Here is a 122,785-nt window from a genome sequence, read left to right as displayed (position 1 = left end):
AAGCAGTGACGGTGAGGCAGGGGTTGGAACAGGACAATAGTCAATCATCAGGGTTCAGAGTCCCACGAGGGAGGAGGGGCAGGCAGGGAGAGGTGAGTCAGAGAGAGGAGAGAGGGAGACAGAGGCAGAGAGGGAGACAGAGAGATGCACGCAGGGCCAGAGGGAGGGAGGGAGGGAGGCAAAATCAAAGAGACAAAGAGATACAAGCATGCACACATGCACAGGCGCAGGGGATCAGCAGGTAGAAGCAGGAGACAGTCCCAGAGACAGCAGCTGATGGTGACAGCGAGACAGTTAACAGGTATTCCAAAAGAGAGGAGAGACAGAGACACAGGGAGCTAGAGAAATACAAAGAGAGAAAGCGACAGAAATCCGGGGAGAGAAATAGTGACGGTTTAAAGAAAAAGAAAAAAATGGAAAGAGACAAATACCTAGATGGAGGCTGAGTGAGGCAGACAGAGAGGAGAGTGGGCCCGGCAGGCGGCCTTGCGGGTGGGGGCCCAGGCCTGCAGCACAGGGTGTGGGTGAAGGAAGAGGCCGCAGCAGCCCCGGGCCAGGCTGCGGGGACAGATAAGCTCGCCTGCCAAAGGAAAGCAGGGGAAGGAAAGACGTTTACAAATCCCCCCGGGGGAGAAAGCCAGCGAGGCTGCCCCTGCCCTGGAGAACAATGGGTACTTGACTTCAGTGGGTCATTAATGAGACAATTAATGGAAAGAGTAACAGAGGCCTCCCCAGGGAGGACTTGGAGAGTGGATAAGTGGAATTATTGTGGGGCCAGAGCCGGTGGTTCTAAGGGAGGGCGGGGCTGTCCCTACTGTCCCAGAAGTCCAGCATGCCAACTGCAGATTCCTGGCCTGGGGCCTGAGACGTGGGGCCTCCCCCAGCCCCCCACCACCCTATATGCCCTGTGCTCCCCCACCCTGGACCCCTGCCAGCACTCAGATGGAGCCGCAGCCTCTCTCTCCCCGTGTTTTTGACGCTCTTGCTCTCTCTACCTCAAGTGTTACCCCTTGATTATCTGCATCCATGGAAACCCTACCCATTCCAGGGATAAATAAATGTGGTGCATCCATCCAGTACAGCGAGTCAGGGCCATGTATTTCCATAAGCATAGGGCCCCCTTGACATATAATAGGCAGTGGAGAAAGCACACAGAGTCATATGAACAGTGTGACACCATTCATGTAAATTAGAATGACTCAAACACAAAGCATTTCTTTTTAAAATTATGCTTGTCTTTATTTTGCATTATAAAATTGTATTTTTAAAGAGAGGGTTGTGAAGGGAGGCTTCCTAAATTCATAACAGTAGATTGCTACTTGGGGGGGAGTGGGTAGGGGGGTGGCTTAAAGGGTACCTCACGTCATCTTCCATGTGTAAATACAGCTGAAAACTCGACAGTATGGTAACTTGGGGTTGTAAAAATAGAAGTGGTTGTTACCTTTTCTGCTTTTTTTTTCTTTCTGTACTTTAAGTTTTTGTTTTTTTTTTTTAGACAGAGTCATCCTAGTTATCGTCCAGACCCAGCTCAGTGCTCTGGGAACCTACCCCCGAGTCAGATGTTGTCTCCCCGCCCCTCTCCCCATGCCAGCCTCTCAAGGCTCTCAGTGCTTCCCCTCTTGTGTTTCCCTTTGTGACTGTGTTTCCCATGGACAGTCATCCACATGGGGCTTCCACGAAACCCGGGGTATCTGTGAGTCTGAACCTCACCTTCCTTCACATCACTGAAGGAGGCAACCCACCAAGCTCTGTTCACGTCTCAGATCCAGCACATGATCAGTGTTGGGGGATGGGAGGTGGGTCCTGAAAGGCAAAGCGTGCTTCCAGAATGGGGGTCTAGGGAGGGGAGCAACTGCCATTCAGAAATATTCAGGGGACCTCCCTGGCGGTCCAGTGGTTAGGACTCTGTGCTTCCACTGCAGGGAGCACAGGTTCAATCCCTGGTTGGGGAACTAGGGTTCTACATACAGTGTGGGGTGGCTTATACATATATACATATATATATTCAGGAAAGAAGAGAGGTGAACTTGTCTACTGTGACCAGAAAATCACCCCACCATCATCAACCGGTTGTTAGTGGTGACACTGCTAACAAGCTAGAGTTACAACAGAGTCCCCACTCCCATGCCTCCGCTGAAGCAGAGAGGCATGTGGCTCCTTCTACCCAAACCTACTCACTAAACTTCCCCCCATTTCCAGCCAGTGAATCTCAAAATTGCTGGTACAGTGGAGCTGTTGGAGAGCTGGCAGGAAGGCCGCCAGCCCTGGCCCACCCATCCGGGCAGATGTGATTCCATCTGTCACAGCAGTGCCATTTACTGAGCGACTCCTCTCTGCCAAGCCATATTAGCTAATTTAACTCTCACAGTAGCCCCCGTTTTACAGGGGAGGCCTCCAGGTCACGGGATGGCTGTGCTGGGCTCCCAGTCTCAGGTCTGGGTGTCGGGGATGCAGAGGTTTCCTTCCTTCCAGGCAGCTCCCTCGTTGTACAAAAGGGGGAAGTGGAATACTGAGGCCGGGAGGGGGAAGAACTCATCCACTAACAGCATAACAAGTGAGTGCCAGAGCTGGGATTTGACCCCAGAGTTCCTGACCACTTACCCATCTCCCAGCCACAGATTGCCCATGGCAATCTACCATTTAGCAGGATTTTTCATCCGCTGGGGCTTGGCCATGTCATTATGTCTTCAGGGAACATAAAACTGTAGGGTCTGGGGAGCAGGGAGGGGCCTTGGAGACCATCTTGCTTGGTTCCCTCTTGGTAGTGACCAGGAATTTAAGGCCTAAATTAGGCAAGTGACTGATGACCTACAGAGTCCTGTGGGTTCTCAAAATCTATTGACCCCCAACTTTAGAGTCCATTTTAATAATAGTTAACTTGGTAGCCAAAGCTGGAGCAGACTGGAAACAATAAATTAGAATGTGGAGTTTGTTGTCCACACAGAGATATCTGTTAAATGTGGAACACATGAATGAATGGACTTCCCTTGTGGCACTAGTGGTAAAGAACCCACCTGTCAATGTAGGAGACATAAGGGGCGTGGGTTTGATCCCTGGGCCAGGAAGATCCCCTGGAGAAGTGCATGGCAACCCACTCCAGTGTTCTTGCCTGGAGAATCCCTTGGACAGAGGAGCCTGGCAGGCTACAGTCCATATGGTTGCAAAGAGTCAGATACGACTGACGTGACTTAGCATGCATGCACGTACATGAATGAATGAATGGATGGATGGATGAATGAATGGATGGATGGATGGATGGATGGATGGATGGATGGATGGATGGATGACCGCCAGGCTGATTTCTGCCTCCCACCAGGTTTCCCTTCCTGTGGAACTTTCCTGGTGGTCCAGTGGTTAAAAATCTGCCTTGCAATTCAGAGGATGCAGGTTCAATCCTTGAAGAGGAAACTAAGATCCCACAGGCTGAGGAGCAGCTAAGCCCATGCACCACAATGAAAGATCCCGCATGAAGCAATAGAGATTGTTTGTGCTGCAGCTGAGACCCAATGCCACCAAGTAAATAAATACTTTTTAAAAACCAGATTGATCATCCTAAACCAGCCTTTGCCGTTGTGGCTCAGTTCAAGAGCCCTCTGGCTCCCCATTGCCTGGATAACTGAATCACCTCCTTCGTTCTTTCATTATGGTGGAGGCTCCTCTGACCCGTTGTCCATATGGTGAACCCTTCAAAATGCAGATCATACTGCTCCCCTTCACAGCTCCCTATTGCCTCCAAGGAAAAGCCCCAGATTCTCACCCCCATATCTTAACTGCAAGGTTTAACTTGGACCATCTGTCTGTCTCACAGCAGGCTCTCCTTGGTTCTGGCTCCTGCCACCTCTGGTTGTGACTTCTGTTAGGTGCCTATATATGCCTGTCACATCAGAGACATGCCATTCCTCCTGCCTGGGAGCACTCCAGACCCTACCTTGCCTGGCTAACTCCTATACATCCTTTAGATCGCAACCTCATGTCACCGCTTCCAGGCAGCCTCCCCTGACCTCCCCAGATGGGCTTCATACCCTCCGCTGGCTGTTCTTCACAGCCAGCAGTCTGTCCCCAGGACTGTACCATCCCATTTGATTATACATAGCATCCTCAGTGCTTGTTTTCTGCCCAGACATGAGCTCCAAGTGGGCAGTCTTATTCACCAATACAGGCTTAGTGCCAGAACAAAGCCTGACACATGCTGTAAGTGCCAGTAATTGTAAGTGCCAAATACTCAGTAAGTATTTGCTGAATGATTGAATAAATAGATTTGACTCCTTTGAAATTGATTTATTCATGTGACAAATATTTGTTGAGCAGCTACTATGTGTCAGGCATGGTTGTCACCCACACCCTCACAGTGTTGAACAAACAACCACAAAGCACCTGCCCTCATGGAGCTTTCAGCCTACTTGAGAAAGGGAAAAGTTAGAGAGATAAAGAAGTAACAGAAGGCCAGGTAGAGCTAAGTGCTATGAAAGAAAACAAAGCAGGGAAAAGGGAAGAGCCGTGTGTGTTTAGGTTTGATGAGGGGGTTGCCAGTTTCCAAGGGGTAGTCAGGGAATGCTGCCTGGAGGAGGCGACATTTCAGTGCCAAACACAGAGCCTCTGCCTTCCTTGGGCTGACTGGGCCCTAGTGTGTCCAGGCATGACAGTCCCAGATTCCCAAACCCTCCCTGCCTCCCAGGGTGGGAGCAAAAGGAACCCAAAAGAGGCCTTTGGCCAAGGTCTTGAGGTGGATGCAGAAGCCTGGAGCTGCTCTTCACAACAGTGATGATTGGGCTCCTTCTGCAAGGCGAGAGGCGGCGATTGCTTTGTGCACCGAGGACTTGGCTGATTGTGGTCGGGCGATTGGCACCCACAGACCACGGCCACCAGGGTTTACCGCGCACCCCCAGCCCCGCGGCGGGCCGTGCGCAACGCGCCAGCCCAATCTCGCCTCCTATATTCAGAGTTGATTAGACGCTATTTCTGCCTGGATTTTCAGAAGGCTCAAGAGCTTTTTTAATCACTACAGTGGCTCATTACGGTTTTGCAGTGACACTCATGTCCTTCAGTTCTCTTCTCAGATTAGATTCTATAGTCAGATGAATATTGGATGATTTCATTACATACAAATGCAATCAACAGTTTTGCATAAATTTCTTCTCTTTTCTTGAGTTTCAATTGACCCCAGCACCCATGGTGGCAGGCACGATCCACATGCAAATGAGCTGGGTTTGCAGCCGCAGAGAGGGGCCCTGGAGGAGGCGGGCACTCGCACCAGTCCGGGAGGGAGCCAGGTTTGCGGGGGCGGCCCTCAGGTTCGGAGAGGGACCTGGGGGGAGGGGGCGTGCTGAGGTCTAGGAGGCACACCCCCTTCAGATGATGTTCTTGCAGGTAAGCTGAGGCACAGGGATGCTCAGAACCGGACAGAGAATGGAATGTGGAGTTTCAGGCCAGGCAGCGGGGTGGGGAGGGCTGCACTCAGGATGCCTGGTGGCTACTTGACAACTGGTATGGACCTGTTACAATATATTTTTTTTTTTTACAACTAGCAGGACCTTAACAGTGCATTCCTGGTAAATGTTAGCTCTGACCCAAGGAAGGATGCTGCTGTTATTGTTATTAATAGCGTTATTATCATAGTCATCATGTCATTTCTCCTGGAGGGCTCCAGCTATGGATGTGTAGATGAGCAACAAAAGTCTATAGCAGGCAGACAGGAAAGTTGGGAGCCCGGGGCAGTGGCCCATGCAGCACTTTCTTGATGTCTCTCCTTTTTTGGCTGGGGGGCAGGGTATTTTCAGAACTGGGCCTTGGAAAGCCCCCAGGCTCTCCTTTATCCTGCAACTGAATCCTTTCTACCACCCAACTGGGGACGCATTTCATAGCCTATGCTTGTTCTCTCCTTGGGCCAAAGAGCTCCCTACCTGCTGCCAGCCTGGTCAGGCTTACTCAGCTCCTCGCTGACGGATGGACCTCACCCCGTGCTCTGGGCCCACCTCTCCTTTGGCTCCCTCGGCCCCCTGACACCTGCGAGTCCGCAGTGGGGACTGTGCTCTGCTGCGGCCCCTTGTTTCGGGCTGGCTTCTCACTTCCTGCAGCGTCTCCTCCCAGCGGTCCTCCAGATGTTCCTAGTGGCTGTCATCGTCAATGTCCAGGCCTGGACTCAGTACCAGGCAGGAGGTTGGAGGGTAACGTAGGGACTAAGCTGTGTGTGGTTAGGGGACCCAAGGCTAACAGCTGTGGACCTCTCTTGGCGGGGAAGAACCAGGAAGGGAAGGGGAAGTTTGGGCCTGAGGGTCTGCCAGGACAGAGGTCTGTGTGTCTCAAACCTTACTTCCTCCAGGCAGGTTCTTTTTCAAAGCTCCTTTGTACACAGACATGGCACAGGGAATGTAGGATTCAGGGGCCTGGAGAGAGGCAGGTGGATTCACAAGTTTCTGTCCCATCAGGAATGTGACCCCAGCTTCAGTCTTCATCATGCACAGGAGCGAACCTTGAAATGGACAGAGTCAGAGCCACAGTGCTACAGCAGCCCCAGGCTCAGGCCCCTGCCGGTCACTGCCCTCAGCTTCCCAGATTGGGGTTAGAAAGATCCAGGAATCTGGATGGAAGTAGAGGAGCCCCATATGGCTCCCATGTGACTGCTGGGACCACTGTGGTCCAGAGAGGGGAAGGTAGGGCAGAAGGCCACACAGCGTGAAGCCAGAGCCTCCAGATGCAGTCCAAGGCTGCTTTCCTATCCGCTCTGGCTGCCCCTGCGGGCCATTCCTGGCCATCCCGTCCTTCTGTACACAGTGATGGAGGCGACTTCTCCAGCTGAATGGATCTGTCTCTCACTGCCTGTGTGTTTGTCTTTGCTGTTTTTCAGCCTCCCCGGGGCTCCTCTTTCTGTCTGCATCTCTGTGTGCATTCCCCCCACCCCACCCCCCACCCCGCCAGCTTTCTCTGTCTTCGGCCTTGAGTCTGTCCCTCTGTCTCTGGATCCCTTCCTCCCCTTTCTCTCTCTGCCCCAGCCCCGCTCCCCATCTCTCTGCCCCTGGCTGCTTGGTCCTTTTGCCAGGTTGCATCTGCTCCTTGCTCTCAGCTGCTGGGGTTGTTAGATCTGAGAGTCCCTGGGGCTGTCTCCCTTAGAGCTGTGGCTGCTGGCAGGAAGAGGTCTGGGGTGGGAGTTGGTTTCTGGACTTTTTGGAACCTTCTGCAGTGGCCAGCATTGGGCCATTCATCTTCTCTCCAAGGCAAGGATGCTAGGAAAGCAGTCATCTCTCTTGCATCACAGGGCTGTCTCCTGCTGCTTGGCGGTGGGGGGGTGGGGGGGGGCAGGGCTGGGAGGTGGGGGCAGCAGGGTTAAAGAAGGATCTCGCTGACTCCCCAAGCAGATGGGGGTCATTCTATCCAGACCCCCATCTCTCAGCTGCTGTCTGTGTCCGGCTCCCCTCCATGGCAACTCCACAACTGCTCATCTTGCCTCCAGGTCCTTCTGGTAGAATGAACCTGGTCCCCTCACCCCTGTGGAAATCTGGTCTGCACCCACCTCGCCACCTCCTCACCGTTTCCAATTCACCTGTCTCTCACCCAGGCACAGAGGCCTGCTTTCCTCTGATGGCCCTGATTTCTGACTCCATACCTCAGCATCCGCAGGACAGAGAGGAGAAGGCTGGGTTCCAGAGGCTGGCAGGTTGGCGCCAAATCCTAGCTCTGCCCCTTGCTAGCCGGGTTGTCTCAGGCAAGTGACTTAACTTCTCTGAGCCCCATTTTCTTCATCCATAAAATGCAGATAACACTCTTGCTCTTGAAAGCTGGCATGAGGATTGGTAACTTCTGTGAAAGTACCTGGTCCAGGGCTGGATACAGAGTAAATGCGTGGTAAAGCATTTGTTATGGATAAATTAATGCAGAAATAACAGATGAATTGTAAAATTGAAACCTGTGCAAGGGAGGCTGGGGGAAGGGTTGCCAGGTGTCAGGAAAGGGCGTGGAGGTGAGAGGTCCTGGAGAGGGACCGGGGAGCCGTGAACTCAGGACGGATGCAAAGTGCAAAATCCCAGAGAAGTCTCAGGTGGTGGTGGGGGCATGGTCAGAGGATAGGCACTTGCTGAGAGTCAGTGATAAACAGGCAGCCAAGTGTAGGTGTCGGGGCAGAGGGCTTCCCCGGTGGCTCAGTGGTAAAGAATCCGCCTGCCAGAGAGGGCTTCCTGGAGCAAGCTGGGCGTGGAGGCAGAGTCACAGCCCAGAAGTGAGGCTGAGGCAGCTGTGGGGGTGGGGGTGTCCCTGGGGTCACACCAGAGCACAGGAACTCTGTGCCTGACAGCCTGGGGCTCCTGACGAGGATCTACTTCTTACTGGGGCCCATATCCTCAGTCCCACCTGGCCCAGCTTGGGCCTCCTCTTGCCAGTCCCCAGAGCGTGGGAAGGGTGGGCTTCTGGCCACTCCAGACCTGAGCCCCATGTCCGACTCCCCTTTCTGATCCTTACTTTCTCCACCTGTGAAATGGGATGATAGTCTGTGGGCACTCGGCTGGGTGCCACTGAGGTCAGAACGAGTGCTGAACAATGTCAGCTCCTGACCAACACCCCAGGGCCCCTAACCCCTGGAGCAGGCCCAGACCCCCGATTTAGAACATCAAAAGCCAAAAGACAAGGTGTGTACTGAGTGGTCAGACTCTGTCCTGCTGGGTGCTCTTGAATACTTAACCTAGTTCTATAGTTTCCTCATCTGTAAAATAAAGATTATACTAGAAGACCAGAATCCCTTATCTAAGAACCTATCAAGTTGAATGCTGTCAGAACGTGTCTGATTCTAAAGTCTATTACGCAATACACCCTGTATATTGTACAACCTCCCCATGGGGCCTGGTGCATTTTTAAAAAAAATATTTTTACTTATTTATCTGGCTGTGCTGGGTCTTAGTTGCAGCATGCAGGATCTAGTTCCCTGACCAGGGATTGAACCCAGCCAGGCCTTCTGCATTGGGAACAGGGAGTCTTAGCCATTGGACCACCAGGGAAGTCCCTGGGGGCATTGCTCATAATCAAAGTCATTCACATTTTTTCCCCAACAAAGTGTATGAATATTCGTACCAGGTAGTGAAACGAAGACCAAAATAGTGTCTCCTTAGTTCAGGTCACCAAGTGTCTGTAAGACCTTTCGGTCACTGAAGCTTATAGAATTGTGGAGGCAGGATTGTGGGCCTGGAGTACGTACCCACACGGGGCTGACGTGTGGATAAGATGAGTTACTACACACAAGGTGTTCAGAGCCACACCCAGTGAGGGCTCACACGTGCTGTGCGGTAGCTCCGTCTTCTGCCCCAAACCCTCCTGTGGCTCGCACGTCCTCAGCGTAAAATGGAAGCAATTTTGAGGGAGGCCCTTTGTGATGGGAGGGCTTCCCTGATAGCTCAGTTGGTAAAGAATCCGCCTGCAATGCAGGAAGAAACACCGGTTGGATTCCTGGCTTAGGGAGATCCTCTGGAGAAGGGATAGGCTACCCACTCCAGTATTCTTGGACTTCCCTTGTGGATCAGCTGGTAAAGAATCCACCTGCAATACCTGCGAGACCTGGGTTCGATCCCTGGGTTGGAAAGATCCCCTGGAGAAGGGAAGGGCTACCCACTCCAGTATTCTGGCCTGGAGAATTCCATGGACTTTATAGTTCATGGGGTCACAAACAGTCGAACATGACTGAGCGACTTTCGCTTTGTGATGGGAACTCTAACTCCAGCCTCTGGGCTGACCCTGCACACCCTGAACTTTTAGCTTCATCAACTTTTTTCAGTTCCTCAGACACATCAGTTTCTCTCTCTCTTGCCGCAGGCTGTTGCACTTGCTGTGACTTCTGTTTGAAATGCCTCTGTGCCAGGCTCCCTCTCTTAACTGTTTCATTCTGTACATGTCACAGCCTCACCTAAGCAGAAATCATACGTTGGAAGAATCGCTGGTCTCCCTGTCTAGACTGAGATCTCTGGGAAGGCATGACCATGTGCACATTCTTCTCCGGTATCCACTTTGTGTGAATGAACGAACCTCCTCACCCACCAATGGTGTTGACACTAACACGGAAGCTGAAAATGTGTTTGTTGAATGAATAAATGAAACAGCTCTGGAGGGAGGATCCCACCCCTATATGCACCCCAGGAGAAGATTCTTGGAATGTTCTTACCTTCCTGTCTTCCTCCAAACTTCGCAAATGATTTTTTTTTTTTAAGGGACCCAGTCCATGCAGGGGGATCTCTCTGGGGCGGGGGGGGGAGCCTCCAGGATTGAAGGGTCGGGGGAGGTGGCAGTACATTACGCAGAAACCACTTGTCCAGGGGTCGGTAGAGGCCTCTGGAGCCAGGGGAGCGGGAGGCGGGGGGTGGGGGGGGACGGGGCCTCCAGCACTCTGGACAATTGCTATAAAATAAACTCCATAATCAGGTAAATGCGTTCGTGCCGGGGATGGTTCCCCTGCAGCTGCAGGCATCCCCCCCGGCCCCGGAGGGGACCTGTCTAATCTCAGGGTAATGAAAACATGGGTCCAATTACCGTGGAGGGCCGGGGCCTGAGCCGCGGCCGGAGTGGGGAGCTGGGCCCCCTGGCAGCGGAATTAGAACATTTAAGCTGTCAGGCCGAATCCGGGAAAGGCCTGATTACCTGGCCTGAGAAGGGGCCGCTTTGGTTTGGTGTCGACTATAATTTCCTGGCCGCCGGCCGTGAAGCCAGGGGCCACCTTTCCTCCTCTGCGATGGGGGTCCAAGCCCTGCATCCCTGACCTCCGCCCCTCCAGACCCACTTAGAGGGATGGGCCTTGGGCCTCCCAAGCTGCCCATGTGGGGCAGAAAGAGGAACAGGTACCTACCTGAGCGACACAAGCCGGGTGTGTATAACACCTGGACACAAGTTAAGGAGGGTGTGCGCACCGGCCATGTGTGAATGGCCTCATGTGTGAGGTGGATACGGAACATGTAGTATGGATGTCCTGAGTCCGAGTAAATGATGCATGTGCTAGGTGGACTATATGCAGCTACTGCAGCATAGAGGTGTGTGGGGGACTCGTACATGGGGCCATATGTACAGGATTACCCATGTGGGCCTGTGCGCGTGGCAGGGCTGTGGGTACACAGGTTACATGTGGTGTGTGTTCACAGTTGTAGGTTCTGGGCTATAAGTGCTGTGAAAACAGGAATCAAGTTCACCGTGCTGACTGCTGGCCCCTCGGCACTAACTGGGTGCCTGGCTAGGTGAATAGATGTTGATTATATATAACTGTTGAATGAATTTACGTCTGTGTGACAGATATACACTGGGAGCTGTGTGACATGTATTAAAAGTTGGAGCCGGACATCCCTGGTGATCCAGTGGTTAAGAATCTGCCTTCCAACGCAGGGGACACAGGTTCGATCCCTGGTGGGGGAACTAAGATCTCACAGGCCACAGGGCAACTAAACCCATGCGCCTCGACTCCTGAGCCTGCAGGCTGCAGTGAAGGCCCAGTGCAGACAAAATGGAAAAAGAAAGGAAGAAAGGAAAAAGACAAATCAATCTCTGAAAGTAAAAAAAAAAGTCGGAGCAGATGGAGACTGTGTGGTGTGTGTGCCTGCCATGTTACCTGTCCCCACTGTGTGATATGGGGGCAAGAATGATGCCTGAACTTGAACTGTGTGACCACACAGACCTGTGCTCCAAGCCTGCCTCCTCCACTTACAGATTATGTGCTCTCAAGCAACTCATTTAACCTCTCAGAGCCTGACTTTTCTCATCTGTAAAATGGATAATAATAAACACAGTGAACTTTCACTGAGCACTTACTATGTGCCCGGTACTGTAGTTTTCATGAATTATTAATATTATCTTATTGGACTTTTCACAATAACCCTAAAAGTAATTATAACTAATGTCCCTATTTTACAGATGAGAAAACGGAAGCTCTCAGAGGTTAAATGATGGTGAAGCCAGGATTCAAATTCAGGCAATCTGACTGCAGTGAGAACTTTTAACGACTGGGTTAGACAGATAATAACTACTTTGCATGGTTATCGTTAAGATAATCCAAGTAATTCCCTGGTGGCTCAGAAAGTAGAGTCTACCTGCAATGCAGGAGACCCAGGTGCGATCCCTGGGTCGGGAAGATCCCCTGGAGAAGGAAATGGCAACCCACTTCAGTATTCTTGCCCGGAAAATCCCATGGATGGAGGAGCCTGGCAGGGTACAGTCCATGGGGTTGCAAGGAGTTGGACATGACTGAGCAACTTCACTTCAATTCAAGTAAAGCACCTAGCATTCTATCTGGCACATAGTAAGTATTCTGTAAATATTATTGATACTATTTGCACATGATACATGTGTATGGGATGTATAAATATGTACAAGGCAATATGCAGAAGTATGGATACAGTATATTTGTGTGGGAGAGACTTGTGTAGGTGTGTTTGTGGGAGGAGTTAGTACAGGGGTCCATTTACTCCAAAGTTTACAATATACATACTGAGGTATATACATCTGTGATATATTTTACTTAATGAACACAAGAGATGTAAATAAAGTGTTGCTGTTCAGTCGCTCAGTCATGTCCAACTCTGTGACTGCAGGGACTGCAGCACGCCAGGCTTCCCTTCCTTCACCATCTCCCAGAGCTTGCTCAAACTCATCTCTGTTGAGTCAGTGATGCCATCCAATCATCTGACATCCTCTGTTGCACCCTTCTCTTCCTGCCCTCAATCTTTCCCAGCATCAGGGTCTTTTCCAGTGAGTTGGCTCTGATGTGTTATGATGCATTATATTGACAGGTGGCTTATGAAATTAGAAAAATCACATACTTAAGGGATGTGATATATATGAGCCTGTACTTGTACACCAGACCTTGTACTGGGGAGCTGAAGAATATATGTAAATACGGGAATGATGGATATCGGGGTTGAGGCATGGAGGCAAATGTGTGTGCAGAGAGGTGATACATATAGATACAAATATGGTGTAGAGGACACTCAAACTGTACAGATTCACGGCATCCTATGTGGTCTCATAGGTGCACATGTATGTAAAGTGTTGTGTACATATATTAAGTATTATGCATGGGGTGTATATAGGCTCATCGATGTAAACAGTGCATGCGTGTGGGTGATGCACAGGTGGGATATATTGCATATTCTTTCGAGCTGTATACGTCTGTTTATGACTCATGTTCAGTGTATCTATGCGCAAATGTCAGCTTCTCAGCTAAACATCTATTCTGTGCTTAGTCGCTTAGTCATGTCTGACTCTTTGCCACCCCATGGACTGTAGCCCGCCAGGCTTCCCTGTCCATGGGGTTCTCCAGGCCAGTATCCTAGAGTGGGTTGCCATGCCTTCTCCCAGGGGATTTTCCCAGCCACCAGCGAAGCCCAAGAATACTGGAGTGGGAAGGCTATACCCTCTCCAGGGGATCTTTTCAACCCAGGAATCAAACTGGGGTCTCCTGCATTGCAGGCGGATTCTTTACCAGCTGAGGTACCAGGAAGTCCAAACATCTATGTTTTTTTTTTTTTTGTTTAGTTGCTTGGTCATGTCTGACTCTTTTGCGACCCCATGGACTGTAGCCCTCCAGGCTCCTCTGTCTATAGGACTTTACAGGCAAGAATACAGGAGTGGGTTGCTATTTCCTACTCCAGAAACATCTATAACCACCCATTTAAAAGAGACCCAATTTCCCATGCCGGTCTTTATTTTCTCCAAAAAAAGTATCACTTAAAAAAAATTTATTTTTATCAGAGTATAGTTGCTTTACAATATTGTGTTAGTTTTCTGCTTATAGCAAAGTGAATGAGCTATAGGTATGTATACATCCACTCTTTTTTGGATTTCCTTCTCATTTAGGTCATCACAGAGCATTGACTAGAGTTCCCCGTGCTATTCAGTGGGTGCTCAGTGGTTATCTATTTTATACACTGTAGTGTCTGTACGTCACTTTTAAATGCACAATATATTAATAATTCAGTGATGTGTGATGCTCACTGCTTTCCCCCTGGCTGCACCGTTACCTGCAGGAGCCCGCGGCGTCTCTGGTTTTGCTCCCTGCTGAATCGCAGCGCCCAGCGCGGGCAGCTGGGTGCGGGACTGTGCGGGAGTCAGAGGGCCCCCGGGTGCCCCGCGCGCCCGGGCCTCTGAGCACGCGGGGACCCGACCCACCTGCGCCAGCCGCGTGCTCCGTGCGCCGGGAAGGGACGGACGCCCCCCGGCTGCCGCCTGCGCCCCCGCCCGCGGCCCCTCCCAAGGCCCCAGCCGTCTCCCGGGGCGCGACCCGCTGTACCGGCGCGGCCGGCGGGGCCCCGGCTCACTTCCCGGCGGCCGCGGGGCGGGGAGCGGGCGCGGGGCCGCGGCGGACCGGGCGGCAGGAAACGGCGCATTGTTCGCCGGCCGCGGCCCTGGGCAGGGAGTTCCCGGCCCCGCGCGGACATAAAAGGACAAAGCAGCGCCTGCCGAGCGGCCGGCCGGCCAGCGGCCCGGGCGGCCGGAGGAAGCGCGGCCCCGCGCTCCGCTGACCCCGGCATCCGCTCCAGGGGATGCGCCCCGCCCCTGCGGCCCGCCGTCCGCGGGTTCGAATCCCGGCTCGCCGCCTCCCGAGCTTGCGTTTCCTCGCGTGTAAAAGAAAATAAAGCCCCCGGAAGACCACCTCCGTAGCAACCCAGGCGCTCCCTGCGTCCCGCCCCTGCCTTCTGTCCCCTCCAGTCTGCTCGTCCCACCGAAAACCTAGCCCTGCGCCGCAGTCCCTCGGGAACCCAAGGGAGGCGGTGGAATCCCGGCTGCAGGGGGAATGTTTTATCTACTAAAGGTCACCCACCAGTGTAGCTTGAGCGACACCCCTTTGTGCAAAAGGCGCTGCCCACGACAAACGCCTCCAAAGACCCTCTTCAGGATGGAACTTGGTCTGCAGGCTCTGTTATGGGTGGGGAAACTGAGGCCTGGCGGGGTCGGGCGGAGACTAGCTCAAGATCATCACAGAAATAGTATCCAACCGCCTTTATGCAAGTAGAGGGTCCTTCTTCTGGCGCTTGGAAGGGTAGTCGTTTTTGTGGTTGTTGTCCATCTTAAAATCGATCAAACGAACAGGGTTACTGGTGTGGCTCTTTCCAAAGCGGCTGTCCACTTGTTTCTCATTTGATCCTCACATCCCCCCGGAGGTGGGCTGAAGTGAACTGCAGGGTGAAGAGGTGAAGAGTCTTGCACAAGCAGGCTGAAGGTGTCTTGCACAAGCAGTTTGAGGGAGGGGGAGAAGGGCTTGTCCCTGGTCTGTTTTGCCTGCTCAGTCCTGTAGGACTCTTTGCGACCCCATGGACAGTAGCCTGCCAGGGTCCTCTGTCCATGGGATTTCCCAGGCAAGAATACTGGAGTGGGTTGCCAGTCCCTTCTCCAGGGGATCTTCCCGACCTAGGGATCGATTCTGTGTCTCCTGCATTGCTGTCAGGTTCCTTACCACTGAGCCTTTAGGAGATATTAATCCCTGTGACTCTGCCACCATACTCTTGGGTGGGGCTGTATTTACAGGAGGGTTAAGATTTAATCAAGGCAGAAAAGACCCTGATGCTGGGCAAGATTGAAGGCAGAAGGAGAAGCGGGCAAGAGAGGATGAGATGGTTGGATGGCATCATCGATTCCGTGGACACAAATTTGAGCAAACTCCAGGAGATGGTGAAGGACAGGCAAGCCCAGCGTGCTGCAGTCCATGGGGGTCGCAAAGAACTGGACTTGAGTGAGTGACTGAACAACAACAATAACCCCACCCTATTCTAGCCTAGCCCAGCCCAGCCCACAGCGCTGAGGTTTGCCCTCCAGGCCAGGAAAAGGTGGAATCCTCACTGTTTCAAAAGGGGCCCAGAGAGGTTAAGTGACTTGCACCAGGTCACACAGCAAAATGCCTCGGATGCAGAGACCTTTCACCCAACAGCCAGAGGAGAACCCGGTCCCTGAGTGCTGGAATCTGGGGGACCTGTCATGGGGTGCCTTCACCCCCTGGGCCAGGAGATTCTGATTATGGAGGCGGCCCTCACTCCGCCCCCGCCCGCGCCCAGCCCGGGAACCCTACACCGGGGGTAATTGAGATCAGATGCGGCTGTGACCCATGGAATGCTCCCCAGGAACCTGGAAGCATTTATTGTCTGGAAGAGAATCCAGGGCCCACTGTAGGCTGCTCTCCCTCCCCACCCCCCTCGCTGCCTCCTCCCCAGGCGGCTGAAGGTGGATAGGAGCCCCGAGGAGCCCCTGGTGCTGCCTGGGGGTTAGTGCGGCCGGCCTTGATGAATACGACTGCTGAAAGCGCCTTCCTGGCTTCCTCCTTCCTGGGGATATGGTTACAGGGGGCCAGACTTCCTGCCCAGCCCGCCCCACTTCCAAGCGTGGATCTGCAGGCTCTCCAGGCCGGCGACTCTGCAACTCCACCCCCTCACCCCAAGCAGGCCCAGCTCATTCAGAGCTCAGCTCAAATGTCACCTCCTCAGGGAGGCCCTCCCTGACCACCCTATAAGAACTAGCTTGCTTACAGGCAGTCTGTGTCACTCTGTCGAATTTTCTTCCTATCATGTTATCTCTCTTGACCTGGTGGCTTTCTATGTTTTCTTATAATGATGTTTATTTCTTCTCCACTTCCCACCCCCTAATCCCAAATGTGAGCCCTGTTGAGGGAAGGGGCTTTGTCTTGTTCACTGTGGTGTTCTGGGGCCAGGAACTTGGCCTGGGGCATAGTAAGTGCTCAGTAAATAAAAGCAATGAATTGAACCTTCCCTTTGGCCTCTGAGCTTGGAACTCAACCTTGAATCTCCACTCTGAGCTTGTGTGTCTGGGTTTTAATCTCACTTTTCTGGTACAAAACTCCAGTTTCTAATGGTTTGTCAATTTCTTTGTCTTCTCAAAAAATCAGCTTTTAGTTGTACTAATCTTTACTATTGTTTCCTTCATTTCTTTTTCATATATTTCTGCTGTGATCTTTATGATTTCTTTCCTTCTACTAACTTTGGAGTTTTTCTGTCCTTTTTTCCAGTTGTTTTAGGTGTAAAGTTAGGTTGTCTATTTGATATTTTTCTTTCGTTTCTTGAGGTAGGATTGTATTGCTATAAACTTCCCTCTTAGAACTGCTTTTGCTGCATTTAATAGGTTTTGACTCATCATGATTTCATCGTCATTTGTTTCTAGGAATTTTTAAATTTCCCTTTTAATTTCTGCAGTAGCTTGTTAGTTAGAAATGTATTGTTTAATCTCCATGTGTTTGTATTTTTTACAGGTTTTTTTTTCTCCTGTAATTGATATCTTGTCTCATAGTGGTGTGGTCAGAAAAGATGCTTGATATGGATTTCAGTTTTCTTATTTACTGAAACTTGATTTGTGACCCAAGATGTGGTCCATCCTAGCAAAGCTCCACTTTCTGAAGTTTATGCTCCTGCCTGCACTGATTGTCTCAGCCTCTCAGCTGGGAGCTCCCAGCTGACCTCTGGCCTCACATCTCTGACCCCTCTTCTTTTCCCTCCTCTCTCCAGCCTCTGTTGTAAGACAATAGGTAAGTCTCTCGCCTTTTCCTGAGCCAGCAGAAGTCTTCAAACAACAGCTTTCATAGGAGCCCGGGATGTGAGACCTAACAGGGTGCAAGGCGGGAAGGGGGCCTGACCCCTGAGTGCCTGGCTTTCGCCATCTGCCCTTCTCTTGTCCCCAGCACAGCTCTGCAGTCCCCTGCATCTTTGAAGGGCTTCCCTGGTGGCTCAGATGGTAAAGAATCTGCCTGCCATGTGGGAGACCCGGGTTCAATCCCTGGGACGGGAAGATCCCCTGGAGAAGGGAATGGCAACCCGCTCCAGTGTTCTTGCCTGGAGAATCCCATGACAGAGGAGCCTGATGGGCTACAGTCCTTGGGGCCGCAAAGACTCGGACACGACTGAGAGGCTCTGACTCACTCACTCACACCTTTGAAGAACCCTAGAGTTTGAAACCCTGAGATGTGATGACTTCTCAGTCTCTTTTATCTTCATAATTCTGCAGTGCTGCTACTTAGATATATGTCTGGTCTTCAGCGTTCACTGAGTCATTCATTTATTCATTCATCAAACATTAATCGGCCACAGTTGTTTGCCAGGCTTTGCTCTCATCTCTGTCCTCCAGTGTCCTGTGTCCGTCTTCTGGTTCAACAAGCAGTCCAGGAGCACGTTTCACATGCCAGGGTCATGAATCTCAGAGGATTTGGGCAGAGTGGCTACTGGCCAATATGGTACCTTTGTGTGACTTTGGAAAAGGCACTCCCTTCTGGGAGGATGCGGCCTTGCTGGACTCCAGCTTGACAGCAGAAAGTAGCCTTGAGTGAAGAAAAAGGTGACTATCTCCTTGGCAGACCAAGCCCCCATTTGGGTACTGGCTGGCTGGATTTCAGACGCCTTGCACTGTGCTCAGACTGCGTGAGTGGCTCCGTGGATGTGTGACCTGTGCTTGTTTTAATGCTCTTCTGTCACTGTTGTGAAGTTTTAAACAATTTTTGAATGAGGGGTCCACTATTTCATTTTGCGCTGGCCCCTGCAAATTATGTAGTCCGTCCTGATCCTTCGTACAGTAGGATCCCACAGAGCAGGTGGGAGAGGGCAGAGTAGTGATGGAAGACGTCAGAGGGGAAGGGAGCAAAGGGCCTCGATCGCCAGGGTGAGGGGCCTCGGTGATCCTCTGTGTGATTTGGTAAGGGTCCCCAACCTCCACCCCAACTAGAGCAGATCAGTATAAATCTGTCGTCTGTACATGGGATGGGTAAAGAGCACTTAAGATTTTGTTTGTTTAAAAAAAAAATGATGTTGCCTCTGCAGATATATTTAAGAGCCTCATCTATTAGGTGTAGAAGGCCAGAGAGGAGGTTAGAAGTACCTCTGTCAGCTTCTGGCTCTCTTGAAGGGCTTGGACTCTATAGACGAGAAACCTGAGCCTCAGAGAGGAGCAGGTGTGGGTCGCAGGCAGTGTTAGGACCCAGGACTCCTGCCTCCTAGATCAGGGCTGTTTGACTCTGTACCTGCAGGAACTCAGGTTCATAGCCCGCTGGACAGGCCCGGGGCCCATTTCCCCAGGTCTCTCCAGTGAGTCATCATCCCCAGCATCCCCTCTTCCTCCGCTAGACAGGCTTCCTGGGAAAAGACGGCCTCTGCTGCCACCTGGTGGCAACTCTGAGGTAGGGGCGGGAGCCGCTTGGCTCTGGAGCGAGCAGCAGTCCTGGTCTAGACAAGGGACCCTGTGTCATGGGGCAGGGTCAGCCCTGTTCTGGAGCATTAACCTCTTCGGGACTCCAGGATCATTAATGCTGCAATTTTCATTGTCGTTTAGTCTCTAAGTCGTGTCCGATTCTTTGTGACTCCATGGACTGTAGTCCTCCAGGCTTTTCTGTCCGTGGGATTTCCCAGGCAAGAATACTGGAACAGTTTGCCATTTCCTTTTCCAGGGGATCTTCCCTATCCAGGGATCAAACTCCGATCTCCTGCATTGCAGGCAGATTCTTTACTGACTGAGCCACCAGAGCTTGGCTGTGTGTGTGTATTAGTCGCTCAGTCGTGTCTGACTCTTTCGACCACATGGATTGTAGCCTACTAGGCTCCTCTGTCCATGGGATTCTCCAGGCAAGAATACTAGAGTGGGTTTCCATTCCCCTCGCCAGGGGATCTTCCTGACCCAAGGATTGAACCCCGGTCTCCTGCACTGCAGGCAGATTCTTTACTGACTGAGTCCCCAGGGCTTGGCTGTCGGCTCTCAAATCTCACCTGCTTCTCATTCGCCAACTGTGCACCCTTGATCAGGTGACTTAGTTTCCCAGTCTGTAAAACAACCTCCCCACTGACAGGGCCTCTGTCAGAGGGCTACGGTGAGGAGTCAGTGGGTGAGGTTGCAGGAAGCTGGGGCCAACTACAAGGTCAGAGGGCACAGTCTGCACACGAGGCCGCCTCACTTCTGACACCAACAGCAAGTTCGGGAGGTGCCTTTAGGTCTGGTCATTGCCTATAAAGACTCACACAACTCACTGAAAGCTCTGATACTCACGGTTGTGGTTTCTTACAGGAAAAGGATACCGACAAAGATCAACCGAAGGTAGAGATAACAGGGCACCCACACGGGCCCCCCAGCCAGTAAGGACAGAGGCAGGACTCAAGCTTCTCGGTGGAACTGGCCCTTGTAGCCTCTTGAAACAAATGAACTCCCAGGGGAGGTGGTGGCAGCTGGTCCACCTGCAAGAGGCCCATCGGGCAGAGGAAGCAACTCATGCCACGAGATCGTGAGATGGCAGGGCCAACGGGGAGCTGGGGAAGCTGACTTCAGTGTCACACTGTCCCAGGACTGTCCAAGATGCAGACTGCCTGGTGGGTGGGAGGGCGTGAGGTCAGCTCGGCGAGCTCGCCCCTGGGGACCTGGCCTGCCCTGAGGCTCAGCAGGGCCTCAGAATCGCCCTCTGTTCCCCCACCCCCAGCTCTGTGGGGCCCAGGGTGGGGAGAGAGGTGCTGGGGAAAAGAGGAAGGAAGAGCCAGCCCAGGCAAAGGCAGAGGGAGGGAGGGGACCTGCCTTCCCCAGGCCTCTGGGAGGAAACTAGACAGGCCCTTCTGTGGCTTCTGGGGATCGGGGCTCTCCTGGGGTTACGACAGTTCAAGCCGGGGAGAACCCCCTGAACTGGGCCTCTTGTGCAGATGAGGCAGCTCGGAGCCCAACTGGAACTCCACTCCAACAGCTTGCTGGGGTCAGAGTGGGGGTCTGAGGGCAGGAGCCCCAGCTTCTGCTCCGTGTTTTCGGGGCCCCCTGCTTCCCCTCTAGGTCTCCGGATCTGTTCAGTGGAAAGGGCTGGGCCCTTTCTACAGAAAAGCAGGAAGCCGGGACTTATGCGAGGGGGTGGAGGGTACTAGAGATCAGGTCAGCGCCAGTCCTGGAGGCGTCTATGCCTGTCCTAGAATCTCACCCTGCCCCCATCCCAGCCCATCTGGCTTCTCTCTGCCCACCACACAGACCACAGTCCCCTCTTCTTGCTATTTTCAGACAGCCTAAAATTCCGAGGAAGGCGGGCTGGCGCCTGCCCAGAAACTCAGAGGTGCTGAGAGAGCATCTCAGAGCAGTTAGAGGTGCAGCCGGTCCCAGCCAAGGAGGAGAGAGCTGGGGCCTCCCTTCTGGGCTGGGGCAGGGCCCACTCGCTTGCCGGGCCTGGTCTGGTTCCTGCTCGAGCTTGGGTTGACCAGAAGGCTGGAGGGGCTGGGGGTGGGGGTGGGGGCAGGGAGAAATGCCCTCTTGGCACTGGGCCTACATGCTCACCCTTCCCCGGGACCAGGGTGGTTTGGGGGAGCTGTGCCTGGCCAAGGGCGCAGTGACTGGATTCTAGATTCGGTCTGGCTGAAACCCCTGGTCGACCCCTGGCGCTGACCCTCACAGGCTGAGGCTCTGTTGCTGGAGGCCAAAGCCCGGCTTCCTCCTCTCCCCTGGGTCCGTGACGCCTTCCGCATCGTTCTTTCAGAATTGTGTTTTCTTGCCGGGCTGGGTCCCGACCTCAAGAGGTGGGAAAGGTCAGGGTCAGCGGTAAGTGACCCTCACCAGAGGGGCACCCAGGTTGCCTCTTGTCTGCTTTCTTCCCCCACCCCACTTAGGGAATACACTTTCCTAAGTGTTAGACAAATAGACAGACAGGGAGGCACCGCTCTGAGATGCCCTGGGAAGGGACAAAATTCTCTCGGTCCTGGAGACAGCTTCCAGGGTGGAGGCAACCGTTCTCCCAGCCACCTCTCAGCCAGTCTGGCCTCCTGCCTTCTTCCTGTAGGTTCAGAGTCTGGGGTCTCCAGCCCAGGAGGGCCTCGTTCTCACTCTGTTACCTCTGAATGATCTTAGGCTCTGCCCCTGCAGCCTCCAGGGCTCAGTTTCCCCATCCATAAAATGGGAAGATGGGCCTAAAGCCCCTTCTAGGTTCTAGGGTGTAGAGTTGTGCTTTCCTTCCTTCTGAGGGAAGCAGATTCAGCGCATGTGCAGGTGGCCTCAGGCCTGACTCAGCAGCCGGAGGGGTTCCCAGGCAGCCCCGGGGAGAGGTTCCCAGGCAGCCCCGGGGAGAGGTTCCCGGGCAGCCCCTGGGAGGGGTTCCCAGGCAGCCCCGGGGTGACTGTAGGTTTCTCCATCAGAAAGAGGCAGAGGGGATGGAGGGAGAAGTTACCTCCCCAGCCAGAGCGTCTAACATGAAGCTGATTGTACCAGAAATAGAGACAGAGATGGGAGGAGGGTCAGCAAGAAGATTAACCACAGAGAGAGTAGAAGAGGAAGAGAGCGTCCAAGATAGAGATGACAGAGATAAGGACCAGGAGAGAGCAAGAGATACAGAGATGAGCGAGGACTGAGCGGTAAGGCAGGGACAGGAAGGCAGGGCCTTCCAGGAGCGGAAAGAGGGCCAGGTGGGCGCGCAGGGAAGCCAGTCACAGAGACTTCTGCGCCCTGGGGCTCTGCAAAAGCCAGATCCTTTTGCCCGCAAGGTGCTCATGTCTGGTGGTCCCTCAAATTTCCTCTGGGGCTGGGACCCTCCCGGCTGCCTGATCTAAATGTCCCCCAGACCCCACCTCCCTGGGGGTGGTGTGTGCAGAGATGAGAGGCCTCGTAGGCTGAGGTCTCGGAGGCTTCGTGGCCTTAGGCTTTTACAAAAGGGTAAGGGCAAGTGGTGGGGAGTCAGAGATGAATGAAGGTTGTTACCAGTGAGGGGATGTGGTTAGGGTTGGGAGGAAAGAAAGGAGGTGGGAAATCCAAAGGAAACGTTGCCCATCTTCTTTTTAGTTCAGGTATTAACTCGGTGTCTCGCTATTTGGGGAAGGATAGGGAATCTGGCAAAGGGGCAGGATTGGGAAGCAGGTATTTAGTGTTGGGCAGGAGGAAAAGCAAAAGGAGAACAGAGCTGGGTAGGGATGGGTTTAGTTGAGCTGAAATGTGTTGAGTTGGGTTGAGTGTATTGAGTTTGGTTTGGGTGGAATAGAATTGTGTTATGTCATGCTGGGGTGGGTTTGCTGAACAAAATTCAGTTTGCTTGGATTGAATGGAGCCCGATTTGACTGAGTGGCCGTGAGTTGAGCCGATGTTCCTTGAATGGAAATTAGTCGAATAAGCCAAGATGTGTTGCTTGGGGCTGAGTGGAGCGGAGTTTGGTTGCATTGGGCTGGGTTGGATTTGGGTGGCTTGGGTGGAAAGAAGTTGAGTTGGGTGGACAAGTTGAATTTAGGACAACTGAGGTGGGTTGAGCTGAAATAGGTTGGGTTGGTCTGGATAAGAAAGTTGAAAAGTCCAAGTGGACAGGAGTGAGGAGGAGTCTAGAGCCGGCATAATCTAAGTTATGCTGCCAGGGAAGGAAGGTGGAGTGAGATACCAGCAAGGACAGACCTGATGAGGGGAGGGGGCTGAGGCATGGGCCATCTCAGTGTTTCTCTGTCTTTCTACCGCTCTACACTCCCAGTGTTGTGGAGGCTCACTGCAGCTGTGACTTAAATCTTGGCCTGGGAAGAGGGGAATCTCATTGCCTGAATGTGTGTGCCCAAGTGTGTGTGTGTCCCCAGGAATACCACATCCTCTGTTTCCTACTCTTCTGAAGCTCACCCATTGTCTGAGAGCTCCCTAAAAGTGGAAGTCTCCAGCAGACCATCTGGAGACTGGCCAAGATGCCATCTCATGAGGGTTTGTGGGATGGATGCCGTGCAACTGAAAGGAATCACAGAGCAGGGAGTCTAGTCCTGTGTGCTGAGTGCCAGATGCCCTGGGAGACACCCAATTCTTGTCCTAAGGGCTTAGGTTTGGGGGCTCTGAGGTGTCCCCAAAATTACTGCTCCTCTCCTCAGAGAGTGGGGGCCTGTGGGCAGGCGGCTGGCCAGTCCTCACTCACCACTCAGCTCTTCCTTGTGGCCCTGTAGTCCTGGCCCCATGGCTGGGCCTCCTCAATCCCCAACCGCTTGGTAACTCACATACACATGCGCACATGCACGCACACACACACATATACACACACTCCACAGAGCAAGGGAAACCCCATGAGAGAGCCCTAGGTAGGATGGATGAGAAATTGGCTCTTTATAGGCAGGGAATCAGGACGGCCCCTACTGTCCAGGCCCTTGGGAGAGCCCTCATGCATCATTTGTGGCGTAGAAATGCCACGTATTTGCAGGGGATGGAAAAGTCAGAGAAGCTAGAGTTTGAAATTCTGGAGCTGTGATTGAACAACTGGGAGACCCGAGCCAAATCACCTCAACTCTTTTTTTTTTTTGTGGGCATGTAATTGTTCATAATACTTTTTTTTGTTTGTTTTTTGTTTTTGTTTTTTTCATTTATTTTGATTAGTTGGAGGATCACCTCAACTCTTGAGTGAGGTTTTTCATCTGTAAAATGTGTGTAAGGGAGATAATCAAATGAGATAACAAATGTGCAAATGTTTGCACATTGTATACTCCAGATTGTGTGTGTGCATACAAGCAATAGTCATTCATTCATTGCTACATTTACTGGGTTCATTTATTTAAGAAACACTGACTACAGAACTGGAATGTCAGGCAATGACCTAAGCATTTTATAAGAATTAAATCATTGAATCCTCATAACAACCCTATAAAGATGGTGCTGGTATTCCCCCCATCTTACACATGAGGAAACTGAGGCACAGAAGGATTAAGTAACTGGCTTAACACCATACGGCTAGGAAGTGGTAGAGCTGGGTTTCATACCAGAATATTTCATTCATTCATTCATCAGACGTTCACTAAGTACTTTCTCTATGTCCGGGCCTGAGGCGACAGAAAAGCCCCAGACTTGGTCAGTGTGGTGTTATGGTTCTCAGCCAGAGGCAGATGTAACCTCCTGGAGGGAGGGGGGAGGTTCGAAATGCATTGAGCAATTTTTGTTTTTTTGCCAATTTTTTGTTTTTTTTGCCATGACTGAGCTTACTATTAGCCAGCTAAACTTCCTACCCTGTGTGGGGGAAAAATCCTACCCAAAACGTCAATAGCGCCCCATTGAGAAACCACTCAAGAAAACAGTACTGGCTTTGGAGTCGTTCCTGACCTGGATTGAGTCCCAGCACTGAGATTCCAAGACTTTGTGACTTCAACCGAAGTTGCTTCATCTCTGTGAGCCTCAACTCTGGTAAACATGGTCTGCGAAGTGCCCAGATATATCTGGCATGCTCTGGTTGTTCAGCAAACACAAACATCCTTTCCTGCTCAGGAAGTACCGAGAAGCAGCTTTGGATTCCAGCATCCCATCCACACGCTCTTCCCGCCCGCTCTGGGCGGCTCCGTAGCCTGTCAGGCTCCGGACAGGCAGGGGACTTTTCATCCCCATCACCTTTCCTTCTTTTTTCCATCCAGGCTCATGGCCAAAGGCAAGAGAGCCTCTCTTCCTACCAGCTCTGAGGTTTCAGGTAAAAGCCACTTACTGCTCTGAGCCTGGGCTTCCTCGTTTGGCAGATGGGGATGTGGAATGCTGGTGGCTATCAGTTGCCTCTGCCTGTCCTGCCTCCCTTCCCTCGTCTTCTGTACCCAGTTTCCTTCTGGGGACTGTCCCTCTCTCCTTCTCAGTTCACAGGGGCACCTGCTCTAGGACTGGCTGGTAAGAATCAGGACATTCCATCCTCCTGCCCACTGTACTTGGTTCAGGGATGGGCATGTGAGCTAAGCTGGAGCAACCAGAAGTATCCAGGAAAGAGACATCCTCTTTTCATTTGGGATTGGGGCACTAGGACCGTGTAAGCCTGGAGCTGCCCCAGAATTTGGGGAGCATCTGCCTGAGAGTGAAGTCAACTAGAGGTGGGAAAAAATGATGAGAAAGAGAGAAAGAAAGAGAGAGAGATGGAGACAGGGATATACAGAGAGAGAGGAGAAACTTGACACCTGATGCAACCATACCCTTCCCCAGTTTTTCAGCTTGGGAACCAACACTTCTTCTTTTGCCAAAATCCGTTGGAGTTGAGTGTGGGTCACTTGTCATAGAAATAATCCTGATTTATTCAGGGGCTAAACCATCTATGTCAGAAGGTTTCTGTGTGGATCAAAACAGAAGATGCTATAACTGAAATTGTTTTTCTAAACTGCATGTGGCCGAATGACCGTAGGTTATTAACCGAGGTTCTAAGGCAGGAACACACATTCCACACCAGGGATAAAAGAGTCCTGAAGAGCTGTTTGGAAGTGTGAATTCTTGCTCCCTGCATTTTCAGCTTATTGGAGGCAGACCTTCAGAGGAAGAGGTGTCTTTGCATGGGGGCACTGCTTTCATAGATGACTTGTTCCCAGGTTGGTCATTTTACGCGAGGCCGGAGGACACAGAGGAAAGAGACCTGGCCTGTTTGGGCAAGCCCTTGTCTTGCTCTGAGCCTCCGAGTCTGACACTGAGCTGGGCTGGGTTGGACCTTCTCTCAGGCAGCTCCGGGATCTGACCGACTGTAGTTCTCAATTCTCTGACCCTCTCCTGAGACAAGCAAGGTCTTCTCACCTCTGGAGTCGGCAGCACACAGCCGTTCCTGGGCTCTCCGGAGAAGTCACACATCAGAAACCACAACCCACACTGGAAAGAGACTCCTCTGAGTCTGGCAGACACAGCGGGCCCAATCTCCATTTCCAACTCAGGGTCCCTTCCTGCCTAATCCCCCAAACCCAAGTTCCCCATCTCCTTTGTCAGTGAGGTGAGGCGGCACAGTTCTGGGGAAGGAGGTGCTGATGGAACTCAGCTGGAACTCAGCTAGAGGGCACAACACATTCTGAGAGTGATGGAACAGAAAGATGGACAGAGCCTGGCCTTTGATGGCATTCTCCAGCAGCCAAGGGGCCTGGGTGAGTTAACCTCTGCACTAGGAGATTCCAGAAAAATCCTCTTTTTTTTTTGTATTTGTGTGTTTAAACTTCCATGTTTGGGGCTCTGCTGTAGGTAGCCAAATGTACCCTAGGTGAGCATCTGCCTGCAACCATTCTTTCTTAAATTCTTTCTGGTGTCCAAAACAAGCTTTCTTCACATGCAGACTGATTGAATCAAATTAATTATTGTTAATTATTTCACACCAATACTAATAATGCTGAACCTCCAATACTTCGACCACCTGATGCAAAGAGCCGACTCATTGGAAAAGACCCTGATGCTGGGGAAGAGTGAGGGCAGGAGGAGAAGGGGACGACAGAGGATGAGATGGTTGGATGGCATCACCGACTCAGCGGACATGAGTTTGAGCAAACACTGGGAGATGGTGAAGGACAGGGAAGTCTGGCCTGCAGCAGTCCATGGGATCGCAAAGAGTCACACACGACTGAGCAACTGAACAGTAACAAATGATGACAACAATACTAATAATAATTCCTCCAGTAAGGATCACTTACCAAGGATCTCTCGAGTGCCAGGGATTGAGCTGAGTGGTCTTATCTTCACAGTGCTCCCAGGAAATAGGTTTTGTTACGGCCATTGTTTCCAGATGAGGGAAACGAGTCTCAGAAATGATACATGACTGGCTGCAATATTGAACATGGAAGCTGGATTCCATATCCAGTGCCACCTGACTCTGAGACCCCGTTTCCCTCCTTCAGCCCATCTAATTCAACAGGTTTAGTTATTTATTTTTAAAATATTTTTTTGAACCACTGTGGTTCAAATGTGGACCATTTTTAAAAAGTCTCTATTGAATTTGTTCCAATATGGCTTCTGCTTTATGTTTTGGCTTTTCGGTGGTGAAGTATGTGCAGTCCCAGCTCCCCAGCTGGGGTTTGAACCCACACCCCCTGCATTGGAAGGTGAAGTCTTAACCACTGGACCACCAGGGAAGGTTACTTAGTAAGTTGGGAAACTGGGGTCCAGGAGGGAGAAGAGCGGCTTGCCCGGGGACCGCACCTTCTGGGCCTCCATTCCAGGACTCTTTATATGATATCCTGCTGCTCAGCTGTGACTTGACGGCGAGGTCGCGGGCTGGGGCGGCGAGAGCTACTGAAGGTTCTGAGCAGTTAGGAGAGCGTTTCACTACCACAGTGGGATCATGGAAACTGCTGCTCCTTCTTCAGTTCTGATGGAGAAGGAGGGGGATGCAGAGACTGACACTTTGCAACCCAGCAACCTCGGGAGCATTTATTGTACCCTCACAAGACAACGGCTCTTTCCCAGCCCCTCCAGCTCTTCCACCACACGTGGTTGGGCCCCCAGATCCCAGGAGCTGATGTCTGATCCTCGAAGATTACTCATCAGATGGCGCCAGCTGCCTAGAAGTGAGGTCCGTAGGACGGGACTTTGCAGTGAAAACTCCCCAGACGAGTCTGAGGACTCTCCACTCACCAACCTCCTGCTTGTTTAGCTGCCTTCTTGGCTCTGCCTCTGCCTGGATGGGGATGTTTGTTTTAAAGATTCAGGACTTGGGATCCAAGAGAGCCAGGGATGGGGCACAGCAGAGAGTTACCCTGTCAGTCTGACAGCAAACAGACCAGGGAGGCTTCGATTCCAGCTCTGCCACCTACTAGTCCGTGGCCTTTAGTGGTCAGTTTTCCTATTTATGAACATGGGGACAAGTAGAGAATCGATCTTAGGGAGATGTTATCCTTATGAAGGAGACGTTACACCAAAACCTCTTAGCATGTCTGCCTCACCACACGATCGAGGGAAATCTTTGCATCTCGGTTTCCTCTTTTGCATTATGGGGATAATGCTATTTTCCTCTCGGAGCAGCTGTGAGAATTTGGATGAGAGGAATGTAAAAACATTTTGTGATTCTCAGTTCTTAGCTTTTCAGCTGGACTCTGCTGCTTAAATTGGACCGCCTAGCCTCCCCCTGACTCTGTGCCATCCAATTTCTGTCTCCTTTTAACTGACTCCAAACACTGGCTGGGATTGGGTCTTGAAACCTAACCAGCTTACTAGTTGTGCAACCTTGGGTAAGCCATGTCAGCTTTTTGGGCCTTGGTTTCTTTCCCTGTAAAAAGAAGGTCATCATTTTTTTGTAGGGCTGTTGGGAAAGTGACACATGATAGCACATGTGAAATATGTGGTACTCTGCCTGGCCTGAAGGAGAGACTTGAAATATTAACAATCATTATTATTACCACTGATGCCCAACCCCAGCCTGGCACTGAGCAGGTAAAGAGGAGGCAGAGAGTTTTGCCTGAAACCCTCCTGCTCAGGTAGGGAACGTTAGGAAGAGTAGGTAGTGAATTAACATTTGGTTCCTGGTGGAGGTTGGTCACGCCTATAATATTGCTCAGAATCACGCACATCATCGTGTTTTGTCTTCACAATAACTTCGTTGTTCAGTTACTGAATTGTGTCTGACTCTGTGACCTCATGGACTGCAGCACACCAGGCTTCCCTGTCCTTCACTATCTCCTACAGTTTACTCAAATTCATGTCCATTGAGTCAGTGATGCTATCTAACCATCTCATGCTCTGTCACCCTCTTCTCCTTTTCCTTCAATCTTTCCCAGCATCAGGGTCTTTTCCAATGAGTTGGCTCTTCACATCAGGTGGCCAAAGTATTGAAGCTTCAGCATCAGTCCTTCCAATGAATATTCAGGGTTGATTTTCTTTAGGATTGACTGGTTTGATCTCCTTGCAGTCCAAGGGACTCTCAAGAGTCTTCCAGCACCGCAATTCAAAAGCATTAATTCTTTGGTGGTCAGCCTTCTTTATGGTCCAACTCTCACATCCGTACATGACTACTGGAAAAAACATAGCTTTGACTATATTTGACTATTGTTGGCAAAGTGACATCTCTGCTTTTTTAATACACTGTCTAAAGTTTGTTTTTCCTTCCAAGGAGCAAGAGTCTTGTAAGGTATAATAACTCTTACAAGAATGGAATTGTGAACTCCGATTTACAGATGGGGAAACTGGGGCCCAGGAAGGGCAGTTCGCTGCCTCAGGTCACACTGAAAGCTTGTGAGGAATGGGGACAGGGATCTGAAGAGATGTTGGGTTGATTCCAGAGCTTTCCCGCCTGACTGAGAAGCTGCCTCCGGAGGTGGGGCTGGATGGAGCTGGGTCCCTGAGTGATTCAGGTAAGAGTCAGCTCTGGATTTCCAAATAGTGAGTGGGACCCATCTGGGGTGAGACCCCTCCAGAAGCTTTAAAATCCAGGTCCTTACTAGGGCTTCCAGTAGAGTCGCCAGGAAGAGTGTGTGATCGGGTTGGAGCCTGGCGTGGGGCTAGGCAGAGGGAAACCTCAGCCCATGTCCGAGGTGGGGAATAGGGAAGGAGGTCCTTGCCACCTTAACTGGGAGGGGCTCAGGGCCTGGGGTGGAGCTGGGCCTGTGCCCGCCATGGACTCAGTTGGGAACGTCAGAGAAACTGAGGCAGAGTACTGATACTTCCAGCCGTTGTCACAGCAGATGGATGGGGTGGCAGTCACCTTGATGAGGCTTGCCCTGCACCCTCACTCACTCACAGAAGGTCTATATTTTTTCACAGATTCAACCACTCAGACACTCATTCATGTCTTTATTCCATAAACCTGCATTGGTGGACGCCGTCTCTGTTCCAGATCTCGTGTTTAGCCCTGGGGATATGAGTGTGACCAAGATGCCCGCAGCCTAATAAGGGACAGAAAGGGACCACACGAGCCAGCGTGCTGCCTGCTCTGGCCAGAGGCTGCCCTGGAGAGTCCTCAGAGGACAGAAAGAGGGAGAGGTGTGTCAGAAGACGCTTCCCTGGGGACACAGAGCTGGTCTATCCCAGCGAATGGACGTTCACCATCGTGAGGGTTAAGGAAACCTAGATGTGGCGGTTACAGGCTTTGGAGTAAAAGAGCTGTGGCCTCTCCAGGGCTGGGGTGAGGACTGCCTGGGACACCGCCCCCCGCACCCCGTATCTAGCTGCCTGTAGGCTCTGCTGCAGACATGCATCAAACACAGCGAGTCCAGATTTGAATCTGAATGCCACCTACCAGAGCCGGCTCCCCAGCGCTGGTTCCCTCCTGGGTGTTATCACCAGCATCACGCCAGGAACCTCGGCATTCTCCTTCACATCTCTCCTTCCCTGAAGCTCCGGTGCTAATCAATCACTGTGCTCTTGCCGCCTTCTCTCCTGTCTCCCTCGCCCCCACAACCCCTTTTGGCGTGGTCCTGTCCCTGGGGGGCTGCCTGGGCACCCTATCTGCCATCCTACCTCTGATGTCGCTTTCACTGCATCCTTAGCAAGACCTCCAGTTCTGGTCACACAGCCTGGCCACAGTGAGGGCAGAATTCCTCCACGCCTCTTCTCAGAAACCATCTGATTTGCCCTTTACATTGTTCAGATGGGGAACCAGAGGCCCGGAGAGGTTCCGACACTTGTCTGAGGTCAAACCGGGGGAAGAGAACTTGGACTCGGATCTCTGACCTCTAGGTTCTTTCTCTCAGTGCCAGGGCCACACAAGTGCTGTTCCTCTGAGTTCCGGAGGGTGGCTTGGGAGTGAGGGGTCAACAGGAGGTACAGGCCAGGGAACTGGCTGTGCTCCGGGCCTGAAGGGAGGGAGGACCCGGGAGTGGAGATGGAGCTTCATCCAAGCTCTTCTTTCTTCATCACAGAAATCCCCCTTTTCTTTGGGCAACTGGACCCCCGAATCTCACCTTAATCCCATTCCTCTGGCAGATAGCCAGAGGAATGTCTCCTCGCTCCGTCCGGGTTAGTTATCAGGGGCTCTGGATCTGGGTGGGAGATCTGGATGCCCCAGCACCCCAGGTCCCCAGGCTTTCTACTGGCTCCACTCCCTCTGGCATCTGCCCTGGCTTGCTCTGTCTCTCCGGGGTAGCTGGCTTTTGTCCCAGTGGAGCCACGGAACAGCTTGGGTGGGGACATAGGAGGGGCTCCGCAGCAGGATTCACTTCTCCCATGCTTCTCTCTCTGCACCCAGGGAAGTCTGGGAGCCTGCATACAGACTTTTGAGCCCTCCCTCCTGGCCTTCCAGGCTCTGGGGCTCACAGGATGGCTGGGTGTGGTGGGAAAACTGAGGGAGAAAATCTGTGGATGTGGGGACCAGGAGATTCTGTGGGACCCAGGGCAACCCCCCTCTTCTAAGATCGGTTCCCCCAGCTACAAAAAAGAGGAGCTGGATGCTGGGACTCTGTAAAGTAGGGGGGTGTGAGACTGGTGGAGCGTCCACCCTGGCCACCTGGAGCCTGAGTCAGGAGATCTTTGAAAAGAATGCTTTCTGGTCACGGGTCACCTTCTCTGCGCTACGCACTGCATCAGGAAGTTTGTGTGCATGACCTCATGGAAACTTAAAACCATCCTCTGGGTTGAGTTTTATTGTAATAGCATCCTTGCCTTAGAGGTGAGAATACTGAGGACCAGAGAGGTTAAGTATCTGGTCCAAGGTGGCTCAGCTAGTAAGCTGTAGAGTCTCGATTCGAATTAGGTCTCCTGGACTTGGAACCTATGTTCTTCCTTCTGGCAGTAGAGGTTCAGGGAGAGGCAGGTGGCCTTGGAGGGCAGGGTTTCAGCCCTTGGGAGATGCCAGACTCCTTGTTGGATCTGAGGGTAGTGCATTTCTCCTCCAGGACATTATGTGAAGACCAGCCTGGATTGCTCTTTTTCCAGCCTTCTTCCACATGGGGTGAGGGTAGGGGAAGGGTATGTGGTTCTCAGCGGCAGATTCTAGTTTGAGATACCCCCAGCTCTGCCCTGAAGCCCTAGGTGGTCTCAGCCCTGCACCTCTGGTACTCCGCTTCCTATCTTACCAAATGGACACAATTCTGGGGCTACTGGGTTTTAAAAGCTCAAGTGTCTCAAAGATCGGGGTGAAAAATCCACCTTAGTGGCCTGGCCAGTCACAGAATAATTAATAAAATGTCTTGGCTGGAGGCAGAGCCGAGGAAGTAAGAGGGAGGCGGCCGAGGTGACAGCTGGCTGGAGAGGCGGAGCCAGGGAATGGGTGGGGAGGGGGCGGGCCCGAGGGGCCGGAGCTCCCGGGCAGAGTTAGAGACGCGCTCCAGGGGCCTGAGTCCGTCTCCAGCACGCAACCGCCACCCTGCACCATGAGCCGTAAGTCCGGCCCTGGTGCCCCCGTTTTCCCTCGTGGCCTCCCCGTGGGGCTTGAATGCCAGGCTCAGCCTTTCAACTCTCTCCCTTTGCAGGGCAGAGTATCTCGCTCCGATTCCCGCTGCTTCTCCTGCTACTGTCGCCCTCCCCCGTCTTGCCAGCGGACCCCGGGGCGCCCGCGCCAGGTAGGCGGCCTCTTTCCTGCCCCAGAAGAGCCCCGGTCCTGCGTCCCTGGCTCGGCACCCCACACCCCCCTCTCCCCTCCCGCACGCCCAGCTTCCCCTTTCGGCTCGCGGTGCCTGGGAGGGGGGAGGGGGCTGTCTCTCGGTGGGATGGGGGCTCTCTGCAGACCCCCGGGGGTGTGGCCTGGGCTAGATCCCCACGGGGTTCTTTTTGCCGGGAAAGGGCTGACTGGGATCTTGGGCGGCTTTGGGAAAAGGGACCGCGTCTCTCCAGGCCCCATCACCTGTTCTGGGACCCCAGCGGTCCCAGTCGACTCGGTCCCCAACAATCCTCTCTGTTTCCCCTGCGGGCCCCTTTCGGAGGAAGCCGCAGGGCTCAGGGGAAAGCAGCTGGCGCGTTCTCTTTCTCTAGCCTCTAACTTTCCAGGCCCTTCTCAGCCCTGGTGGAGACGATCTGCCCGGGTGAAGACCCCGGGTACACCCGCCATTCCGGGGAGAGTGGAGGGGGAAACACACTTACAGGGCTGAGTTGCTTCCTCTGGAGACTGAATCTTCACCTGGGAGGTCCCCACTGCCCAGATGAGTTAAGGGAGGCTCAGGTTGGGGCCATAGCGCCCTCAAGTTCACCCAGAACAGAGTGGACTCAGGGCTGGAATTTTCTAGGCGTTTTGCAGGGTCTTTCTGCAGAGTCCTCCCTGCCCTCCTCTCTTCCCCTGCCAATAGACCCCAGTTTCTTCACCCCAAAGATGACGGGGAAAGTTAGATCCTGGAAAATTCCCCTGCCTGGCACTATGCATGTACCAGGTTTCAGCTGGAGGAATGCAGCTCCTCCTTCCCATAGCCTCCCTCCCTACGCAGTTTCTGTGTGTGTATGTGTGTGCACGTGTGCACACGCGTGTGCATGCATGCACATGCAAGGTCTGGACAGAGCTTCACCAAACTATGTGAAACCTCCCCGGGGTCTCCATATCCCATCTGCAAAATAGGGGCAGGAGAGGATGGGGAGTGATCTGAGCCTTCTGTTGTGATGCTCAGAGGAGAAAGAATTCGGTGCTCAGAGGAGAGGGGAAGGACATCTCTGTGGACTGGGAATCAGACCAGGCTTCCTGGAGGAGGGGGTTTGAGTGCGTGGTATTTGGGGAAGCTGAGGAAAGGGTGCTCTAGGCAAGAGTTTGGGCAAGTGTAGAGGTCTAGTTTGTTGGAAGATGAGGAAGAAGACTCCTGTGGCCAGCACTTTACAGTTTACAAAACCTGGCTGTAGGCATCTCTGTTGTTGGTGTTCACAGCAGCCCTGCCAGGGAGACGCTAGTCCCATCCTACAGAAGGGAGCTCTGAGGCCCAGAGGGGCGAGCCATTTGAGTCTCTGCTGCCATCGGCCTGAGACCCCGGTAGCAGAGCCTGGACTGACCACGTCATCCCAGTGGCCCGTTGCGTTGGCCCCTGGACCAGCCCAGCACTTCCTCTGAGGCCCTGTTCAGCCCCATCCAGGCCCCCGGGGCCCCGAGGCCAACCCTCCCTGTCCTCCTGTGTCTATTCACCAGCTCTTAGTCCGCCATGGTGTACCCTTTTGCTTTTAGCCTTTTCTGTTTATCTTTGTTTTGTAAGTGTTTAAGCAGAATTGTGTTTTTCACGCCACAAACATTCCCAGGGGATTGCTTTATGCCAGTTCTTGGCTGGAGCCTGGAGGCTGAGCTGGGAGGAGCTCGCAGGCCGACGGAGGAGACAGACATGCCCACAGACTGCCATCCAAGGGGCCCAGGGCCATGACTGAGGGAAGCTCAGGGGTGTGCGGGGCTCGGGGGTGGGTAACAGTTATGTCTCAGGTGTGAGGACTTGCAGGAGGCTTCTTGGAGGTGGTGACATTTGACCTGGACCCTGGAGGACATGGTGAGTGAGAGGGAAAGCGGTGAGGTTTTACTCTCAGACTCTGGAAGGGCTCTTCCAGGCAGAAGCAAGGGTATGAGCAGAAGCCTAAAGGTCTGAGTGATGGGAATGGACAGGCATAGGAAGCCGTAGGACAGAGGCAGGTGTTGGCAGACATGGGCCTTTGGATGCAGAGTGAGGAGTGGGACTTGGGGCTCAGGATATCCCCCTGGGAGCAGGGAAGTGAGATGGGGTAGATGACTTGGAGATGAAACTGAAGGCTAGGAGACCATGAAGGAGGCTGCTGTAAGGCTCGAGGAAAGGATGGAGGACAGGTTGGGGGTGGGTTGAAGGTTTTGCTGCCTTCCCATCGCCAAGTCTCTGGGTGAACTGAGGTCTAAGGTGCCCGGACACTTAGGAGAGGCATCTGCCCTGAAAAGCCAAAGCCTGTGTCTAGTCCCCAGAGTGGCAGCAAAGGCTGATCCCCGAGGAGATGAGGGCTTACCTGGGGGTAGGTGGTGGGGAGGATGCTGCTTCTGCCTCTCTTGTGATGGGAGGTGGAGTCCGGCTTGGAGGACAGGACTGTGTCGGGGTATCCTCAATGCTCAGGTTCATCCCTTCCTGCTCTTGGACTTGGTTGAGTGCTCCCCCCTCGACTAGGGATGGGGCATGACCTAACCGGAGCTCCCTGCCAGGTGGAGGGGCCTGAGGCCAGCTAACCCTGGCACGTGGGGCAGGCTTCCTGTGGCCCGCCACCTCCTATCTGCAGCACCAGCTGGGGCTGTGGGTTGAGAGGGGGCTTCCTTTCCAGCTGGACTCTTCCGGCCGCCGGGGCCTGGTGCGGTGGTCCCTGGCTCCTGGCCGCTGCCGTCGCTGCGTGTAGGGGCTGGGGCCCATGTCTGGGCTGCTCGGGGCTCTTTTTTTTTCTTTGGCTGCCAATCCCCTGGAACTTCTCTAAATATTATTCTTAGGGAATTTCAGTCCAGCCTCTTTAATGGGTCCTCTTGCTGCCTGGTGCCTCCGTGTCCAGAGAACTTGGTGTTCCCTCACTCTGCCTAGAACCCTGACTCTGGGCTGAGGGACGCTTCCTTGCCGAATCCTCAGAAAGTTCTGGAGCCAGGCAGCCCCAGACTGTCCTCATCAGTGGGCATGTGCGCGCTTTGGGCTTGCTGATCAACCCCACCTCTGGGGTGGCTTGAAGACTCAGAGCAAGCTGCCGGGTTCTTTGCTGATGGAGGGGCGGGGATCATGTTGATGCAGGGAATCGAGACGTTTGGAGATAAGTTGGTTTTATCCAGAGTTGAGAAGAAGAGAGAAAGAGGGGGAGGTTTCCTTAGAGCCTGTCTGTCCCCTCTCCTTCCTGGAAAACACTGAAAAATGAGGCCCACAGGACACAGGTGTCTGCCCACAGACATGCTGTGAAGAGCAGGCACTTGCCCGTACATCTTCATCCAGCAACTGCTTGGTGCCTGGCCCTGTGCTGGGTGTGGGGACTCCAGACACTTTACAATCAGTGTCTGCATCTCCCCAGGTCTCTCTCTTGATGGTTTATTGTGCAGCATGTCCTCCACTGGACACGTGGAAGCATGCGGGATTTAAGTTAGACTGAAGGAAGGCCTTCCTTTGTGACTAGTTCCCAGAGCTCTACTGTGGCAGGGGATGGTGATTCCTCTGGAGTCCTGGTTTCATTCATTCAGGATTTTCAGGTCCACCTTGAAGGAAAGGTAACAGACCTGCCTCACCTAGGGTCATCCCCAGCCTATGAAACAAAGGGACTCGCCCTCCCTGCATCCCTTCCCCAAATCCTGGCCTGGGCACCTCCAGGAGGAGGAAAGGAGGGGAAGGGAAGCGAGTTCAAGTCTTGCCTCTTGCAACTTTGAAGCAGTGGGCTTGGGTGAGTCCCCTCATCTGTGGTGGTGGCGGGGGGTCCCCGGGGAGTCTCACCAGCCCCCACAGGTGCAGATAAGTGAGGTTGGAGAGTCAGCAAGAGCCCTGGCTTCTGGCCTGTCATGACAGTCCAGCCGTGGTCAGCCTGGGAGAGGGTGGAAAGTGACACCCAGTCTCCTCTCTGCCCACCCTGACACCCTGGGGCCTCCACCAACAGCTGCGGTCCTTATTGAGGGGGTACTTTTCCTGCCTTGGGGCCACTGGTGTTTATGGAAAGATCTCAGAGGAGGAGGAGGGAGGGAAAGTTGGACAGCTGGTCCAGGGGGAAGGGCCTCTCCTGGCAGGAGAGGGATGCCTTGGGCAGGAGCTTCTGAATCTGGGGGGCACGGCTCTGCTGCTACTGGGATCCAGGCAGGAAGCCCTCAGGCAAGACTTCAGAACCAGCTGTGTGTGCGGGGGTGGGAGTTGGGGGAGGTGGATGGGGAGATGAGAGAGCCTCTTTGACCAAGCTTGGAGTGGCCGGTCTCCTCACTTCATTTTAAATTCCACAAACATTTGTTAAGCTCTGGATTTCCTTGATGGCTGGATCTCTCCAGGACCTGGGGTTGAGCCCCAGCTGTGCGCACGGCCTCTGGGAGGGAGGAGAAAGCCCAGGAAAGCCCTTTCTCTTGGAGGCTTGTGGTGGAGTAGAGCAGGTTGGGACGTGGGGCCAGGGAGAGCGGAGTGTGGACGTTTGGAGAAGCTTTCTGGTGCATGCGCAGTGGGCAGGGTCGGGTTGATTAGGAGGGAATTTACTCGGGAGAAGCTGCAGCCTGGGTCAGGGAGGAACAGAGCTTTCGGCTTTGCGGCTGCGAGATGGGCTGCCCCAGGACCAACTGGAAGGACTTCTTGAGTTGGGTTTGGGATCCCTGCTGGCGGAGGGATGGGGAAACAGCCCAGAAAGGGCTGGGCCTCAGTGCCTATGCCTGCCAAGTGCTAGGATGTTCGGTGTACCAGGGTTGGGAGCTGGGCAGTGTGGAGGCATGGCAGAATGGCAGGCTGTTCTGAGCAGGAGGGAGAGATAAGTTCAGGATCTCCGAACCTGCTGCAGGACTGATCCAGAGCTCCTTGGCGTTTCTGGACCTGTGGCTGTGGGAGGGGGAGGCGGGTTCTGCCAGGCCCCTGCCATGGGTCCCCCCTGCACCTGCCTGTCCGCCTGTGTTGGTCTGATAAGGCCTCTTTGTCCAGACTTCTTCCCACTGGTTCCTTCCTTTTACACCCTGCAGGGGCCATAGAGCTGCTATTGTGGGGCCATGGGAGTTGCCAGGGCTTAAGCAAAACTATTTGCATGATTCTGTGACGTGAGGAGACCTAAACCCTCTGATCCCAGCATCCCGAGGTGACTTCTCGGGCTCCTCACGCCTATTGCTGCCCTCTTGACCCCCTATATTCAGATGCACAAAGAATCGGAGTTCCCTGTCACGTTGGCTCTGAGCCCAGAGAAGGAAGCATGTTTGCAGGAGGAACCTGGCATTTTCTGTGTAAGGCCCGGGAAGGAGCTGCTGCCAGGGGCCGGGCGCCCTGGGTCTGCAGGAGGCCTGACTCTGTTCCATGGCCTTGGCCAAGTTGCCAGCTCTCCCTGAGCCTCTCTGTCCCTTGCTGAGCCCTGAATGAGCACCGAGTGAGCTCCAAAGAGTCTCTGACCTGGCTGTTGGACGATCACTGGAGCTGTGGTCGGGGAGACCTGGATTAGACACGAGGAGGGACTTCCTGGAGGTCCATTCTCCAGGGGGTTGGGGAGAGGGGTGATGCCAGAGCTCCACTCGCCCTTTGGAGAGAGTTTTCCGGCCACATGTCTCCTGTTCCCAAGGTCCCTGATCTCTCTCAAGGTCCCAGAGCCCAGACCCCACCCTGAAGTGGGCCAGGGCTGGATCTATCAGGGACGGGAGCCACGACTCCCCTCAAACCTATTCCTTGTCCACGGAGTTCTGGGAAATGTCTTTCCTTGGACTTGACTGCTGAGTCCATGAGGGTGGGGGTGGAAGGGAAGGGATGGGCAAGTGGTCTGGTACTACTTGCTGAGTGACCTCTCTGGGCTTCCCCTTGTCTGGCCTCAATTTCCACATCTGTTGAGACACCTGCTCTTCCTTTCCTTCTGCAAAAATAGAGGGATGGTGGGCAACCTTATCTCCTAAGTGCCCAGGTGCCCAGAGGCTAGGGGCTGGCCTGAGAACCCCAATACTTTTCTGGACCCCATAAATTCTGCCCTTGGCTCTGACTTGGCAGAAAGTGAATGCTCTAGAAGCCTGTGGCTGCAGCATCTTATCAGCTGTGTGGCTAGCCTTCAGTGTCCCAGCCTGAGGCTTGGACGCATATGCACCACTTTGGTGGCAGCTGGGAGGGAAGGGGGACTTCCCTTGGGGGCCTGACGTGGGCAAGACTGAAAATGCAGAGTGAGGTCTGGAAGCGGAAGGGCCAGGGGCTTTCTGTTCATAGCTGTGGGGACACAGTGGGCGCTAAGGGGAACGCAGACGTCGGGTAAGTTAGAACAGAGCTGTGACTGGACTCCATGCCTCTGGCCCCAACGAGAGGGCTCCCTGATCTGTTTCTCCCCTACAGTGAACCCCTGCTGTTACTATCCATGCCAGCACCAGGGTGTCTGTGTTCGCTTCGGCCTTGACCGCTACCAGTGTGACTGCACCCGCACGGGCTATTCTGGCCCCAACTGCACCATCCGTGAGCAGGGCCTCCAGCCCATACTCCTCCCCTGGGCTTGTCCCCCACTTCCTACCCTTGTCTCTGGCCACAGCCCTCTTTCCTTGCCTGCTTTTGACCTCTGATGCTGCCCCCTCCAGCACAAGCCCTTACTCTTGACACATCTCACTCCCTGCTTACGGGCTCTGTAGTGAGTCCACACCGCCCAGCTCCGGCCTTACTGACCTCCAACCCTGGTCCTGTCTCCTGGCCCCTCTCTTGTTCTGGCTCTGTCACGTGTCAACACTCCCAAGGTCCTATGCTTTACCTTGACTCCTAAATCCCACCCTTGTCCATCCTGGCTCTTGTCCCCAGTTCCCACCTTCCCCTCTGGCTGCTTCCAATCTTGCTAGGAGGGCGCATCTGAGTGGCTCCCCCTGCCCCCACAGCTGAGATATGGACCTGGCTCCGGACGACTTTGCGGCCCAGCCCCTCTTTCGTCCACTTTCTGCTGACGCACGGGCGCTGGCTGTGGGATTTTGTCAATGCCACCTTCATTCGGGACACGCTCATGCGTCTGGTACTCACAGGTAGGTGGCAGGGGGGCAGGGTCCCTCTCATCTAGGGGAGCAAGAAATCCTGCCACTTGCTGCAGTTCTTGGCATCTGATCAGGGCAGTGGCAGGGGGTAAGGGGGGGGTTGGGTGCCAAATAAAAAAAGAAGAACCCAGGGAATTCCATGGTGGGCCAGTGAGTAGGATGTGCTTTCACTGCTGAGGGCAATGGTTCAATTCCTGGTCAGGGAACTAAGATCCCACAAGTTGCTATGCAGGGTAGCCAAAAACAAACAACTAAGAAAACAGCCCAAGAGAAGGTGGGGAAGAGGGGTGTAACTGGGGGCAGGAATCCCTCATCACCATCATTTTCACCCTCTGCAGTGCGTTCCAACCTTATCCCCAGCCCTCCCACCTACAACGTAGCGCATGACTACATCAGCTGGGAGTCCTTCTCCAATGTGAGTTATTACACTCGCATTCTGCCCTCCGTGCCCCAAGACTGTCCCACGCCCATGGGCACCAAAGGTAATGGTGATGGGGTGAGGAGGCTGAGCCTGGGGTGGGTCACAGGAGATGCTCAGCTCCCTTTGGGAAAAAGCAAGCAGAAGAGCAATGACTGTCCCATTTCACAGATGGGTGGACCAAGGCAAGACGTGCATATCCAGAACCAGGGATGAGGATAGGGCTGGGGAAAGAGGACAGAAAGAGGTTGTGGGAGGGTCTGGTCTGAGGTCAGTGGCAGAGTCAAACTAATGCTCCCGTATTTCCAGGGTTCCTCTTCACCCAAACTTTGTCTACTAAGTGGGTGGGGTCCTGCTGCGATGAGGGTGACTTAAAAACTGGAATGGAGGAAAGAAAGAATAGTGAGCTTTTTACCAGGTGCCAACTCTGAGTTTGGTTCATTACTAATATGAACAGTCTTACGTACTTCATCAGTACAGTTTACACATAAAATCGCAGTTTTTCTTTAGTTGTTCAAGAACCTACTTGGTCTCATCGGCAGGAGTCTTCCTCCAAAGACCTTCTTTCTCATCCACTCCTGGTTGTCCCCAGACCTGGGGGTTTACTCAATTTAGAGCCATCAGTTCAGCTTCAAGCCCACAAAGGGCGAAATAGACATTAATCCACCACTGCCGCTGCTTCAGTTCCCACCACATGGTGTCGCTGTTGAGCACTGGGCCCGTGCAGCCTGGTACTTGTGAGCTTTTGCAGGTTCATAACCTTCCATATCCGAGAAGGCAATGGCACCCCACTCCAGTACTCTTGCCTGGAAAATCCCATGGATGGAGGAGCCTGGTAGGCTGCAGTCCATGGGGTCGCGAAGAGTCAGACATGACTGAGCGACTTCACTTTCACTTTTCTGCATTGGAGAAGGAAATGGCAACCCACTCCAGTGTTCTTGCCTGGAGAATCCCAGGGGTGGGGTCGCACAGAGTCGGACACGACTGAAGTGACTTAGCAGCAGTAGCAGCAACCTTTCATATGTATCAGTGTCCTTATTTGGGTCTCAAGGGCACTACTCCGATAGTTTGCCCTCACCCATGTAGCCACTATCCCAAAGCATGATCATTCTGCCAGGAAAGCTGGTCTCTCAGAGCTTCTGGACTCTGCCAACACTTTGCTGGCCAGCAGTCCTTTGCTGTTGTTCAGTCGCTCAGTTGTGCCTGACTCTTTGTGACCCCATGGACTGCAGCATGCCTGGCCTCCGTGTTCTTCACTATCTCCCAGAGTTTGCTCAAACTCATGTCCATTGAGTCGATGCTCAGTGATAATCTGAATGATAGATCCAGGTTACAGTGTGCAGACTACTCCCTCTAACTTCCCTTTGGGGTACTTGATGACCTTTCCCGCTACTGGAAATCTGTCAGTCATTTCAATCTAAAGAGTTATTCTATTGACATTGGGCCTCATAGATGTACTGTGAAAGATTGCCTTTTCTGTAAGGCAGTCTTGGGTACCAAGTCATCTGACATTGACTTACTTAAGGAAGGCTTCTTAATGCTTGTCCTCACAGTGATAGACACTTCAAGATGACTTGTCTTTACCCAAGACATAGAAAGTTCTGGCATCTTTTAAAACAGATTGGCAAACTCCAGCCTGAAGGCTAAATCTGCCCCACCCCCTATTTTGCAAATAAAGCCTTGTTGAAACACAGTCACGTTCCTTAGGTATTATCTGCCTTCCTGCAGCACCAGCAAATCTGAGTAGATGTGACAGAGACCATATATCAACAAATCCTCAAATATTAACTATCTGGACTTGTACAGAAAAAGTTTGCTGACTTTTGATTTAAGAGATTCTATCTCACTGGTTTTCTGTCATGCTTACATGGGCACTCTTCAAATTCATTGCATAAGATAGATATCATTTGCCCTATTTTATAGATGAAGAAATTGAGGCTCAGAAAGATGGAATGACTTCTCCATGTTCACACTCTTAGTAAATGGCACAACCGATTTCAAACACAGCAACCTTGTTCCAGGGCTGGGGAGTCCAAGTATTTTTATGTTTGTTTTTCCTTTTTTCTTTTTGGAGGCAGGGAAGGGTTAACTTGTACAAAGCAGCAAACATACACAAAAGTTGAGAGAAAACGATAATGAAATGAAGTCCTATGCATCCATCTCCAGGTTTTAAGATTTATCCACAATTTGCTAATGTTACTGCATCTATCCCCTTTACCTTATTTTCTTTTTAATTGGAGGATAGTTTCTTTACAATGTTGCATTGGTTTCTGCCATACAGCACCATAAATCAGCCATAAGTATACATACGTCTCCTCCCTCTTGAGCCCCCCCACCCCATCCCACCCCTCTGCTGCTGCTAAGTCACTTCAGTCGTGTCCAATCCTGTGCGACCCCAGAGACGGCAGGCCACCAGGCTCCCCTGTCCCTGGGATTCTCAAGGCAAGAACACTGGAGTGGGTTGCCATTTCCTTCTCCAGTGTGTGAAAGTGAAAAGTGAAAGTGAAGTCGCTCAGTCATGTCCGACTCGTAGTGACCTGATGGACTGCTAGGATGCCACAAAATAGTGAGTTGAGCTCCCGGTGTTATATAGCAACTTTCCATTAGCTATCTACTTTACATATGGTAATGTATATATTTCAGTTTTAAAAGCATATTCCAAACATCCTTCCATTTCACCCGTGAATACTTCTAGGGTCTTTTGGTAGAGAAGGTGCAAGGTGTGGTCTGGTGGGAGGGAGGTGGTCCTGTGGGGTCCACTGTGGGATTCCTGTGTGAATCAGTTTGGTCTGGCAAACCTAGAAGGCTCTGGGGCAAGGAAGATCCAGACAGGAGGAAGCTACTGCTTTTTCCTACCTCCCCAATCAGGGAAGAAGCAGTTGCCAGATGCCGGGGTCCTGAGCCGTCGCTTCCTGCTCAGGAGGAAGTTCATCCCCGACCCTCAAGGCACCAACCTCATGTTTGCCTTCTTTGCGCAACACTTCACCCATCAGTTCTTCAAAACTTCCGGCAAGATGGGTCCTGGCTTCACCAAGGCGTTGGGCCACGGGGTGAGTACCTAGGAGGGGTCTGGACTTCTCTGGGCCGCATGTGGCACGGGTAGGTTGTTGCTGGTGGGGCAGGACCCGGGGATCTGAGCAGACTCTGCCGCTGTCTTTAGGTAGACCTCGGCCACATTTATGGAGACAATCTGGAACGTCAGTATCAGCTGCGGCTCTTTAAGGATGGGAAACTCAAGTACCAGGTAGCACCGGGCCTGGGGATGGGGCGTTGGAAGGGTCTTCCACGGCCTCCCCTGGTAGAGGGTGTTGGTGGGGGGCCTTGGTGGTGTGCTATGGCAGAAGCTGTAGGTGCATGGGAGGAGAAGAGACAGTAAACCCTGGGAGAAGGTGCCAGGCAAGAGAAGCAGACAAGGAGCAGACGTGGGCTCTCGTATTCTCTTGGGAGGTGGGTTTTGGGGCTCCACAGAAAATGGACAGTTACAGTCTGCATTTGGGCAGTATGGTGTGCTGGGCAGGTGAGCAGTGGCTGTGATAGTTGCAAGCCCTGCCCTCAAGCCCACAGACACAAACCCTAGGGTGTTAGTTCCATGAGGACTTTTTGTTTGAACTCACACTGTCCAGTTATGTGAGAGCCACATAGGTGATTATCTCATGCACTCCTCAGATCTACTGCATAAACTAGGTACCATTTGCCCTCTTTCATAGATGTGAGTCACATCCAAGTTATTAAAATTTTTCTAGTGGCCACATTAAAAAATGTAAAAAGCAACAAGCAATATTGATTTTAATAATATATTTTGAATTTAAACCAATATATCCAGGATATCCTCATTTCAACATTAATCAACACAAAAATTGTCAATGAAATATCTCACTTTTTGTGCTCAATCTTCACATTCTGACCCATGTCTTATACTTACAGCACATCTCAATTCGGGTGCCAAGTTTTCATTGGCGATTCTGATGAGCATTTAGATTTCATAAAATTTGCAGTTGAGGAAGTAGATTCACATGTCCAAGTTGTTCTAAGCATAAAGACTTTCCGATAGCTGGGCTCTCGATTTAAAAATGTAAATCTGAAGTAAATGAAATAAAAAATCGAGCTCTTCATTCACATTGGCCACATTTCTAGATCTCAGTGGCTGCACGTGGCTAGTGGCTTCCACGCTGGACCATACAAATTGAAACAAACAAAAACCAAGATGGAAAGTTCACTGCTGAATCTTTCAAACTAAGAACAGTATCTGGCATATAGTAGGTCCTTGATGTTTATTGACTGAGTGAAGGAGGAAACTGCCATATAATTAATTACACTTGCAATAGCTGCCTCAGGGGGAGAAGCCAGGAGAGTGTGCAGGGGCTGGGGAAGGCTTCCTTAGGAATTATGAATAAACCACGAGTTGCATGAAGGATAAGGAGGAGTCAGGGAGGCCAAGAAGGGCCCAGGTCTGTCCAGATTCTCAGGTATCAAGGCTGGAGAGGGGCAGTCACTTGAGTGACTTTGAGGCAGTGAAACACGGGAGATGCTGCTGGACGTCCGATGAGAGTGGGTCGTATTAAGGATTTCTGATTTCTGCCAAGAGCTGAGAGAAGACTTGGAAGGTTTTTTAAGCCAGGGTGTGATGCTAGATTTGGATGTTTTAAAGCAAGGGTCCCCAACATTTTTGGTACCAGGGACCAGTTTCGGGGAAGACTATTTTCCCATGGACCGGTGGGAGAAGGGATGGTTTCAGGATGATCTGAGCGCCTTATATTTACTCTACACTTTATTTCTATTATTATTACATCAGCTCCACCTCAGCTCATCAGGCATTAGGTCGTGGAGGTTGGGGACCCGTGTTTTAAAGCACTGCTCTGGCTGCAGAGCTGAGAAGAATGTCTAAAGGATAGAGTCACTTACAAGGGGAGTCAGGGTGGAAGATGAGGGTGGCTTGGAAGAGCATGGTGGCCGTGGGGAGACAGAAAGGGGCTCATGTTAGGAGAGCTTTAGGAGATAGAATCCACAGGCCTTGGTTGCGAAGGCCGGACAGCGGCCCCGCGTGCTATGGGCAGCTGTCAGTGGCAGTGGGCAGATGTCAGCCGTGCAGGTGCTGGCTCCCCGCCCCTCCCCAGGTTACCAGGGGACTCCATCCCGCAGATGCTAAATGGAGAGGTGTACCCGCCGTCGGTGGAGGAGGCTCCGGTGCTAATGCACTACCCTGAGGGCATCCCGCCCCAGAGCCAGATGGCGGTGGGCCAGGAAGTGTTTGGGCTGCTTCCTGGGCTCATGCTCTACGCCACGATCTGGCTGCGTGAGCACAACCGCGTGTGTGACCTGCTGAAGGCTGAGCACCCCACCTGGGGCGACGAACAGCTCTTCCAGACGGCCCGGCTCATCCTCATCGGTGAGGCATTCCCCCAGCCCTGCCCTGGAAAATCACCCCCTCCGTCCTGAGAAGTGGCAAGTGGAGGGCTTGGGGACAGTGAGGTTAGACTCCTGAGCAGGACCCTGTCCCTCAGTGACCCTCACTTTCCAAATCTGTGCAATGGGAATAATGATGCTTTTATTTTATTTTTTTTGGCCACGCGGCGTGGCAGGTGGGATCTTAGTTTCCAGACCAGGGATTGAACCCACATCCCCTACATTGGAAGGCAGAGTCTTAACCACTGAACTGCTGGGGGGGTGGTCCTGGGAATGATAATGATTTTAAGGATTAGTTGATATGATGAATGGGAAAGTATTAGGCACATAACAGGCCTTCAGAAAATGGGACAGTGTGATAGTTGATTATCCTCTGGGTGGCTGACAGCAAATCTGATCAGCCACCCTAAGTCTCAGTTTCCCCATCATACTGCATCCAGGAGCACTTGGGGGCATCTTCAGCAAGTACAGGTCAAACCCCAGCTTGCCTAGGCTTCAGAATCCTTGGGTTTCCTGCCCTGCATGCCTCTGCCTTCCTGAAGGTTGGTAGCTTCTTGGTGACTCAGGGACAAGATATTTTTGTGTTCCCTACGGGGGCGAGTCTGTAGCCTAAAATGTCAGATGGTTTCCTGCCTGGGAGCTTGGCCCCCAACACTCCTGTCCAGACCGTGTTCACTCTGAGTCACCAGTGAGCCCCTGCCCCCGCCTCTGGGCATCTCTGGGCATGGCTGTTCCCAATTTCAGTACCCGGGTCAGTGGAGCCTGGAAGAGCCACACATCAGGCATAGGAATGACCTAAAGAACGAGAAGGGGCTGGTTCAGAAGTCCCAGGATTGCAGAGATTTTGACCAGAGAGGGCAAGTCTGTGTCTGCAGTCTGCCCAGCACACCAACTGGTGATGAAGCTGTGGCCAAAGGCAGGACTCCGAAGGTAGGGCCCTTCTAGTGCTTCATTCAACACTCCCCAACAGCCTTATGACTCAGCCGTGATTATCCTTGTTATGAAAGTTAGGATGCAGAGAGGGTAGGTGAATTCTCCAAGGCCTTTCTGCGGAGAGAGACTTGAACCAGGTCTGGTTGCCACCAGACTTTATGCTGCTTGTACTATGCCACGCAGGGAGTACATTCCTGTGTGGGGAGGGAGTGTGAGCCTTAGTCTGATCTTTTGTGACATGTGCGTTTGGGGAGGGGATTCCTACTTCTACACGTGTGGACCCTCCCTATTATGCCAGGCCCTGTGCCAAGCAGTACAGATGTGTTCATTGTCTACTCCTCCCAGCGACCCTGTGAATATTATTACACTGATGTCATTATTTTTTTTAAAATTTCCTTTGTGAACATGTTTTGCTTATTTTCTTATTTATTTATTTTTTGGTTGCATTATGCAGCATGTGGGACTCTTAGTTCTACCCCCGATGCCCCACCACCCCATCAGCAACTGAACTTGCTCCCCCTGCAGGGGAAGCATGGAGTCTTAACCCACTGGCCTGCCAAAGAAGTTCCTATAGTGATGTTATTATAATACACAGTTTACAGATAAGGAATTTAGGGTAAGTCACACAGCTCCAGCCCAGGTGGCTGGAAGTGGTGACGTCAAGATTGAGACCGGAGTCTGCTGCTTGCAATTCCAGTGGCTCTAGCTCAGTTTGCTAAAAGTCAACTTTTCTAGTGGTTCATTGGCCAAAATGTGTTTCTTTTAATTGTTAGTTCACCAGTTTTCATTTTGCTGTGGAAGATTCATTTTGTGTCTTCCTTGGCTCTTTGCTCTGAGTTGGTTCCTGAGAGGGCAGAGGAAAATTACTCCTAAGAATTTGATACATAGGAACATATGGGGATTATATTCGAGAGGAGATTCACTTAGGTCTGCCATGTCCCTTGTTTGTTGCTGCAGCTCTTAGAATGGTCTCTTGGGAGCTCCCATCACCCTCCCCCCACTCAGGCCTGCTGAGATTCCCTCACTAAGTTAATCTCCACCCGCCCATCTTTTGTGGCCTCACTAAGCCTCTTTTAATGGGATTGTGGCCACCACGGGTCACAAAACCCATCCCCAGATACTTCCTCTCCATCAGTCAGGCCTGTGACCTTCCCATGGAACATGGGACGAGCTGGTGGCTTCTGTCTTGGGACAGTCTCCTGTCTTATCCAGCCTGAGACAGAAGGTTCTGTTTTCACAACCGGTGACAAAAAGACAAGGTGAAAGTGGCCCAACAAAGTCAAACAACCTTAACAACGAGAGAGAAGTCGAACCAAGCCCTTCGCATGAACCAGCCCATTTCCCAAGCCCGATAGCTGACTCCCTGTGCTCTGCTGACCCCGGGCCCCATCCTTCGTCCCAGGGGAGACCATCAAGATTGTGATAGAGGAGTACGTGCAGCAGCTGAGCGGCTACTTCCTGCAGCTCAAGTTCGACCCAGAGCTGCTGTTCGGGGCCCAATTCCAGTACCGCAACCGCATCGCCATGGAGTTCAACCAGCTGTACCACTGGCATCCCCTCATGCCCGACTCCTTCCGGGTGGGCCCCCAGGACTACAGCTACGAGCAGTTTCTGTTCAACACCTCCATGCTGGTGGACTACGGGGTCGAGGCCCTGGTGGATGCCTTTTCTCGCCAGCCTGCAGGCCGGGTGAGCCTCGGGAGCGCTGGGGAGGGCAGCTGGGCTCCAGGATCCAAACCCCAGTTTTCTGTGAAAGGGAGAGAGTGTCACCCCTCCAGGGTGGTGGTGGGAATCATTCCTTCTTTCATTCTGTTGTTCTTTCATTCATTCAATGATATCAGGCTTTACTCCAGGCGCTGGGGATACAGTAGTGAACAAGGTCAATGTCGTTCTTGGGTCCTTGTATTTTTTTGGCACATGCCATCTCTAGTGGCTCAAACAGTAAAAAAAACATCTGCCTGCAATGCAGAAGACCTGAGTTTGATCCCTGGGTTGGGAAGTTCTGGCAAAGGGAATGGCAATCCACTCCAGTATTCTTGTCTGGAAATCCCATGGACAGAGGAGCCTGGCAGGCTATGGTCCCTGGAGTTGCAGCAGAGTGTTAGCAACTAAATGAAAACAGCTGACCCCAGAAAGGAACAACAGTCATGTGATGACTAACATAGTTAGAGCACTTACTACAGGTTAGGTGCTGTGCCAAGGTCTTTCCCGATACTCTCAGAATCCTAAGAGCAGGTGAAGAATCACATTATAGAAGCCCACAGTGCTCTGGGAACTTGGAGATAGACTTTAGGCCCAGAGTTGGGGGTTGCGGATAAGAAAGTGATGGTTGAGCAGGGATCCAAAGGATGGATAGGGGTCTCCCAGGGAAAGAAGTAACATTTGTGACCTGGGGTCATTGTGTTAGGATGGAGGGGGTGGCATGGCAAAGGCCCGGGATCAGAGGACATAGCAGAGGACCACGAAGACATTCAGGGTATGGTGATGTATGCAAGAGTGCCTACATAGAGTAGGTCTTTATTAACTTATAGGCCTCTGTTTTGGGCTGAAGTCCCCCTTGGCCCAAATTCACATGTTGAAGTCTTAACTTCCAAGACCTTAGCTTGTGACTGTGTCCGGAGGCAGGGTTAAAGAGCTGATTAGGGTAAAGGGGGTCATTGGGTGGGTCCTGCTATGACTGGTGTCTGTAAAAGAAGAGGAGATTAGGATATAGGTGTGCACAGAGGCAAAGCAAAGGGAGAGGATGGCCATCTCTAAGCCATGGAGAGGCCTGAGAATGAAACCAACCCTGCTGACACCTTGGTCTTGGACTTCTAGCCTCCAGAACTGTGAGGAAATACATTTCTAGTTTTTTGTTTGTTCGTTTTTTAAGTAATTTCTTTATTTATTCTGGGTTGTGCTGGGTTTTCGTTGCTGTGCGGGCTTACTCTAGTTGAGGTGTGCAGGCTTCTCATTGCGGTGGCTTCTCTTGTTGGGGAGCCCAGACTCTAAGTGCACAGGCTTCAGTAGCTGGGACATGAGGGCTTAGTAGTTTTTGCTTGTGGGCTCTAGGGAACAGGCTCAGTAGTTGTAGCATGCGGGCTTAGTTGCTCTGAGGCATGTGAGATCTTCCCAGACCAGGGATCGAACCTATGTCCCCGGCAGTGATTCCCTCCCCCCCCAACCCCCCCGCCCAGCCTTCTGCCACTAGGAAAGTCCTATTTGTTTTTATTTTAAGTTTTTGCTTATTTATTATCTGTTTTTTGGCTGTGCTGCCTGGCGTGTGGGATCCTAGTTCCCTGACCAGGGATAGAACCCATGTCCTCCACAGCAGAAGCATGGAGTCCCAGTCACTGGATTACTAGGGAAGTCCCCATTTCTACTTGCTTAAGCCAGCCAGTCTGTGGCACTTTGTTATGGCAGCCTGAGCAAGCTATTAGTCCTACCCCTGGGATGTTTAACCAGCTCCCTCCTCAATCTTCCCTTCCCCATGTTTGGGAGCTCCCATCTCCTCCATCCTAGCTTCCTTCCTATCCTGCCACTCTCTGCTTTATCCCTAAGCCCTACCATGAAGGTGTGGCACCACGTGGGTTTGGGTTTCCTCCTGGTAATTTGACTGCAATTAGCATGGGCTGCCACCAATGGGGTTAAGGTCTCTGTTCTTGGTGGGGGCACAGAAAGGAGCAGAGATACTCGCTTGTGTCGGGGGCTGCATGGCTCCCAAAGACTTTTCAAGCAGTGGCCCTGGTGATGTGTGTAAAGAGCTCTGCTGTTTCCTGACGCCAGGCAGAAGGACCGGCGTACCAAAGGTTCTCGGGATATCTCAGGATAACAAAGAATGTGAGAAGTGATAAAACAGGGCTTCCCCCGAGAATTCCCGCACATGGCTGCACTTCGGGGTTACTGTGACCAGCACTGTGATAGCTGCTTTGTGTTCTTTATTTCAATTTCACAACCATATCAGATGGAGGCTTCCACCTTCCTCATGTTTGCATAGGCGGAAACAGAGCCTTAGCATAAATAATTTGCCTGTGGTCCCTGTTTTTGTTGCCCAGGGTTACAAAAGGACCACAAACCAAGGGGCTTTAAGCTGCAGACATTTATGCTTTTCCTTTTTTCTTTTTCTTTTTTGGAGGTTTAAAATATCACCTTTATTACTGATAAAGCTGATTCTAGAAAACTTAAATAATCTATGCTGACAAGCAGGCTTTTAAATACTAAACCCCCAAATTAGACAAATTTGGTTACCATGACATGGAGGCATCGAACCAAGGAAAATATCTCCCAACCTCCTCCTCGTCCCTCAGAACAAGGAGTATGAGAGGAAGCAGACTCTGGTGTCAACTGAGTTCAAAAGCAGTAGTGAGGAATGCTTGTACAATGCACGCCTAGTTAGTTCTCTAAAACTCACCAGTGATACTACGTCACTCCTCCTCTTCTGATAAGCAGTGAGTGGGAGAGCCTGGAAAAAGATGCTAAGACTGTTAGGCTACTGTGGTTTCTCCATAAACAAAGTAGTGAAGTGAAATCATTAGTTGCTCAATCGTGTCTGACTCTTTGAGACCCTAGGGACTGGGTTTCCCTGGTGGCTTAGCGGTAAAGAATTTACCTGTAATGCAGGAGACCCAGTTTGATCCCTGGGTCAGGAAGGTCCCCGGGAGGAGGGCATGGCAAACCACTCCGGTACTCTTGCCTGGAGAATCCCTTGAACAGAGGTGCCTGGCAGGCTATAGTCCATGGGGTGGCAGAGTCTGACACGACTGGGCATGCATGCATGCACACACGGACTATAGCCCGCCAGGCTCCTCTGTCCATGGGATTCTCCAGGAAAGAACACTGGAGTGGGTAGCCATTCCCTATTCTAGGGGATCTTCTTGACCCAGGGATTGAACCTGGGTCTCCCATATTGCAAGCAGATTCTTTACCATCTGAGCCAGAAACATCCAGAAAAGGAAATAAATATTCCCAGCTGACACCTGAGAATTAATGCCTTTTATTCACTGATCCACTCAAACCTCCATTAAACATTTATTAAACATTACTAATATCTAGACCATTAAAAGAGATCCATCTTTAAACATTTCTCTAGAAAGCCCTTAGAGTTAACTCCCACAAATGGTAATCATAAATTCTTTCTTTCTAGTTCTGGAGGCTAGAAATGCAAAATCAGGGTATGGCAGGGTCATACCCTTGAAATCTCCAGGGGAGAATTGGTCCTTGCCTTTCTCTCAGCTTCTGGTGGTGACGGACAATGCTTGGGGCTCCTTGGCTCATAGAAGCATCACTACTACATGGAGTCCTCCTTGTGTCTCTGTTTCCTCTATTTATCAGGACACCAGTTATTGGATTAGGGCCCATCCTAATGCAGTATGACCTTGATCACATCTATGTCCATATAAGGTCACATTCACAGGTGCAGAGGGGTTGGGACTTCAATGTTTCTTTTGCGGACACACCCAAGTCAACATACAATAGCCTCCCAGTTCAGCTGAGATTGGTACTAGCTTCTGTTGGCTTTATCTCAGGGTGTATGCTTTTAGCCACATATGCTTTTCCTCTTTCTTACCCAATTGTCCTTGTTTTATCCAAACTGAACACTTTCTTGAGCATTATTATCAAATCATCCAGAGCAATAGAACTTTCTTTAGACCTATGCTCCTTAACAGTTATGAATCAGATTTTTCTGGAGTCCTTTTTTTCTTTTCCTTTTGGGCTGTGTTGCTTGGCTTCCCAGGTAATACTAGGGGTAAAGAATCCACCTGCCAGTGCTGGAGACATAAGATATGTGGGTTTGATCCCTGGATCAGGAAGATCCTGTGGAGAAGGGCATGGCAACCCAATCCAGTATTCTTGCTTGGAGAATCCCATGGACAGAAGAGCCTGGTGGGCTACAGTCCAAGGGGGTCCCAAAGATTGAGACAGGACTGAAGTGACTTAGTATGCACCCATGGCTGTGGAATCTTAGTTCCTCGGCCAGGGTTGGAACCTGGACCCTGGGAAGTTAAAGTGCTAACCATTGGACCATCAGGGAATTCCCTTTGAAGCACCTTCTTTGTCTCATCAGATTACCTGGGCTTTGAACCCCATTTCCGTCCCTTCAGAGGATATTGCCCCTTGGTCTTGGACTAAACTCTATTTACTTAAACTAAATGTGCTTATATATTGCACTTTTCATGGTGAGATTTTTGCTCCTTCCCTGCTAACTTACAATTCTTTTCCCAGGAGGCTTGGCAAAAAGAAGGAGAAGCAGATGGGGTCACCTGCATCCCTGTGTGCAACTTTTTCTGGTCTGGATGAAGTGACTTGATGCTCTGTGTTCCTACCTCCTAGCTCAGTTTCTCTTTTCTAGTGGCAGCCGGTTCTTAGGGGTTCACTTTTTAATACCAGACACTCAGTAAATTTTGTTTAATCTCAATTCTGTGCTACAGAGAGTGGAAAACAATAGAAATAGGTTCTTCAGTATGTGTTCGTGCTGAGTTGCTTCAGTCCTGTCTGACTCTGCTGGACACTATGGACTATAGCCCACCAGCCTCCTCTATCCATGGAATTCTTCAGGCAAGAATACCAGAGTGGGTTGCCATGCCCTCCTCCAGGGGATCTTCCCGACCCAGTGATTGAACCCTCATCTCTCTTTCTTTTTTTTTTTTTTTTGCTGTGCAAAAGCTATTAAGTTTTTTTTTTTCCAATTATTTTTATTAGTTGGATGCTAATTACTTTGCAACATTGCAGTGGGTTTTGTCATACATTGATATGAATCAGCCATGGAGTTACATGTATTCCCCATCCCGATCCCCCCTCCCACCTCCCCCCCCACCCGATTCCCCTGGGTCCTCCCAGTGCACCTGACCCGAGCACCTGTCTCATGCATCCCACCTGGGCCGGTGGTCTGTTTCACCATAGATAATATACATGCTGTTCTCTCGAAACATCCCACCCTCGCCTTCTCCCACAGAGTCCAAAAGTCTGTTCTGTACATCTGTGTCTCTTTTTCTGTTTTGCATATAGGGTTATCATTACCACCTTTCTAAATTCCATATATATGTGTTAGTATGCTGTAATGATCTTTATCTTTCTGGCTTACTTCACTCTGTATAATGGGCTCCAGTTTCATCCATCTCATTAGAACTGATTCAAATGAATTCTTTTTAACGGCTGAGTAATATTCCATGGTGTATATGTACCACAGCTTCCTTATCCATTCTTCTGCTGATGGGCATCTAGGTTGCTTCCATGTCCTGGCTGTTATAAATAGTGCTGCGATGAACATTGGGGTGCACATGTCTCTTTCAGATCTGGTTTCCTCAGTGTGGATGCCCAGAAGTGGGATTACTGGGTCATATGGCAGTTCTATTTCCAGTTTTTTAAGAAGTCTCCACACTGTTTTCCATAGTGGCTGTACTAGTTTGCATTCCCACCAACAGTGTAAGAGGGTTCCCTTTTCTCCACACCCTCTCCAGTATTTATTGTTGTAGACTTTTGGATAGCAGCCATCCTGACTGGCGTGTAATGGTACCTCATTGTAGTTTTGATTTGCATTTCTCTGATAATGAGAAATGTTGAGCATCTTTTCATGTGTTTGTTAGCCATCTGTATGTCTTCTTTGGAGAAATGTCTGTTTAGTTCTTTGGCCCATTTTTTGATTGGGTCATCTATTTTCCTGGAATTTAGCTGCAGGAGTTGATTATGTATTTTTGAGATTAATCCTTTGTCTGTTTCTTCATTTGTTATTATTTTCTCCCAATCTGAGGGCTGTCTTTTCACCTTACTTATAGTTTCCTTTGTTGTGCAAAAGCTTTTAAGTTTCATTAGGTCCCATTTGTTTATTTTTGCTTTTATTTCCAATATTCTGGGAGGTGGGTCATAGAGGATCCTGCTGTGATTCATGTTGGAGAGTGTTTTGCCTATGTTCTTCTCTAGGAGTTTTATAGTTTCTGGTCTTACATTTAGATCTTTAATCCATTTTGAGTTTATTTTTGTGTATGGTGTTAGAAAGTGTTCTAGTTTCATTCTTTTACAAGTGGTTGACCAGTTTTCCCAGCACCACTTGTTGAAGAGGTTGTCTTTTTTCCATTGTATATCCTTGCCTCCTTTGTCAAAGATAAGGTGTCCATAGGTTCGTGGATTTATCTCTGGGCTTTCTATTCTGTTCCATTGGTCTATATTTCTGTCTTTGTGCCAGTACTACACTGTCTTGATGACTGTGGCTTTGTAGTAGAGTCTGAAGTCAGGCAGGTTGATTCCTCCAGTTCCATTCTTCTTTCTCAAGATTACTCTGGCTATTCGAGGTTTTTTGTATTTCCATACAAATTGTGAAATTATTTGTTCTAGTTCTGTGAAAAATACCGTTGGTAGCTTGATAGGGATTGCATTGAATCTATAGATTGCTTTGTGTAGAATAGCCATTTTGACAATATTGATTCTTCCAATCCATGAACACGGTATGTTTCTCCATCTGTTTGTGTCCTCTTTGATTTCTTTCATCAGTGTTTTATAGTTTTCTATATATAGGTCTTTTGTTTCTTTAGGTAGATGTACTCCTAAGTATTTTATTCTTTTTGTTGCAATGGTGAATGGTATTGTTTCCTTAATTTCTCTTTCTGTTTTTTCATTGTTAATGTATAGGAATGCAAGGGATTTCTGTGTGTTAATTTTATATCCTGCAACTATACTATATTCATTGATTAGCTCTAGTAATTTTCTGGAAGAGTCTTTAGGGTTTTCTATGTAGAGGATCATGTCATCTGCAAACAGCAAGACTTTCACTTCTTTTCCTATCTGGATTCCTTTTACTTCTTTTTCTGCTCTGATTGCTGTGGTCAAAACTTCCAACATTATGTTGAATAGTAGTGGTGAGAGTGGGCACCCTTGTCTTGTTCCTGATTTCAGGGGAAATGCTTTCAATTTTTCACCATTGGAACCCTCATCTCTTATGTCTCCTGCATTGGTAGGCAGATTCTTTACCACTGGCGCCACCTGGGAAGCCCTGGGTTCCTTAGCAAGATCCATTAAAAGACTATATCTTTGTTCTGTGATAAGAACTGATTTGGGGAATGACAGACACATCAGTTCTGCCAGGTAGAGTTTAAAAAATATCTTAGGGAAGTCATAAAGTTTTGGCCCCCTCAAACTAATGTTTGTCTATTCATCTGTTTCCATCACTTAAAAGCTTAGAAACCTTTCTGCCTTTTATTTCAAGATCTGAAATGCCAGTCCCCTCTGCTTGAGCTCTTGACTGTGGCCATTTTGGCCATCTCTCTGCAGAGTCCTAGTTGTTGTACCTAATAGCTCCAGAACCTTCCTTAGCAGGATGTTGGAGGTCCTCACCTAAATTCAAAGAGCTGGGGAACCATGTGTCCAGTGAGTGACTAGAGAAGTCCTCCTGGCCCACTCTACAGTCTAAAGATGAGGAAGCTGATGGGACTTCTCTGGTGGTCCAATGGTTAAGACTGTAAGCTCCCAGTGCAGGGGTGCATGGGTTCCATCCCTAACTGGGGAATTAACATCCTGCTTGCCACTCCATGTGGCCAAAAATACAAACACAAATCTAAATAACTAAATAAGATGAGTAAGCTGAGAAGCATGGCCATGCAGACCTAGGTCGGGTTCCCAGCTTGGTGCTTGCTAGACTGAGCAATACTTTCTACTCAGGAAGGACTCCTGACCTGAAGTTCTTCTCCAGGACAACATGGCTTGGCTCTCAGACCACCGCCGTGTTTATCTCTTGGCAGATCGGTGGGGGTAGGAACATAGACCACCACATCCTGCACGTGGCTGTGAATGTCATCAAGGAATCACGGGAGCTGAGGCTGCAGCCCTTCAATGAGTACCGCAAGAGGTTTGGCATGAAGCCCTACACCTCTTTCCAGGAGCTCACAGGTGAGCAGCTGCTTCCTGGCCATGATTCCTGCCCTCCAGGGGCTCATGCTGAAGTGAGGGAGACCTTGAGGAAACGGAAGGGGCGGTCCATGTGGCCAGCCCTGTGACCATGGGATTTGAGGGGTGAGAGAGCATGGTTCCAGTGGTGGCAAGGGTTACAGATGACTCAGCCTGGGGAGAGAAGGTGGCTTCTCATCTGGGTTTGAAGGATAAAAAGGGATTTTCCAGTGAAGAACAGAGGGAAGAGCTTTCTAGGTGGAGGAACAGAAAGTACGAAAGCAGAGGGGTTAAAAAGAACGAGCCTTGCAAAGGTCCTGGCCTATTCAGGAAAACAGTCCTAGGTGTGGCTGGAGCAAGAGGCTTGTGAGGAAGAGGGTGGTGTTGGTGATAGGAGGCTGGCTCATACCATGGTGGAATCTTGGATTCTATGCTAAGGTTTTGAGTTTTATTCTGTCTAGTGGTTCCTAAATCCCATTTATGGACCAGCTTCCTAAAACTCACTTAGAAAACTAATTAAAAAGACCAAATCTGAGATGTCTCTTCCAGAGATTCTGATTCAGTAGGCCTGGACTTAGCACACAGATGGTGCCCAAGAATATATATGTGTGTGTGTATATACAGATATGTATATAGACACAATAGTGTGTATACATATATACATATGTGTGTATATATAAAACACACATATGTATATAACACTCACATATATAATATATATATTATATTTTATAAATATATATATATATAAATATTTGTTGTTGCTCAAGATACCCAGTTGTTGGGAAGCCAAGTTTGGAAACTCTTGTCACAGATGATGAGGGGCCACTGAAAGGCTATGACCAGGGTGTGACCTGACCCCTGACATATACTGGTGCCCCATGGAGGGTGGACTTGAGGAAACAGGTAGCGATGCTTCACGTCTGTTTCCCGTGACAGTCCAGAGAGACAGAAAGAACACTGTCACTAAATCTTTATGTGAACTTGGACAAGTGTGAACTTGAAGCTCCAGTGGAATGCAGGGTCTTGGACCAGGATAAGGCCTTGAAACATGCTCATGAAGGAAACTAGATGGGGAGCTTCTCTCTGTTGTAAGGATCAGGTAATCGGGACCCAGAGATATGGAGTGAGTTGTTTCAAGGTACACACTGGTTGCAGATCCAGGCCCTTGACTCCATCTGCAGTAGCAAATTCCTTATCTCCAGGCAGCCCTAGAGCAGGGTCAATCAGCCAGGTCAGATTTTAGGGCACCTGCTCATTTGCTTAAGTTGATCTTCTGAAGTCCCTTCTTCTCCCTGGAACAAGGTGCACCTAGAAGGTTCCTTCCTGAATCTTAATAGATGGCATTGTAATTCTGACTCTGGCTCCCCGCTCTTACAGGTGAGAAGGAGATGGCAGCTGAATTGGAGGAGCTATATGGAGACATCGATGCTTTGGAATTCTACCCAGGGCTGCTTCTTGAGAAGTGCCATCCGAGCTCCATCTTTGGGGAGAGTATGATAGAAATGGGGGCTCCTTTTTCCCTTAAGGGCCTCTTAGGGAACCCCATCTGTTCTCCAGAGTACTGGAAGGCAAGCACATTTGGTGGTGAGGTGGGCTTCAACCTTGTCAAGACGGCCACGCTGAAGAAGCTGGTTTGCCTCAACACCAAGACATGTCCGTACGTCTCCTTCCACGTGCCAGACCCCCACCAGGAGGACAGGCCTGGGCTGGAGCGGCCACCTACAGAGCTCTGAGGGGGCTGGGCAGCAGCATTCTGGATGGTAGAGCTTCCTGCTTGTCATTCCAGGATGCTGAGGGGTGGATCGTCTTTGATGTTGGGTTTCTGATTTGGCGTCGAGAGCATCAGTGTAGACATTTAGAACTCTAGGTCTCTCACCCGTGGTCTGGAATACTGTGGTTCTTGTTTGTCATTCTAGAATGCTGAATTCATGGTGAACAATCGAGAATGTTAGGAGTGGTTATCCCTTCAGCATGCCAGAACCCTGGGTTCCTGGGTGACCACCTAGAATGTCAGATTTCTAGTTGATCCGGAATTTAGGCATTCTGAAATATGGGACTTCTGATGGAATCATCTAGAAAGTGAGGGGGTTCTTATTTTGCATTCTAGAGTTTTGGGTGGCCCTCCAGAATGTCGACTTTCTGACTGGTTATCCAGAATGTTGTGCTCCTAGTTGCTGATCCAGAACAGTGGCTGGCATTCTAGATCAGTCCTGATCCAAATGTCTAGAGTGTTGAGAATTCATTTTCCTGTTCAGTGAGACAGTCACGGAGCAGGAGGATCTCATGTCCAACAAGAACGCATTGCCTGCGTGGAGAGGGGCAAGGAAGTGGGGTGTCCGTCTTCTCAGTGGGACCCCAAATGAGACCCTGGATATGGAGAGAACAGGTGGCTTTCTCCAGGCCATTGGTTGGAAGCCACCAGAGCTCTGTTCTCATTCAGGTCTCAACTCGGCAGCTGTTTTTCATGAAGTTAATAAAATGCTTTTTCCAAATTGCCTGCTATCTGTATCCTTTTGATCCCATCCCCAGAAGCAGGGGTAATACGGAAGTGACCTTTCTCCTGACCACAGGCTACAAGTGCCGGAGGTTTGCAGGAGGAGATTTTCCTCTGGGATTCCCGGGGCCTGTCACTGTCTAGATCTTTCAACACTGATGTTTCATCCTGCCCCTCCCAACCCCACCCCCACCCTCCTGACATGGGTTAGGCATTGCCTTTTCCAGGCTGCTCTCCTAAAGTACACAACTTCCCAGCCCCAGGAAATGTGGCATTCAGTTCCCACCATCTGATTAGAGCAACTTCCTCTCTTAACTGAGTGTGCAGCAGAGCTGAAAGGCATTTGGGGAGGAGAACATTTACTCTGTGCCAGTTTTACATATTTCATTTCTCAGTTATTTTCAACCCAACAGTGTGAAGTTGGTGGTATAATCCCTGTTTCCAAACCAAGGGAACCGGGACTTCCCAGGGGGCCCAGTGGTTGAGAGTCTGCACTTCAATGCTAGGGGTGTGGGTTCCATGCCTGGTTGGAGAATTAAGATCCCACATGTCACATGGCCAAAAAACAAAACAAATGCATTTTAAAAAACAAGGAAATTGAGACTTAGGGTGGTTAAGTGACATCCCCCAACATGCCAGAGCTAGATTGGGACCCAGGTCTGGCTGAATCTAAAGCTGGGCTCGTTCCCCCATCTGGCTTCCGCTTGCTTCCTGATTTGACTCACTTCCAGGCCTGATCTTGCTTGTCTGGCTCAGGTTTAAGGGCAGAGGTGGGGTGTATCCTCCACCTTACTTGCAGGGTATTTGTTTAGTCACAAATGTTTATATTCCTAATTGTGTGTTAGTTACTGTCTCAGACTTGGGGCTACAGCAGTGAGTGATCAATAGATAAGGCTGTGCAATATGTCTTTGTAGTTTATTTCACACATTGTACAGCACACAGAATGTAGCACTACTTTATAATAACTTTAATTGGAATATGGTGGCTCAGATGGTAAAGCGTCTGTCTACAATGTGGGAGACCTGGGTTCGATCCCTGGGTTGGGAAGATCCCCTGGAGAGGGAAATGGTAACCCACTCCAGTACTTTTGCCTGGAAAATCCCATGGACAGAGGATCCTGGTAGGCTACAGTCCATGGGGTCACAAAGAGTCGGACACGACTGACTTCCCTTTCACTTTAAATGGAGTATAATCTATGAAAATATTGAATCATTATGTTGTACACCTGAAATGTAATATAGTAAATCAACTCTACCTCAATAATAAAATAATAATTAAAAAATATCTCCTGTAAAGTTCAAAGTCTTAATAAATGACAGGCTTCAGCTTGCATGGAGCTCATATTCCAGCGAGGGCAGAGCAGACAATAAAGAGGAAAGCAATGAAAGATGAGCACTCAGGTGAGTGTGATCTCCCTTCTAGCTCACACTGTCCTACCCTGCTTGACTCTGGAGCCCTCAGACTCTGCCCAGCCACACAGATCCCCATAGCCAGCAACAGAGGAGGAGAGGTCAGAGGGATGAGGTAAGAGATTGGAAAAGCCTCTTCATGCTCCCATGTTGGGTTTAGAGTTCCTTGTGAGGAATGATGACAGAAACAGTGCAGGAAATAGGGGTCCAAGCTGAGGGTCCCTGGCTGGGTCTACCGTCTTGTGATCCAAAAAGTCCTTGTCTCTCTTTAGCTGACTGGGGACTGCTTCCATCATTTCTCTCTGGTCCTGCTGAATTAAGATAATGCCATCCTTGCCTGCTCCCCCAGCTGCTCTCATGTGGAAGGACCCTTTGGGTGCTTGACGTGGGCATGGCATAGCTGTCTTGTTCTTGCAGGGCCTGTATCTATTTCCTCTCTTCTGCTAATGCTTTGACTTTGCTGAGAATCCTTCGCTCTGTGTTAATTTCAGTCTTGGTGGCTCCACCCAGGGTCCTTTCCTGGCCAAGGGGTGGGCCTGTGAATCCATCCTGGTCGGTGAAACACACTCTTTTTATATACTGGCCCCTGTGTAGAGTTGCATGGAGACAGAGAAGACTGGGCTTTTCCCCCACAGCTGGGCTCTCTCTCTTCTCTCTCTCTGTTTTTGACTGTGGCCGAGCATCATGTGGGATCTTAGTTCCCTGACCAGGGATTGAAGCAGCGCCCCATGCATTTCCACATTGAGAGCATGGAGTTTTAATCACTGGACTGCCCCAGAAGTCCCCACAGCTGGGCTCTGAAAACACTGTCCATTTGTTCTTGCTTTCAACATCTCCAGGGAAGCCTGGATTGATAACCTTCTCAAAACTTTAGCTATTCCTTCCATCCTGGGGGGCTGGTCCATGAATTCCTCTGTCACTTAAATTGGTCAGAGTTGGGGGTCTGCTGCTTATAACCAAACATGAATAACTGCTGACAGATGCAGTACGATGGCTCTGGAAGGAATTGAATCAGCAGAGACACAATCAGTCTAGAGATTTAGAAAAAGCAGCCTCGGGTAGGGTGGATGGCAGAGTAGAGCAGGAAGGGCCGCAGTGAGGCAGAACGTACTGAGGCTGTGGCTGTGGTCCAGCCGAGACAGGATGGCTGCTGGGTGCCAGGTGAAGGGCTGTGGGGATGGGAGGATGGGATAGATCCTAGAGATAGTCTTGTTTTGAATAAAGATTCCTAGATTAGGGGGACTTTGTTTTGTATGGACAACTGTGTGTGGAACTTTTGTAAATAGAAACTCTATCAAATTACCAAGAAGACTTCTTAAGAATGAAGGATCTTTGCAACACTGTTTACAATAACTAGGACACAGAAGCAACCTAGATGTCCATCAACAGATGAATGGATAAGGAAGTTGTGGTACATGTACACAATGGAATATTACTCAGCTATGAAAAAAGAATGCATTTGAGTCAGTTCTAATGAGGTGGATGAAACTGGAACCTATTATATAGAGTGAAGTAAGTCAGAAAGAGAAACACCAATTCAGTATATTAACGCATGTATATGGAATTTAGAAAGATGGTAATGACGATCCTATATGAAAGGCAGCAAAAGAGACACAGATGTAAAGAACAGACTTTTGGGACTCTGTGGGAGAAGGTGAGGGTGGGATGATTTGAGAGAATAGCATTGAAACATGTATATTATCATATGTAAAATAGATGACCCCTGCAAATTTGATGCATGAAGCAGGGCACTCAAAGCTAGTGCTCTGAAACAACCCAGAGGGATGGGGTGGGGAGGGAGATGGGAGGGGGGTTCAGGATGGGGGACACATGTGTACCTGTGGCTGATTCAAGTTGATGTGTGGCAAAAACTGCCACAGTATGGTAAAGTACTTAGCCTCCACAATTAAAATAAAGTAATTAATTAAAAAAAAAAAGAATGAAGGATCTTTAAATTTACACCCATGGCTGATTCATGTCAATGTATGGCAAAAACCACTACAATATTGTAAAGTAATTAGCCTCTGATTAAAATAAATTAAAAAAAACTTTTATATTATATTGGAGTATAGCCAATTAATAATTTTGTGATAGTTTCAGGTAGACATTAAAGGGACTCAGCCATGCAAACACATATATCCATTCTCCCCCAAATTCGGCTCCCATCCAGGCTGCCACATAATATTGAGCAGTTCCTTGTGCTATACCAAAGGTCCTTGTTGGTTATCCATTTTACATAGAGTGTGTACATGTTCATCCCAAACTCTCTATCTTTTTCCCCTGTCCTTCCCCACTGGCAACCACAAGTTCACTCTCTAAAAGTGAATCTTCTTCTGTTTTGTAAATAAGTTCATTTGTATCATTTCTTTTTAAATTCCACATATAAGGGATGTCATGTGATATTTCTCCTAGGAGTTGTTGTTGTTTAGTTGCTAAATTGTGTCCAACTCTTGTGGCTCTATGGACTGTAGCCCTCCAGGCTTCTCTGTCCAAGGCAAGAATACTGGAGTGGGTTGCCATTTCCTTCTTCAGGGGATCCTCTTGATCCAGGAGTTGAACCCATGTCTCCTGCATTGCAGGCGGATTCTTTAGTGTTGAGCCACCAGGGAAGCCCTCCTAAGAGTGAAGGATCTTAATGTTCATAATTTGAGTGCTCGTTCCTGGAATTTTGATTTGATGGGTGTGGTGATTCATTTTCTGTGTCAGCTTGGCTGGACTACAATTATTTAATCAAACACTAATCTGGGTGTGGCTGCCAAGGTATTTTGCAAGCTACTTAATACTGCAGTCAGTTGATTTTGAGAAAGGAGATGACTCTTGCTAATGTAGCTGGGCATCATCTAGTTTGAAAAGCCTTAAGAACAAAAGCTGATGCTTCCCAGAGAACATATATGTATGTAACTGAATTTTATATATAATGCATATATGTAATATATATGTAACAGAATCATTTTGCTGTATACCTGAAACTAATATAACATTTTAAACCCACTCTACTAAAAATAAAAAATAGTAGTAGAGTGGATTTAAAATTTTAAATTAATTTAAAAATAATAGTAGAGTGGATTTAAAATAGTAAATTAGTTTCTGGTATTCAACAAAGTGATTTAGCTACATATATATTACATATGTGTATTATATGTATATATTATTTTCCAGATTCACTTCCATTATAGGTTAATACAAGACATTGAATATAATTCCCTGTGCTATACAGTAGGTCCTAGCTTGTTTACCTATTTTATATATAGTAGTATGTATCGGTTAATCCCAAACTCCTAAATTCTGCTTCAAAACAACAATATCAACCCCTATTTGAGTTTCCTGCCTGCTGGCCTGCCCTATGGATTTTATTCTGCCCTTCTGGATTTTGAGCTTCCCAAGTGGCTCAGTCGTAAAGAATCTGCCTTCCAAGGCAGGGGTCACAGGCGACAGGAGTTCAATCCCTGGGTGGGGAAGATGCCCTAGAGGAGGAAATGGCAACCCACTCCAGTATTCTTGCCTGGAGAATTCCATGGACAGAGGAGCCTGGTGGGCTACAGTCCATGGGGTCCCAAAGAGTCAGACATGCCTGAGTGACTGAGTGCGCTGTGGATGTTAGACTTTTCAACCCTGACAATGGTGGGAGCCGGTAAACCAAAACGAAGCCATTTGTATCTATATATATATCTCTGTATTTATGTCTATATCATCTCTATTTATCTATCTCCCGCATATACACACACATATACACATATATATTTATATTTATATCTATATTATTTCTATATATCCATCTCCCCCATATACATACATACATATATACATACATACATATGTAAATATATGTACTATTGTGCTAAGAACCCTGAGTGGGTCACCCCCTGGAGCATTCAGGGTTCTCCAAAGAAGTAGAACAAATGGGTTCCTCTAGCCCATTTCAGCAGGGAGGAGTTTATTAAAGGACATTGTGTAGCTCATGGAAACAGCTGGTGGACCAGAGAATGAGACTCAGAGGCGTCACACCCAGCAACAGCAGCTACCGCCCCAGTGAAGATGCCTCTGCTGCTGCCGCGGGACACAGACATCTCCGATTGCACCTCCGCTGGCCAGACCCCACCACTGCTGCCCCTGAAAGCTGGCTGCTGCTACCCACCCTTGCCAGAAAATGCATTCATTCTGCACAGTGCCTACTTGCCCACTTTCCTCTACTTCGAATTCAAGTCACTTTTACTTCACGTCTGATTGGTAGAGCCTAGCTCACAAGCCTGCACTCTGGCTTCAAGAGGAGGTGGGAAAGTGAGTTTTTTGGCTTGAACACTGGGAAGGAGGGACCCATAATGTGGGATGGTCTCCATCCATGGGGGGGTGTTCAAAGAGGCTGGCAAGCAGAGATAGTCCACTTTGGTGGATCTGAGTTTTTAAGTTCTGTTTTGCCCCGAGAACACTCCAAAGAACATCACAATGCACCACTGTTGAGCTGACAACAGCTCAACATTATTGCCAGCCAAGAACTTATCAAGTGAAATCACGGAAGTGCAGAAGATCAGAGATATAGCACACAGCATACAGAACACTACTGTGATACAGAATGTACCCTTTTGTGTCTGACATTTTTGGTCAGCATACCAGTTGACGTCAATGTTGTGTGGATCAGCCACCTGATATTATTTATTGCTATGCAAATGTTTAATGTATAGCACAGTTGACAATCTTTTCTGGTCAATTGTTCATAGACATTTTGGTTGTTTCTTCCTTTTTTTTCTACTATTGTGAATAAAGCTTCCTCTAGGGCAGATTTTAACCCTTAAACAAGGACTCTCTTTTAAAAAATCATTTTTTAAACTAAAAGAATAAAAAAAAAGAAATTTTAAAAATAAAGAAAAATAAAGTAAAATAAAAATGTCATATTTTCACAGATATAGAAAATGGACATGTGGACACAGGAATGAAGGGGAGGGTGGGACAAACTGGATTGACATACAGACACAACCTGGTGTAAAATAAATAGCTAGTGGGAAGCTGCTATAGCACAGGGAGCTCAGCTTGATGCTCTGTGATGAACTAGAGGGGTGGGAGGGAGGCTCCAGAGGGAGGGGATGTGTATATACATCCAGCTGATTCATTTTGCTGTACAACAGAAGCTAACACAACATTGTAAAGCAATTATACGCCACAAAAATAAATGAAAAGTCACCTTTCAAACACATTCATCATGGGGAATGGTTCTTGTTCTCTATTTAAAATCCCCTGCTATCCCTTCTTTTGCTTTGTGACCTGATGGAAAGGCTAAATGGATTCAGTGTGACATGTGCCATTGGAGAAGGGGAAAGCGAATAAATATTTACTTAGAGCCTACTCTGTGCCATGTACTTGACCTGTCAATTTCATTAACTCTTACCAACAGCCTGTGAGTAGATTTTCCTGTTTCATAAAGGTGAAACTAACATGCAGAAAAATTAGGTTAGCTGTCGAGAGTGGTACAGCTACAAAGTCGTGGGAGTGCGATTCCAATGCGCAGTCAATTTCCCCCGCAGACCTTCAGAACCGAAGACTCAGCAGGGATGGGCGTGGGGTGAGGATGAAGCGTGGAGGGTGCGGTGATGCGGTGGGCATTGGTGATGGTGATATACTTCCAGGTGATTCTGTTAGTGAGCCGCAGATGGAGACCGCGCACCCTTCTGGGCTGCCTCTTGGTCATTCATTTCCTCTTTAGATGACACGTTTTTTTTGTTCCTCTCCTTGTGACTCACTTTTTCCAGGCCTGCTATCTTCTTTCTGATCTGTGACTTGCACTCTGCCCACCGTGATAATGTTCGCTGAAAAGCTGTCCCCACAAACCTCCCATCGGCTGCCGAGTTCCCCTCCCCGCCTCCCTTCTGGCCACTTTGGGTGAAGCTCCGACGCGGAGTCCCCCCTTTCCTCACCCAGGGATATACTCAAGTGCCTGCTCTTGTCTTAGTTCTCAGTTCTCGTCTCTGTAGGAGGGACTCAAGACAGATCCTGGTTTCTACCTCCTACCCATTCACCCTATGAAGTAGAGAGGTGGGAGATATAGCAGGGCTTTTCTTGTTTTTTAACATAAAGTTGACCACTTTAACCGTTCTAAAGTATATTATTGAGTGGCATTTGGTGCATTCACTATGGTGCAGTATTTAGTTCCAGAACATTTTTATCATTCCGAAAGGAAACCCTGCACCCACTGAGTAGTCTTTCCATTTCCTACCCTCCCCCCTACCCCCCAGCTGTTCATCTGCTCCCTGTGTGACAGTGTTGCACTGTGCTAATCTCATCACACACAGTATCTTATTAATTATCATGAAAGCAGCTCTGTGAAATTGGGGTTCTTCCTTGTATTTCCAGATTAGATGACTGAAGCTCAGAAAAGAGAGATTTCTGTGAGGTCATAAAGCCTGTAAATGGCAGAACCAGGAAAAGAAGCCACGGCCAAGTGCTGTGTCCAGACTGTGCTCACTGGTGACCCAGATCTAAGAGGCCTTTCCTGTGATGAGCACGGCATACGTCTGAGTGGCGCCTAAGCTCCATATTCTTTCCATTCTGAAGGTCAGTGGTCACAAAAAAAAATGCAGCTAGCACATGTTCAAATGATTTAGGCTTTAGGAATTTTCCAGGATCTGGGATGCTGGCTTGAGGGAAGTAGCTTGGTGGCAAGATCCCAGATAATGTGACCCAAGATACTGTCGGTTGCCTTTTCAAATCTTGGGACCGCACGCAAGGCAGCAGAATAAGAAGAAAGGGAGTGACTCTAAGTGTGCCCCAGGCTGAGGAGGGGTCCCTTGAAGGGGAAGACTCTAATGAGTCCCAGATGCCTAGGTCTTGTGGGTTGGTCATCTGGACTCTCTCTTCAAGAGCTTGAGCTCCTGGTTCCCAGACCATGTAGACTGACTTCCCTTGTGGTTCCAGAAATGGAAGAAGCAATTGCAATCTCCTTTTGCACAGAGATTTAATAGAAAAGTTATCATTGATATGTCATCAACATTTTCTTGGGAAATGTTGCTATTAAGGCTATTGCTATTAAGGCTGATAGAAAACCTCCTTGCTATTAAGGCTAATCCTTTCTGGACACTTCATCCTACATCCTACCAAACAGATTAAAAATGCATCCATATGCCACAGCTAATATAATTTCCATATGCATAGTCTACATGTATTTTGAGGTGGATTTTAGTTCACTTGTTGCTCATAATGAGTCGATAAGCTGTGTCCAACTCTTTGCCACCCCAACAGTGCACCGGCACCTTTGTAAATGATTAAGCCACTCTATGTGTGTGGGTCTATTTCTGGACTCTGCTATGTTTCACTGATTTGTTTATCCTTATGACAAGACCACACTGACTTTTAGCTTGTGACTATAAGTAGGTTTTTTTTTCATTTGGGATACAATTGCTTTATGGGCTTCCCAGGTGGTGCAGTGGTAAAGAATCCACCTGCCAATGCAGGAGGTACAAGAGAGAGTTTCCATCCCTGGGTTGGGGAGATCCCCTGGAGGAGGAAATGACAACCCACTCCAGTATTCTTGCCTGCAAAATTCCATGGACAGAGGAAATTGGCAGACTATAGTATATGACATCGCAAAAAGGGGGACGTGACTGAGAGACTGAGCCAAAGCATGATAATTGCTTTATAATGTTGCATTAGTTTCCGGCGAATAACGAAGTGAATCAGCTATATTTATGTATGCACATCCCCTTCTTCTTCGACCTCCTTCCTACCCTCCCATCCCACCCATCTAGGTCACCACAGAGCGCTGAGCTGAGCTCCCTGCGCTATACAGCGGGGTTCCACCAGCTGGCTGTTTTGCACATGGCAGGGTGCACACGTCAGTATAAGTCTTGAAATTGTTCACTGCAATTCTCCACCTTTGCTTTCCTTTTTAAGATTAGCTTATTAGTTATATATTTTAAACTATTTTCTTAGTGCTTACCTTAGACATTACAACGTATATCATTTACTTATTAAAGTCCCGTATGTATATATATTTTTTACCATGTCCTGGTTAATGCAAGAATGCTAGGATATTTGAACTCTATTTCCTTTCCTCTTGCCTTTTATGCTATAGTGGTAATATATTTTAATTCAAAATGTATTTCAAACTTCATAAGACACCCTTACTTTTGGTTAAACAGGCAATATTCACTTTTAATGAATATTAATTCATTAATATTCATTTACCTGTATTTTTGCTCTTTACGAGGTGCTTCATTTCTTTCTGCATTTTGTGTTTCCCTCTGGCGTCATTTTCCTTCACCCTTTAGTGTGTCCTTTTTGGAGACTTCTAGTAATTTAAGATTATGCTTTTTTTTTTCACCAATTACTCTCTTCTAAATACTCAGTAGCTACACCCTCAATTGCTTTAAACGGGAGAGTCTCTCGAATTTTTGTTTTGACTATTCACATTTGTATTTGTATTTACAAGTACATCAACATCAGATAGTACCACTTTAGTTGTTTCAGGCTGACATGAGATGAAGTCAGTCTTTGTAAACTATGTGATTTGGTCCTATACTAGGTGCGTGGTACATAATGTAATTTCTTGGTAGTTGGAATAAAGTGGTGGGAGAAGTGAGTCATCCCACAACATACAATAAGATGTTATGCTCAATATGCCATTGAAGAGTCACTTCATGTTATGAAATGTAATTTAGTTTCAGCAAAATGATATAATGCATAACATTAAATTAATGCTGTTTTTCTGTTTATTATTTTGGTTTTACAATTGTATAAGTACTGTTAGCCTAAGACATTTATTTATACATAGCTCTACTATTATTTATGTTTAAGTAGCATTATAATATGGGCTTCCCTGATGGCTCAGTGGTAAAGAATCTGCCTGCCAACGCAGGAGATGCAGGAGACTCAGGTTTGATCCCTGGGTCAGGAAGATCTCATGAAGAAGGAAATGGCAACCCACTCCAGTATTCTTGCTGGAAAATTCTAAGGACAGAGGAGCCTGGTGGGCTACAGCCCATGGAGTCAGACGTGACTTAGCGACTAAACAACATCAACAACAAATTCCTATAGGTTCTATTTTTTGTATCCTATTCCCCCACCATAAACATCTCTACTCTTTTTTGTTTTCCTTTTCCCATGAGTGTCACTACCAGTCTCTGTTCTGGTCTGTCTTTTTAGTCCATCCACCAAGAACTTCTCTCTAGTTTATTCTTGCACAGCATCCCAGCATACCCAGATCAGTGTGGTACTTGCAATGATAATCCAATACTAAAAGCACAGTGGAGAGAGTTATTAATCCCATTTGGACCCAAGGATAAGAAGAATGCTCAGAGAAAGCTATAGAGGCGATGTCAGGCCTCAAGGGATGGTAACTAGGCATTAACTAAGTGGAAAGGGCTTCCCTGGTGGCTCAGATGATAAAGAATCCACCTGCAATGTGGGAGACCCAGGTTTGATCCCTGGGTTGGGAAGACCTCCTGGAGGAGGGCATGGCAACCTATTTCAGTATTCTTCCCTGGAGAATCCCCATGGACAGAGGTACCTGGCAAGCTATAGTCCACGAGGTCCAAAAGAGTCAGACATGACTGAGTGACTAAGCCCACACAACTAAGTGGAAAAGAGAGGCAAAGATATTATAATCCCATATGAAAACTTGGAGGTGTATAAAAAGACGTGTTTGGGGAATGCAGCATAGTTCAGAATTTGATATACGATATTGATGGTGAATTGGGCTTCCCAGGTGGTACTAGGGGCTAAGAAGCCACTTGCCAGTGCAGGAGATGCAAAAGATGGGGATTCAGTCCCTGGGTAGGGAAGATCCCCTGGAGGAGGGCATAGCAACCCACTCCAATATTCTTGTCTGGAGAATCCCATGGACAGAGGAGCCTGGAGGGCTACAGTCCATGAGGTCACAAAGAGTCAGACATTACTGAAGCAACTTGGCACACACACACATGAATGGTGAATATATAGCTGGCTTGCTGCAACCTCCTCCCATTCCATATCCATGGCAGACATAGCTAATCTATCACAGAGCATTTTCCTCACTGGGATTCAGCAGAGGCCTTGAACCATTCTCAAATTAATGTTACTAGGCAGCCACTCTTAATTAAGTGGTGGTGGCATAAGAGGTGAAACCTATTTGTTGTTCTGGGGATGAGAGAACGAGATGTCATAAAGAGTAAGTGAGGCTGGGGAGTTAGTTAGCCAAGAGCCAGGCTGGGAAATCGCTTTTGATGATGGAGTTGGTGATTATAATCTCTTGGGGAAAGAGAAAAGTTTCTGTGCTTCGAATATGAAATATCAGAAAAGTTACAGTGCTCTGGGAACTGCCTCTTTGCGGCCTGGTCTAATCTATGACCTTGTTAACAAAGCCAGGGAGAAATTCTGTTTGAGAATTCCCCAGCTACCCTGCTTTGGTCCTAATTAGCCACGCAGGGAAGTTTGTGGTTTAATTAAGAAACAGCCATAGTTAAAAGTTTGGCTTTTCCTAACTGAGCAGTGATTAGGAATTAAGCAGGGTCTCTCCATGGAAACGTAGTCTTTGGCCATCACCAATTCAAAACCATAGGGACAAAAACAAAAAAAACAAAAAACAAAAACAAAACCATAGGGACAGAGGTCCTTTCTCAGGCTCATCTATCTGCCTCACTTCCCAATCAGATAAGCTGGGCCTATCTGGGTCTGCCCTGGAATTACACTTGGAACTTCAGCACCAGGTTGGAGGATGGGTATGGCATGGCTGTAGACATCCCTTGTAATTAATTTCCTTTGTGTTGAAGGAGACCTACAGTTACAAGACAGAATTGGTGAAAGCCCTGAGGCAGAAGTGTGCCTGATGTGTGTGACGAATAATAAAAGGGCAAAAGGACTGGACTGAATGAGCAGGAAGAGGCAGGAGATGAGTCCAAAGTGATCAGAGAACCAGTTCATGTAGGACCTTGTAGACCACTGTGAAGATTCTCACTTTAGTGCTACGTCAACTCTGTCAGTATTTTGTTGTCAATGCATTTTCATTTTACTTAAGAAGCGTTTCTCTAGCCCAAGGCCTAAAATATGACTGTTTTTATTTTCTACAATGTTTTATTTTTAATATGAAGTCTTATTACACATAAAGTACAATTTATATACAATAAAATTTATCCATGTTAACTATTTTGTCGATGAGTTTTGACAATTGTATTGTTTTGTAGCTATTACAATCAAGACAGAGAACATTTTCAGCACCCTGGACATTTCTCTTGCCCCTCTGTAGTAATTTTTCTTCTCCCACTCCCAGCTCCAGGCAAACACTGATCTGATTTCCTGTTACCCCACCTCCAGAAAAAATGTCATATAAATAGGATCATACAGTATGTAGCTTTTTAGTTTGTTTATTTAGCTTCTTTCACTTTGCATACTGCTTTTGAGTTTCATTCAAGTTGTTGTATCATCATAGTTCTTTCCTTTTTAGTTCAGTATCATTTCCTGTGTAGATATACCATTATTTGTTGATCCATTCATCAGTTCCTAGATTGTCTTAGATTTTGGCTAGTATGAATAAAGACGCTACAAAACATTGATATACATTTCTTTGTGTAAGCACATTTTTCATTTCTTTTGGAGTACCTAGGAGTGGGATTTCTTGGTTACATGGTAGTGGTATGTTAAACCTTTTAAGAAACTGTCAAATCATTTAAATCAACTGTTCCATTTTGCAATGAATGAGATTTCCAGATGCTTAGAACTTGGTATCATCAGTCTTTAAAATTTTAGCCATTTTATGGATTAAAGATCTAAATGTAAGACCAGAAACTATAAAACTCCTAGAGGAGAACATAGTTGCAAAACACTCTCTGACATAAATCACAGCAGGATCCTCTATGACCCACCTCCCAAAATATTGGAAATAAAAGCAAAAATAAGCAAATGGGACCTAATTGAACTTAAAAGCTTTTGCACAACAAAGGAAACTATAAGCAAGGTGAAAAGACAGCCCTCAGAATGGGAGAAAATAATAGCAAACGAAGCAACAGACAAAGGATTAATCTCAAAAATATATAATCAACTCCTGCAGCTCAATTCCAGAAAAATAAATGACCCAATCAAAATTCGTGTAACTCTATGGCTGATTCATATCAATGTATGACAAAACCCACTGAAAAATAAAATTAAAAAAAAAAAAAATGAGCCAAAGAACTAAACAGACATTTCTCCAAAGAAGACATACAGATGGCTAACAAACACATGAAAAGATGCTCAACATCACTCATTATCAGAGAAATGCAAATCAAAACCATAACGAGGTACCATGACACTCCAGTCAGGGTGGCTGCTATCCAAAAGTCTACAGGCAATAAATGCTGGAGAGGGTGTGGAGAACAGGGAACCCTCTTACACTGTTGGTGGGAATGCAAACTAGTACAGCCACTATGGAGAACAGAGTGGAGATTCCTTAAAAAAATGGAAATAGAACTGCCATATGACCCAGCAATCCCATTCCTGGGCATACACACTGAGGAAACCAGATCTGAAAGAGGGACACGTGCACCCCAATGTTCATCCCAGCACTGTTTATAATTGCCAGGACATGGAAGCAACCTAGATGCCCATCAGCAGATGAATGGATAAGGAAGCTGTGGTACATATACACCATGGAATATTACTCAGCCATTAAAAAGAATTCATTTGAATCAGTTCTAATGAGATGGATGAAACTGGAGCCCGTTATACAGAGTGAAGCAAGCCAGAAAGATAAAGACCAATACAGTATACTAACACATATATATGGAATTTAGAAAGATGGTAATGATAACCCAATATGCAAAACAGAAAAAGAGACACAGATGTACAGAACAGACTTTGGGACTCTGTGGGAGAAGGCGAGGGTGGGATGTTCAGAGAGAACAGCATTGAAACAAGTATACTATCAAGGGTGAAACAGATCACCAGCCCAGGTTGGATGCATGAGACAAGTGCTCAGGGCTGGTGCACTGGGAAGACCTAGAGGGATGGGATGGGGAGGGAGGCAGGAGGGGGGATTGGGATGGGGAACACATGTAAATCCATGACTGATTCATGTCAATCTATGGCAAAAACCACTACAATATTGTAAAGTAATTAGCCTCCAACTAATAAAAATAAATGAAAAAAAATTTTTTAGCCATTTTAGTGGATGTGCAGTGACATCTCATTGTGGTTTTAATTTGCATTTCCCTAGTGACTATGAATGACTATGGATGACTATAATCCTAAAGGAAATTAGCCTTGAATATTCATTGGAAGGACTGATGCTGAAGCTGAAGCTCCAATACTTTGGCCACCTGATGCAAAGAACTGACTCTTTGGGAAAAGACCCTGATACTGGGAAAGATTGAAGGTGGGAGAATAAGGGGATGATAGAGGATGAGATGATTGGACAGGGAAGCCTGGTGTGTTGCATGCAGCTCATGGGTTGCAAACAGTCAGACATGACTGAGTGACTGAGCTGAACTGAGTGATTAATGGGGGCTTCCCAGGTGGTGATAGTGGTAAAGAGCCCACTTGACAATGCAGGAGACATAAAGAGACTTGGGTTTGATCCCTGAGTCAGGAAGATCCCCTGGAGAAAAGAATGGCAACCCACTCCAGTATTCTTGCCTGGAAAATCCCTTGGATAGAGGAGCCTGGAAGGCTATAGTCCATGGGTTGTAAAGAGTCGGACACGACTGAAGTGACTTAGTTAGCATGCATGCAGTGACTAATGAAGTTGAACACCTTTTCATAAGCTTATCTGTTATCTATATGTCTTCTTGGGTTAACTGTGGAGATCTTTTGTCCATTGTTTTATTGAGTTGTCCAGTGTTGAATTGAGTTGTCTTAATTTTGAGATTTCCATATCCTGGATATGAGTTCTTATCAGATGTCTGTGTTTATATTTTCTCCTTGCCTGTGACTGTCCTCACATTCCCTAAAGAGTATCTTTCAAGTAGCAGAGGTTGTAAATTTTAGTGAAACTGATTTATCAGTTTTTTTCTATTATGTTTTGTGCTCTTTGTCTCTAATTGAAAAAAGTGTTGCTAATCCAAGTTTACAAACTCTTTCCTATGTTTTCTTCAAGAAGTTTTTTTTTATAGATTTAGCTCTTAAATTTAAGCTATGTCAAATTAATTTTTGTACAGTGGTGTAAGGATTCAGCCTTTTTTTTTTTTTTTTTTTTTTGGCACATGGATATCCAATTGTTTCAGCAGCAGCTGTTGGAAAAAAAATTACGCTTTCTCCCTAGAATTGCTGTGACACTTTTGCCAAAAGTCAGTTGCCTATATAGATGTGGACCCATTTCTGAATTTTCTGTTCCATTGATCTGTAAAACCAATAGCACACCGCTCTGGTTCGCGGTACCTCTCCAGGCCGCACCCTCCAAACTTGATGTGACTCTAACCCCCCCGCCCCGCCCCGCCCCGCCCCGCACCCCAGGAGCGCACCGCTCACCGTGCCCCCTTCCCACTTCCTCTCCGGGGTCGCACAGAGCTAGCCCTCAGCACCCCCTTCCCCTCGCCAACCCCAGCACCATGAGCAGCCTGAAGCCTGACGGCGCAGCACGGGGCTCCAGCGGCACCCTGGAGGAGGAGGAGGTCAGGAAGCTGTTGGTCAGTGGGTTCCCTGTGGATATTAAACCCAGACAACTCTACCTGCTCTTCAGGCCTTTCAAGGGATATGAAGGGTCCTTGATCAAGCTCACATCAAGACAGCCTGTTGGTTTTGTGACCTTTGACTGTCAGGCAAGAGCAGCAGCTGCCAAGAACTGAAAGGTATTCGCTTTGATGCTGAAAACCCGCAGACTTTGAGGCTAGAGTTTGACATAAGCCAACACCAAGATGGCCAAGAACAAGCTAAAGTGAAAGTCGCTCAGTCGTGTCCGACTCTGCGACCCCATGGACTATATAGTCCATGGAATTCTCCAGGCCAGAATACTGGTGTGGGTAGCTGTTCCCTTTTCCAGGGGATCTTCCCAACCTAGGGATCAGACCCAGGTCTCCCGAATTGCAGGCATATTCTTTACCAGTGGAACCACAAGGGAAGCCGATGAGCTAAAGGGAAGAACAAGTGAATGGTTACACCAAATCCTACCAAAGCCCACTCCACACTCGGAGCACACTTTATCGCAGGGGACACCTGTAACCCGATGGGGGCCCTCTGATCCCCGCATCCCCAGAGGCCTGGGCCCCCTACCCTCTGTACACCATGGAGCTGACCCCAGCCATCTCACATACTGCCATTCACCTACCCAGCCGCCACCGCTGCTGCCGCCGCCCTGCATGCTCAGGTGCGCTGGTTCAGTTCAGTTCAGTCGCTCAGTTGTGTCCACTCTTTGCGACCCCATGGACTGCAGCACACCAGGCTTCCCTGTCCATCCCAACTCCTGGAGTTTACTCAAACTCATGTCCATTGAGTCGGTGATGCCATCCAACCGTCTCATCCTCCGCCATCCCTTTCTTCTCTAGCCTTCAATCTTACCCCACATCACGGTCTTTTCCCAGTGAGTCAGTTCTTCACATCAGGTGGCCAAAGTATTGGAGCTTCAGCTTCAACATCAGTCCTTTCAATGAATATTCAGGACTGATCTCCTTTAGGATGGACTGGTTGGATCACCTTGCAGTCCAAGGGACTCTCAGGAGTCTCCTCCAACACCACAGTTCAAAAGCACCAGGTGCGCTGGTACCCGTCCTCCAACACCACCCAGCCAGGATGGAAATATCGGCACTTCTGTTAGCTCTTCACCCTTGTCACCACAGCTCAAGGCCACTGCCCCACAGGGGAGGAAGCCACACTGAGCTCTCCCTGCCCGCAGGCAGCCCTGCGGAGCTGCTGCTGCTGCTGCCCTCCAAAGACGGAATTTTAAGCCTGACTCAGTGGACTCTTTTTCTTCCTCTCTTCCTCCTCAGCCCTGTCCTGCCCCACAGCCTCTCTCCAAGGCCTCAGGGCTGGATTCAGGGGGCTTCTTGCTGGGAGGGCTCCTTGGGGACTGAGGAAGGCCCAACCTCACAAATCTGCTTCCGTAACCCCACCTCAAGACACTGAGGCATTTAATTTTGAATGTTTTCTGGCATGAATTAAGACACTTAAAACTTGTGTGTATGTGAGTGCACAGTTTGTTCTCACATTGCTTCACCATGGCAACAAGGCCTGGCCACTAAGGGCTCATCATTCCGGGTCCCTCTCCCCACCCCTCTGCCCCACACCAACCTGGCTTCATTGAGGACCAAGCCCCGTAGCCAGTTCTGCTTGACGGCTGGCACTCCACCACCACCACCACCCACTCACTTCCAGGCTGAACAGGAAGGCCCACCCAGCCAAGACAGAGCATTTTCCTGGCCATTTCAAATCAGGGGCCTCTGCTTCCTCCTCCTCAGATGGGCCAACAACTGTTAAGAAAATCCTTTCTCTGCTCATTTCACTTACCTCTCCCCGGTGCACCCTGGAACACCCCACCCCTGCCATGGCTCCTCAGTCTTTCCAAACTTTGAAATCAACCAAGAAAGTGAAAGTATTTTTGTACCCTGTGTAACAAAATATTTATGCAACATGAAAGAGGAGAGTGAAAAGGCTGGCTTAAAGCTCAACATTCAAAAAACTAAGATCATGGCATCTGGTCCCATCGCTTCATGGCAAATAGATGGGGAAACAACGGAAACAGTGACAGACTTTATTTTTTTGGGCTCCAAAATCACTGCAGATGGTGACTGCACCCATGAAATTAAAAGTTGTTTGCTCCTTGCTATGACCAACCTAGACAGCATATTAAAAAGCAGAGACATTACTTTGCTGACAAAGATCCATCTAGTCAAAGCTATGGTTTTTCCAGTAGTCGTGTATGGATGTGAGAGTTGGACCATAAGGAATGCTCAACACCGAAGAACTGATGCTTTTGAACTGTGGTGCTGGAGAAGACTCTTGAGAGTCCCTTGAACAGCAAGGAGATCAAACCAGTCAATCCTAAAGGAAATCAGTCCTGAATACTCATTAGGAGGACTGATGCTGAAGCTGAAGCTCCAATATTTTGGCGACCTGATGCGAAGAACTGACTCATTGGAAAAAACCCTGATGCTGGGAAGGATTGAAGGCAGGAGGAGAAGGGGATGACAGAGGATGAGGTGGTTGGATGGCATCACCGACTCAATGGATGTGAGTTTGAGGCAGCTCCAGGAGTTGGTGATGGACAGGGAATTCTGGCAGTGCTATAGTCGATGGGGTCACAAAAAGTTGGACATGACTATGACTGAATTGAACTGAACTGAACTGAAAGCTTCGTGTGTGCATGCAATTAATTATTGAAGAGCCCTTGACTGCCTTGTCAGGTAAGTTTAATGTTTTCTCTTGAGGCATGAAGAAGAAAAAGGTTTCCGTTCTTCAGCAGTGAGCCTTAGCATCAGCCTTTAGTTTAAGAAAAGTGAAGAAAAAATTGTGCAATTTTTTGTTTTGTGAGCACATCAGTGCTTTGCCGTTGGCTGCAGCTGTGGCTGTCTTGCCATTTTCAGACTTAGAAGACGAGGTGGCTGTTGTAATTGCTGATCCTGTGAGAATGTGAAACTAGATAATATATGAAACACAAAAAAAATCATCCAAAGGAAAAAAAAAAAGCAAAAACCAATAGCACACTGTTGATTTTTGTAGCTTAGTAAGTCTTGAAGCTAGGTAGTGTGAGTCCCCTCCTTCTTATTTTTTCTCAAATTTATTTTGATTCTTCTAGGCTCTTTGGCATTTCCATATAAATTTTAGAATACATTTTTTAATTTCTGTAAAGAAAACTGGTAAATTAGAGTAACTTTTGGCTTTTAATATTTTTATCTTATTTTGGTATCCCTTATGAGGAAGTAATGGAGAAGGCAATGGCACCCCACTCCAGTATTCTTGCCTGGAAAATCCCATGGATGGAGGAGTCTGGTAGGCTGCAGTCCATGGGGTCACTGAGAGTCGGACACAACTGAGTGACTTCCCTTTCACTTTTCACTTTCATGTATTGGAGAAGGAAATGGCAACCCACTCCAGTGTTCTTGCCTGGAGAATCCCAGGGACGGGGGAGCCTGGTGGGCTTATGTCTATGGGTTGCACAGAGTCAGACACGACTGAAACGACTTAGCAGCAGCAGCAGCATGAAGAAGTAAATTTTAAAAAACTATACTTCTGCTACCCAGAAATGACCATTGTTTTTCCAGTTTGGTGGGTTTTCTTCTCTGACTTAAAAATTATTTATGTTTATAGTAGATCTACTCCTGAAGAGCTTAAGGCAGCTTGGAGGAACATATAAACTACAAGATGGGTAAACTGAAAATAAGGTTAGACAAGCACAAAAGAAGGAATAAACAAGGGTGGGGACATACAATTGAGCCAGGAATGACTCTGAAAATGCAGATGGTAATGACCCTTGTTATGAGTGAGCCTTAGATTTGGCTCCAAGCCAAAGAATTCAGTCGCAGAATTCACAACCAAAGATAAAAATAAACAGTTGCTTAGATGAAATACTAACATCTGTGTTCTAAGAACAGACACAATGCATGAGCTTTCTTTTAATCAGCTTCAGTTAGAGGTTTTTGGAAATCACATTGGTGCATCAAAATTAATATCAGTAGTGGTTTGGAGACAAAAATCATGCTGTCTGGATGGCTCTAATGGTAAAGATTCTACCTGCCAATGCAGAAGACACAAGAATTGTGGGTTCAATCCCTGAGTCGAGAAGACCCCTTGGAGTAGGAAATGGCAAGTATTCTTGCCTGGAAAATCCCATGGATAGAGGAGTCTGCTGGGCTACAGTCAATGGAGTTGCAAAGAGTTGGACATGACTAAGTGGCTGAGCACACAGACATTTATGTCTCCAGTGATCTGCGTTGACAATACACTGGATATCAGATCCGTGAGAAAGTATGGCTGTTATACATGTCATTTGGGCAATCTTCTCCAGATAATTTTTCCTTTAGTTAAACTTTTGATAAACATCAAGTGTCAGTGAGCTCTAAATATTATTTCCTGGTTGGTGCTTCAGCTATGACTGGTTTTTATTATTAGTTGAATATAGATGAGTCTCATTTAGAGTTAGTGATCAAATAACACATTGTAGTGTTGAGAGCAGAGTATTGGGCCAGACAGATGTTTTAGATCCTAACCCCATAAATCTACTAACTGCGTAGACATAAGAGAGTTATGACATTTCATCAAATCTCAGGGGTCTAATATGTCTGAAAAGGTTACATGTTCTGTGATTACAACTACATGACATTCAGGAAAAGGCAAAGCTGTCGAGATAGTTGAAAAGATCAAGGGCTGCCAGATGGTTTTTTAAAAAATAGTTTTATTTATTTATTTTTGACTGTCCTGGGTCTTTGTTGCTTCATGAGAGCCTTCTCTAGTTGTGGTGATCGGAGGCTACTCTCCATTGCAGTGAGTGGAGGCTGCTCTCACTGTGGTGGCTTCTCTTGTGCACATGCTCTAGGCCTGCGGGCTTCAGTAGTTGTGGCTCATGGGCTTAGTTGCTCCATGGCGTGTGGAATCTCCCCGGACCAGGGATTGAACTCGTGTTTCCTGCACTGGCAGGTGGATTCTACACCACTGCACCACCAGGGAAATCCCGGAGGGTTTCTTGTTTTTCCTGGTGGGAGGAAATGAATAGGTGAAATAGAGAGCATTTTTAAGGCAGTGAAACTAGCCTATTACATACCTCATAGAGCTCAAATTGTCATCTCACTACACTGTATTCAATTTTAGTGTTGAAAAATGAGGGCAATTGTTCTCCACGTGACTAAGCCAAATTATACTCCTTTGTACACTGTCATAGACTTTCACTGTTCCCTACACTCAACAATGTTCAGAATTGCCAGAAATATTTTTTTTCTTATTCATCTGCTGTGTTTAAAATAATATCTCACCCTGGTTGTGAGTTTTCCTAATCACCCCTGAGGGTGAGCACAAATCATCTTTTTATAAACAATCTTTCTGAATGATCATGTTTTCTTTCTTCTGAAAGAGTGGCAATGGCATGTAATTTGACTACTCTGATGAGTCTAAATGCCCATCTTTCTTCAGGGCATAATGGAGAGTGGTCTTCAGGTGTGTAACACTTAAAACAAGTGGCCCCAGGGAAGGTTGGGCAGAGAAGTAAAAAGTGGATCTAAGAGAAGAATCATAACGGAGTCAGTGGGTTTGGGAAGGCAAATGGGAGGACAGTAGAGATGTCCACTAGGGTGCTTTTATACTGTAGCAGCAATTGATGGCACAATAGTAAAGAATCGATAGTAAAGAATCTGCCTGCCAGTGAAGGAGATGCAAGATGAAGGTTCGATTCCTGGGTGGGAAGATCCCTTGGAGGAGGAAATGACTACTCATTCCAATATTCTTGCCTGGAAAATTCCATGGACAGAGCAGCCTGGCAGGCTACAGTCCATGGGGTCAGACACGTTTGAGCAACTGATTGCACACGTACAGGGGCAATTAAAGTGGAGCTCTAGCTACTGAGTTCTGATACTTTCTATCTTCTGTGTCTTGCAGAACCCCTCCTTTTGTCAGGTAGCTGTAGAAGTCCTGGTGTAGAGTTGTCATATGTAAATGCAGTTCCAGTACATGGAGTAGTGCCAGTTGCCTCAGATCATCTGAGAAGCTTATGAAAAATCCGTGAGCCTTTCCTCTGTAGATTCTTTTTTAAAAAATTAATTAATTAATTTTATTTTAAAAAATGTTTATCCGACTGCACTGGGTCTTAGTTGCAGCTTGCAGGATCTTTAATTGCAGCATATGGGACTTAGTTCCCTCACCTGGGATGGAATCCAGGCCCCCTGTATTGGAAGTCTTACTCACTGGACAACCAGGGAATTCGCTTCTCTGTAGATTCTGATTCACCTAGTCTAGGATGGGACCTAGAAGCCCACATATCCCCATTTCCCAGGTTTTTCTGAGTATTTTCCCAGGACTGGCCTCAGAGAATCAAGAGCTGACCCTTGTGTTTTTGCTGCTAGACTTGGATGTGGCCAGAAGTTTTTGAAGATGTCCCAGTCTGGCCAGAAGGAAGGAAACACTGCTGTACCCTGCTCCATTTTGTCAGGCATAGGCACAGAGTCTTCCCCAGGTGGCCAGAGTTCAGTAAAGAAAAGGCTGTATCTGTTGACAAACCTAGACACCATATTAAAAAGGAGACATCACTTTTCTGACAAGGGTCCATCTAGTCAGAGCTATGGTTTTTCCTGTAGTCAGGTACAGATGTGAGAGTTGGACCTTAAAGAAGGCTGAACACCAAAGAATCTATGCTTTCAAACTGTGGTGCTGGAGAAGACTGTTGAGAGTCCTTTGGATTGCAAGCAGATCAAATCAGTCAATTCTAAAGGAAATCGGTCCTGAATAATCATTGGAAGGACTGATGCTAAAGCTGAAGCTCCAAAACCTTGGCCACCTGATGGGAAGAGCTGACTCACTGGAAAAGCCCCTGATGCTGGGAAAGATTGAAGGCAGAAGGAGAAGGGGACGACAGAGGATGAGATGGTTGAATGGCATCACTGACTCAAAGAGCATGAGTTTGAGCCAACTCTGGGAGACAGAGAAGGACAGGGAAATCTGGCATGTGGTAGTCCATGGGGTCACAACGAGTCAGACATGACTGAGAGACTGAGCAATAACAAAAGCCTATTGATAATATTTTATTGAAGAATTGCACCATAGACAGGGGAGGTACACCATAGAAACTACTTCCAAGTACAACAACAGGCCTGACTTCTAAGAAATCATCAGGCCAGTTGCTAGCCTGTCTTCAAGTGGACAAAGACATTTCCTGTCCCTAGATGTGGAGGTCTTCTCAACGCCTACTACAGTCAGAGCTCAAGTGCTTCTCAAGAGCCCTGAAAGGAGAAGGTTTTCCCCTTACCTGTTTCTAGGTTCCAGATCCTCATGTAATCTGTGCCATTCTATGCCCATGACTGATTGAATAAGGAGATATTTGGTCAAGAGAAATTAATGCAGGATATTAATTTTCAGCTTCACTTGAAAGGAGTGAATGACAAAAGAGAATGGGAGGGGGAGATGAGGGCTGGGCATGAAGACTCTGGCCAATTGGGGGTCCCCAATAAGGTGGCTTTGATTGGTGGATATATATATATACATATATATATGTATATATATATATATGAATATATTGTATACTTATATAATTATACTATAAATAAGACTGTAGATTCTAGTCTTGTCAGTCATCTACACCATTTCTAATGGACTCTTGGCTTAGGTGTGCTAACCTTCAGTAGCTCGATGTACACACCAGGAATCATCAGAAGTGAGGGGCCTCAGGAGAAGACTCACCCCTGAGTATGCCCACAGGAGTGATGCCTAGGACATCCTCCTGCTCATCAGCTTTCTCAGACCCCTCTTCATATCTTTGTTCCTCAGGCTGTAGATAAAAGGGTTCAGCATGGAGGACAGAACTGTGTAGATGACTGTTGCTACTCGGTCCTTGATGCTGTAGGTGGACAGGGGTCGGAAATAAACATAAATAATGCTTCCATAAAAGAGGGTCACCATGGTGACATGGGAACCACAGGTAGAGAAAGCTTTATGTTTCCCGGCAGCCGAAGGGATCTTAAGAACAGCAATGAGGATTCGTAGGTAAGAGATGATAACACATATGAAAGGGCTCACCAGGGTTATCAGTCCTTCAGTATTAATTACAATTTCATTGACAAGTGTGGAGGAGCAGGACAGTTTCAGTAGAGGGTTGATGTCGCAGAGGAAGTGGTGGATGATATTGGAGTCACAAAAGAGAAGACGATTTATCAGGAGAACCAGTAAGAGGGAATGGATGTGAGAGATGGAGCAGGAGAAGGTCACCAGCAGGGCACAGCGTCGGCGGCTCATGGTGGTGACATAGTGGAAGGGGTCACAGATGGCCACGTAGCGGTCAATAGCCATGGCTGCCAGGAGGTAACTCTCTGTGTTGGCAAAAGCCAGGAAGAAATACATCTGGGTCATACACTCAGCATAGGAGATGGACTTCTTCTTTGACAGAAAGTTCACCAGCATCTTGGGAACTATGGTGGTTGTGTAGCAAATATCAATAAAGGATAAAATACTAAGGAAAAAATACATGGGTGTCTGGAGCTGAGTGTCAGAGCGGATGGCCAGGATGATAAGCACGTTTCCCGCTATGGTGACTATGTACATGATGAAGAACAGGGCAAAGAGTGGCTTCTGGTCCTCGGGCCGGGAGGAGAGTCCTAGGAGGATGAACTCGGACACACTGCTGGTTTGGTTAACTCTCTCCATGGTCCTGCATAGGCCAATACATATATTCAAATATATAGTAAAAAAAACATATTTTAATTCAACAAATTTCAATTTATTCCTCTCTTTCCTAGGATTCCTATAAAAAGTCCATGATTTTGTCATCCTTTCCACAGTCCACAAAAGTAAGTTGAACAATAAAATTGAACCTGTGTTAAGTGCAATTAGTGCACTTAAGTGCAATCAGAGAGTGAATTTCCTTTCAGAAAGAATCCCAGATAGACTTCAGCAATGCACAACTCTTATTTCCCCACAAATATTTATTAAATTTGCTGAAGTTCATCTCTCTACAATCCTTGCAAACAAAACAAAACAAATAAACAAAAAATTAAACAGTGAATCAGGTAAATAAAATAACTGCTGACATAGGCACATAGTGTCAATAGTCACCCTTTCAAAGCCAATATTTTAATTCAAACCAGGTTTGGGAAAAAAAAAAGCTGTATTATAGAGTTGGCCAAAATTTCATTTGGGTTTTTCCATAAGATGGTATGGAAAAACCCGAATGAACTTTTTGGTCAGCCTAATATTTGAACCTATGCATTAAAACATTCATAAACATTGAAGATTTATGCTCTCACAATTATTCAGTATCACTGTTTTAAACACTCACTAGGAACCCAACACTGAGATTAAAAAGATGAGTGATTCTCAGCTCCTATTCTTAAGGTGGTTATAGTCTGGCCGGAAAGACAAACTTTTAAACAAATAACTGCCACAAAATTCTACAGGTATGGTGATAGACATGCTGAAAAGCAGTAAGCATCATGTGGTGTCTTTGAGAAGAGTGTGCATTTTGAAATCAGCTCCTTCACTTTCTGGCTGTGTGGCTTTGGGCTGTTTGCCTAACATCTCTGTTTCCCGGTGTCCTTCTCTGTAATCTGGGATAGTAAATACCTCCCTTCTCGGCTTCCTCTTCTCCTGCTCCATCATCGTCTTCACTCTTCCTTTACTTCCTGTCCAAATCCTCTCCTTTGTCAGGGGTACCTGGATGCTCTTGAAAACAGTTATTCTGTACTTCTTTGCGAAACCTCAGAGCTTTCTTATTTTTCTTTGCTTGACCGTGCTTCACCCAAGTTTATGAGACTTGGTGGGAGAAATATTTATTTGTGCTTTGTATGATTTGAAAATGAGTGCACAATTAAGAGAAACAATAGTCATGCTTGAGACCTATTAAGCCTTACTGTGTATTAGGCAGTGAGCTAAATGCTTTATGTATATTACAGATAGCGACTCTCTAATCTGGTTCTCAGCAACAGTCCCTTTCAATAGATGAGAACATTGAGGTTAGATGTTGAGTGCTTTCCTCAAGATTACACAACCCAGAAGGGCCAGAGCCTAGATTCCAAACAGGATAGTCTTAAGCACAAAATGCTTTCATAAAGCTTCAAAAGTTTATGCTAGAAACAAATGTGCAGGGGTGTTGTTTTTCACTGTGGAATTTTCCACCGTAACATCTTTATTCCAGTGACGACAGGCTTGCAAAATCAGTGTTCTGTGTAGTCTCTTACTGTAACTGCTAGAGACAGGACCTCTCCCAAGCCTTGTGTGGACTGGGAGCTGTGGTTCTGTGGAGCTGTGCCAGGGCGGAGGGAAACATTCAGGAGATAGAGCCAGGAGACGTGGGTTCAGATCTGGGCTCCGCCGTCTACTCACAATGTGTCTGGCAAAATCCCTTCATTACTCTGAGTTTCACTTTCCTAATTCTTAAGATAAAACCTGAGAGAAAAACAAGAAACATGCGTATGAAAACCACAAACACCGTATATGTCAGCAGGATGACTGGGAAAGGTCTGATAAAGAAGAAAGTAGCATCAGGGGAAGGCGAGGTGGAGCTAGATGGAATGCAGACACAGGAAAGGAGTTTGGCCATGAGAACAGACCAGACTGAGTCTAGAAGCATGGTGGGTGGATGTTACTGGAATCAGTGATTTTCCTATTTTATTCCATTCCGTGTAGTACCCATCAGCGTGGGCTTTGTTTCTTTAAGGACCTCCGTGGTTATGCCTGCTAGGTATCTCTTGAATCTTGCAACTCTTCCTCTCCCTGGTGAGCACTCTGCTGAAAGCCGTCATTTCCCAATCAGCTTGTTGCAGCCTCATCTAAATGATATATCTGGTTCCCCTGTCCTCTCTTGACAGCCCCTCCCCCATCGTTCTCTACCCTGCAGCCACAGTGATCTTTTAACAATAAATGTGATCACCTAACTTTTGAGATTCAAGTCTGTTTCTTTCCTAGGGCTACTGTAACGAGGTATCTCATTGGAGAGATGTGGTTGGGAAACTCTCCCCAGAGGGTGAGTGGAGCTCTGGCATCACCCTTCCCCCAGAATCCTTGGAGAGTGGACCTCCAGGAAGTCCCTCCTTGTATCTTATCTGGGTCTCCCCAACACAGCTTCAGTGACTATTCAATAGCAAGGTCAGAGACTCCTTGGAGCTTGCTCAGTGCTCATTCGGGGCTCAGTGAGGGACACAGAGGCTCAGGGAGAGCTGGTGACTTGGCCAAGACCATGGAACAGTCAGGCCTTCTGCAGACCTAGTGCGCCCGGCTCCTGGCAATGGCTCCTTCCCGAGTTTTACACAGAAAATGCCAGGTGCCTCCTGCAAACATGCTTCCTTCTCTGGACTCAGAGCCAGTGTGACCAGAAACTCTGACTCTTCATGCATCTGATTATAGGGGGTCAAGAGTGTAGCAACGGGCGTGAGGAGCCCGAGAAGTTACCTCGGGATGCTGGGATCAGAGGGCATGACCTTCTGGTTTAGGTCTCCTCGTGTCACAAAATCATGCAAATAGTGTTGCTTAAGCCTTGACTTAAAACAATCAAAATGCCTTTTCTCATGGTTCCAGAGGCTGGAAATACAAAGTCAAGCTTGTGGTAGAATTGGTTCCTTCTAGAGATGCTTAGGGAGGGTCTGCTCCAGGCCTCTTGCCCAGCTTCTGGTGGATACAAGCAATTCTTGATATTCCTTGATGTGGAGATGCCTCTGCCTCTGTCTTCATATGGCCGTCTTTGCTCCATTTCTTTACACGGGCTTCTCCTCTCTGCGTCTGTGTCCAGAATTCGTTCTAAGAAAGATACCAACCTCTGGGGCCCAACTGACTCCACTCTAACCTCATCTTAACTTGATTATATGTACAAAAACCCTATTGTCAAGTTAGGTCTCATTCTGTTTCCATACCAAATCCTATCTGAAAACAGTGTACTTAAGAATCTTCACAGCTTCTGTTAGAGACATAATTGACATAATTCCTTTTTAGAAATGAAAGGAAAATACTACCATTTTTGAACCATTCTTTTATGTCAATTCTACACAATTGCCTGTTACTTTATACAAATTTTAAAAGATTTAGTTTTGTAAATATTTAATATTCTGCTAATTTGATTTTGAATTGTAAATGTCAAGTATCCTGCTATTATACTTTGTTAAAAAGGAAACAGCGTACATTTTTAGAATATTTTTATGAGTAAATTTAAGGCACTGAAAATAAAAAAATTAGTTCACTTTCTGGAGTTTTGGGTGAATATAAATTTGGTGGGAGGGGGGACACAACTCAAGCCCCTCTTCATTTAATATGAATTGAGTTCCTATTCCCCTCCAGTCTCATGGCATTCCTGTTGCCCCAGGGACTTCTTCCTGTTCTTCAAACACATTCCTATCTGGACGGTCCTTGCCCCTTGACCCGCACGCTTTTCCTCTCTATCATCCTTTTGGGTATCAACTCAGCCGATACTTTTTCCGGGTCAAGTCACCCTATTTTATGCTCTCATGGAACTCCTTTCCCTTCCTTTATGGCATATACCACAGTCTGTAATTATTCATTTATTTATGTGAGTGGTGTTTGTCTTGACCAAACGCAGGAATCCCGTTTCCTTTTCCTCACTATTCTATCCCCAGAGTTTAGCACAGAGTTTGTGGAGGAAATGAAGCCACACCTGGCTTTGAGGCTGGGGCACCGCGAGATAAGTCAGAGTTGGGTGCTGTGATGAAGGAGGTGATGACGCCTTATGTCCTCAAGTTGCTTGTCTGTGTACAACTTGTGTCTGTGATGCCTGATGGGCTGGTTGACTACACTTGGCTCTGGCAACGTGTTTACCTGAGCTACAAACCCTGCCCAGACACTGCTCTTGATTCTGCATTTTCTCTCATTTCCCACACCCCACTGATGATCACATACTAGAGATGTTGCCTGTCTGTCTCTCTCGATCTCTGCCAGCACTGCTCAAATGGAGACCTTTATCATCTCCAGCCTCCAAAATAACCTCCTTGCAGCCATACTTGTCTTTCAATTTCCCCTCGGCACTATAGGCAGGTCAGTTTTTCTAAAGTGCAAATTGAATAACTTGCTATGTTGGTTTGCTGGGGTTGTTGAAACAAAGTACCATGCATTGAGTGGCGTAAACAATGAAATGTACTGTCTCACAGTTGTCGGGACTAAAAGTCCACAACGTGTCAGCAGGGTTGGTTCCTTCTGAGGTTGTGAGGAAGTGTCTGTTCCATGCCTCTGTACTTGACTTACAGATGGGGTCTTCTCCCTGTGTCTCTTCTCATCCTCTTCCATTTTGCATGTGTGTTTCTGTGTCCAAATTTCCCCTCTTAATGAGGACACCATTCATGTTGGATTAGGATCCACCCTGATAACCTCATTTTAACTTGATTACCTCTGAAAAGACCTTACCTCCAGGGGACTTCCCTGGTGGTCCAGTGGTTAAGAATCTGCCTTCCAAGGCAGGGGATGTGAATTTGATCCCTGATCCAGGAACCAAGATCCCACATGCCACCAAATACAGAGCCCATATGCTCTGGAGCCCTCAAGCCATCACTAGAGAAAAGCCTCTTCACTGCCACAAAGATCCCATGTGCTGCAACTAAGACCAGATGCAGCCAAAGAGAAATAAATATTAAAAAAATAATTTCAGAATCTTAAAGATCTGTTTATGAATAAGGTCACAATCTGAGGTTCTGGGGATTAGGGCTCCAATATATCCTTTTTGGCGCGGGGGTGGGGAACCAATTCAACCCATAACAGTCACTTTTCTACTGCGGAGGGCTCCTTGTTGCTAAGTTGCTTCAGTCGTGTCCAACTCTTTGTGACCCTGGGAACTGCAGCCCACCAGGCTCCCCTGTCCCTAGGATTCTCCAGGGAAGAATAGTGGGGTGGGTTGCCATTTCCTTTTCAGGGGATCTTCCCAACTCAGGGATCAAACCGGCATCTCTTATGTCTCCTGCATTGGCATTGACAGGCAGGTTCTTTACCACTAGAGCTAACTGGCCTCCAGCCTTCCTGTTACCCACAGACTGAAGGCCAGCTCCTTCCTGAGCTTACAGTGCATCCTATGACGTGTCTCCTGCTGGGCTCTGCAGCTCATCTCTTGCCTCCCTCTCTATTCTCTTTCATACCAGCATTTCTTGCTTCTTCTTGCCTTGGGGACTTACTGTTCCATCTGTTTGAAATGCTCCCCACCCCGTTTGTTAGCTCTGGTGGCTGGTGGTCACTCAGAATGGATACCCCATCCTTTCTGAAGCCTGGCCTGCGCTTCTCCCTGGATGGGCACCTGGATGAGGTGCCCCTTTGGCACACATAGCACGGAACTGAATCTCAGTACTTACAAGGCTGTCTTCCCTACTTAAGCTGCACAAGAATGAGGATTGTGTCTGGTTCGTCGTTACACCATCCACTCTGGCGCCATGCCTGGAACATAAAAATCCCTTGATAAATATTTGCAAAATGAAAGCATGCCTGGATGGTCATTTAGGAATCTGAACAGATGGAAGTAAGAGTGGCGGCAGATCTCAAGTCGCAGTCTTAAGAGCAGCATTCCATTTCATTCACCGCATTCGGCTGGGGCAGAGTCCAGGCAGGAATAGCTCGAGCCTGCCCTCCTGGAAGGTGCTCTTGATTTCTCATGGCTTCAACTTTAAAGCACACACAGTGGGGCTCTGAGCCAGAGAAACTCTTAGAGATCCTGTAGTCTGTCTACGGCCATACCACCCTGAACGCGCCCGATCTCGTCTGATCTCGGAAGCTAAGCAGGGTCGGGCCTGGTTAGTACTTGGATGGCAGATCCTGTAGTCTAATTTGTGGGTGCTCAGTTGCCAAATCCTGTCAGTTGCCGATCCTATGGGCTGTAGCCTGCCAGGCTTCTCTGTCCATGGGAATCCCCAGGCAAGAATACTGGAGTGGGTTGCCATTTCCTTCCCCAGGGGATCTTCCTGACCCAGGGATTGAACCTGCATCTCTTGCATTGGCAGGTGGGTTCTTTACCACTGAGCCACTGGGGAAGCCTGTAGTCCAATTTGCTTGTCTTAAAGAAGGGGGAAATGAAGGAATAGGGTGGTGGGAAGACCTTATTATCGTGACATTTTAATCGTTAGAACTGGAACTGGAATCCAGGCAACTTGACTTCTCCCTGAAGGGTATGCTTTGCCTGTTATGGATCCAGAGAGGCTAAGAGCTTGGGCTCTGGCCCACTTTCTAGGTATGGGGTCCTGTCCTCATCAGGTAAATTGTCTGTGGCAAGTTACTTAACCTCTCTGGGGCACAGTTTCTCCACCTTTAAAGTGGGGATAATGGGAGTCCCTATCTCATAGAGTGGTTGGGAGAACTCAGAGAACTAACGTCAAAGCACAACACCTGGCAAGTGGTCAGCACCTCCACCCCCAAAGTTAGCTACTTATACTATGAGGCAGAGAAAAATATTTTGATCAAGTAAGCAATCAGTCATGGTTAAATGTTGGAAGTCTGCCTGGTCTGCAGTTAGGTAACCAAACATTTGAAAACCAGAGGTTTACTCACAGTGGTCACTCATTTCTTTGTGTACACATAGATAGCTCTCGATTTCATTGGGTTAATTTTGACAATAACACAAGGATAGCATTTTCCTGATTCACTGACATCAAAACATTTAAGTTTTTTGACAAGGTTTGATTCATGGCCACTTTGGGACTCACTGATTTCAGATGGCAGGCAGGGAGGAAGTCGTGCCCAGTCAGTGTGGATTGTTTAGTCCTGGTTGTTTCCTGAGTCAAGATGTTTTCACTCCCACAGCTGTCTCTCCAGATGTGGAAGCCTTTTCCATGCCACGTTGGCAAGTTAATTCAGAACCCACACTTCAGCTGAAGGTCCCAGTCTCCTTACCCTCCTCCCCAACCCCTGTTAAAGGAAGCCACTGAGAACGTGGTCAATAAGGGTGATGGGTTTCCCAACACTGTTTCAAATCCTTTCTCTTTCCCCACCTCTGGTGTCCAGCTCCATCTTGACTCCTCTTATCAGAAGACAGAGATCCCCAGAATCAGTGAGCTGAGGATCCTCCCAGCCCATAATAGTTTAGCATCCTTTTGCCTGGCCTCCTTATCTCTGAGAGAGAAGGTGTGCTCTCTTCCTGCTAGACTCCAGGGAACTCTGCTCTGTGCCTTCTCCAAGTTTTGGTAGCAAAACACAGCCCAAGGGGGATGGAGAATGTCAGGTGCCTCCTGCTTAGTGTTGAGAATATTCCCAGAGCCTCCTTGGATTCATGGTCACGTCTCACATGTGAGACTCAGCTATCCTGCTTGTTGACCACTAGGATTGAGGAACAATGGTGGGTATTCTGCAAAATAGGGATTTTTTTAAAAGGTAGGGGATAGAGTAATATGTTGTTGTTGTTCAGTTGCTCAGTTGTGTCCGACTTTTTGTGACCCCCTAGACTGAAGCACTCCAGGCTTCTCTGTCCTTCACCATCTCCTGGGGTTTGCTCCAAACTCCTGTCCATTGAGTTGATGATGCCATCCAACCATCTCATCCTCTGTCACCCCTCCTCTCCTGCCCTCAATCTTTCCCAGCATCAGGGTCTTTTGCAATGAGTCGGCTCTTCACATTAGGTGGCCAAAGTATTGGAGCTTCAGTTTCAGCATCAGTCCTTCCAATGAATATTCAGGGTTGATTTCCTTTAGGATTGACTGGTTTGATCTCCCTGCTGTCCAAGGGACTCTCAAGAGTCTTCTCCAGCACCACAGAGTGAAGGCACCGATTCTTCGACACTCAGCCTTTTTTATTGTTCAGTTCTCACATCTGTACATGACTACTGAAAAAACCATAGCTTTGACAATACCTCTGGACCCTTGGAGGCAAAATAATGTCTCTGCTTTTTAATATGCAGTCTAGATGTGTCATTGTTTTTCTTCCAAGAAGCAAGCATCTTTCAATGATTTCAAAATCATCTGCAGTGATTTTGGGGCCCAAGAAAATAAAGTTTGACACCATTTCCATTGCTTCCCCATCTGTTTGCCATGAAGTAACATGGGAGGACAGTAGACTTCAGGTGATGAAAAAGTGTGTGATGTGCTAATGGTTTGTGCTAATGGTAATCCACAGACAAGTGATGAAGGTAGGATAGAATTCTAGGTTGGTTTATGAAGTACCATCAGCTTCTTTGGGTTCTAGACATATCGATGTCAGGTGCCCCCTAGAGTGAATTTTCAGAATGGAGTTAAAATAATGTTTTATATGATTTATAAATTGGGATGGCTCTTAGCACTAATCGTTCCAGTTTCAACTGCAGTATCGGCCCAACAGCTCTTTCCAGCAATCTGTTAGCTGATGTGGAGTCATTGGTTTCCAGGGAATACCTCTGGCTTCCAGGCCAAGGAGAAGGATGTAGGCCTGGCCCTTTGAATTCTGGGAGGCATCCTCAAGAGCTTCTGTACATATCACAGGAGCTGGGGTCTTGTTCAAGAGAGAGACCTGACTTTCTGTTCCTCTATATCTTGGGGTCACTAAGTTATACTTAGTTCACATGAAAAGAAACTAACTGAGTATGTGTCTGGCTGGATTTCTTCCTCCAAATCTTCTTTTCATTTTTTTGGCTTGCTCTCTTCTTTTTCTTCCCTTTGTTTCTTTTATTTTTTTCCCACTGTATTTACTTCTAAAAAGAATGGGATTGTTTAGGAAGGTAGATACAATAAGCAAGGTAAAAACATAAAAAATAATAGAGGGCCAAGAAGGAAAAAAGTAAAAGTGTAGGATGGACTCCCCTGTTGGTCCAGTGGTTGAGAGTTCCACTGTAGGGGATGCAGGTTCAGTCCCTGGTCTGTGAGCTAATATACCACATACCTCATGGCCAAAAAGCCAAAACATAATACAGAAGCAATATTGTAACAAATTTGAAAAAGACTTAAAAAATGGTCCACATAAAAAATCTTCAAAAAAAGTAAAGTGTAAGAAAAAGATCAACCTTGAATATTCATTGGAAGGACTGATGCTGAAGCTGAAGTTCCAATACTTTGGCCACCTGATTCGAAGAGCCTACTCATTGGAAAAAGACCCTGTTGCTGGGAAAGAATGAAGGCAGGAGGAGAAGGGGGTGACAGAGGATGAGATGGTTGGATGGCATCAATGGACATGAGTTTGAGCAAACAGTGAAGGACAGGAAGCCTGTCGTGCTGCAGTCCATGGGGTCACAAAGAGTCGGACATGACTGAACGACTGAACAAGTGTAAAGTGAATGTTCAAATTCAGAAAGAAGTTCCGATAACTTGGTTAGAAGTTCAATTGACTCTAAACTCACTAATGACCCATGTAAAGAAGGTGAGAAGATGATTTAAATGATTCTTAGTATCTAAGAGATAAAAACAAGTAGATTATTTAGGACATGCATTACCAATTCCGACTCTGTGATTTAAGAGAACTGTGTCCCATGGATTTTCATGAAGCGATTACTGTGCAACGCAAAGCTCAGCCTTTTCAACAAGATCCTTAGAGGAAACATTCTTCTGAATTCTTCTAAAGGTCCTTAGTGGGACCTAGGGGGCAATTTGCCCAAATCTAATTTAGTGGCAGTGATCCTAAGGGGATCCATAGTGTTTGCAGGTATTCTGCCCTCTGATGGTGTGGCTTATTTCAACATTAGTCTTTATTTAAGGGCAGTGGTTCTCAATTTAGAAATGCCTTTGACTCTCCAAGAAAATTGTTATATGGGCTACACGGGACTATGTATCCTCTGACATGGCATGTGCCTTTTGTATATATGTAGAAATGTGCTTCCTACTCCCTCCCTCCAGGATAATGTACATTATTATCATCAGGTGCTCACAGTGATCCTTGACCTAAAATAGATTGAGCCATCAATGCCAAGGACTGGTGCTTAGGAAGCCCTCCATGAGTGTCATTTATCTCCATTAGGTATTTATCATTTATTTAGCTGCTCCAGGTCTTAGTTGCAGCATGGGGATCTTCATTTTTCACTGCACTGTGTGGAATCTTTAGTTTCTGCGCACAGGCTCCTCAGTTCCCTGACCAGAAATCAAATCTGGGTCCACGGCATTGCAAGGTGAATTTTTAACCCCTGGACCACCAGGGAAGTCCCTCTGTTAGGTTTTGATAATTGTGTTCATGGTGATGAGTCCTGAATTAGCAAGTGCCCAGAGGGCCACTCCTCTATGTGTCTGTGAAAGTGTGTTCAGTCATGTCCAACTCTTTGCAACTGCATAGCACCAGGCTCCTCTGTCCACAGAATTTGGGGGACAAGAATACTGGAGTGGGTTGTCATTTCCTACTCCTGGGGATCTTCCTGACTTAAGGATTGAGCCAACGTCTCTTGCATCTCCTAAACTGGCAGGTGGGTTCTTTACCACTAGACCCACTTAGGAAGTTCTGTATGTCTAGTAAGGGTTGGACAATTAGCTTTCACCGTCCCCGGTGGCACTAGTGGTAAAGAACCTGCCCGCCAATGCAGGAGATGTAAGAGACATGGACTCCATTCCTGGGTTAGGAAGATCCTCAGGAGGAGGACATGGCAACCCACTTCAGTATTCTTTCCTGGAGAATCCCTTAGAGCAGAAGAGCCTGGTGGGCTACAGTCTATAGCATCACAAAGAGTCAGACACGACTGAAATGACTTGGCATGCCCATGCACATGGCCTTAGAGCACACGTCAGTCATGAAACGATATGGCTGAGATCTTGCTGGGAAGATTGAGGAGTTGTTGGGAAGATCCCATGGAGAAGGAAATGGCAACCCTCTCCAGTATTCTTGACTGAAAAATTCCATGGACAGAAGAGCCAGGCAGGCTACAGTCCATAGGGTTGCACAGAGTCAGACACAACTGAAGCGACTTAGCAGAATGAGGATGGGGCCTTTGCTCATTCTAGTTAATGATGCTGGTATCCGGTGGAACGGGACAATACACTCTTACCTGCTTAGGAGGTTAACTTACTTTTGCTTGGATGTGAGTCTGTAAAGTTCCCCTGATATATCCAAGCATCCCAGAGGAGAGAAATCTGGTGGGTGTTCTAACACAATGTTTAAGGCCACTAATTTTTCATGCCAGAGAGCAGGGCCACCATCATTTAAGCCTGGAACTTCCCTTCTGTAGTTCCGTGTTTAAATTTCGGAAGTAGTATATGCTCATTGCCAAATATTCAAATAATTCAGATGTTTAGTTAGCAAAAATGAAAAAGTGTTCACCTCCCAGTTCCAAAGAACGCTTTCAGTTATGTACAAAGTAGAAGTGCAAATGAAACTATGCTGTTTATATTGTTCTGTAACTTCTTCCTCCCAAAGAGTATTGCTTCAGTTCCCACAGACAACACTGATGTTAAGAATGTTTAACAACTGGCATACTAATGTGGTTCAGATGGTAAAGAATCTGCCTGCAATTGTGGGAGACCCAGGTTTGATCCCTGGGTTGAGAAGATCCCCTGGAGAAGGGAATGTTTACCCATTCCAGTATTCTTGCCTGGAGAAGGCCATGGACAGAGGAGCCCAGTGGGCTACAGTCCATGGGGTCACAACAAGTAGGACATGACTGAGACACTAACACTTCCGCTTCCTTCCATACTAACGTAAATTAATTTATAAATTAAAAAAATAGATTTCTATTTAGTGTCTAAAACTAAACTGTAAACACCAAGGGTCCGTAAACTATGGCCTGCTATGAAAACAGGTCCACCAACCGTTTTTGTTATATAATGTGTTTACATTATTTAAATAAACAGTTTTATTGAACACAATCCACTCATCCACTAACATATTGTCTATGACTGTTTCTGCCCTATGACAGGGAATTAAATAGCTATGACCAAGATCGTACGGCCTGCAAAGCATTCACTATCTGGGGCTTTCCATGAAAAATTTGCTGAACTCTGACAAATATTATAGAATTGCTTAACAAAAGTAAACCATTAACAGCTGAAAGCCAAGTAACTTGTCAAATCATTTCAATACTTTCAAAATAATTTATTGGTTTATACATAGCTTATGGATTGATTTAAAGATATTTTGTGGACGTGTGATACATATATAGAAAATTATACAAGTCCTCAGAGATTTGAGTAATCACAAGATGAAAACATCAACTTAACCACGGCTGAACTCTTACCAGCATCTCAGAAGTCTCCCTTCCCCATGGCCTCTTTTGTCACAGATTAATTGCCCATGTAAGTGTGGCTTTAATTCTGGATAAAATTCTAATTTTATCCACTGAATAATTTTTGTGTGAGTACCATACTGTTTTAATTACTGTTGCACTGCAGTATAATTTAAAATAGGAGAGTGTGTTACCTCTAATTTTGTTCTTCTTTTTCAACATGGCTTTGGCTATTCAGAATCTTTTGTGTCCCTGAACAAATTTTAAAACCTTTTATTCTAGTTCTGTGAAAAATGCCTGTGGTATTTTGATAGAGATTGCATTGGATCTGAAGATTGTCCTGGGTAGTATGGTCATTTTAACAATATCAATTCTTGCAATCCATATGCATGGTACATCTTCCCATTTATTTATGTTGTCTTCAATTTCTTTCATAAGTGTTTTACAGTTTTCAGAATATAAGTCTTTTTTTTTTTAATAATAAACATTATGGTCAGGTTGTTTATTAAGAGAATATAAGTCTTTTAACGATTTGATTTGATTTGTTCCTAGATATTTTATTCTTTTTGATACAATTGTAAATAGGATTGTTTTCTTAATTTCTCTTTCTGATACTTCATTTTTAGTGTATGAAAATGTAACAAATTTCTGTACATAATGTTGTATTTTGCAACTTTAATGAATTCATTTATTAATTCTAATAGTTTTTTGATAGTATCTTTATGATTTTCTATATATACCATCATGTCATCTGCAAACTTTTTCCTTTCTAATCTGGGTTCTTTTTTTTTTCTTTCTCTTCTGACTGCTGTGGCTATGACTTTCAATATTATGCTGACTAAAAGTGGCAAGAGTGGGCATCCTTGTCTTGTTCCTGATCTTGAAGGAAATGCCTTCAGCTTTTCTTTATTGAGTATTATATTGGCTGTGGGTTTGCTCTGTATGGCCTTTACTATGTTGAGGTATGTTTTCTTAATACTGACTTACTTGAGATTTATTTTTTAAATTTATTTTGTTTTTGGTTATGCTAGGTCTTCATGGCTTCCCTGGGCTTTTCTCTAGTTTATTCTTGTTATGGTGCATGCACAGGCTTCTCGTTGCCATCGTTTCTCTTGTTGTGGAACATGGGCTGTAGGTCATGTGGGCTTCAGGAACAGGGTCTCAGTAGTTGCAGCTCCCAGGCTCTAGAGTGCAGGTTCAGTAGTTGTGGCACATGGCATGTGGGATCTTCCTGAATCAAGGATTGAACTCATGTCTCCTGCATTGGCAGTGAATTCTTTACCACTGAGCTGCCAAGGGAACCTTAGAGTTTTTTAAAATTGAAAACAGGTGTGGAAACTTGTCACTAGTTTTTAATACATGTATTGAGATGATTGTAAGGTTTTTATTCTTCATTTTGTTAATGTGATGAGTCAGCTTAACAAATCTGTGGGTATTAAACCATCCTTGCATCCCTGGGATGATTGCTACTTGTCTGTGTGACTGTGACTCACTTATTTGATGGCTGTGGACCCACTGGAGGGTGGGATAGCCTTCTTGCACAGTTGACTATAGCCCCGGGGCTAGGGGCTGGTGCCTGCCTGCTGGTGGATGGGGCGGGGTTTCTGTGCAGCTGTCTGCCTGACCTGGATTGGGGCGGGGGAGGGTGGGGCTTGGGACTGGTCTGGCCTTTACTGTGTGCAGCCAAGTCCTGGGCACTAATAGAAGGAGAATTCCAAAATGGCGTTTGCCAGTAGTGCAGGCGTTATTGTAGAACAAGCTAAAAAGTGGCTGCCACTGTCATCTCCATCCCTAAGGGGAGTTCCGGTTGTCCCTTGCCTCTCTAGAAGTCACTCCAAGATCAATGTGGATCTGAACCAGGCCACTTTCAAACTGCTTCCTTTGTACTGGATTTGCATCGTGTGAGATCTTGTAGATGCTCGTTAAGAGTAGAATCTCTCTTTTTAATATTAATACCAGTCTAGCTCTTCTGAATGTAGTCCTGCTGGTTTTCAAAGCTGCATATTCTAGGAGCCCGGTTTCCTAGGGCAGGATCTTCTGCTGGGCAGCCTGCTGTGAATCTCAGACACCTTGCTCTTGGGGAATGATCTCTGCAACTGTGGCATTCCTCTAATTTGCAGATTGCTGACGTGGGTGGCGCTAGTGGTAAAGAACCCATCTGCCAATGCAGGAGACATAAGAGATGCCAGTTCAATCCCTGGGTTGGGAAGATCCCCTGGAGGAGGACTTGGCAACCTACTCCAGTATTATTGCCTGGAGAATCCCATGGACAGAGGAGCCTGGAGGGCTACAGTCCATAGGGTTGCACAGAGTCGGACACAACTGAAGTGACTTAGCATGCACCCATGCACGACCTGGCTGTATGGGTCCTAACTGCCCTGCATCTCCACCCTTTCTACCTGTCTCACTGTGGTTCCTCCTTTATGTCTTTAGTTGTGATAAATCTTTTCTGCTAGCCTTCAGGTCATTCTCATAGATATTTACTCTGTGGGCTCAATTACTAGTTCAGTTCAGTTCAGTTGCTCAGTAGTGTCTGACTCTTTGCGACCCCATGAATCGCAGCACGCCAGGCCTCCCTGTCCATCACCAACTCCCGGAGTTTACTCAAACTCATTTCCATCGAGTTGGTGATGCCATCCAGCCATCTTATCTTCTGTCGTCCCCTTCTCCTCCTGACCCCAATCCCTCCCATCATCAGGGTCTTTTCCAATGAGTCACCTCCTCGCATGAGGTGGCCAAAGTTTTGGAGTTTCAACTTCAGCATCAGTCCTTCCAATGAACACCCAGGACTGATCTCCTTTAGGATGGACTGGTTGGATCTCCTTGTCATCCAAGGGACTCTCAAGAGTCTTCTCTAACACCACAGTTCAAAAGCATCAATTTTTCGGCACTCTGCTTTCTTCACAGTCCAACTGTCACATCCATACATGACCAATGGAAAAACCATAGCCTTGACTAGACGGACCTTTGTTGGCAAAGTAATGTCTCTGCTTTTTAATATGTTATCTAGGTTGGTCATAACTTTCCTTCCAAGGAGTAAGCGTCTTTTAATTTTATGGCTGCAATCACCATCTGCAGTGATTTTGGAGCCCCAAAAAATAAAGTATGAGACTGTTTCCACTGTTTCCCCATAAGTTGTGTCCAATTCTTTGCAACCCCATTGACTGTAGCCTGCCAGGCTCCTCTGTCCATGGGATTTCCCAGGCAAGAATACTTGAATGGGCTGCCATTTCCTCCTCCAGGTTTTTTCTCAGACCCAGGAATCAAGCCCATGTCTCTTGCATCTCCTGCATTTGTAGTAGGATTATTACCACTGTGCTACCTGGGAAGCCCATTTCCTCTGTAAGTAGTTGTAATTTTAGTGTGTCCATGGGAGGAAGTGTGTTCAGGGTTTGCCTCCTCTGCCACTTTGGCTGCCTCTCTGGAACCATTTCATACCTGTGTTTCCATTTTCATTTATTTTTATAATTTAGTCTAAAATTCTTTACTATGCTGTGTAGCTGTGGCAGAGAGAACAAATCATTTGCACATACATATAATATATATTGGTTGCTATAACAAGGCCAATTTTTTAAACTTTCCTAGAAAAATATCATTTGCTCATGTATCTTTTATTTCTCATAACTGGTATAATTTCTAAAAGTCATGGCTCAGTAAACTCTAGGTTGCTTCTGGTCTTTAGGTATGATTATATTTCATCCACCAAAGAACAAGTTTGATATTCACTCAGGGTCTAGGTATCATTTTGGAGCACTGCCCATCTGTTCTCCATGGGGATAACCCAAAGTTCCTCTGTAGCCTGTTCAAACTCTACCAATTTTATCGTAAAGAGTCAATCACACTTTTGAACACTGTGACTCTGATGGAGATTCAGCAAATGTCAGGCTTACCAGTAAAATCTTGCCTTGGTTTATCCTGTTCACAGTGTTCCCACAAATAAACCTATTCTTGCCTAAGCCTGTAGCACAACTAACCACTACTGTTTAAATATATCAGATGCTATTGCTACCAAATGGCAGTTGTTCCTTCCTGGCTGAGGGTATGTGTTCTTTCCCATGGTTATGAACAAGATACAGACTCAGTTTAGCAAATGCATGGTCTATTCAAATTTTGCTTCATCATATTTCTGAGTCAATTGCCAAGTCAGCCAGTTTTCTGGAGAGGACTCCCTCTAGTGACCAACAGACTATCATGGTGAGTCTCCAGAAAAGTGTTTCTACTTAAGTCGACACACTTAACCAAGTTCCCAACTTCCTAAGTCCCTCTTAGTTCTCTGGGCCAATGTTATATGATCACAAGTGTTGTTGCCATAGTATTCATGGCATGAACATAATTCAAGTACACTGCTTGCACTAAACGGCTTCCCAGGTGGCACTAGCAGTAAAGAATCTGCTTACCAATACAGGTAGCCATGAGAGACACAGGTTCGATTTCCAGGTTGGGAAGATCCCCTGGAGAAGGGCATGGCAACCCACTCCAGTACTCTTGACTGGAGAATCCCATGGGCAGGGGAGCCTGGAGGGCTACAGTCCATGGGGTCGCAAAGAGTCAGACACGGCTGAAGTGACTTAGCATGCACATCTACCCAGGCACCAAAACGGTGTTGAGTTCCTCAGAAGATTGCCAGGTTAGCGTATTCACTTAACAAATGTGGTTTAGTTCAAATAACTCAAAGCCTTCCCCGAAATCATTTTTTTTTTTTTTAAGTTCCAGAGTGAAATAATTGATGTGTGGCAACTCTGTCATGTCAACTTTCCACTCTTGGACATCACTGTGATCCTTGAATTTCTGCCAGTATAGCCTTCCATCCACAATCGTATCTGGTACAGTTAAAAGAGAAGATTCAATTTGCAGAAGATGGCAACGTGTCTCATTCACACTCAGGTATCTGCTTTAACCAGGGTTTCCCTGGTGGCTCAGGGGGTAAAGTGTCTGCCTGCAATGCGAGAGACCCAGCTTTGATCCCTGGGTCAGGAAGGTCCCCTGGAGAAGGAAATGACAACCCACTCCAGTATTCTTGCCTGGAAAATCCCATGGACGGAGAAGCCTGGAGGGCTACAGTCCATGGGGTTGCAAAAAGTTGGACACGACTGAGAGACTTCACTTATTGTGATAACAGAAATACAATGTTTGATCCCTGGGTCAGTCAGGACAATTCCTTGGAAATGGAAATGGCAACCCATTCCAGTATTCTTGCCTGGAAAGTCCCATGGACAGAGGAGTCTGGCGGACTACAGTCCCTGAGGTCAAAAAGAGTCCGACACAACTGAGCAACTAAACGAGAACAACAAAGCAGGTCCTCAAGGAACTCACTATTGTCTTCTCTCCAAATTGTATACTTAAGGTCTCAGGAAATTGTTGTAATGTGACCTAGGTCCGATTCTTTTCAGTAGAGAATAAATCCTGGAGCATCTTCTTTTGGCCCTGACTCAGTACCATGCATGAAAGAAACTGCTGAGAATATTACTGTCTTGCTGTGAGATAGTTTCTTATGAAACTACCTTTCCTGCTATTATCTCCCATTATGTGATCTCTTTTCAGCACTCATAGTCCTTCCATTTGTCCCAGTTAGTATCTGTCAAACCTGATTAAGTTTGTTTCGCATCAATGGCTCAGCTATACTGCCCTCTAGAGGCATTTAGCAGCATGTCTTTTCCTATATGGTATGGGCTATTAGAATGTCTTTTATTGTAAAATGACTGCTCAAGTTTGTGGCCACCTGAACAAATTGAGTATGTGTTTTCTTATGATTCATGTGAGTTCTCTGTATATTCTGGTATGTCTTTAGTCAGGTACATGAGTTGTGAATATTTTTTCCTTTTTAATTTTCTTATGGTGTCTTTGATGAAAAAAATTAAATTAATAAATCCAATTTAATAATTTTTTGTGTACTTAGTCCTTTTTGTTTCTTGATCAAGAAATATTCACAAATATTTTAGAAACATATTTTTCTGTTTTCTTCAAGAAGTTTTATAATTTTGTTCCTTGCATTTAGGTCTATGAGCTCCTCTGAATTAATTTTTGTGTGTAGTATAAAGGGTCAAGGTTTAACTGTTTCCTGTGTGCACATAAAGTTGCTCTATGCCTCCTCTTCTCTATGTTAAATGGCACTGGCACTCTGCCAACAATGAAATGATTATATAGTTAAAGATTTATTTCTGAGTTCTCTATTTTGTTATAGTATAGTGAGAGTCGCCCAGTAGTGTCTGACTCTTTGGGACCCCATGGACTCTACAATCCATGGAATTCTCCAGGCCAGAATACTGGAGTGGGTAGCTTTTCTCTTTTCCAGGGGATCTTCCCAACCCAGGGATTGAACCCAGGTCTCCCGCATTGAGGGCAGATTCTTTACCAGCTGAGCCACAAGGGAAGCCCAAGAATACTGTAGTGGGTAGCCTATCCCTTCTCCAGCAGATATTTTCAACTCAGGAATCGAACCGGAGTCTCACGTGTTGCAGGCAGATCCTTACCAACTGAGCTATCAGGGAAGCCCTGATAGTCTCTATTCTGTTACATTGATCTATTTATAGGTTCTTATAAAAATATGCATACAAATCACTTTAACTTTGGAGTTGGTTTGGTAATGTGTGTCCTCCAGCTTTGTGATTTTTCAAGATTGCTTTGACTGTTTAAGGACATTTTCATTTCTGTTCAAATTTTAGAATTGGCTTGTCTGTTTCCATGGACAATAACCAAGATTCTTTGCCTAGGCTTTGAGTAAATGAGTGAAATTAAGGTCTTCACTCATAAGGTCTAAGTAGAGGCAACATGGCCACGTTGGATGTAGGGTGTAGACCATGCTTAGGAGAGAAGATCATGAAGGATACATTAGAACGGCCTCTTGCTTCTCACCAAAAACACCCGACTGCAGTACAACAGTGAGATACGTCCTTAAAGTTTTAATAGTTTTGGTATTGAGAACGCTGTATCCCATCAAATGATCATTCAAGTGAAAGAGCCAAACAATGATGTTTTCTAGTTGTAACACCTAGAAAGTTTCCCTTCAGCTGAGTCTTACAAAGAATGTCTTTCACCATTGAATTGGTCATCTGATTGATTAGTAGTCTTAAATTCCACAAGCTACAAAGATTTATTTGAACAAATTCAGACATTACCAATGTGAATCAAGAAGTGTAAATTTTCTCCCTCTGCCTCCCCCCACTCTTACATTCTTACTCCAGTGACTGTACACACATATGTATTCATATAATAGTTATTACTTTTGGCCTATTCTCTGCAGGGATTAAACCCAAGCTGCCTGCAGTGGAATCGTGGAGTCCCAACCACTGGACTGCCATGGAAGTCCCATGTTCAGATAAGTTTTTAAAGCATAATGGATTAATGCTTTTACACTTTGGTCTACATCTTTATATTTTTACTTAATTTCTTTTCAAAGAAGGAATAGAGATCTGTTTGATTCTTTCGATTTGTTGCATATGGTTACATTCTGTGTAAATGATCTGTTTCCTGTTATTAGAATTTTAGGTTTTTGCCAGTTTTTATCTCTTAGACTGAGACTCATTGAAAAAAAGTCTCAATATTGCATATATATTTATGATAATATTTTTATAAGTCAGACTTCTAAGAGTGGGAATTTCTAGAATAAAATATTAAATCACTTATTTTTATTCCACAGCTTTATGGACAGATGGAGGGAGGGAACAAAGTTTCCAAAATCCCTACTGTGGAATGGATAATTTTCATGTTATCATTGTTGCGTTTGTTCTTTCTGTCCATTAGCATTTTTTATTGTTTAGTAAAAAAAAAACAATTGGAAAAATATTCATTGGAAAAGACCCTGATGCTGGGAAAGATTGAAGGTGGGAGAAGAAGGGGATGACAGAGGATGAGATGGTTGGATGGCATCACTGACTCAAAGGATATGAGTTTGAGCAGGCTCCGGGAGTTGGTGATGGACAGGGAAGCCTGGCGTATTGCAGTCTATGGAGTCACAAAGAGTTGGACATGACTGAGCGACTGAACTGAACTGGAAAAAATAAGAGGAATTTGAAAAGAAATAAAACCATAGCAATATAATAAAGGAAGGGTAGATAAGAAAAGAATAATAATGAAAACAATTTTTAAGCAAGAAAAAATTTCTTAAAAAGAAAAATAAGGAACTATATAACTTCTCAGATTGTGGAAATTAGCTAAAAGGTACACCTTCTCCTCTTCTTCCTTCTCTCCATTCTTTCCTCTTTCAAATATTTTCAAGGACATTCAACAGCTATAAATTAAGTAATTATTTTTAGCAATATGCAGAAATGTGAAAGGTTTTTGAGGATAATTCTCAACAAAAGAAAGAAATCTGTTCAGGAAATATCTGTGGGAAAAGGCTTAATTTAAAGCAACATTTGGAAGAGAGGAAAGTGATTAATCTTCATATGAGAGAGGGGAAATAGTGGTGAAGAACATCATGATTGTAGCCAGAGGCAGAACCAATTGATGGACCATCATCAATGGATGTTAAGTGTCCACAGTAGCCTTGTCTCCCAAGGGTTGAAAATACTAACAGCCAGCAGCTTGATTGTTTCCCAAGAATCACAGAAACCAGATTCCAGTGGAGCAGATTTCATACGTGTGTTCATCAAGAGGTTGCTGCCTGGAGATGCCTCCTGCCCACCAGCTTCCTCAGACCTTGATTCAGGTCTTTGTTTCTTAGGCTGTATATAAAAGGATTCAGCGTGGAGGATAAAATCGTGTGGACAATTGTAGCCATATGGTCCCTGACGGTGTAGGTGGACACAGGCTGTAAATAGGCATAGAAGATGCTTCCGTAAAAGTGTGTTACCACAGTGAGCATTGACAAATGTGGGGGAGCAGGACAATTTTGTCAGAGGGCTGAGGTTGCAGAGAACATGGTGGATAATATTGGAGTCACAGAAAGTGAGCTGATTCAACAGAAGTGTGTGTAGGAGTGAGTGGAAGTGAGGCAGTGAGCAGGAGAAGGCCACCAGCAGGACACAGCGGCGGCAGTTCATGATGGTGACATAGTGGAAGGGGTCACAGATGGCCACATAGCAGTCAGAAGCCATGACTACAAGAAGACAGCTGTCAATGTTGCCCAGGGCATATATAAAATACATCGGGGTCAAACATCCGGCATAGGAGATGGTCTTCTTCTCCAACAGGAAGTCGACTAGCATCTTGGGGACAATGGTTGTTGTATACCAAATGTCAGTGAAAGACAGGACACTCAAGAAGAAATACATAGTGGTGTGCAGTTGGGGGTCAGAGTGGATGGGCAGGATGATGAGCAGTTTCCCTGTTATGGTGACCAGGTATATGATGAGGAAGAGGATGAAGAGTGGCTTCTGGTCCTCAGGCCGGGAGGAGAGTCCCAGGAGGATGAATTCAGAGACACTGCTGGTTTGGTTGAGTCTTTCCATTGACTTGGATCTACTTATACCCAAGACATTTTGTTATTTATTATGCTCTGATTCCATAGCCCAAGTCATGATAACCCAGCAAGTCTTCATTTCCTCTATTTAGTCAGCATTAGGAGCTGTGCAAGGAAAGATTGCCAGCCTCCTGGTATTTGATGTGGTCCTCCCTTCTCAAATCCAGGGGTGTCGTAAGTGCTTTATGTTGCAAGCTGGAGGGACAGAAGAAGAGTTCTCTTTTAAAAATCATCACTGGTGAACTTCTCTGATTCAAGTTCCTTAGTTCCTATTCTAGGAAAAGCAGTTTCCCCACTGGAAACATAGCAATAAAACCAAGAAATCTTTGTCCTTTTGTAGCTCATGTTGCAGTTTTGATCATTAGCAAGTAGAATATATAGTATGATATCAGGTAGGGAGAAATTTGTTTAAAAAAATAGAGCAGTGTAAAGGATGAAGGTGGCTGGGAAGTTGGGATGGAAGTATTTTTGACAGGGAAGTCACAGAACCATCATTCCTTATTGTAATTCAGTTGTTATAACTAGACTTTAACTTTATATGTCAGAGAAGGCAATGGCACCCCACTCCAATACTCTTGCCTGGAAAATCCCATGGACGGAGGAGCCTGGTAGGCTGCAGTCCCTGGGATCGCTAAGAGTCGGGCACGACTTAGCGACTTCACTTTCACTTTTCACTTTCACGCATTGGAGAAGGAAATGGCAACCCACTCCAGTATTCTTGCCTGGAGAATCCCAGGGACAGAGGAGCCTAGTGGGCTGCCCTCTATGGGGTCTCACAGAGTCGGACACAACTGAAGCAACTTAGCAGCAGCAGCAACTTTATATGTATTAGAAACAAATACGGGCTTGTCAAAATAACCAACAGGGAAATCTAAGAGAAACATATTTCAACGTAGTTGAATGTATTTCAACTGTGCTTTTTCTCTTGTCTGGGTACAGAATGAGAATTTCATTCTCATTTACTCCTGGGATGCTATTGTCCTCAGCCTGTGCAATCCGGGAAATGTGGAATACAAATATTAGTGGGAATTTGGTGCATTAATGGGATCAGATGCTGCAGGTTGTAGATGTAAGGAACACTCATGCTGATGACTAGAAGAAAGGAGAAAGGTTTGGGAACTGAGAATCAGGAATATTCTAAAAGCACAATGTGTGTTGATCTGGTTGAGAATATGATAAACTTTTTTTCCTTTTCCTTTTACTGATAGGGTTTTTTTTTCATCAAAATATATGAAATAGAGGACCTTGAGGACTTAAAACCAAGTGCCACATGGAACTTTTACTTGGACCTTATAATGTCCCAAATCCATGAGATACTTGAAAGTATGGGGGAGGAAAAGAATAAGGTACTAAACTGGGTTGAAGTAGCCAAGTGAGTGACCAGCATCTGAAGCTCATCTCCATGTCCAGATGCTTTCCTTTCCTTCCCAGCCCCTCCAGAAGCTGATCTGCACCACATCTGTTCATCAGGTCAAGTCTGCTTCTCACACAAAGCTCAGCTTCCTCATGTGTCTCCCATGAGCTTCTGGGCTGAGTGACAAGGAGAGAAGCAGGATGGAGGAGGAGTTGATCTACTACAAAGGGATAACACGTTTTCCTTCCCTGACCTCAACACCTGGGCTCACTGCTGCTCTCCCAGCTCCAGATCTCAGAAGGTAGAGATGCTCTGACTCAAGTGGCAGGACTCTCCTGATTGAGGAAGCCCAGCCAGCTTCTCATGAGTCTGAGGTCTGCTCTACCAGCCTCTGGGGCACTTGTTAGGCTGAGGGAGTCAAGGTGTGATGACGTCTCAGGGGAATTTGTCCCTGGAGAGGGAATAGAAAGCAGGTAGAGAAAGCAGAATGGAAATCACAGCCAGTACTGCTGACTCCAAGGGGACTGGGGACCCCCGAGGCTTCCTGTTTAGACACTGGGACTAATCTCAGAGCTTCTGAACTTCACTATGACATCTTAGGGTCATGCTTCAGTTTCCCCAACTATGGGTTATCAAGGGTAGAGACACATTTATCTGGGTGAATATTTTAATTTTGGGGGATTCAGATGTGGATCCAAGTGTAATCTAGATCCATTCAGTTTATAGATCAATAGGGGGAGGTTGCAGTTTTCAAAGGATTCAATGGGAGATCAATGGTGTGTATTTTCCCAGTGTCTATGGAGGCACATGGAGTAGATTTTTTTATGTGTGGGATTAGGTTAATATTAGTGTTTATTTAGGGCTTCCCAGGTGGCGCTAGTGGTAAAGAACTCACCAGCCAATGCAGGAGATGTAAGAGATGTGAGTTTGATCCCTGGGTCGGGAAGATTCCCTGGAGGATGGCACAGCTATCCACGCCAGTATCCTTGCCTGGAGAATCCCATGGATAGAGGAACTTGGAAGGCTGTGGTCCAAAGGATTGCAAAGAGTTGGACATAGCACCCATAGTGTATATTTAAAGCATAGGGTCAGGCAAAATTTATTGTTGCAAATAGCAAAGACATTTCAGAAAAAATATATTTCAGAGTTCAGTCTCAGAGCAGTATTTTGAGATTAAGTGTTGAGGAAACAGATACCATTTATTAGCATGTGGGCCTGGCCACTTTGTAGTTAGTTGCTTTTTAGAAGTTACTTAGCCTCTATGAGTCTCAGTGTCGTCATCTGAAAATGAGCATAACAGCTCTTTCTGACACCAAAACATGAGATAAAATTTCTTTTTGAGTATTTTGTTGTTGTTGTTTAGTCACTAAGTCATGTCCGACTCTGCGACCCCAGACTTCTTTGTCCTTCACCATCTCCCAGTATTTACTCAAATTCATGTCTGTTGAGTTGGTGATGCCATCCAACCATCTCATCCTCTGCCACCCTCTTCTCCTGCCTTCGATCTTTCCCAGAATCAGGGTCTTTCCCAATAAATCAGCTCTTCACATCAGGTGGCCAAAGTACTGGAGCTTCAGTATCTGTCCTTTCAATGATTATTCAGGTGGTTTCCTTTGGGATTGACTGGTTTGATCTCCTTGCTAAGGGCTAAGGGACTCCTTGCTAAGTTTAAGGGACTCCCAAGAGTCTTCTCTAGCACCCCAAATTGAAAGCATTAATTCTTCAGCATTCAACTTTCTTTATGGTCCAACTCTCACATCTGTACATGCTGCTGCTGCTGCTACTGCTAAGTCGCTTCAGTCATGTCCGACTTGTGTGACCCCATAGACAGCAGCCCATCGGGCTCCGCCATCCCTGGGATTCTCCAGGCAAGAACACTGGAGTGGGTTGCCATTTCCTTCTCCAATGCATGAAAGTGAAAAGTGAAAGTGAAGTTGCTCAGTCATTACTGGAAAAACCATAGCTTTGACTATATGGCCTTTTGTTGGCAAAATGATGTCTTTGCTTTTTAATATGCTGTCTAGGTTTGTCATAACTTTCCTTCCAAGGAGCAGGTGTCCTTTAATTTTATGGCTGCATCTACTGTCTGCAGTGATTTTGGATTCCAGGAAAGTAAAATCTGTTACTGCTTCCAAAATTCACCATTTCCCGTCCATTTTAGTTCACTGATTTGTAAGATATCAATGTTCATTGCTGCCAACTCCTCTTTGACCACGTCCAGTTTACCTTGATAAGTGGACCTAACATTCCAGGTTCTTATGCAATTTTGCTCTTTATAGCATTGAACGTTACTTTTACCACCAGACACATCTGAGCACCAGAAACAATTGAGTGTTGTTTCCACTTTGGCCTAGCCACGTCATTCTTTCTGGAGCTATTAGTAGCTGCCCTCTGCTCTTCCCAGTAGCATATTGGACAGCTTCCAACCTGGTGGGCTTATCTTTTGGTACCATATCTTTTTGCCTTTTCATACTGTTTATGGGTTTCTCGAAGCAAACATACTAGAGTGGTTTGCCATTCCCTTTGTAGTGGACCATGTTTTGTCAGAACTCTCCACTCTGACCCGTCTGTCTTGGGTGGACCTAATTGCTTGGCTCATAGCTTCACTTGGCTCATTGCTTCACTCAAGCCCCTTCACCATGACAAGGCTGTGATCCATGAAGTGATTTTGAGTTTTATACTGAAAATATTGTGTATTATTGTAAACATCATCCACAGCAATGTTATAGGAAATGCAAAACATTTTGCTGCTGGTCAGAATAAAGCACTGTCTCACACAGAACATCTGTGTCTTCTTCTTTAGATTTGAATTTAAAGAATTTTAATCTACATATTAAGAATAAGTACTGCAGAGATAGAAAGCCCTGGGTTTCAGTCCTGCCTCTTGCACTTACTCTTCAGGTGGTTTTCGTGTTTCTATTGTTTATATTCATTCATCTAACAAGTACCTCTTAATCAATTTCCAGTTTTATTGAGATGATTGACATAACATTGTGTAAGTTTAAAGTGTACAACACAATGATTTTATAGACTTATTTATTTACACATATTTATAGTGATTTCAACAGTAATGTTAATTAACAACATATCCATAAACCCACATAATTAAAACGTATTCATTTGTTTTAGTGAGAACCTTTAAATCTTCTCTCTTAGTAATTGTCTTTTTTAAAAAAAATTTTTTTTAACTGAGGTATAATTGAAGTACAATAGCATGTTTCAGGTGTACAACATAGTGCCTCAATTATTCTGCTACTGATTCTTTCTAGAGTATTTTCAATTTCAGTAATTGTGTTGTTCATCACTGTTTATGCTTCATTTCTTCTAGGTCCTAGTTAAATTGATAAATGATTCTTGCATTTTCTCCATTCTATTTTCGAGATTTTGGATCATCTTTACTATCATTACTCTGTATTCTTTTACCAGTAGTTGCCTTTTTCCTCTTTGCTTATTTAGTCTTGTGGGTTTTTACTTTGTTCCTTCATCTGCACGATATTTCTGCCTTTTCATTTTGTGAAAGAAGACAATTTTTTTTCCTTCTTGAAAATAATTAAATTGATTAATTTTAATTGGAGAATAATTACGTTACAATATTGTGGTGGTTTTTGCCATACACTGACATGAATCAGTCACAGGTGCACATGTGTCCCCCCATCCTGAATGCCCCATCCCACCTCCCTCCCTACCCCATTCCTCTGGGTTGTCTCAGAGCACCGGCTTTGAGTGCCCTGCTTCATGCATCGGACTTGCACTGGTTATCTATTTTACATATGGTAATATCCATGTTTCAATGCTATCGTCTCAAATCATCCCATTCTTGTCTTCTCCCACAGAGTCCCAAAAGTCTGTTCTTTACATCTGTGTCTTCCTTGCTGCCTTGCATATAGGGTTGTCATTACCATCTTTCTAAATTCTATATATATGCATTAATACAGTGTATTGATGTTTCTCTTTCTGACTTACTTCGCTCTGTATAATATGATCCAGGTTCATCCACCTCATTCATTTCAGTTCAATTCAGCGTCTCAGTCGTGTCTGACCCTTTGTGACCTCATGAACCAAAGCATCCCAGGGCTCCCTAGCCATCACCAACTGCCGGAGTTTACCCAAACTCATGTCCACCGAGTTGGTGATTCCATCCAACCATCTCATCCTCTGTCGTCCCCTTCTCCTCCTGCCTTCAATCTTTCCCAGCATCAGGGTCTTTTCAAATGAATCAGCTCTTCGCATCAGGTGGCCAAAGCTTTGAAGTTTCAGCTTTAGCATCAGTCCTTCCAATGATCATTCAGGACTGATTTCCTTTAGAATAGACTGGCTTGATCTCCTTGCAGTCCAAGGGAAGCTCAAGAGTATTCTCCAATACCACAGTTCAAAAGCATCAATTCTTCGGTGCTCAGCTTTCTTATGGTCCAACTTTCACACCCATACATGACTACTGGGAAAACCATAGCCTTGACTAAATGGACCTTTGTTGGCAAAGTAATGTCTCTGCTTTTTAATATGCTGTCTAGGTTGGTCATAACTTTCCTTCAAAGGACTAAGTGTCTTTTAATTTCATGGCTGCAGTCACCATCTGCAGTGATTTTGGAACCCAGAAAAATAAAGTCAGCCACTGTTTCCACTGTTTCCCCATCTATTTGCCATGAAGTGATGGGACCAGATGCCATGATCTTAGTTTTCTGAATGTTGAGCTTTAAGCCAACTTTTTCACTCTCCTCTTTCACTTTCATCAATAGGCTCTTTAGTTCTTCTTCACTTTCTGTCATAAGGGTGGTATCATCTGCATATCTGAGGTTATTGATATTTCTCCCAGCAATCTTGATTCCAGCTTGCACTTCATCCAGTCCAGCATTTCTCATAATGTACTCTGCATATAAGTTAAATAAGCAGGGTGACAACATACAGCCTTGACATACTCCTTTTTCTACTTGGAACCAGTCTGTTGTTCCATGTCCAGTTCTAACTGTTGCTTCCTGATCTGCATATACGTTTCTCAAGAGGAAGGTCAGGTGGTCTGGTATTCCCATCTCTTTCAGAATTTTCTACAGTTTATTGTGATCCACACAGTTGAAGGCTTTGGCATAGTCAATAAAGCGGAAATAGATGTTTTTCTGGAACTCTCTTGCTTTTTTGATGATCCAGTGGATGTTGGCAATTTGATTTCTGATTCCTCTGCCTTTTCTAAAACCAGCTTAAACATCTGGAAGTTCATGGTTCATCTATTGCTGAAGCCTGGCTTGGAGAATTTTGAGCATTACTTTATTAGTGTGTGAGATGAGTGCAGTTACGCAGTAGTTTGAGCATTCTTTGGCATTGCCTTTCTTTGAGATTGGAATGAAAACTAACCTTTTCCAGCCCTGTGACCACTGCTGAGTTTTCCAATTTTGCTGGCAGCACTTTCACAGCATCATCTTTCAGGATTTGAAATAGCTCAACTGGAATTCCATCACCTCCACTACCTTTGTTTTTGTAGTGATGCTTCCTAAGGCCCACTTGACTTCGCAATCCAGGATGTCTAGCTCTAGGTGAGTGATCACACCGTTGTGATTTTCTGTCATGAAGATCTTTTTTATACAGTTCTTCTGTGTATTCTTGCCACTTCTCCTTGATATCTTCTGCTTCTGTTAGGTCCATACCATTTCTGGTCCATACCATTCCACCTCATTAGAACTGACTCAAATGTTTTTCTTTTAATAGCTGAATAATATTCCATAGTATATATGTTCCACAACTTCCTTATCCATTCATCTGCTGATGAACATCTAGGTTGCTTCCATGTCCTGGCTATTGTAAACAATGCTGCAATGAACACTGGGGTACATGTGTCTGAAAGAAGACAAGTGATTGAAGAAAACTCACCTCAGAGTGCTATTGAAGAAATTAAGATGACATGAAACAATCTTGCTCATTTTCGAGCAAGCGTGTCTTCATTTCTGCCCCTTTCCCCTTAGCACTTCAGTATGCAGAAGTCTTACCCAGCCATGCCTTTTGCATAGGATTTCCTTTCTGAGGTAGTGGGACCAAGTTTTATGCTGTCCTGCCTGGGCAGGAATCTTCCTGAGTCCAGTGTTTTCCCCATATGTCATTCAGCAGCCGTCTTGCTTTGTAAACATAGTGATTCACAATTTTTAAGCGTTATCCTCCATTTATAGTTATAAAATATTGGATATACTACCTGTCTGAACAATATATCTTGTAGGTTATTTGTTTTCTACATAGTGGTTTTGTTACTCTTAATGCTCTACGCCTATCTTGGTCCTCACTCCCTCTCTCCTCACTGCTAACCTATAGCTTCTTCTTTGTAACTGTGGGTCTGTTTCTTTTTTGTTACTTTCAATAATTTGTTTTATTTTTTATAATCACATATAAGTGATATCATACAGTATTTGTCTTTCTCTGAGTGTTTTCTTTTCCTTAGGGGAAATTGTTCTATTTAGTTTTCCTTTTTTATTTAATGAAAGATTCTTTTGAGTCTATAGTGCTTTACAAATTTCAAAAGTTTCATGTACATGATTTCATATACTTCCATAATAACCCTTTAAAAATCTTTATCTCTATATTTCTCCTCCCCACTTCTCTCTCTCCACTGGTAGCTACTAGTTCTTTTGCTATATCTGTAAGTGTGCTTCTTTTTTGCTTCATTCACTAGTTTGTTGATTCTTTAGATTTCATATATGAGTGATATCATACAGTATTATAAATTTACTTAATTCATTTATTAGTTCTAACAGTTTTTCGGTAGTTTCATTAGGATTTTTTATGTATTGTGTCTTGTCATCTGCAAGCAGTGACAGTTTTACTTCTTTTGCAATTTGAATCCCTTTAATTTCTTTTTCTTTTCTGACTGCTGTGGGTAGGACCTTTCAATACTATGTTGAATAAACATGGAAAGACTGGGCATCCTTACATCAAGATCCATTATATCTTGTTTGTAATCTCCAAGGAAATGTTTTCTGCTTTTCATCACTGAGTGTGTGATTGTCTGTCATTTTGCCTTTGTTGTTGATGTTCAGTTGCTAAGTTGTGTCTGACTCTTTGTGATTCCACAGACTGCAGTGTGCCAGGCTTCCCTGTTCTTCACCATCTCTCAGAGTTTGCTCAAACTCATATCCATTGTGTAGATGATGCCATCCAACCATCTCATGCTCTGTCACCCCCGTCTCCTCCTGCCCTCAATCTTTCCCCATATATGGCCTTTATTATGTTGAGGAATGTTCCCTTTATACTGATCTTGTTTATAGTCTTTTAATCATAAATGAATGAGGACTTTTGCCAGAAGCTATTTCTGAATATATTGAGATGTTCATATGGTTCTTATGCTTTATTTGTTTATTTTTTTTTCAGCCTCTAAGTTTTTATTAACATGAGTTTCCAAAAACAAGCATCCATATTAGTGTGGGGAGTGAGGGTGGGAGGAGGGGGAAAGGCAGGAAGAAGGAATTCTGCTCTATTGGTAATAAAGCTCCAGGTTCATCCCAACGTGGATTTCATAGTCCCCCAGAGACAAGTGGTCCTTAAAAATCGTGTACCACTTCTTCAGTACGATCTTGTTCCAAGGGTGCCAGTTTGGGCTGCGATCAGCTTCTTAAGGTCCCCGATGGTGTCATCCGTATTGCACTTAACGCGCACCTTCTTCCCCAGATGGTTGTTGCAAACAATCTCGATCATCCTGGCTCAAACAGCCTGGAAGAAGCAGACGCCACAACCTCCTCGCATGGCTGCTGAGGCCAGGCCAGAGTCGCCGCTTATGCTTTATTTTTAACATGAGACACAGTATATGTGTATAACCAGTTGCTCCAACTTAACATCCAATGGAGCCTACTCTCCTCTTTAAATTATGTTAGCACTTTGCCAAAAATGAAATGATTATATTAATAAAGATTTATTTCTAGATCTTTTATTCTTTATATTGCTGTATATATTTTTTCCTATATAAATGTTACACATACTAATTACTTCACCTTTGTAGTACATCTTGAAATTTTTTAATGTGTGTGCTCCTCCAACTTTGTGATTTTTCTTCGGGATTGTATGGGCTTCCTTGGTGGCTCAGATGGTAAGGAGACTGCCTGCAACCCAGGACCCAAGTTCGAGACCTGGGTCAGCAAGTTCCCCTGGAGAAGAAAGTCCCACTCCAGTATTCTTGCCTGGAAAATCCCAAGGGTGGAGGAGACTGGTGGGTTACAGTCCATGGGGTCGCAAAGAGTTGGACACAACTGAGTGACTAACACTTCATGGCTGATCCAGGCCATTCTCATTTCCATTCATTTTTAGAATTGACTTATTTCCAAAGACAATGACCTTTGCAGTGACACCATGGCTATATTTGGTATAGGGTATCTATAAACTGTGGTTAGGGGAGGTGATCACAAAGAACACCTTAGAACAATCTTTTGTTTTTCACCAAAAGCACTTGATGCAGTAGAACAGTGAAATGTCTTTAAAGTATCAGAAGTTTTGGTACCAAGAATAGTATATTCTATGAAATTGTGATTTAAATGAAGGAGCCATGCAATGATGTTTTTCAGATTTGCAAGAAAGTTTTTTTTTCAGCTGATATTTTAGAAAGAAAGTCTTTCATCATTGCCCTGGTCATGTAATTTATTACTACTTCTAAATTCCATGTGCTATAAATATTTATTTGAAGAAGTTCAGACATTACAAATATGTACCAAGAAGTGGAATTTCTCTCCCTCCCAGTCCTCTCCTCCCCTCACACTTCCATTTTTATTTCAGTGACTATATAAATATATATCATATATTTTAAAAATTACAGTGGATTCATTCTTTTATACTTTGTTATACTTAAGTTTTCTACTTAATGACATTTCAAGAAAGTAATAGAGATGTTTCATTTTTTCAGCCTTTTGAATATTATTACATTTTACATAAAAAAGCACAATTTCCTTATTTCCTATTAATAAAGTTTTAGGTTTTTGCCATTTTTTATCTGTTATAAACTGAGACTGACTAAATAAAATCTCAGTACTCAATATACACTTATAATAATATGCCTTCAGTTAAACACTTGAGTACTGAAGTCTCTAGAATACAGTCATAAATCATATTTTAAATATACAGCTTTAGGGATAGATGGAGACAAGAAAGATTTCAACACCCCACTATGGAATGGATATTTTAAAGTCACCACTCTTGATTCTTGTTCTTTCAGGCCATTAACATTTTTAATTGTCTGTTAAAAAAAATGAAACTAAGCTAAAGAAATGTAATGAAGGAAAGATAGAAAGATAAGAGAATACTAAACTTGAAAACTTAGTATTTAAAAAAGAAGTTTTGGAGTAGAAAAATAAGGGATATAAAAGTCCTCAAATGAGAAAATTAGCTGAAATGCAGCCCTCCATCCTCTTCTCCTTCCCCTCCTCTCCTTTCCTTCTCCTTTTAAACATTTTCGAAGACAGTCAACAGCTACAAATTAAGAAATTATTTTTTTAGCAGTATACTGAATTTGAAGGATTTTGGAGATAATTCTTAATAAAAGAGAGAAACTAGTTCAGGAAATGTATGTGGGAAAAATGAAAGTTAATTGCTGTGTCCGACTCTTTGTGACCCCATGGACAGTAGCCCGCCAGGCTCCTCTGTTGGAATTCTCCAGGCAAGACTGCTGGAGTGGGTTGTCATTTCCTTCTCCAGGCGATCTTCTTGACTTAGGGATTGAACCCGAGTCTCCTGCACTGCAGGCAGATTCTTTATCATTTGAGCGACCAGGGAAGCCCAATGTGGGAAAAGGATTAGGTTAAAGCAGCATTTGAAAGATGCGATGTGATGACTCTTTGTAGAAAAGTGGAGAAGTAGTGGGGGAGAGTATCATGATTTAATCACAGGCAGAGCCAATTAATAGGCCATCAGCAAAGTATGTAAATACCCACAATACCTTGCCCCACATGGGTTAAAAATGCTAATCTCGAAGAGCTTGCCTGACCATCAAGAGCCAGCAGAAGCCAGATTCAAATGGGGGACGATTCATTTGTGTGTACATCAAGAGGGTGTTGTCCGGGGTTTCCTCCTGCCCAGCAGCTTCCTCAGACCCTGATTCAGGTCTTTGTTTCTTAGGCTGTAGATAAAAGGATTGAGCATGGAGGACAGAACTGTGTAGACAATTGTAGCCACATGGTCCGTGATGGTGTAGGTGGACACAGGCTGTAGATAGACATAGAAGATGCTTCCATAAAAGAGAGTTACCACAGTGAGGTGTGAGCCACACGTGGAGAAGGCTTTGTGTTTCCCAGAAGTTGAGGGAATTTTAAGAACTGCAATGAGGATTTGTATATAAGAGAAAGTAATGCATAGGAAAGGGGTCACTAAAATAAAAGATCCTTCTATCAATATCACAATTTCGTTGACAAATGTGGGGGAGCAGGACAATTTTATTAGAGGGCTGAGGTCACAGAGAAAGTTATGGATAATATTAGAGTCACAGAAGGTGAGCTGATTCAGCAGAAGTGTGTGTAGGAGCGAGTGGAAGTGAGGCAGTGAGCAGGAGAAGGCCACCATCAGGACACAGCGGCGATGACTCATGGTGGTGACATAGTGGAAGGGGTCACAGATGGCCACATAGCGGTCATAGGCCATGACTGCCAGAAGGCAGCTGTCAGTGTTGCCCAGAGCATATATAAAGTACATCTGGGTAAGGCACCCAGCATAGGAGATGGTCTTATGTGACAGGAAGTTCACCAGCATCCTGGGGACAATGGTTGTTGTGAAGCAAATGTCAGTGAAAGACAGGAAACTCAAGAAGAAATACATGGGGGTGTGCAGTTGGGGGTCAGAGCAGATGGCCAGGATGATGAGCAGGTTCCCTGTTACGGTGACCAGGTACATGGTGAGGAAGAGAATAAAGAGTGGCTTCTGATCCTCAGGCCGGGAGGAGAGTCCCAGGAGTATGAACTCAGAGACACTGCTGGTTTGGTTGAGTCTTTCCATTGACTCGGGTCTATTCATAGTTATATACAAGAAGGTTTATTATTTCACATGCTCCAATTCCATATCCCAAATCATGATAACCCAGAAAGTCTTTGTTCCCTCTATTTGGTCACCATTAGCCACTCTGCAGGGAAAGCATGTTACCATTATCGTTCTTGATGTGATCCTTCCTTCCCAAATCCATGGGCATCCAAGAGCCTTATATTGCAAGCTGGAGGGACAGAAGAAGAGTTTTACTTTAACAAATATTGAGGTGAACCTCTTTGATTCTAGTTCCTTAATTCCTATTCTGGAAAATTCCTATTTCCTTCTTGGGACTATAGCAATAAAACAGATATTTCTCTTGAATTTGTTCATTTTGTAGTTTGGGAGACAGATTATCAGCAGAGTAGGTAATATTATATCATGTAGGGATACATTTTTTAAACAAAATACAAGAAGATGGAGGTGACTGGGGAGTAGAGGATATTTTAGATATTGAAGTCACAGGACCCTCATTCCTTATCAAAGCAAATTCAGTTGGTATACTAGGTCTTGGGTGGAAATAACCATTTTTCAAAATAACCAACAGGGCTAATCTCAAAGGAATGTTGAATCCAGTGTAGTAGTGTTTTTTCCTCTTGTCTGCACATAGAATGAGAGGTTCTCCCTCCTTAGCTCGTGGGATATGATCGTCGCCTATGCAGGTCTTCCCTCTTTTGTAAATCCATTTTCCTTTTTTTAAACTCCTGTTGTAAATCACATGTGTATAGTATGGACGTCCATTTTTGGCTCTTCAATGTATTTCCTTAAAATTCCTCTATCATATGTTTATCCAAAAGTATCTGTGAGAAACATGTCTACATACCTGGTTTTTTGGTCATATCTAGTCACCCAGCAATGGACATCAGAGCCTCTGTTTCTTACTACTGCAAAAGTTCTGTAATGAGAGATCGTGCATCTACAAAGTGCTCTAACAAAGCGCTTTAAAGCAAGATTTCAGAGTCAGCATATCCCCTTATACCTTGTGAATAGACATATCCCTTAGGGATTTTGATACGTTTTGAGGCATCTGGGTATTTTTACATTATTGGCTACAGTAAAAATCTCAACATACATACTTTCATATCATATATGACATGAAACACACATATCATCAAAGTGTTTAAAATAATATCTTTAGAGGCAGCATATCCTTTCAGACATTTTGAATGCACATTGGTGCAAAAGTACATTGATACATTATCATATTAATTAATTGAAAAAATAAGTGCTTACATTTTAGTTTTAAGTTGCCCCAAACATTTTTAAACCTCAGTTACTTCATGTGTGATATTGGACAAAAACATCCACATTCTCGTGAAGGGTTAGTGAGGTAGCACATTTCAAATACCTCAAGACAAGCATATTATGAACACTCAGGAGAAGCTGCTGATACTCATCAATCACTGTGTCACCCTCCCTCATCTTCTATTTCTAGAAGGTCTCAAAATCAACTCGTTCACATGTGTAAAATAATCACATTCTGCACTGCCAAATTTTCAGGCTAATTTTTTTATTTTGTAAGATTTTATGGAAGAAAGGAAAAGACCCTGATACTGGGACAGATTGAGGGCAGGATGAGAAGGGGGTGACAGAGGATGAGAGGATTGGATAGCATCACTGACTCAATGGACATGAGTTTGAGCAAACTCAGGGAGACAGTGATGGACAGGTAAGCCTGGTGCGCTATAGCCCATGGGATTGCAAAGAGTCAGACACGACTTAGTGACTGAACAACAGCAGTGGAAGAATTATTTTTTTTTGTTTCAATGCATTGAGCTTTGAGTGAATCAGTATTTAAACTTAATTATAATAAACCAATATTTGTTGAAAATTTATTACATGTCAAGCTTATGACATTCATCTCACTAAATTCCATGATAAGAAAGTGGGAAGCACGTGTTATTAAATGGGAGAATGAAGCTTATAGAGGTGAAGCAATTTGCTCAACGTCACTAAGGAATTGAATTGCAATCAGGATTTGGACACATTCAGATTTCTGACTCACTCTAAGCTCATGCTTTCAAGCGTTACGCTACCTCTCCCCTGGGTTTGGTATATTTATCGTCTGTCACTGCTGCTGCTGCTAAGTCGCTTCAGTCATGTCTGACTCTATGCGACCCCATAGACAGCAGCAGACCAGGCTCCGCCATCCCTGGGATTCTGCAGGCAAGAATACTGGAGTGGGTTGCCATTTCCTTCTCCAATGCATGAAAGTGAAAGGTGAAAGTGAAGTCGCTCAGTCCTGTCCGACTCTTTGTGACCCCCATGGACTGCAGCCTACCAGGCTCCTCTGTCCATGGGATTTCCAGGCAAGAGTACTGGAGTGGGTTGCCATTGCCTTCTCTGATCGTCTGTCACAATCAATCACAAACAATCAATCATGCACTATTTTCCTCATTTTGGCAATTTCCTAACATGAAATACCTCCTTATTTTCCTTAATTGACAAGCTTTCTTCTCCCATGTTCTGAATCTATCCTTGTAGTTGCAAGAGAGGTGATCTAGCTTTCTTTGTTGCTGAGATGGTAGAATTTGAGTATTTGAATATTCACGATTAACTGACCAAAATCATGGGCTTTTATGACTGGGATGTGTCTGGAGTGTGCAGCTGTGGCCATGCAGTCACAGTACCCTGAAGACAAAAAGTGCGGTTTGATTTGCCCTGTGTTACCTGCTCACAAGCTGGTTCTTGACATTTTAAGAATAACAAGGGAGACACCATGTCTGCAAAGCAGTTTGTCACACACAAATCAATACTCAAAGATGAGTCATTTGTGAAAGGGCTGCCTGGGGGGGAATGTAGAATACAAAAATTAGTGGAAATTATTTAAATTGGATGCTCCAGGTCATAGATGTGAAGAACACTCAGGCTAGAAAAAAGGAGGAAGGTTTTCGATCTGAGAACCTGGGAGAATAGTTCTAAAAGCACATCATGAGTGGATCAGAATAGGAATACAATAGTTTTTTTTCCTCTTGTTCTCTGCTGAAGCACTTTGCTTTCACCAAAACTTATGTTATAGGCAGCCTAGAAGTCCAACTGGATGGACTTACAACCGAATGCCACATGGAAGTTCTACTTGGACTTTATGACTTCTCAATCCATAAAATATTTGAAAGTATCCAAAGAGAGAACAGTAAAACTCTGGGTTAGAGTATCCCAGTGGGTGGCCAGTTTCCTGAAGCTCACCTGCATGTCCGGATGCTTTTCTTTCATTCCCAACCTCTCCAGAAGCTGATCTGCACCATGTCTGTTCATCAGGTCATAGTTTGCTTCTCAGCCAAAGCCACACTTCCTCGTGTGTCTCCCATGAAATGGGAGATGCTCTGACTCAAGTAGGAGGACTCTCCTTGATTGTGGAAGCCTAGCCAGCTTCTCATGAGTCTGGAGTCTGCTCTGCTAGCCTCTGGGGTGCTTGTTAGGTTGAGGAAGTTGTGGTGTGATGACTTCTCAGGGGATTTCATCCTGGAATCTCTGTAGGCAGAGAAAGCACAAAGAGAATCAGAGCTAGCCCAGCTGACTTCAAGGGGACCCCTGAGGCTTCCTGTTTAGTTGTTGGGACTAATCTCAGAGCTAATGAACCTCAATGCACTGTCTCAAGATCAGGCTTCAACTGTATTTTATCAAGGGTAGAAAAATATTCTTGTGGGTGAATACTTTCATTTTATTGAAAATAGGTGTGGCCCAAGGTATATTCTAGAACCAGACAGATCATACATAAATGAATATGCAGAGTTTTCCAGTTTTAAGGGAGTCAATTGGTGGAGATCAATGGTGTGTATGTGCTTTCCTGTATCTGGGGAGGCATGTGGATTAAATTTTTTTTTAAGTGTGGGATTAAGCTAATGTGAATTTATGTATGCTTAAAATCACAGGGTCAGGCAAATGGCTTTGAAAAACATGTATGTATTTAAGAGTTTAGGCTCAAATCAGTGATTTGAAGTTGTATTGAGGGAAATTAGATACTTATTAGAATGCTGAGTTGCTTTTAACAAGAGATTTAGCCTCCTTGAGCCTCAGTTTCTTCATCTGAAAAAGCAGGATAGCAGTTCTTTCTGGCACTAAAACCAGAAATAAAGTTTTCTTTTGAGCTTTATATAGATAATATTGTGTATTTTGTTAAACATCATCCACAAATATAGGAAATACAACACATTCTGCTACTGCTCTCAGGGTAAACCACTGTCTCACACAAAACATCTGCGTCTTCGTCCTTACCTTTGAGTTGAGTGTAGAAAGTTTAATCTACTTACCAAGACTCAATACTACTGAGGCAGAAACCCTTGGGTTTGAGTCCTGCATCCTGCACCTACTCTTCATGTGACCTTCATCTTTCTCTTGTTTCCGTTCATTCACCCAACAAATATTTAATTATTATATTCCAGCTTTATTGAGATGATTTACATACAGCATTATGTAAGTTAAAGGTATACAACACAGTTGTTTGAGACGTATTTATTAAGCACAGTAATTACCACAATAATGCTAGTTAACACATCCATAACCTCACATAGCTACAACTTACTTGTTTTGATGAGAACATTTTCTCTTGCACAGCATGGTAAATTTTCTTATTTTCCTTAAAAAAATTTTTTTTATTAGAGTATATTTGATTTACAATATTGCATTAGTCAGATGTAAGCAGAATGAATCAGTTATGCATATACATATATCCACTCTGTTCTAGGTTCTTTTTCCATATAGGCCATTACAGTGTGCTTAGAGTTCTATGTGCTATTGGTGGGAACTTTTGAATTTGCCCTCTCAGCAGCTGTCTTTCTTTAAAAGAAATTTAAAAACTGAGGTATACTTGATGTGCAATGTGGTAAGTTTCAAGTGTACCATGTAGTGATTCTCATTTTTAAAGATTGTACTCCATTTATAGTTATTATAATAT

General features: G+C 46.5%; 3 protein-coding genes and 3 pseudogenes across 5 annotated transcripts; 2 read left to right on the top strand and 4 right to left on the bottom strand.

The window, feature by feature from the left end:
• Positions 1-32,824: 32,824 nt before the first annotated feature.
• Positions 32,825-59,188, top strand: PTGS1 (prostaglandin-endoperoxide synthase 1). 3 transcript variants are annotated; one of them, XM_065927177.1, is made up of 11 exons: positions 32,825-32,895; positions 32,988-33,077; positions 39,423-39,539; positions 39,947-40,087; positions 40,435-40,578; positions 43,383-43,564; positions 43,675-43,758; positions 45,654-45,900; positions 48,253-48,539; positions 56,558-56,705; positions 58,263-59,188. In XM_065927177.1, the coding sequence occupies exons 1-11, from the start codon at positions 32,889-32,891 to the stop codon at positions 58,436-58,438; spliced, it is 1,623 nt and encodes a 540-aa protein (XP_065783249.1). In that variant the 5' UTR covers positions 32,825-32,888; the 3' UTR covers positions 58,439-59,188. The 3 variants fall into 3 exon arrangements, with proteins under 3 accessions (XP_065783249.1, XP_065783246.1, XP_065783247.1); XM_065927174.1 differs by having other exon boundaries at positions 58,083-59,188; XM_065927175.1 differs by lacking the exon at positions 40,435-40,578 and having other exon boundaries at positions 58,083-59,188.
• Positions 59,189-75,089: 15,901 nt separating this feature from the next.
• Positions 75,090-76,291, top strand: LOC136163932 (RNA-binding protein with multiple splicing 2-like; annotated as a pseudogene).
• A 6,587-nt stretch (positions 76,292-82,878) lies between these two features.
• Positions 82,879-83,811, bottom strand: LOC136162708 (olfactory receptor 1L3-like). Its single transcript, XM_065927173.1, has one exon. The coding sequence runs from the start codon at positions 83,809-83,811 to the stop codon at positions 82,879-82,881; it is 933 nt and encodes a 310-aa protein (XP_065783245.1).
• A 20,948-nt stretch (positions 83,812-104,759) lies between these two features.
• LOC136163931 (olfactory receptor 1L8-like) lies at positions 104,760-105,561 on the bottom strand (annotated as a pseudogene).
• An 8,722-nt stretch (positions 105,562-114,283) lies between these two features.
• Positions 114,284-114,603, bottom strand: LOC136162706 (ubiquitin-like protein 5 pseudogene; annotated as a pseudogene).
• Positions 114,604-116,922: 2,319 nt separating this feature from the next.
• Positions 116,923-117,867, bottom strand: LOC136163930 (olfactory receptor 1L8-like). The gene has a single exon (XM_065928755.1). It carries the CDS (start codon positions 117,865-117,867, stop codon positions 116,923-116,925), a length of 945 nt encoding a protein of 314 aa, XP_065784827.1.
• Between the last annotated feature and the right edge of the window lie 4,918 nt (positions 117,868-122,785).

The sequence above is a fragment of the Muntiacus reevesi genome, chromosome 3 (genome assembly GCF_963930625.1).
Source record: "Muntiacus reevesi chromosome 3, mMunRee1.1, whole genome shotgun sequence".
NCBI classification, from domain to species: Eukaryota; Metazoa; Chordata; class Mammalia; order Artiodactyla; family Cervidae; genus Muntiacus; species Muntiacus reevesi.
The sequence above is the reverse complement of the archived record's forward strand: the minus strand, read 5'-3'. Positions and strand labels throughout refer to the sequence as shown.

Excerpts from the sequence above, each read along its gene's own strand:
- PTGS1 (XM_065927174.1), top strand. Across the intron at positions 40,579-43,382 it reads CACGCCCATGGGCACCAAAG|GGAAGAAGCAGTTGCCAGAT; the intron begins GTAATGGTGATG and ends CTCCCCAATCAG. Across the intron at positions 48,540-56,557 it reads CTCGCCAGCCTGCAGGCCGG|ATCGGTGGGGGTAGGAACAT; the intron begins GTGAGCCTCGGG and ends ATCTCTTGGCAG.
- LOC136162708 (XM_065927173.1), bottom strand. The coding sequence starts at position 83,811 with ATGGAGAGAGTTAACCAAACCAGCAGTGTGTCCGAGTTCATCCTCCTA.
- LOC136163930 (XM_065928755.1), bottom strand. The coding sequence starts at position 117,867 with ATGGAAAGACTCAACCAAACCAGCAGTGTCTCTGAGTTCATACTCCTG.